General features: G+C 43.0%; 5 protein-coding genes across 27 annotated transcripts in view; 2 read left to right on the top strand and 3 right to left on the bottom strand.

The window, feature by feature from the left end:
• Window positions 1-16,479, bottom strand: part of EVPL (envoplakin) — a 48,823-nt gene extending 32,344 nt beyond the window's left edge. The window contains exons 1-3 of one of the 3 annotated variants that reach the window (XM_077924220.1): window positions 16,137-16,479; window positions 7,929-8,006; window positions 4,297-4,467 (exon numbers count right to left, since the gene is read on the bottom strand). In XM_077924220.1, coding sequence (XP_077780346.1) covers window positions 4,297-4,467; window positions 7,929-7,969 — 212 coding nt within the window. In that variant the 5' untranslated portion in view covers window positions 7,970-8,006; window positions 16,137-16,479. Of the gene's footprint in view, window positions 1-4,296; window positions 4,468-7,928; window positions 8,007-9,858 lie in introns of all 3 variants that reach the window. The other 2 variants (XM_028716943.2, XM_028716944.2) reach the window with 2 other exon arrangements.
• Window positions 16,480-23,072: 6,593 nt separating this feature from the next.
• Window positions 23,073-44,668, bottom strand: SRP68 (signal recognition particle 68). Its single transcript, XM_028716966.2, has 16 exons — window positions 44,470-44,668; window positions 42,200-42,266; window positions 40,978-41,091; window positions 39,100-39,295; window positions 36,604-36,686; window positions 36,222-36,331; window positions 35,023-35,105; window positions 34,196-34,336; window positions 29,869-29,967; window positions 29,609-29,673; window positions 28,873-29,032; window positions 27,607-27,701; window positions 26,937-27,066; window positions 26,398-26,473; window positions 25,768-25,820; window positions 23,073-24,885 (listed from the first exon to the last, which is right to left on the bottom strand). Exons 1-16 carry the CDS (start codon window positions 44,624-44,626, stop codon window positions 24,658-24,660), a joined length of 1,857 nt encoding a protein of 618 aa, XP_028572799.2. The 5' UTR covers window positions 44,627-44,668; the 3' UTR covers window positions 23,073-24,657.
• A 6,639-nt stretch (window positions 44,669-51,307) lies between these two features.
• GALR2 (galanin receptor 2) lies at window positions 51,308-55,112 on the top strand. The gene is made up of 2 exons (XM_028721009.2): window positions 51,308-52,136; window positions 53,750-55,112. Exons 1-2 carry the CDS (start codon window positions 51,757-51,759, stop codon window positions 54,528-54,530), a joined length of 1,161 nt encoding a protein of 386 aa, XP_028576842.2. The 5' UTR covers window positions 51,308-51,756; the 3' UTR covers window positions 54,531-55,112.
• A 19,916-nt stretch (window positions 55,113-75,028) lies between these two features.
• ZACN (zinc activated ion channel) lies at window positions 75,029-85,693 on the top strand. Its single transcript, XM_028716967.2, has 10 exons — window positions 75,029-75,162; window positions 75,684-75,743; window positions 76,757-76,917; window positions 77,718-77,762; window positions 78,011-78,117; window positions 79,076-79,245; window positions 80,471-80,595; window positions 81,620-81,824; window positions 84,048-84,242; window positions 85,121-85,693. Exons 2-10 carry the CDS (start codon window positions 75,698-75,700, stop codon window positions 85,318-85,320), a joined length of 1,254 nt encoding a protein of 417 aa, XP_028572800.2. The 5' UTR covers window positions 75,029-75,162; window positions 75,684-75,697; the 3' UTR covers window positions 85,321-85,693.
• Window positions 85,694-88,970: 3,277 nt separating this feature from the next.
• Window positions 88,971-121,579, bottom strand: EXOC7 (exocyst complex component 7). Of its 21 annotated transcripts, XM_028716968.2 has the most exons (23): window positions 121,356-121,579; window positions 120,263-120,328; window positions 119,726-119,910; window positions 118,533-118,638; window positions 117,619-117,841; window positions 116,011-116,151; window positions 114,905-115,072; window positions 113,193-113,204; window positions 107,714-107,806; window positions 106,958-107,026; window positions 105,219-105,364; window positions 104,977-105,129; window positions 103,749-103,847; window positions 103,166-103,228; window positions 102,310-102,376; window positions 99,527-99,565; window positions 96,723-96,788; window positions 95,768-95,885; window positions 93,121-93,216; window positions 91,737-91,800; window positions 90,607-90,648; window positions 90,351-90,484; window positions 88,971-89,169 (listed from the first exon to the last, which is right to left on the bottom strand). In XM_028716968.2, the coding sequence occupies exons 1-23, from the start codon at window positions 121,413-121,415 to the stop codon at window positions 89,067-89,069; spliced, it is 2,313 nt and encodes a 770-aa protein (XP_028572801.1). In that variant the 5' UTR covers window positions 121,416-121,579; the 3' UTR covers window positions 88,971-89,066. The 21 variants fall into 21 exon arrangements, with proteins under 21 accessions (XP_028572801.1, XP_028572802.1, XP_028572806.1 ...); XM_028716969.2 differs by lacking the exon at window positions 113,193-113,204; XM_028716973.2 differs by lacking the exon at window positions 107,714-107,806 and having other exon boundaries at window positions 121,356-121,578.
• Window positions 121,580-137,411: the final 15,832 nt, after the last annotated feature.

Raw genomic sequence — 137,411 nt, forward strand, 5'->3', positions numbered from 1 at the left:
ATAAAAAGATAAAATATACTCTGAAGTCAATAGTGGAAGGGACTTCAGAGTGCGGAATGGCTTGCCACACTGGTGACATCCAATGAAAGAGGAGCTAGCTGACACCTGGAACTACTCGATTTTTCAATAGAACATCCATTTCATTTTCTGAGTTAAGAACTGAGTTTAATAACTAGGTGTATATTTCACCTAGATTCCTTGACCTGAAATATTTAGTTATTCTGATACTCTCCCCAGGGGAAAAAATGGTTGGGTTGAACATCTTCTGTTGGACCATGCCATCCATCCATATATATATACTCTGTAATATATATATAATATCCATATATATATTCCTCTGTAATAATAAGTGAACTACGTGGTTTCTTCCATGACCATAAATTTAGGGCTTTCAAGTCTAGAAATGTGCAAGCAGCCCTGATGCTGTCTTCACTGGATTGGCTCAGAAATGAACCTAGAAATTCCCCCTTTAAAAATAAAAATAAATTAGCTTCTAAATCAATACAACTTACTAACAACTTCTGCACACCCATGAGCCTCCTAACTTTCTTGCTCTCACTCATTCAAGTTTAATCTGTACCGAAAAAGGGAAGAAATCCAGAAATAGCTGTCAACTGTTTCCAGAAATGATGACACCTCATTAGAATTTGTATGTGTGACTTCACCTTTCCATGCCACAATAAATGTTGGCATACAACTGTCTCGAGAGACAATGGAGTATGCCTCCAGGGGTGATGTCAAACCACTGGAAACAACAATAGCCATAATCTGCCAGCATCACACCCCAGCCCACAACAGGTCACCTGCACAATAATTGTTCATGTGTTTATTCTCATCTCCACCTCACAACAGCTTTAAGAATCACAAACTCTTCCATGCTAGCTACCAATGCAATCACTTTTGCATTCAGGTGACGGTGCAAGTTTGCAATGCACCAAAAGGTTATTATGCAGAAAAGTTGCATGGGCTATGGATGTGAATACAAGCTTGGTGACATTCATAAAATACAGGCTCCACAAACTGAATGTGGTAGCGATTGTGCCAGGAGCTGGAAGATTATTAGAAGCCTCAGTTCCTATAAATGACAGCATTCGTTTCTTCCTTATTCTTAGGTGAAAAGATCAAGCAGTCTAGGAGCCATGACAGGGCACAGTGATTCAGCTTGTCTCAGCTATGGGTGATGTCCAGTTAAGTCATACTCAAGAATATGACTGACACTGGATATCATCATGAATAGCCTGTCAAATAGAGAAGAATAAGGGCAGGCTTAATTGAGTTAATATTTATGAGGCATTTGGAAGTCACTAAGCAATAGACAGATCTTGGACATACTGCCTTGACTTTTTGAACCAGCAAAATCATTTCGTTTTGGATTCCTATCGAACACCTGCCGTCTAAAACATCAACCTGTCTTGGCTGTTTGTTTTTTGCTTTGGGCAACCAAAGCTAATTTTAAAAGTCAAGCTGATGACAAAACTAAAGCTAAGAAGATTTTATTGTATTCTTAGCAATTGTCTATGGAGAAAATTAAGACTTTACAAATGAATGAACAATGATTCCAGTGTGCACTGAGTTGATAGAAAAACTGTAGCCATCAGCAATATCTGTCTCCCTATCAGTTCAAATAGACTCAAGCCTGGAGTATATAGATTTTTTTCAAGGGACAGCATTTGTCTTTAAAGGGTCACATCACAACTCAGTGGAACACCATGGGTCTGTGTCTCAACTGCTAGAATAAGTATGAGTGACGCCTGCTAGGGTAAAAGCACCATATTCAGAAATACTGATCATGACATCTATAACATTTCCATGGCTTCTTTTGAGGAGTGGTTAGATAATTCAACAGTGGAACACCATGGGTTTTGCATAGGGATGAAAAAATTCATCAGAAAGAGAAGCAGGATTGGAAATTCTCTCAATCTGAATGTTCATTGATGGGTCAGGATCAGAAATCACACAAATGAATACAAGCAACATTCTTCATCATTGGTTCCCCCCCTAAGTCGGCAAATGTTACGTTAATGGTTACATTATTCTCTGCATGGTTTTTTTTTTTAATGATTCCCTTCCATTGAAATGTACAGAAATTGACTGTTTAATTCATTGCCTATGTTTTGGGAATAGAAAATATATGAAGCCGAACCGTAGTGGAATGGGAATGGTGCTGACTGTGACTAACTGAGGATGGGATGGAAATTGCTGCCTCCTTACATCCCTAGTTTTGCACACAGAATGTTCCGGGTTCAATCTCTGGCATTTCCATTTTGTAAGAAATGACCAAGTTCCAGGAGATGAAGAAGACCCTGAAGAGCTACTGCCAGTTGTAGCAGACACAATTGGAATAGATGGAACAACGGTTTGACTCATTATCAGGCAGCTTCCCATGGCCTTCTATCAATGAGGTGTATTTATTCCCTACTGCAGATATTCACAGGACTCCTCCAAACATTCAGGCATCCCCCACCGCTAGCCATGTGGCTGAAGCTCTTCATAAGGCAAACTATGCATAATCTGAATTATTGCATTATGCTACCTCAAACACTCTTAGTGCAGCTTGATTGTGGGATGCACAGAAATACTATGATGGTTTCAGATTTCTTTCATGTATATTCTCTTTTGGAAAGCCAAGACAGAGAGTTAGCAGATCAGTCTGAGGCCCACTTTGCTTTAACAGTGTGACAACATTGTGTGCCCTCAGACCATTCTCTGGCCTACACCATGTGCGCAATCCAATCAGGAGGAACACAAACTAAAAAAGGACATAGTCCCTAAGACAATATTATCAGCGGATACCTCCCTGGAAAAAATCATCACACTTGTGCTACTAACCTGCAGCATGTACAAACCTTTCAAATGGCAGCAGCTGCTCAACAACAAAATCTCAGTTGGGCATATAAGGAGAAGAGAGTAAGCAGCTGACAGAGAAGATTGTTCTTAAGTTAAGGTAGCTTTGCATGTAGCCTAAGGACTCCATCTGCCTCTGAAGGAAAGGGAATTGCATGAAGCCATAACATCTGGAGGGCACCACATTGGAGTAGAAAGTGAAACAGGAGGGAATGGACCATTTTGCAGCAGGTGCAAAATGGCAGCCTGCATACCTTAATGTCTGTTGCACAGGCACTTACCACAGGTTGCCCTGATAGAAAAGATGTATCCCTTCCCCACTCTGAACCCTAAAGAATTACTGTTCTAGCAACTCACATAAACATTCAAAAAAGGCATCTGCAAAAGGTAAAAATTTATCAAAATAGAGGAAGTGATTAGCCATGGACTTGGACAAGAAAACAGATTACCTTTAACCAGGGTAATTTTTTAACAACAACCTCTAGAGGTGAATGAATTGTGCACCCTTGAGAACCACATGAAAAAAAAGCACTGCCCTTAACAAGCAAGGATAATTGGGGTGTATGAACTTCTCCTTCTCCAATATTATTCTACCCTCTGCTAACTTGACTTATTGGGCTCTCCTGCTTTGGCCAGTTAGGTGCCTTGAACAGTGCCTTGTATGCATTATACCTGCAAGAGGAATCACACCCCTCCAAGAGGGAGAAGGGAAATCTGGCAGCCAATGGAAAATGTTTAGCTGTCTGCCTCCTACGCTTGGCCACCACGGAGCAATGGCAGCTGTGCCCCTTTGAAGGCTACTTTGTCTTTTAAGAATCCCAATGGCAGTGGGATGCAAGAGAGCACCACAATTTCCATCCCACTACAGGAAGAGAAAGATCAAGCAGGGTAACAGAGCTAGAGCAACAAAAAGTCTTGTGGCACTTTCAGACACTTTGAGACATCTTGGTCTCCTATTGAGACAATTCCCAATTGTCACAATAGGAGACAGAGATGTCTCAAAAGACTGTGGGTCACTTGTGCTGGGAATACCACCAGATGTTGAGCTTTTAGGTATGCTCCCAAGCCAAGCCATATTTTTCGTAACTAGTCTCAATAAATAGGGATTTTCACCTTCTCACTTGTACACAGATATTCAGAAGCATTTGCCAGGCTGAGGAGGAGGAAGCCTCCTGTGGAGAAGAGAAGCCAGTATAGCTTTTGCAGCAGAACACTCGGTGTGTCTGCTCAAAGGAAAAATACCACAGAGTTCAATGTTTACTCCCAACCAGGTGAATGGATACAGGCAGCTGCCCACAGACCACTTATTCTTTTGGACCTTCCCTTAGGCAAACAATGTTGATTCCACCCCCCCTTTACTTGTAAGACACCTTGCCAGTTCAGAGGTGGCCTCCCGGCGCCCATGGCACTCTCCCCACTTCTGCAAAAACCACAGACTTTTGAACTACTTACTTGGGCTGCTTGATCGGGGACCCTTTGCTAGGGGAGCTTCTGCTTGGCGAGCCTTTGCCCACCCCTTTGAACATCTCGGCAGCGGCTGAAGCTCCCCTCTCTCTCGCTGTCTGGAAGGCTGTTGAAGAAAGGGGTGGGTGCGTTCCAGCAGCTGCCTCTGCCTGAGGTTGTCTGTGGAGATGGTATGACAGGAGAGGATGAGAAAGTCTGCAGATTGTTAAAAGCAGAACCTGGGTGGCTCCTCCCTGAGCTGCAGGTGATTAAGAGCCGAGATGGAAACTTGCCTTAAAAAAAAAAAAGGACTAGAAAAACCAGTTTAGGACTGAATGAGTAAAAAAAAAAAGCCCAGAGGGAAGGAGTGGGAGACCCCACCCTGGTACTCTGAAGAATGTGCTTCTGTACAAGCAGAGGCAGACCCAGTTCTATTCACACCATTTCTGACAGACATTTCGTACACTGCAATTCCCTACCCCAAATGCAATCTACATCTGGGAAATAACATGTGTGCCTGTAGTTACTACATCAAAAGTAGCTTTGCTCATTGCTAGCGCACAGGATCAGGTGGTCCATCTGTGTGGTTGCTGTCCAATCCATGCTGCACCCTCACTATTTAGATCTACCACTGATTCCTTTCGACAAAAGGAAAATTTCCCAATTAATTCCTAAAGAAAAAAGATGTCCATTTGCACCAGGTTAAGTTCAAATCCCCTCCTCCCGCCCATGGAACTCGTTGGGTGAACCTGGACAAGTCACTGTCTCTCAGCCTGGCCTACTTTACCGGGTTATTGTGGAAAATTATTTATTTAAATCATTCATTATTCCACAAAACATATGTCCCACTTGCCTGTAAATAAAGAGTGGTACTCCACTAAGATTTAATCAGAGCAGACCCAGTTAAATTAAGGGTTTGGTCTATTCATTTCAGTGGGTCTACTCTGAATAAAACTTAGCCAACCATGACTCAAAACCTCCAACAAAACCAACAAACGTTAAAATTGTCAACAAAAGGCAAAATTCAACATAATAGAAATTCAACATATGATTAACATCAACAGTTAGGGTAAAACCAGATGTAAAATACCTGTCGACTTCTATACATGTCTTGATGGGTTTGCCAAATAAAAATGCTTTTAGCAGGTGCCGAAAGGGTGCTGTGATGTCAATAGGCAGTGCAGGAACTGGGTCTTTAGGGTTTTGCCACCTACTTTTCGAATCCCCCTTCAATATTAGAAAGGTGGCGTGTCTGTTGTCTTTTGGATGTCTACTGAAAACCTTCCTCTTTCAAAATGCCTTTCAAATTGAGATCCTTACCAGTCTACATCCGTATTGGAATTGCTTTTAATATGTTTTTTATTGCTTTGTCACCTGTTCTTTGCCACCCTGGGCTTCTTTGTGAGGAAGGGCAGGATACACTCTTAAGAAGGAAGGAATGAATGAAATAAATATTCAATTACACTTTCCAGTCCTTTCCCATAGATAACCAGAGCAATCACTACAACGCCATGTTGCTTTTGCCGTAAATCTCTTGATCGGCTCTCAACTTCCTCCCCCTCCGCATAGTTGCACCGAAATAAACGTTTGTTGGCACTTTACATACAATGTTGTATATACTGAAGGGTGAAGTAGCTCCATGTTAGAGCTTACCTCAGGTTCCTCTCTGCAAGGTATGTGAGCAAAACCCCTGTGGTTATTTGTTTCCTCCTTCCAGCTGGATCATGTCCAGCCAAGATTGGCACAATAAATATTTTCTTAAGCACCTTTTCAGCTTTGGCTGTAAAATATGCCTGTGATATGGCTGATGTGGGCGTGCAGGAAAATTGCAACTCATCTCAGACCATGAATTCAAAACATGCCAAGCATCTGAGTTGAAAGGTGCCCTGCTTGCCAAAAACCAAAACACACACGAAGGTGTGGCTTTCATGGAAGAGCAATGATTTCTTTGTGAAGTTGCAAGAAACCATTTTCTGGCTCAAGACTAGAGGGCTGAGAATAGGCTGAAGTAGCACTAGTGTGCTGGCTTTGATCTAAGCGCCAAATTAAAAATTTAAAAACAAAAACCTTTTATTGCTTGGAGAAAGAAATTTGAGCATCCTGCTGACTTCTAGCTGTGAAAGAGGACCGCCCTGACACATTCAGCACTTCTTTAGTGACTGTCTTCATGTGCTTGGAAATAATCCAGGAGGGAGATGGTGCTGGACTGTTTTGGGCCCTTCCTTGTATTATTAGTCAGGCACAAATTGCTTGAAGCAAGGAGAGACGCTCAAAAGCCATTTGTGCTCAGTGTCTCAGGCATGGGTTTAAAACCTTTCGCATTAGCACAGACTCAAAGAGTAAGGGGTTCAGTCTAAGATAGTAGTGGCATGGATTTGGGTTTTCTAAAACTTCAATGTGCTGGAAACTCATTGAGAAAGAAAGGGAATGAAGTTCTGTATCATCATGCCCTCTGTCCTCACTCTTCTCTTTATCATCTGGGCCTGACAATATAAGGACAGAAGGTGGCATGAGGGAATGAAATTATATGCAGCACCCCTTGAGGTTTATAGCATAATCATTCCAATTCTCATATCAATATGGCATAGGGTAGAGTAAGATCAAAGCCAGACTTGATTGTGTCATGTGTTGTGTAACATATCCATGGTTCCCCCCCGCCCCTGATTTTTCAGAGCAATTTTAACTGGCCTACTCAAATTTGTGATGTTGTTTTCATTCTGATTATATTGTGGTTGTTGCCTTAATGCACTGACTAGTCTAATGTTATTGGTTGCTTTCAAAGTTTGAATTATGGCCTTTCATATTGTCATTGCATGATGGCTTAATTAGTGCTTGCTGTCTTGCGATAACATATTCCTGAGAGCCCGAATATAAAATGAAAATGAAATAGATACGCAATAGTAGGTGAATGAGCTTGACCCTAACAATTCATTCAGCCTCTTTTCACTGAAAGTCTAACAGATGCTTCTGCAAAAAGCACACAAGAAGCAACATGATAACTAATAAATGACCCATTCATTCCTTTCATTCCAGTGCATTCTGGGACTCAGAAAGTCCCTGCCACATAGCACCCTTTAAAGGTTATTTTCAAAGGCAAGGCAGGTATTCTGAAGACGGAGTCAGGACAACTAGTTGAACTGGCTCAGCTGCAATGTCAGTAACTTTCTATGCACACTGGGCAGAAACCGTTGTAAACAGTACTGGTTTGGCAGGACCTGAGCTAAAATAAGTCTCGGGGTGCTACAAATAAACCCTCTAGGGCATCCACTGAGTACAACAGTGAAAGGTACAGAGAGAGAAGAGTGAAAGAATTCCAGAATTCTTGGTTGTTTTTATTTCTCTCAGGCAAAGATCAAAAAATGTTTGTAGCTGGGATAGGACAGTGGAGAAGTCTTGCAATGGCTAGCAGGCATGGCATGATGTGGAAGCATCAGGATCACAATAAAGTGTGCCAGCAAAACATCAGATAGAGACTGAACCTGCCTGAAGTGGTGATGGCACCAGCAGCAGAGTTACTTTGAATGACATTCTAACTAGCCGCAAAGAACCCAAGAGGTACTGCAATAGTTTGCAAAAGTAGTTCAGATGTTCCTTCACACAAATACGAAGACTTGCCATCAAGCATTCTTGTGTGCCCTTACCTGCTACTGCCCAGGATGCTTTGTACATCTGGACAGGACATCACAGAACCTGGTAGGTCCAATGGCCGTGGGAAAGTTCTGAAATGAAAATCACGAGAAAAGAGGTTCAGACATCAATGCTATGGGTGAACTCTGGCTAGTAAAGGTAAAGGTAAAGGGAACCCTGAGCATTAGGTTCAGTCGTTGCCGACTCTGGGGTTGCGGTGCTCATCTCACTTTATTGGCTGTGGGAGCTGGGTCATGTGGCCAGATGACTAAGCCGCTTCTGGTGAACCAGAGCAGTGCACGGAAATGCTGTTTACCTTCCCACCCAGAGTGGTACCTACTTATTTACTTGCACTTTGACGTGCTTTCGAACTGCTAGGTTGGCAGGAGCAGGGACCGAGCAACGGGAGCTCACGCCGTTGTGCGGATTCGAACCGCTGACCTTCTGATCGGCAAGACCTAGGCTCTGTGGTTTAACCCACAGCACCACCCGCGTCCCTGTGAACTCTGGCTATCATGAGCTAAAAGGCAATATAGCAAAGATGTATGTTTTCAGCTTCAAATATCATCATCTAAATAGGGACAAGGTGCGGGCAAGGACATGAGTATGGATGGTAGGCAGGCAAAGAGTGCTATAGTAAAAGTATAAATGCTCTGCTGGATCAGGTTAAAGGCCTATTTAATGCTGTGTTCTGTTACCACAGTGGCCAACCAGATGCCTGTGGAAAACCCACAAGCAGGGAGGGAGGATAAATTCAATTCAGTAGCCATTTAAAGCTGAATCTATCTTGTTTCAAAATTTGCACTTCTGTAAATTTTGCAGTGCAGTTCTCCAACCAAGCAATGTTCACAAAATGCAGATATTAGGGGAAAGTGTGCATAAAAATGAATACATTTGTAAAAAATAACTTACAGACATGCTTTATATTAGGAAAGGTTGCTTGCAAAAATGTGTACATTAGGAAAAGTTTCATGGTGTGTGTGTGTGTGTGTGTGTGTGTGTGTGTGTGTGTGTGTGTGCTTAGTACAAATGGCTGCAAAATGTGGAGAACTGAAATCAAGAATGGAAAAATGAGAAATGAAAACCAAAATTGGAAGATCCTTAACCACAAGACATGAGCACAATAATATTCTCCCACAACAATATTCTCCCACTAAAATTCTCAGCAAGGTTTATTTCAGCAGGTCTACTCCGAATGGTTGGATTCAACTATATTTTTTTTGTTTGGTTTGGTTGGTTTAGTTGTGATACAACACTTTTTCAGAATTGGTCTATTATTTCTACAGCATTACAAAGCTGTGTTAGGAGGTCCCCTCCTTAGCTTTGGTATTTCCATAAATATCGACACTCTCTTATCTGCTTTGTTTTTCCTAATGTCAGGCAGTGCACACACACACAAATAATACTTCTTATTGATTCCATGATTCCTTTCTCAAACAGGCTTTTCTGTGTTATTTTGAATGCATATAGCAACCAGCAATGTATGACCAGAGTCACAGGGGCACCTAATGTTTATTTTATTGGCCGAGCTGTTTAGTATGTGATCAAACATGCCTTTCAGTCTGGTTGTCAAAAGAAAGAAAAGACTTACAGCTGAGAAGTTTGTGTGTGTGTGTGTGTGTGTGTGTGTGTGTGTGTGTGTGTGTAGATACTATACAAAGTACTGGGAGTGAGCCAGTAGGAATGCTCTGGAAATAATAGGCACAATTCATCCAAATTTAAATGGATTTCTTTCAATGGAAGAGATTTAAACACATTCTTAATGGGGCATGAAAGCATCTAACAACTTAGGCTATTAGAGAGTCTGGGAATGGGAGCTTTTCCGTGCTGCCCCAATTTGTGACAATCTGGACTTTTTACATGGTTAATTCCCGTAGATCATGACATCAGAGCAGTTGGCATAACTTGATATAAAAGGAGATCCCTGTTATGAACTATCCTTACCCTGGTACTTAGTCCTTTCTTCAAACGTGACCTGGGAGGTATGAGTAAATATTCTGACTTCCCAGCTTACTGTAAAGACCAGCACATTAATCCTGTGTTGCCAGCAAAGATTAATTATCACCTCCTACAAGAAAGAATTGGGTTCTGAATAGACAATGACATCTTCCTCCAAAGGTAAGGTAAATGATTCAGGAAACCAGTTAGTCATCTTTAGCTAAGGTCATGTCCCTTCAACTTCAAACTTAGCAAAGTAAATGGAATAAAAGACAGGAACTTGTAGGAAATAAATAATAGTAAAGGTAAAGGTAAAGGTACCCCTGCCCATACGGGCCAGTCTTGACAGACTCTGGGGTTGTGCGCCCATCTCACTCAAGAGGCCGGGGGCCAGCGCTGTCCGGAGACACTTCCGGGTCACGTGGCCAGCGTGACAAAGCTGCATCTGGCGAGCCAGCGCAGCACACGGAACGCCGTTTACCTTCCCGCTGGTAAGCGGTCCCTATTTATCTACTTGCACCCGGGGGTGCTTTCGAACTGCTAGGTTGGCAGGCGCTGTGACCGAGCAGCGGGAGCGCACCCCGCCGCGGGGATTCGAACCGCCGACCTTTCGATCGGCAAGCCCTAGATGCTGAGGCTTTTACCCACAGCGCCACCCGTGTCCCCAAATAATAGTACAAAGGAATAAAACTCTAATAAGACTCAAACATCCAGAAAGACCCGTTCCCCCTCCATAGAGAATAATTGACCCTCAAACTCCAGATTTTCAATAGTTGGGTAGCTCACAAACTCCAGTAGGACTCCATCTTTGCTCCTCAACTTTCTTGAGGATCAGCCCTTGCTGAACATGGACCAAAGGAATGGGAGAGATCTTTTAGTTGTCTGGCGGGTGTTTGCCTGCATATATTATTGAGAGTAATATACAAAAATGTACTATACAGTGGTACCTCCGGTTACGAACTTAATTCGTTCTGAAGGTCCGTTCTTAAGTTGAAATCGTTCTTAACCTGAGGCATGCTTTTGCTAATGGGGCCTCCCGCTGCACACATGCCTCTGGCGCGCAACTTCTGCTCACATCCCAGGGCAAAGTTTGCTTCCAGGAGCACCTACTTCCGGGTTAGCGGAGCTTGTTACCCGAAGCGTTCGCAAGGAGGACGGTACGTAACCAGAGGTTCCACTATATTAAGGAAGATAGCATCTTTCTGGCTCCATCGCATTGTGCATTTGCCTTATGGGTTGCCATTCTTGCTTTAATGCCTCACTAACTCTAGGCAGACCCTCCCTTTTCAAAGATTTGCCCTGCCTGAAAAAACAAAGCGAAGGCACAGATGTTCATGGAAGCAGAAAAAGAATATTAGATGTGCTCTACAAGTTATTCCTCAGTCTTGGTGCCTCAGATCTGAAGAGCCAAGCCAAGCCTTCTTGCCTGTGTTCAAAGTCATAGGCATAATCTCACCTCCTGCTGAACCAGGTGGCACACAGCTTATTCCTAGGGGCAAAACATCAACTAATCAACACCACACCCACCTTTGGAGCCACAGCAGGTTATGGAAGGAAGCACTGGCAGTTGCTACAACACAAAGATGGAGGTCTCCACGTCTCCTTTCAATTCCTATTCCTATTCCAACTCAGGAACAGAATCCCTTTTCGTAAAGCCGCAACATCAGGACAGATCTCTCTCCTGCCTGTTGAAACTTCAGGCTTCACACAGGTATTGGTGAGGTAACTCCAATATTAACAGGGCTGCATACAGCTCAGTGGCAGGGATCTCAATGCAGGCCTGCAGCAGGCTTTATTACAAGCAGAGAGAAGAGATGGAGGCTAGGCTGTGCTCAAAGAGATCGTACACAGCTAAGCCACAGTATCTGAATAAGACACTGTTTGGAAGACTGGCAGAAGCTTTACAGAGTTAGTCTAACCTCCACCTCCTCTCTCTCGTATATGCTTTTGTGAGGGGCATGCAAAGACTCTGGATTGTCACTACACTACAATGTACACCTGTAAAAAAATTATACAGTGGGTGAGAATACTTTCACAATACTCAGTACTGTGGCACAGGTTTTACTTGTGCTTCTCTTTCAGGTCAGGATGAATATGGCACTGGAGAAAATGTAACATACACACTAGTTGTTGTATGTCAAATAAATAAGAAGAATGTACTTTGGCATTTTCACCTAACAGCCTTTATCCTGAATTGCCCTCCAAAATATCCAGAGAAGGGACAAGTTATTTACATAATATTTTTAATGTTTAAAGGGCAACACAGAATGAGAGTCGCTATTGGACAAGTCATGCAAAACAGGATGACCAGTTATGATGCATTCCAGCTGTGGCTGTAAATATTTTCAGCCTGAAGAACCCCTTGAGAAACATGTCTTATGTCACATTGATACGCAAATCGGGTTAAGGACTGATAACATAACCACTTTTTCAGCTCTGGCTCAACTTGCTGGACTTCAGCATTCTGACTTATTTTATTTGATGCTTTGTTAAATTCTTTTTTTTTCTTCAAGCAGCAAATATTCCAGCACCGTTTCTACAGTTGCTCCATGCCATATTAAATTATACTTCATCTTTACTTCTGTAGTCATGGCTTTTAACTCATGAATTTTGAGAGCTAGAAATCCTTGACTCACTGCTTTTGGATCACTACAGTCTTCCGAACTGCACAAAATACTTTACAAGACATTGGGGGGGGGTTTGGAAATGTGTGTGCAGTGACCAAATGGTTAGGACATAACTCCCATTCCTGAATGCTGACTCAGTTTCAAACTGGGTGGCCAATGGCCAGCCTATCTGTAGATGTAGGCATGTCTGGCAATTTTGGTTTCACTCAGTTTTTGAGATTTCCAATCTTGCCGCTTTTCTTGCCACTGGTTAGAAACGGTTTGAAAAGTTTTCATGAAAATCCACCAACATTTTATTTATATATTTAAAAGCATTTTTTAAAAGGTAATGGTAAAGGACCCCTGACAGTTAAGTCCAGTCGCAAACGACTCTGGGGTTGCAGCGCTCATCTCACTTTACTGGCCGAGGGAGCTGACGTTTGTCCGCAGACAGATTTTTCCCGGGTCATGTGGCCAGCATGACTAAGCCGCTTCTGGCGAAACCAGAGCAGTGCACGGAAACGCTGTTTACCTTCCCACCGGAGTGGTACCTATTTATCTACTTGCATTTTGATGTGCTTTTGAACTGCTAGGTTGGCAGGAGCTGCGACCGAACAATGGGAGCTCACCCTGTCGTGGGAATTCAAACCTCCAAACTTCCGGTCAGCAAGCCCAAGGCTCAGAGGTTTACACCACAGCACCACCCGCGTCCCTTAAAAAGCATTTATAAACCACTTAATATTTCAAAAATCTCTAAGTGGTGTACAGCCTATTTCCCCCCTTTATAGTATTTCCCTTTATAGTATTAAAACAAAAGTGACCTAAAGTCAGTGAAACATCAACCAAAACACACAACGCATATAAAAGTGAATAAAACAGCCACTACCAGGTCACTTGCCTGATCTAAGGTGGGTTACATCTTAGCACTACCACCATAAGAATATATGATAAACAAAATTAACAGAGTCCCCAATTGCATGTTTGAGTTAAAGGTGAGTCTGTATCTGAATGCATTGGAGACTGCTTCACTAGACCATATCCTCTCTGCCACATACCCACCACCAGAAACTCTGGATGCATTTTTACTTGTGCTGATTTTCAACATGAATATTTTAAGAGCGAGTGCTGTCCTAAGCCTCTCAGGAGAGAGAGAAAACAGCACAGAGAGACACTTTGCATTAAGAATAATGTTTGCAACGGGGAGAAGAGGAAAGCTATATCCAAACAGATTTGTCGGATGAAATTTAAGTAGCAGAATTAGAACCTGCTGTTCAAGTTTTAAATCTTCCTTTGTCTGCATATCCAAAGAACAGACAAAAGAGCTCCATTTCAGTTCTGCAGAAGCAGAGAAATAAATAAGTTGTTGATTTGAACAAATTCCAAGTATACAGAATTGTATGGAAGGAACAAACTTAAAAGTCTCTAGGACAGCCTTACCCAACCTGGCACCCTCTGGATATCTTGGAATATACAGTATTTTTTTTGCGCCATAAGACGCACCTGACCATAAGACGCACCTAGTTTTTAGAGGAGGAAAACAAGAAAAAAAATATTCTGAACGAAACAGTGGATGTATGATTTTTGTGGTTCATGCTGTGGCCACAGACATATGATCTGACGGTGAGTTTGGGGTAGTCTTGGGAGTGTTCCCTTGATTTACACACACCTTCAGCTGAAAATGTTATTCTGTTGGGCTCCAAAGCTGCCATTAACTTTTACCCGATTTTTATGGTTATTGTTTTTATCATTGCATATAGGTTTGATGTTTTTATTGTGTTTTATTATGTATTGTGGTGGTTTTTTAATTGAGCCCTGCCTTGCAATTACATTGCAATGAAAAGCATGCAAGAAATGCTTTATATCTTTGAGTGGATATTTTGAATATTTTTTCTACTTTTGCTGACAGACAAGGAATCAGAAGTTTTCTCCTCACAATCAATGTCATTTCTCTCTTTTTTCCTCCCCCCCCCCATTTGTGTTTTTATTTAGATTAGCTTCCTTTATCTTTGATATTCTAAAAAAAAAATTGGGTATTTAATACTAACTTTCGTATATCTTTTTAAAAAACTTTAATAAAATCTATGGGTGGGGAAAATGCTTTAAATACATCAATAAGAATGCATACTGAAGACATTGGGTTGAGAAAGACTGCTGACTTCGGAGCTTCCTTGATGTCTGGGATCTGTGTTTTTACCACTAAACCAGAAGTATTGAAGAGCTCTCACTTCCAAACCAGAAATAATATGGAACATTCATGGATTTGACGCCCTGAAAGAGCAGATGGCAAATATAACATGTAACTTCTTCCATGGAGATGGGATTCTTTATCCCTAAGAGACGTAACACATGAATCAGATTATAGTTAGGGCCAGATGTAGTCTTTGCTATATATTTTTTAATCTGTTCTCAGGGAATCCGAACATTGCAGCAAGCAACTAATTTCTGCAACCTGATTAAACTACACAAATTATGCACAGTCCCTGTCTTTTTGTTGTTGTTGCATACTTTGTTTTGAAATGTTTACCGTGGTTCCTTGGGTTACAGACGCTTCAGGTTACAGACGCTTCAGGTTACAGATTCCGCTAACCCAGAAATAGTACCTTGGGTTAAGAACTTTGCTTCAGGATGAGAACAGAAATCATGCTCCGATGGCAAGGCGGCAGCGGGAGGCCCCATTAGCTAAAGTGGTGCTTCAGGTTAAGAACAGTTTCAGGTTAAGAACGGACCTCCAGAATGAATTAAGTTCTTAACCCGAGGTACCACTGTACTAATTTGCATAATTTATTCTGTTTTTGCTAGGCATTGCAAACATACCAAGAGTTCAAAAGTCCTTTTAAAAAGAAGGAAAGTCAAGAAGTGCCAGAAAATAATCAGGAATCTGAATGCTATGCCCAGTAACTACATTCCCTGCTCCCATGACACCACAACATGCAAATTCTGCTCCTCCATGTGTCACAAAAGCAGAAAGCTGAGAGTTAACCAGAGTGCGCAATATGAGAGGTGCTTTGAGACTCGGAAATCAGTTTAGTAACAAGCCCTGATGGCTCCTGAGTAGACCTATATATTAAATAAGACTAGCCAAGGACATTAGATGTGGGGAAGATTTCATCCTCTCCTGAACACTAGGATAGAAAAAACTATCCCTCCAAATACTCCTTATATAAGGTACTTGTGTCTTCCCAAGCTAGGAATCCATGTGTGACTGTGGTAAAGCTTGTAAACTCATAAAGTCATAACATCTCATAAAAAAATCAAAGAGGCCAGAGGCTTTCTCAGACTTTCCACTGGGTGTCCCATTTGCAGTGTGCATTGTTTTGTTAAGTTCACGAGAGCTTGAAATGGCAAGGGAGGGCCTGGGAAAGGCAAATTCAAACCAGTTCCACTGTACCTCACCCCTATGCTTTTGTTTGGCATTGCAAAGAGGAAAAGAACACATGGGTCTGAAACCTAGACAGGGATGGGCAGAGAGTGTTCTGAAAGTCCACAATGCCTCCCATGAACACCCAGACCAAAGACTTGCACAAGAAGGTAGTGATGGAAATGGGTGTCCCTCTCCCTAACTTGGCCAGAATTCCTTTAAGTGAGGCAAACACTTGGGAGACATGGGGATAGAAAGGAATACGCAAGAGTTGCAAAGACAGAATGTTACCAAAAAAGCATGAAGATGTTAATACTTACCAACACCCCAACCTTTGTACACATTAGATCTCCGATCTTGAGCAGCAGTCACCAGCGCTGGCTCTACTTCCTCAAAGAACAGGCGTGGGAGTGGCAGAGAACAGCAGTATTGAACTTTCACTGATTTTCTTTATAATCTGTATCAGCCTGGCACATGAAGGTAACTGAGCGGCATCAGAAATATGTGAGGAGGGGCTGTGGCTCAGTAGTAAAGAACTTGCCTGCTCATCTGCCTATTTGTGTCTGCTCATTTGCCTTTTCATTGCTATTATCCACAGTCATCTTAGTAAGTCCAAAGGAGAAGGAATATTGGGGGGGGGGGGGAGTAGTAGAAGAGGAGGAGTTTGGATTCGATATCCCGCTTTATCACTACCCGAAGGAGTCTCAAAGCGGCTAACATTCTCCTTTCCCTTCCTCCCCCACAACAAACACTCTGTGGGGTGAGTGAGGCTGAGAGACTTCAGAGGAGTGTGACTGGGCCAAGGTCACCCAGCAGCTGCATGTAGAGGAGCGGGGAATCTGGTTCACCAGATTACGAGTCTACTGCTCTTAACCACACCACCACACTGGCTCTCAGTACCCATTTTTATCTTACTTTCGTGGAATCAGTGAAGTTGGAGTGGGCCTAGCTAGCCATCAAGCCCAACCCCTAGTCAGTGCAAAACCAAAACCCCAGAGCTAAAGCATCTCCAACAGATTCTAGGCCAGGGGCCAACAACATGGTGTCCTTGAGGTGTTGATGCACTCCCAACTCCCATCAGCCTCAGCCAACATGGCTGATGATCCCACACCCTTCTTGGGCACGGTGCTTGAACATTTGGAGGCTGTACAAGTCCAGGCACTCTTGGGAGAGGTGGATTATTTGGATCTATTTCAGGCTTCCTTCTCATGCCTTGGTCACTCTCACGGATGACTTCTGCTGGGAGACTGGCAGAAGGAATGTCACCCTGTTATTTCTCCTGTACCTCAGCAGCTTTTTGATACCATTGATCTCCTGGATAGGCTTTGCAGAAATGAGGCACCACTTCTAGAAGATCCTGTTCCTACCTAGAAGACCCCTTGGCTTTTGTGATATGGCGTTTCGTAGAGCTCTATCTTGTTGCCCTACACTAGTTAACTATTAGAAGATTCACAAAACTGCTGAGTGAAGTCAACCAGGGATTTGGAGTGCTGTGCTTTCGGTATGCTGATAACATCTAACTCTACTACTAATTTAATCTAATCCAGGCAAGGCTGCCAAAATACTAAATGGAAGTCTGAGGCCAGTGAGAATCTGAAGCTCAATTTGATGGTTCAGAGCTGGTTTATCTGACCTGGACAGCAGTGTTCAGTCAGAATAGAATTAATCTGGCCCCGAAGGCTCAATGTTGCATTTTTGGGGGCAATGATTGATTCAGCTTTATCACAGGAAGTCCAAATGGCTTCCATGGCAAGTAGCACCTTCCACCAACTGAGACTGGTCAAGTGTCACATGAAACCAAGACAGCGAGCCTATCCATGCTTTGGTAACATCCAGATTTCATTATATCAGCGTCTTTGAATGGAGACTTCAGTTATCCCAGAATGAAGGGTTGAATTCAAAAAAGGTCATTGCATGAGAGAAGCAACTTCCACCCCTTTAAAAATATATGCTTCAGAAGGTTTGATGAACCCCCAGAGCAGAGGAAGACTGACAGCACCAGCAGTCGTTCTGCTCTGGCAATAACCATTATAAACAACCCACAGTTGTTGGAATACTGGTGGAGAATAAGGCAAGTGCCATAAGGTCAAAAGAGCCACACTGGTTGTCAGCCTATTTCTAGGCATAATTCAACTCCATGATGAATTTCAAAGCCTTTATATGGCTTAGGACCTGGGCATCTCAAAACCACCTCCTCCCATGTTTCTGCCTACCTATTCATGTAATTATTAGAGGCCCTTCTCTACGTGCCCCTGCCTTTTCATTCAGTTGTGGCACTCCATTTATAGAATGCTTTGTTCAGGGAGGTCACAACATGGCACTGACAGATCTTGCAAGCAGCAGATGAAGGCCTTTTTATTTCCTGTTTACAGCAGATTGCTAGGTTGAATAACTATTATGGCTTTTTTTTCCCTCATGCTGATAGCATCTACACCTAAGGCTGGGGCAAAAACCCTTTAATAACTTTTTAAACATCTTATTAAGAAACCCTCTAACTTTCCATTCTGACAGCTTTGGATTCACACCTGCTTTTAACAGATCCGTATCATTGTCCCACCAGGGGATTCTAGGGACAATGCCATTCATCAGCTTGCTCAGACGGTAGCGGTACCTTTTTACAGGTAGTAAATACGCCTCGTAACCCTGTCTCTAACCTGTACAACAGCTTAACTGCAAAAAGTGGCCATGCAACGGGGCAAGATTCTTGCTCACCTTGTTCCTTATCCATATTAACAACTACTTTATGGCCAACTTTCAACCTGTTAAGTATCCAAGAGGTACTCTGAAGACCCATGAGGAAAGCTTGCATGGCATACTCGAGGCAGCACTGACACCACAGCTGCCACTTGAAAGAGGGGCATATCCATTCATCCACATACCACCACTATTCAGTGTTACAAACTCTTGTGACTGATGGAGAACTTTCTCCTTCCCATCTTTTTTCTCTTGTCTTTTATTCTTCCTTTTGCTCATCTTTTAAAGTCACGTATCTTTGGTTTATATTCTTGGCACGTATTATCAGTTCCTTTCTTCTCCTTGAAAGCCTCCTTCCCTCCCACTGTTAATCCTGATCCTGCTTTTCTTCTGTTCAGTTAGCTCTACGACAGTAAGGGTAGCAGAGTGCTAACCTTTTGCCCAAGCTGGATGATATCAACACAATGGGACAAGCTTTGTTTAGTTTCTAATAAAGCACTTGGAACAGACAGACCAGCCATAGCTTTGTTATATACAGTTTTCACTTCAACTGCTGCTTTGTCTCCTTTTCTCTGGCTCTCGTTTCACCGTTTAGATTGCATGGACCTGCTTGGTTCATTGTTGTGTACAGCAGCCTTTAAGACCTTTAAAAATAAATATTGCTTTTCACAATTAACGATGTTTAATTTTCTTGAGAGATATGTTCTTGCACAGAGGCTACTCTTCACACATATGGAGAGGAGGAAGTTTGATTTACATGAACAGTCACAAAACGCCATAAAAAACACAACGGTGTGTATATAGAAACCTTGAAAAGTTTTCCCTCTTTGGCCAGAAACTGTTCTGGGCCAACTTTGTACCATAGAAAAGCACTTTTACTTTGATAAACAGCGTTGCTGTTCATGCCTATAATTTTCCTGCTCTAGTTTTTCAAAAAACAAGGGGGGAAAGGTGTATCAGGATGGCACAAAACTGAGCTGGAAGTGGAACAGCTCTATGCCAAGCCAAAGGATAGCTAACTTGGTTATTTATTTTCTAATCATATGCTTTTGCTACAATGACTTCATCAATGCAAGTGCTCAGTGAGCGAAACCAAGGTAAGTTAAGTATGGTGTTGAAAAATATTTCTGTTCTCAGCACTGCAGGAAGTACTCACCAGCAGATTGTATATACACACACATATTTTTTTCTGTTATGACAATTGGTTTTAAACAAATTAAGCGAATTGAGTTTGCATCAGGTCTGGGCAGAATTAATGGTCCAGGTAGAACACAAGCACAAACAATGGAAAACACGTTTTTAAAAATGCAGATCTGGAGCATTTACAGTTTTAATCTTTCTTAAAAGAGATGGGATACATTAAAGAGAAAAACACATAGAATATCAATTTATTCTTTTAACTCCTAACTGCAGTGTTCATACAACTATTACAGCTTTTGTAACAGTGAACAGATCTCTCATTTTAAACTGAATGCCCTGGAATGGCAGAGAGTGCCATTCTCTTATTCCGCTTTCAACTGTCGGGACATAAGAACTACCCCAAGGTATTGTCTGGAGCTGGAGGTCCGCATCTGCTCTCTGGCTATCCTAATCAGATTTCTGATTTCAAATGATTCATTATTTGCTGACATTTTAACATAAAGCAAAAACTTGTCAAAAGTTGTGACACAATACTCCACACATTATCATTGCCTCAGTTAACTGTGACATCTTTATTACTAGGTGTTGCTGACTTCATTATACAGGCCAACAACCTATGAAATGTTAGCTAGTAGGCTTGTGTTGTCCAATAGGCTTCCAGCTCTTAGGTGTGTGGAATCTGTGACCCTACAAATGTTGCTGGACTACAACTCCCATCCTCCCTGGCTGTTGGCTTTGCTGGCTGGGGCTGCTGAAAACCTGAGTCCAAGAGCATACGGAGGTCCACAGCTTCCCCATTTCTTAATTGAACAAACTGGGCTCCCGAGAACTAATCTGCTCTTCATCACAACTGAGTCTTGCAACAATACTTCTCTGCATCTGTACTGTTTTTATTGCACCCTATCTTGCACTTATGGGACGCGGGTGGTGCTGTGGGTAAAAGCCTCAGCGCCTAGGGCTTGCCGATCGAAACGTCGGCGGTTCGAATCCCTGCGGCGGGGTGCGCTCCCGCTGCTCGGTCCCAGCGCCTGCCAACCTAGCAGTTCAAAAGCACCCCTGGGTGCAAGTAGATAAATAGGGACCGCTTACTAGCGGGAAGGTAAACGGCGTTTCCGTGTGTGGCTCTGGCTCGCCAGAGCAGCGATGTCACACTAGCCATGTGACCCGGAAGTGTCTCCGGACAGCGCTGGCCCCCGGCCTCTTGAGTGAGATGGGCGCACAACCCTAGAGTCTGTCAAGACTGGCCTGTACGGGCAGGGGTACCTTTACCTTTACCTTTATCTTGCACTTATGCAGAAAACTGCAGAATCCCTCAGTGTTTTTCCTAAGTCAACACATTTTACTCCTAGATTGTTCTATTAACTTAAAAACTGTGACATTACATAGTACAGACATCACTAACAGCCAAGTATTTCTAGCTCAACCAAATCATCCTGTTTACCTTTCTGATCAATACAAGAAACAGACAAAGGTGTTTAAATTTCAACCTGATATAATCAAGGCCGGGGGGGGGGGGCGGACCTTTATCAGCCTAGGGCGTCACTTGTTGCCAACCTTCTGGAGGCCACATGCCAGCATTGGGTGGGGCCAGAGGCAAAAGGAGGCAGAAGAAGGGATGTGGCTCTTATCTTGGTACAGTAAGCTATAGCCAGTCAGGTTTCTGTGCACACATCTCTTCACCCAGGCAAGCAAGATGCATTATCACAGTTCAAGAACGTGGGTGTGGGGCAGCATCAGTGAGAGGTGTGGCCTTAGAGGGAATTGAAGCTGCACTTGGCCCCCAGGCAGCGATTCCCCACCCCTGGACTAAGTGAAAGACATCGCCTATTTCTCGACCAACTAAGCCAACACTGAACCGCAATAAGCTACACAGAAAATCAAGGCTCTTATAGAATCACTTGTGAATTCTGATGGAATTTATGGTGTAGGTGACTAATAGTGAAACTAAGCAATATTCTTTTGAACCAAAGGAAACGGAAGCTGGTGATTCATACTGTTAAATACCACCACCAAATACTGCATTCCTGTTTCTTCATTGAGTGTGACATTAATTTTTGTTTGCTTTTGGGAAATATGCATTCTTTATTGTTATCAGTCAGCTCCCCAATCCACCTGCCTCTTACTATGGGAGACTCTATGCTGATAATTTGTTCGCAAGCATTCTATATAGATTTCCCCACCTCAGATATTCAAGAATTACTCAAATGTGCTTACCCACTATACACTACTACCAGCCAACTGTGAGGATCTAGTATTCTATCACCAACAAACTGCTCCTGACTCAACCTTTAAGGCAGGCATAGGCAAACTCAGCCCTCCAGATGTTTTGGGGCTACAACTCGCATCATCCCTGGCTAACAGGACCAGTGGTCAGGGATGATGGGAGTTGTAGTCCCAAAACATCTGGAGGGCCAAGTTTGCCTATGCCTGTTTTAAGGCTACAACTTCAGATGCAAACTACCTGGTTTTTATAATTCACATAGCTTTAAAAAAGCCCACGTTTCTGTGTTCTCTTTTGATGATTTTGTAGTGCTTCACAGTATTCCTTTTACAATTCACAAATTCAGAGGGTAACACACTCTTAATCATTAAATGAAATCTATTTGTGATGCACAAACTGCCCTGAAACACTGCAGTGAGGCTCCCTGCTGCTCTTTAACAGACACCTGACCCAATCCAAGGGTTGTGGCCCATATGCTGGTGCCCATTATGAACAGCCGCTGCTTTGGTGGTAGCTACACCTGGATACAGGCCCTAACACATTGCTAAAGAACAGTTGAAGGGGAAGCCTTCAACAGACATGTGAGCAGCCGAAGCACAGTGGTTCCAACTCAATCATCCCATAGTTTGCCTGAACCATTTCAGCTGGCTCAAGATAGTAGTACAGTGGGCCCTCGAGTTACGTACTGCCCTGGATACGTAATGTTTGGGTTGCAAACGCAGCAAACCTGGAAGTGTCCAGTTATGGACTTTTTGGGTTAAGTACAGACCCCCCGAACGAATTGAATTCATATCTGGAGGGTCCACTGTAGTGGGTACATGTATGTGTGGCAGGAAGCTTTTTCCCCCTTTTAAACCGCAGCAACAGTTTGAAATATTGCTTTTACTCTCCCCTAGAAATTTAGCTCCAACAATCGCAAAGGCAATTTTTCAACTTTCAAGTAAGGAATCAGCAAAGTGGAAGCTCAGCACTGATTTCAATAGTTTACAACTACACTTTTAGAAAGAAGGAATAAGTCCTTTATTGTTTCAGGATTTCACTTCTGTCTGACCAACATGCTTTGTTCCATAGCATGTTTCACAAAGGAAGTAGTCGCCATTTGTGACAGCAAACAAGGACAAAAGCAGAGGGAGTGGAATGTGTCCAGTTGCCCACAGGTGTGGGGTAGAACGCAAACAAAAAGAAAGTTTGGCTACATCTGTAAGAGGAGCAGAGTTCTCAGATTTAATTCAGATCTGAAAAAAGGACGACAGCAGAGCTTGAAGCAAAGTACAATCAACGAAACACTGATAGGCACATCCCCAGAAAGGAGATTGGACCCTGTCACTTGACAAAAGATCTCATTTCCATTTAACCTTCAATAGAACTAACAAATCATTGGCTTACTACTGCATCTCAATGTGAAATTTCATCTCTTGATAAAATTAAAAAATATTACTTCCTTTTTCTTTTGCAATAGGTTTTTCCCCCTATAAAACCCCATTCCCATAGACAGATCAGAAAGACCATTTCTTTAAAACAGGTGGGGCACTCTTTTCATATGGTACATAAATCCAATAACATTGGTATAATTAAACCCAATTTATCTTTAATCTGAAAATTTTAATTCTCTGCAGCTTGCTAACTGAGCGGCTGAAAAGCAGTTTTTGTTTAGTATTTCTATAACTGAACAATCCAGTTTCAAAACTGTTTCCAACAATGCCATGAAGAAACAGAGCTAAACTGGAGCACAGTATGACAAAATATAAACACGAAAATATGGCTAAGGACTCTCATCTCCAACTAATATTTCAGACTACCTAAGACCAGTAATATAGCTTGCAAAAAAGTCAAATATACAATTCAGGCTCACAAATATTTAGAATAATTGTGCCTATGCATTTTTTTGGGGTGGGGGTGGGGGAATGATATTGACATAAAGATACTTGGATTCCCACAGCACAGATAAATGCTCTCACAAAAAATGCACCATGAACACATGGCTAGAGATCTTTATTGCTTAAGATTTCATTGGCTCCACTTTTGATTCTTCACTAGTGGAATCCCTAAAACAACGAAATATAATGTCAGAAAGGAGGTAAAAGACAGAATAAGCAACAAAGCCACCCTCCCAATTTACCACTTTCAGCTAAGTTGAAGAGGGAAACTGAAGAAATGTCAGGAGTCTTTCAAGATATAAAATGATAGTAGCCTGTTCTTTCTGAAGCCGAAAGACTTTTTAGGTTCTAAGAAAGACCCTCTGAGAAACATATTCCTCTGTTCTGAGAAGTGGTGCCTCAATGTGGAAAGACTATACAATACGCTTTAAAGTGTATTCTTAAACAATCTCATTTTTACTTTATCTAGCCAGCTGTGGGTTTTTGCATACTTTGCTTAGACAGTCCAAATCTGAAGACATATATGTGCCTTTGGTTCCCCTCTGTTCTGTACTGTCCAGAGGGCTGGGTTAGCTTTTTGAAAATTAAAAGTACCATATCAGCTGTAAAACAAAATGATGATATGCCTAGCCCACACGAAGTGGGCATTATTCCTGCCTGAACTGATTGATAAATGTGATTTGAGACTCCAGCTCTTTCCTTCAGTTTCAAATGTTGGGAGACAGACCACATAATGCATGTTCTCAGGGTGGAAAGTTTCTAATAAAACAGGTGTGCAAACAAAGAGAATAGTGGGAAGTTATTAAAGACCTCCCATACAGATTTTAGACATAAGTAGTTAAGGTCTGAACCTGCTGGAGCCATCCCAAAATACAGGAAGAAAAGCGCTCTTCTTGAGAATGGCCCCGGTTAACTCCGGAATCCAAAGATGCCCTTGATATATCCTGTGAGACCACTCTTTGCTTTCTGCTCCACTTTGTCCTCCAGGGGTGGTAAAGTAACATGGTTGAGAGCCAGGTCAAAGAACAAAGGCTTGCATGGTATCGGTTGGAATTCTGGCGGGAAATGGACCAGACTGGCTTGCTTGCTGACAAGAGAAGGATCCAGGCAGAAAGTCTCAAACCGTTCAGAAAGTGGCTTGATATCAAAGGAAACAAAAATCTCAGATAAGATTAGTTGAAACAACATTAGCTACCAAGTGAAGTCTAGCCTAATGGCCAGGCAGGAATCTATTATCTCCTTCCCCATCAGTTCTGACTTTGTGGGTAACATGTCCAAGCCAGTGAGGCAGGTACAGTAAGAATGGATATTTCAGATGTACTGCCATGGAAACCTCAGAACCTTCTTTTAAACCAGTTCACAAGACAGTTCCTCATCTAAGCCTGAAGAGGAAGTATTTTAAACTCTGCTAGAGAGGGTGTGTGCATGCATACTTACAGAAAGCTGACAGCTTCTCAAAAATGAGTCAACTGTAGATAGAGTTGCACAAAATTGGTTAAGCGTTTAGACCTGTTCTACGCTCATTTTTCTTCTCTCTAAACAGCTTCTGAGCTGTCAGATTTCCTCCCAGATCTGGATGAAGGCCCTCATTATCATGCTAAATAGAGTTCAGGTGTAATGCCTGGGTGATTCTACAAAACCGAGCTGAAAAGTATTTTTATTCTTCATGGTCCAATGTCACGAAATTCGAAGCTGTTTATGGATGAGGAATGGACTTTCGCTTGCCCAATGGGACTTCCTCTTTCACTGTTCCTCGCTCCCTGTGCTAAAAAAAACACCAGTCTGCCCTGGGAGGTTGGGGGACCTGGGGCAGATCTGGGGTGTGTGGGAGCTGCAGAAGGGAGGAAGGGGAAGTCCCAGTCTATGAGCAGCAGAAATCTGCAATTAAATGTACTTGTAAGAATCTGTCTAATTTGTGTAACTAAAAGCATGCTTGTGCAAACTGCAACATGTGGTACGTTTGTGGATTATGCTGAAATAATCTATTTTCCATCTCACTAGCTACAAAAACTGTCTTACCTTGCCATCCTTGACCTGGGATGGTGATTCAATCTCATGGTTGTCACCTGCATCTGAAAGGTGCCACAAGAATATTTTAGGAAAATGCAGCTCCTAGCAATGCAACTACCTATAAAACACATCAATAGTATACAAGCATCTATTGTCACAGCTTTAAGAACATGTTCCTATTCTTTGTTGCAATTTGAGATTTATACCTAGTTGTCCTGTTTTATTTATTTATGTGTAATAGTGCCATCAATACTGCAGTCTGAAATTTGACCCAGGCGGTGGGGTGGCTGGTTGGGGACAGAAGGAACGAACGACTGCATGTTGACTTGCGTTACCCCGGTTTCTTTTCAGTAGTGATTAAGAACTGTGAGTTGTGCTGAACAAGTCATAGAAAGGTTTGATGCCTTTGAAAGTGAGGATGAGGAATGCGTGCTACATCTGGGAATGATCAGAAAGCCAGTGGAAGTATCAGAAAAGGTACCAGAGGGGAACGGTTTTGGTGATAAGAGTTCTAGATATATGTAGGCAAGAGGTGTCCACAGCATGAACCAGAATTTTCCTGGAGCAGAGAAAAGGCTACAATTTCACAATGCTGAAAAGGGAGAAGCAATCTATACAGAAGAAATGGAACCCACTCACCTAATATGGCAGCTGCTTGCAAGGAGTATTTTTCTGCATTCACTTGAGTGATCAGCTCTTGGACATCAGGCAGCTCCTAAATAATCAGGTCAATTATGTAAAACATCTTCCAGGTATTAAAAGTTTTATGCCATTAGCAAGTTTCAACCACTGTTCAAAAACTCCTCAGAGACAGAAGATCACCCAGAGCAGCTTCAATCACAACAGACAAGGAAGCAAAGCATTTACTGTGCATATACAAATACAATCCACAGTAGCCATTAAAACCCCACAGCCTGCATCCAGCAGTACCATTGAGATACATATATTCAGTATATTTTCTGCAAGAAGAGGAAAGTCTCTGGAAGTCACAGCTGCATTTGCGCACTGTACTGTAAGGTCTACAGAGCAAGAATTTACAAAAGCTAAACATTGTATTACTGCTCAGCAGTTAAAGAGCCAGTTAAAAATGTATACACATGGCCTCTAGCTAATTGCACGCGGTCTTTCAAGAGCTTTCACTGACAAAGTTGCTCCCTGCTGAATGGAGAGTGTCATACCTTTAAGCTGTTCTTATAAGTTCCAGCTTGGGCCTGTACTTCGTTGGCATATTTCAGAACTCGATCATACAAAACAAGGGCTTCACTCCACTTCTTCACTAGAACATATGACTGTGCAATGAAAAAACACCTAGTGGGACAGGAAGACAACATTGGGTGCATTCATATTCATGTTAAAAACAGTTCAAACAATAAAAAAGGATATAAAAAACAATTTAAAAGCAATTTAAAAGAAGCCCACTCTGCTGAGCAATTTCTTGTCTGCTTCTTGTTATCAATCAACTCAGTTCTCAGTATAATTGGTTTTTTGTTAGTCACAACAGGGCTAACAGAAGAATGTTGCCTGAGGAAAGTGACTTCAAATTCAATCTGTGTTGAAATAATAACTATTTGCTTAAGTTTCTGTGCAAGAACTTTCTCTGGGCCTCTAACATTTATATGCTATAAGTTTGTATTTTCCCTGTTTACTGCAATGAAATTACCAACACACTGTGGAATGGCACTGCAAGAAATCTTCTGGTACAGCTTACACAAGAGCTCACAGAACACCACTTATACTTTCTCCTTTTATGCTTGGTTCTTAGGATCCATGCCTCTGTATTCAAATATTAGCTGTACTTTAGCTACAGGTAAACTGATCAAGTAACCTCCTTGTTTGCTTGAGAATTACCTGTAAGCTTTATACACCAGTGTCTTTATCCCAATTTCCTTTAGGTAGCCTTTATCTTCTTCCAGACCAGGAAGTTGTGGCAACTCTGCCAGATTCTTCAATGTTGAAGAGAATTAACAGAAGGGGGGGGGGGGAGAAACAGTTCTTGAATATAAATAGTATTTCATAAATCAGAAATGCAACTAGTGGTTTACAAATGAAGGTATCTTTTTTGTAAAACAGATTGTTGTTTTTAAAATCAAATGGTATATAAATCTTGTTAAAATAAAGTAATGATAATCTTTCACTAAAACTAATTAAGTATGGCTTGGTGTAAATGCACAGCTGTCTGGTTGTTTCGCTGCTGCACTGTATTGAAGTAAGCCACAGTTTGGCTTAATGTGTCATCCAAATGCGAGCTCACAATTTAGCTGTCTCCAGACTAACCATGAAGCATAATCGAGGTTCGTTCTTTGTTTATGGCTCATGGCTAGTCTGGAGAGAGCCGAACTACAAGGGTGGGTTTGGACAACATGTTAAGCTAAACGATGGCTTAGCTCAGCATGGTTAAACAGGAGCAAAACAACTGGGGAGAAACAAAGTCACCACCATCTTCTTCCCAGGAGCCCCCAACACTTGTGCCAAGTCACACTTTGGCTTAGAGTGATGTGTAAACCAAACCAGTAGTTTTCACAGGACGGTTGTTTGTTTCTTCAGTAAGAAACACAAACATATGAAATAACTGAATAAGGAAGCTACAGCATCACTCTTTTAAACACTAAAATTTTCTTAAACCCTTTCCACATGCTCCCTTTAAGAATAACTTGCAATTATCAGAATTATCTATGTACTAGCTGTAGTATATGCTCATATAGGAAAGTGACAAATGTGTCAAATTTAGTCTCCCTACAATGAAGCCACATTTCCCCCAAAGACTTGCATCTCAAAATACAGGAAAGACTATAAATATTTGGAATGCTGACCAGCTGGGACCGTGTGCTTGAGGTGGAGTCCTCTAGGGACAATGAACACGGCAAAGATGTACTTGCAGGAATGAACAGGCAGGAGAACAGACTCATTTTGAGACCATGAGGCTCCAGAATTTAAGCACTACTATAGGCTATACAGAATTTTCAGCAGAGGATTGTGATCTCTGGTTGCCGAATAATGCATTAGGATCTCCCTGCAGCTTTATAGCACTTGTGCTTTCTGATCCTGATTTGCGAACTTAGGAAAGGATTAAGAAATATGGAACCAGAAGACCTCCTCCCCCTCCATTGCTATTACCTGCAAGATGATGTCATAAAGGCGTATCAAATCCTGAGGCCGAGCTGTACGCTTGCCATCTTCCTCGGGCTGCTGCTGCTGAAGCAGCGCCTTCTGCAATGCCTTTGCCATACTCTCATTGCGCTTGATGGCTGTGGACAGCTTGATGTATGTCAGGTAACTAGAAAGCACGATTAAAGGAGTTTTGTTAAAGCCATTTCAAAAACACCTGGACATACCATAAAAGCTTAACAGGAAAAATGGGCAAGTGAACAAGACGACTGTCAAACCTTCCTAAAAAGTTTATTGAAGAACTCTAGTCTGACCACCTTAAAGTTTTTCTCGTTGATATATTTGCAACAAAACAAAATAGTAGAACGGAGTTTGGAATATGTTTAACTTTGGCTGGTTTACAAACCCTTATTAGCAATGTTGGAATATTTAAAGCGTTTATTATATTGCTGGATTTGAATGATCCACAGTCACAAGCCATTAAGAGCTTAAGATCTATTAAATAAAGATTGAGGGTTTTCTCCAACCAAGTTGTATGTCCCACACAAGCACTTCTCATGCAACATAGCTTCCCCTTCCCTCTTCTCATTCTATGTGCTCCCTCAAATCTGTTATAGGGTCTCTCCAAACTTACAGAACAGATTTGGTGGGCTGCTTGGCAAGAGAAGGGGTGGGGAATTCCAATGTGCAAATGGGATGACTTCATAGGATACAACCCTAAATTAGTATCTAGAAGGACTCCCACCTGTGCAGGTACTGGATATTAGTAACCTTTCCAGAATCCACTTCTGAAGAGTGTTCCCGCTGCTTCTGTTGGGAGCAGAACAAAGCTATATTGTATTTATTTGGGGAGCACACAAGAGATAAAACAAAAACTCAAAGCCTGAGAGATACTGTACTGCAATTTATTACACTTCATAAAGAACCCTACAGGGTCTGTCACAAGATGTTTTCTTCAAGCACTCAGTTAAAAGGTGATGCACAAGGACAATACTTTATCTTCACCTGATCTGGTTTCAGTTCTTCACGAACAGCTTGTATTGCATCACGACACTCACTCAGCAAGGATTCAAACAGCCGTTCTTTAGTTTCTTCTTCTTCTGCCTAAACAAAGAAGCACCACAGAAACATTGAAAATCCATTAGGCCGCTGCTACTTTTTCTGAAATCATAAAGGAGGTAAAAGCTCACACTAAGAATTCTAACAACTCAGAAATGCAAAATCATGTGAAACTTTACAGAACGTTACACTGCTTGCGGAACAAACTGTAGAAACTTGGCCCTGTGGCTAACATTCCTGAGATGCACTAGGGAAAGTAGTGTGACTATGTTCAAATCACTAAAAAAAAAAAAAAAAAAAAAAAAGGCCTTCTATAGTAGTTTCTCATAAAAAACTGTTTGTAACTGTTTCATCAGTGCTGTACTGTATGAACTGAGCAAGAAAAACCAAGAGCCCACCAGGACCATTGTTATATGCTTAGATTGTCTAGTTCCAGACCACAATCTTCAAAGGCAACCCCACTGTAGTAATCTACATAGACTACCAGACCAGAGAAACAGAACCTCGGCTGTCCCCATCCAGACAGAGATACAGCTGGATCATCAGCTGCAGGTGATGAAGGGCACTCCACACCATGAAGATTACTATTTATATAGTGCCATATCATAAAATATCAAGACCTCCAGAGGAAGTAATGGGATCTAGAAGGACCCCACAAGCTGCATACCTGTTCCTTTGTGGTGTGAGACTCCACCCAAAACAGCTTGAACCCCACCCATCCAGTTTAAGGAACCACCCACTAACAGTATCAGCCTTTCCTAGATTAAGCTTCTGGAAGGCTAAAAGTTCCACTTCCTTGGTATACGGCCTGATTTGATTAGATCAGCATGTTTGAGAGCCATGGCTTGCACATTGCAAGATTAGGGCTGCACTCCAGAAGCCAATTACTATCTAGTTTCATTAGCCTGAACAGCCCTTCAGAAAACCTCCCTAGCAGTTTTGGGATAGGTTTGGGCATAGTAGCTTTAATTGCTCATCCAACTAATGTTAACTGGATTAATAAACTTCAAAAATATGCTGCTTATTCTTCAGGTATATATAAAGGTGGTTTCTAAATATTAAGGAGGGACATTGGTTACTCTGAACCACCACCGAGACAAGCTAGACAAGTCTGACAGCATTCTCAGCAACACCCATGAGAGTATTTCAACTTCAGACATGCAAAGGGGAAACCAACTAGAATAATGATGAAGTAATAAAACACCCAGCAGACAGAACAGAGCTTCAGGACTGGCTAGGGGAGAAGGCTGAAGTTAGTGTATTGATCACTCATGTTAAACATAGCTATGGACAAGCACTGGGTGCACTGCAACTGATAACAAGCTCCTTCAAGAAATAGATGTGCTTAAAGGTTCTTAAAGAGCAGAAGTGAAGGAAAAATAGACTTGAACTGGATTAATAGCTTGAATAAGTAAATACTTGATTCAGAAGCATGGTTACAGTTTTACCGTATTTTTCGCTCTATAACACGCACCAGACCATAACACGCACATAGTTTTTAGAGGAGGAAAACAAGAAAAAAAATATTCTATACAAAACAGTGGATGTATGATTTTTGTGGTTCATGCTGTGGCCACAGACATGTGATCTAACGATGAGTTTGGGGTAGCCCAATGCAAAAATCCTGAGGATCCATGTGGATCCGTGCTTTGTAACCACGTGAATGAAGGAACTGTCAGTAATGTATGGTATCTCCAATACAGTGATGAAGGAAGAGGGGGGGAGCTCGCACTTGTCCTAGGCAAAGCAGCCAACTCCTATAGGCCTAGGTGCCTTCACCCCCTCCATTAAATATTTGAGGGAGTCATCCTCCCCCCATGCTGATGGGCATTGCCATTCATATAAGGTACCAGTGTGCATGCAAGCTGGAAGAGGGAGGGAGGGAGGGAAGGAAGAGAGAGGGGGAACTCACATTTGTGCAGCTGCCTTGCCTCGAACCGAAGCAAAAAGAGGAGGAGATGCAGGGACACGAGCCTTGTAAGCTGCTTTGTTTGAATTTACCGGTGAGGTGCTGGGGGAGGGACGGAAGGGGATGCCCTCTTTGTCCCTCCTTCCAGCTCATTGTAAAGAAAGCAGAGTAAGAGCCACTTACATGTGTGTAAGGGAGAGCCATAGAGCAGGCAGACACTGAGAAAAAGAGGCTGTCTCCCTTCTCCCACCTTGGCTTTTACAGCTGCAGGCAGCTCTTGCTGGCTTCCAAGCTGCCTCCCTTCTCCCACCTCGCTAAAAAGCCATAGAGCAGGCAGACAGGAGGGAGAGAGGCTGTCTCCCGACACTCAGCTGTTGCTCAGCTGTTGCCGGCTTCTCAGGGAGCCAAGCGGAGGAAAAGAGGCTGCCGAACAGCCAGCAAGAGCGGCTCCTCCTGCCTGCATTCGCTCCATAACACGCACACACATTTCCCTTTACTTTTTAAGGGGGGAAAACTGCGTGTTATGGTGCGAAAAGTACGGTACTTCTCTGCCTGATGAGACCCTGAAAGGATTTTCTTCATAATGTTCAGCATCTGCCTAACAACATTTGTATATATTGTTGTGGGTGTATCCATTTAGAGATTCCCTTGTAACTTGTACAAAAACAATTGTGAGAACTGGATATTTAACCAGGCTTTGGCTCATAGGATTGCCTCTAAATAAGACTCATGTATGATCCACTCAACGAGGATTCCATAAATCTGCTTACTTCATGACAAGTAACAAGTGCTGTTCCTCCATTTGACATGCATCAATGAACCTTTGCTGGTGGGAAGCTAGAAGTACCTTCAGGGAAGAAAATGGAAATACACTTTTTCTCTTGAAAGTTGCCCTGCAGCGGCTTCGTACAAAAACCCAGCTGGAAAGGGGGAGGGGAAAGCCCTCCTTATTTCTTCTCCCATAGAGAAAAAATGTGGTATCTTTCCCTTCCCGTTCAGCTTCTGCAACTGGCAGCAACCATTTGCTACTGGCTCATTCCTCCATGAAGGAAAAGAAAGAGTTTTGCATGTTAAGACTTTTGCAGAAGACAGCAGCAGTCCTGCAAATCCTAACAGGAAGGTAAACACTCCCTTTGTTATTCTACAACAGGCATGCCCAACTCCCAAGAGACTGCGATCTACTCTCAGTATAAAAACAAACAAACTGGCAGTGGCAGTGATCTATCCCTTGTCATTGGTCATTGGAGGGAGGAGGAGCGTGCGTGTGGTGGGTGGATTGCCCAGAACTGTTGAGCTCTTTTTAGGAGGGGAGTACCCAGAGTGGTTGAGCTTTCTTGGGGGAGGATTGCACAAAGTTAGTTTTGAAGCTTTTCCCCTGTAAATTTTTGTACAGTGGTACCTCAGGTTACATATGCTTCAGGTTACATACGCTTCAGGTTACAGACTCCGCTAACCCAGAAATAGTACCTTGGGTTAAGTACTTTGCTTCAGGATGAGAACAGAAATCGTGCTCCGGCGGCAAGGCGGCAGCAGGAGGCCCCATTAGCTAAAGTGGTGCTTCAGGTTAAGAACAGTTTCAGGTTAAGAATGGACCTCTGGAACAAATTAAGTACTTAACCCAAGGTACCACTGTACACAATAAGGTTGCCGCGATCTACCAGGATCAGCCAGGGGTCTACCAGTAGATGGCGATCTACTGGCTGGACATCCCTGTTCTACAAGAACAGGGGGAGGAGAGGCAGCGATCCATGGCTTGTACTTTTGCAAAATTTGCATAACAGAAGCCACCTCTTCTTTCTTCTCCACTCCTATTCTATGCAGAGGGAAAACATTTACTTTCCCTTCCTACTGGGCTTCGGCAAGATGCAGCAACGGCAAGGTGCTACTTGCGCCTTCTGCAAAAGCCTAACACTTCTCAGAGTTCTCTGTACAAATAAGGTTTGGGGACAGGAGGGGCTGGTGGTGAACTCAATAAATGAGTTTGACGAGTAAGCCAAGACAAAATTTGGGGAGCGCTATGTACGTGCAAGTGTCTGCATGTCAACATGTGATAATTCCAGAAGCCAATCTACGTGTACTCACTGACTTGGCGACATGCCTGATCATGACAATTATAGGTCAGAAAATGCACATCACTTATATCCTCCCACATTCTTTTTGGCCAAAGTTCATCCAAGACACTGGAAAATCGTGAGCTACACCACCTGCTGATCACACAGCTCTATTACACAACTTTTCTGGGCGTAAATCTGCACCGCCCCCAACACAAGTGGATGATGTACAGCTATCTAATTACACACAAGAATACAGGACTTTGACTACAGTAAAAATCGCAGTGACAGATTGCAGGGAGTTTATACTTACCTGAGCAATAGCTGCTTCAGTATCAGCCATCCCCAGCAGGAAGATCCTCACTTTGTCTATCTTCACTGGCACTGTTCTTCCCCTCCATTCTACCTCACTCATAGTGGCTGCCTGCTTTGCTCGGGTTTGGGTGATTAATGACTGCAAAGCAGAGAAGCTACTATTTAGAAATGCAAATAGAAGGTTGTATTTCCCACAATATTTCACCTAGATCTGTGCAACAACCACGATGACAGCCATAAAATCTGCCTGTTTGTTTTTTAAACATTAATCTGATAACACATTCATTTTTTTAAATAAGCAGTCTGTCCTATCCCCTAAAGGCAAGTAATGATCAGAAATCAAAATATTTTAAAGTATTTTTTTAAAATGCTCCTAAAACCACTAAGGACTCTTCTGTTTATTATACTTAGTCAAAAAAATCCTTGCCTACAATAAATTATCTAGAGCTGGGTTGTCCATCATAAAAGTCAGGGAGTGCTGTCAGATCTTTTAAAGGATCCCAGTGTGTTCCGTGGCACTTTTACTACACAAATGACTAAGCCACCTTCAGTGATCATATGCATCTGGGATGCGTACACATATATCTGCTTTGCTAGGTGGCTAGTTGAAGGAGGAGGAGAGGAACGTTCCAAGTCTTCCAGAACACAGCTAGGCATCTAAATATGTGATTCATTTTAACAGAACAAATAGCTTTCCATGTCTGCAGGACACACTAGATGGCAAGTTTTCTCTACACCCCATCCAAGTTTGACACTATTGGTCTAAGTTCAGGCTTATGCCAACTTCTGCAAGAAAGGCTCTTTTAAAAAAAGAGAACAGATTACCTCAAGTTTTTCAGCAAGAAGCCCCTCAGTGCCTCCTGATCTCAGTCTCATTTGCATTAGCTCACTAATAGCAGACTGGTCACCTAAGAAACAAATAGCAGTGCACAATATGTGATCTAGCACATTTTGTTACATTGTGAGAAAACAATTCCAAGCCTTGTAATTGTGAAGTTAATGTAAAGAACACTGGGAGCAAGATGTTACATTTGTGTCCTGAATATGTATGCACGAAACAGATATGCTGTAATGATAAACACCAATTTGCAACAGTGGGCTGAGAAAAGCAACTGTAGTTACTGGCTATTTTGGGTTATTGGGTTGTTGTTTTTATTTTGATTATATATATTGTGGTTTTCATGTTGATCTTTTCTGTGAACCGCCCTGAGACCTTCGGGTATAAGGTGGTATATAAATTCAATAAATAATAATAAATAATTTAATATTTTCAGCCCATGCTAAAAAGAGATGCTGACTATGCACAAGGACCCCCAAATTTACAAACCTTCGTTCTCAAAGTTACATATTATTCAGTTGCAAGTAGTTTCATCTGTGGTAGAAGACAGAACATGGGGGGGGGGGGATATTTCTCAAACCTTTCACATTAAAAGCTACCAATTTTTGCTCTATAAAGGAAAACGTACTGCTGTTTCTGTGAGGAGAAAGCACATGGGGTGGCAATTTTCAGCAGGAAAAAAAATGCTGGAAAGAGAAGGGTAAGATCCTCCTCATGTGAAGATTGCAGCTTTAGCAGCTTCTTCAGGAAAAAACTGCAAGACACATGTACTTTGGACTTTATTTTAAATGACGAGGTTTTTATCAAGTATTTTCTGCCCCAAGATCAAAGAAAGTAATGGAAAAATTGGGATATTAATCACTGCATAGAACTGAAGTAAAAAAAAAAAAATCAAGCACCTAGACCCAACTTATAACCATTAAAGCCCAATTTTGATTCTTGTTTTCTCAGCTTTCTGTATTCTCCAGCACATTTTCAAGCTCTTGTTTGCAATTATGACAGGCAGAACTATTCCAAGTAAAGGCAGAAATTACCAAAACATCAAGCTGAGGGAAACTCTGGACTTTAAACGGTGCACCAAGCATATGCTCAAGTATGTATTACCCCTTGAATCTCTTTTGGCAGGTGAGCAAATGTAAACAGTACTAGCAGTCTTTTAAAATATTTTTCTTCTTGGTTTACTTACCAATATTATAAGCACAATAACGAATATTTGGGGAGATCTCCTCCACTCGCTGATTATATAGTATAGCCTGCTCATCTGTGAAAGCACTAGCCAGCTTTTCATATATGGTTCTGCAGCAGGAAGATAAAAACTTAATAGTTTCTATTGTACAACAATGAAAGTCCTTTCTCTTTAAAATAAATTACTGTTACAGTACTGCTCTGTTCTTACAAAGGCCTTTTAACTTTATTATTATGCTGCTCAGTAGGACAACTACTCTGGGTCCAAAACTGATGGGGATTTATATTGGAACACAGAGGAGAATTTGCGTGGAAAAACATGTGATAGGATTAGTTTAACAGATTCATATTAACAAAGCAATAGGAAGGATGGGCAAACTCACTTGCATTTGTTGAATGCCTCCATTGCTGCTTTCCATTCCTGGCGCTCAAAGCGGAGCATACCTGTGAGGTATGCTGTATATGCCTGTAAATCAAGGAGGGGTGCCTATTAGTCGGTGCGATAGTACAGTCTCAGTCTACAGCCAGCAAGAATACAGCCAGCAGAGACTGGCAACTTGCCTGAACACTATTCTTTTCCCCAGTTGCCTACATTACCTCAAATACCACAACAGTAAACCTGGCATTCAGCCCTAACATTTACATCACTACATAACATCGTACAAGTTATACATTCATGTTTCGAATTCATGTTTTCAGAAACCTAACCCCAAGTGAAAGGGCTTTAGGAATTATGTGATGCTGTTTTGAAAGACACGTTACTAAGACTTGTGGTTCTTACTGGCCAGTTGTTGCGCATTCATGCTACTCCACCACACATCGAGGGTGTTCAGGTAAATGAAAGAACATGTGCACTATAATAAGTAAATCATTAAGCTGCTAGAGTCAAATAGCTGCCTGGGTGTGATAAGTCACAAATCAGCATATAGAAGGATTCTAGCATAGATAATATTTTTGGAACAAATTCCTAAAGGATGTGTTAATCAATTGCTATTAGCTCAGGCAGCTAAAAATGGAATGTACTGAGGAAGCCCGATTACCAGATGCTGAGAATCACTTGTAAGTTTCAGGTATTTTTAGACGCAGTGCTAGACTAGGTAGAATTTTACCCTGACTCGGCACAGCAATTTTTTATTCTTTCTTGGGGTTTTTTCTGTGTTGTGCCGACAGTCAGTTTCCTATTCACTAAATACACAAGCTAGACCCCAAACTCCCACCTCACTCTTCTTGGTTCTGCCTCAATCAAGGAATCCCAGGATTTGTAAAAATGAAAGTCCCATCCCCTGTAGGTTATAGCCCTGTGGGGGCTTAGTTTAACAAGAGGGCTGCATTCATTTCTGGGCAACCTTCCAGGGGCAGCATGCCAGGAGTTGGCAGCACCAGAGGCAAAAATGAGAAGAACAGCAAATGTGAATTTTACCTTTATGCAATAGGCTAGTTTATACACAAACACACACCTCCCTATGCTTCACCCCCAAAAAGGAAGCAGCATTTATTAGAGTTCAAAGACTCTAACAAACACTGAAAGAAGAAAGCAGGGCTGGTGCAAGATGTGACCTGGGGAGAATACCACAGGTGAAACAAAGAGACCCAAGTCCTTATCCCTGCTACTGTCTGACCATTCCCAGAAAAGGCTAATTTTATATATGGGAGTTCCCCTGGAAATATTAGGTAATGGTTGCTACATTAGAATATATACCGCAAAATGTTGCAGTGCACCTTAACCTCCTAGCAGGAGTGTTCCTGTTCAGGTTTCCAGCCAGCCAGCCTAACCCTCCTCCAATATAAGCTGCAAGGAGTTCAAGCAGAGTATCCCCTGGTTTTCTGTTCCAACTGACACTCAACATCCTGTGACTATAGAATAATCCTCCCTGGAGTAGGGGATTTCTTTTTTAGGGGCAGAGATAATAATTGTTATTTATTTTTCCAAACTTTATAGAGTTCTTCCAAACAGGCTGATACCTCCTTCCTGTTTCTCAGCCAAAAGTTGAAAGTGAATGACAGGACAATTATCTATGCTTCCTATATGACAGCATGAAGATTCAACCTTCTGGACAGAAGGTGCAAAATGTCAGATTTGAACTTCCATAAATTGATATGCTACGGCCTGATATTTCCAAAAACCAAGCAGTGTTCAACTACTGCATCTCATCAGCACAATTATTTCAAGTTGCATAACAATTTCCCTCTCTATTTTCCCTGTGCATGGCCTGCACGCTCCCCAAATCTGCTCCAGAGGGTTGGGGAAACCCTTAGAACAGATTTAGAGGTTGCATGGAACAGGGTGCAGGGAAGGGTGTTCCTTTGCACAAGCCAAAATTCTTGCACTGACAAAACATTCACTTAGCACTATATTGGATTCCACTCACCATCCTCAAATATATCACTCGTCAACCTTCCACCATATGTCCTTATATATGTAAATAACAGAGCCTGCTATTTCAAACAAGCATTTGCATCTCCTGACCTTTTTGCTGCATCTGCTATGGCATACTATAGTCCTTCAGTCCCAGGTAGACTACAGGAGGAAGCACTGGCTAAGCAGCATACATATTGGCCAGCTGGAAACATTCTATGGGCTGAACCCAACCAGACTCCTGTCTAGGAGTAGCTGCTATCTGCTTTCTTTCCCCATTTTCTGTACTGGCTTTCAGATTAATGATCTGTCTCAGACTGTACAGACCACTATTCTGATTCAATGAAACTATGTTATTTAACTTGGGCTTAAAAAGTCGCTACAAATATACTGGACATTCCTAACCTAATCTCCACAGGAAGTTTTAACATTATTTACAATTCAGATTCATTTATCCAACAAGAAACAAAATGTCAGTTTATATCTTCTATGCTATAAAAGGGTTTTGAAAGTTAGCAGTAACCTGAGCTTCCAGCTTGGTCTTGGCATCCACGCGGTTGCTTTCACACAGGCGCTCCAGCTCCTCAGCATGTTTTACTGCTTTGCGCAGGCGAGATAACAAGTGGAATCGTTTGCGAGGTTCTGTGTTGGCTTCCTGCTTAAGCTGCATAGCATAACTCCAGGCTCTCTCAGCATCCATCAGAATCAAGAGCAAGTATCTAGCGTAAGAAAAGTAAATACAGCTTAAAATCCTATTCCAAACAATTTCTTTCCTTTATTTCACTTGGGCAATAAAAACCCATGGAACAAGTTCTGCTGTGGTTAGGACAGATTTATCTACCCCATCACCTTTAAAGCCACGACTGCACATCCTGAAGACCATTCTCCTTAAATGTGTAGGGAAACTGCCTATACATTTTTTTTAAAACCTGCTTTGTTGATGTCTAATTGTTTTAGTTGTTAAATGTTATTGATATTCATACAAGTTGTATTCAATTAATTGTATTGGTATGTGTGTTTTTATTTAATTTTTTGTTACTATCTTATATCTCTTAAATGGGATATAAAGTCGTACCTTGGTTTTCGAACAGTTTAGTTCCCGAATGTTTTGGTTCCTGAACATGGCAAACCCGGAAGTGACTGTTCCAGTTTGCGAACTATTTTTGGAAGCCGAACATCCAATGGGGCTTCTGTGGCTTCTGATTGGCTGCAGGACCTTCCTGCAGTCAATCAGAAGCTGCGATTTGGTTTTTGAACATTTTGGAAGTCAAACGGACTTCCGGAACAGATTCCGTTTGACTTCCAAGGTACGATTATACATAGCATGAATGAATGAATGAATGAATGAATGAATGTATGAATGAATGAATGAAAGCCACAGTTTCGGATGTAGTGTAAAAACCTGGAGGTGGTACAGGTACCTTGAGCAAATTGTTTTGAGGTTGGCTGTGGTCCCTGTTTTGGACTGTGCCATCCACACTGAACTTACTAGGCCCTATACTGCTCCTTGGACTAGCAATGATCAACACAGGAAGAGGGGTAGCTCCAAATTAGCTTGTGAACTTTTCATTCAAGTATGTGGAATCTTGATACTCAAATCCCATTTTATCTAGAAGTATCCCAACAGTTAACCCAGCAAATCCAATCCCCTAACAAAGTAGAAAGAAACAAAGATGGCATTTTGCCCACCCACCCACAATGAAATTAGCATACAAATATGCAAATCGAAGTTTGGTAGTCAGGATACTGATTTCCAAGCCATTACATTTAAAGGGGAAAAAGATCAGTAATCCGCTTCAAAACATTTTTATAATACTGAGCAGGGCTACCTACCATATTTTTTGCTCTATAAGACGCACCCGACCATGAGAAGCACCTAGTTTTTAGAGAAGGAAAACAAGAAACAAGAAAGCAACTCAAACCCTCTTGAGTGAAGAGGCAGGAGCGCTCCTGCTGCACTCAAGTGGCTATCCCTGAAGCCAGGAGAGCAAGAGGGATTGGTGCGCACCAATCTCTCTTGCTCTTCTGGCTTCAGGGATAGCTGCGCAGCCTGCATTTGCTCCCTAAGGCGCACACACATTTCCCCTTACTTTTTAGGAGGGGAAAAGTGCGTCTTATAGAGCGAAAAATACGGTATTTTGAAGTTGAACAGTTCTCTCCTCTCCTCACCAGCACCCCAAATCTGCAGCACACAGTTGAATAATGTCACCCATGATGATGGGGGAATAGCACTGCTAAGGTACATGTAGTCAAAAGCAACTGATATAAGCATGCGGCGCCATTTCCCTTTACTACTGGAGGTTTCTAATTGAGAGATATAACCAGAAGCTTATAACTTTACCTGCCCCTTCTGGCAAATAAAAAATAAAAAAATCAGCACAGCTATTGAGCGTCCTAGTACCTGTTGTCGGATAACAGTTCTTCTGTTACTTTCTTGCCTGTGAACTTGTGCCTATTTCCCATCTTGAAGTTAAGAGTTTTTCTGAGTCTTCTTAGTCGTCGGGAGCAGTAACCTCTGAAGAGAAAAACCACAACTTTTTAGTTCTTACAAAGAATAGAACTTGGGCTGGATTCAACTAAATAGGTTCCAGGAGCCAATGCAACAAGCCCTGCTAGCCTAGTGGGGTTCCCCCTCCCCACTCTGCTTGGGAAGGCAAGGAGAATCCCCAGAACAGCATGTGGAAGGAGGAGATGGGAGTTTGTTCTGTCTGGCAAGCTTGCACTAACAGAAGGATAGGATTTACACAATGTTGAATTCCATTTTTTGCCTCCTATTCAACTAAGAAAGAGGAGGACAGTAAAAACAAACCTAGAGCTATAATACATTTCATATATTAGAGGGCACCATGTGTGGCTGTCATCAGTTTTTACAGTGGAAGACAGAAGTCATAGCCAAAATGTTAATAATCAGGAAATCTTGGCAGCCTACATGACAGATTTACAGAACTGAATGGAACCACAAAGCAGCTGCTTTAGAGTGGTGCACCAGATGGCTTATGGAAATGAAGCCTTTAGTGCCTAGGTAACACACGAGTTCTGAGTAAGTAGCTTTCCATTCAGTGTTTTGCATATTCCTCTACACACCTGTAAAAGCTGTATTATATAAATTATATGCAACACCATGCTAGTGCTTTATATAATTGAAGAAAAAGCCACACAACAATTTAACGATTCAAATAAATGGGGAAGTATCTTTAAATGTTAAATAGATACAAATTTTCATAAAGAAGTGGAAGGAACAGGTTCTCTAAAACTAGGTTTGCCATACGTCCGGAATTTCCCAGACATAGCCTAGCCCTCGTAAACAGTGTCTGGGCGGAAATCGCTGAAATGTCCGGGGAAACCCAGTTGTATGGCAGCCCATGTTGGTAGTGTAGATTTTGGTGAATTTCCATAAAAGTAGCTCAAAATATTTGGGCAAAACTTTAAAAAGCTCAACAACTTTAGGGATGGGGGAAGAAGCAGCTCAACAACATTTGTGTCCAGATTTTCACTTTTTGAAATATGGCAGCCCTGCTAAAACTGCAGAAAGAACTAGCATCTGTTTAGACCTAGTCATTTAAATAAAGACAAAAGGACATTGGCAGCAAATCATTCCCATTCGTTATTCCTAGTATACCAACCTGTATCTCTGAAAATCACCATGCCGTAACCCATGTTGCTGTTGCGATTCCTTAACAATCTGAAGGACTGAAGAACTTGTTAAGGAAATGTTAAACAGGATGCTAAAGATGTATCATTAAAATGACAGCTGTTATTTGGAGCACATGTAAATAACTAACTTTCTATTTTGTAATATTACACTGATACTTATTTCTGAACTGGGAAAGCGTTAAACAAAATAAGTTTTACAGATTACCACAAGCAGAATTCACTGGAAAGCCAATACAACTGCGTATATCAATGTTAGCTTGAAGATCACTGTTTAAATTCAGTTAAGCTATATTCTAGGAAACCCAATGGTTCCTTATATATTTATAAAGAGATATTTCATGATGAGATAAAGTTCAATGGGGCTTACTTCCAGGTAACTGTATCGAAGCCTGCAATCATAATCATTAATTTGTGAGATTAACTGATCTGATAAATTAGTTACAAAATAAAAACTGGTACAGATAGGCCAATAAGTATATTAAGAGTAGTAAGTGTACAGATAAATTCAAAAAGAAGCCAAAAAGTAGTCTGTACTTTACATTTCCCATCTGCCTTTTCAGTAACGCAAGAAGAGTAAACACTTAAAATAATGAAGTATCAAAAATTCATTGGGTCTTCTGATCAGTTCTTAATAAAATTTTAAAAATCAACCTTTCTAGGCTCCAAACGCACAATATAAAAAGCATGAACTACAGGTTCCCTCTTCCTGAATCCACAGAAACAAAGATATTTATTAAATTTTAATATTTATGGAAATCAGCCAATTAGCAAAACAAAGGGCAGAGCACAATAGCAAGCAAGCATAAATGCTCTCCTTATTTCAAGACAGCTAATACTGCATGTGGCAATTGCATAGTTTGGGATATTGAATTTCTGAAATGGTATACTTTCCAGTAGGTTTCAATGAACTGCTACAACTTCCACTATGAACACTTTGCAGTATTTAGTAGTGGTAGCTCTGGAGAAGGAAGCAAAAAGTATGCCTTTTTCAGGGACTGTTAAATTTTCTGCTGCACACAACACATTTCTACATGATCACCAGTTACTTTTAATCCCAATCACCAAATTAACTTTCAAACACTGACCTTTGTTCATCTGACAATTTAATGCTGCCCTCATCAATCCATAAACAACTATTTCACTCTATATCAGAGTATATCTATTCCACAACAATGGCCTCTTGTCTCCCCCACTGTCTAAATTGTAAGCATCTAGGTGCAATGACTTTGTGGAAGTTTTTATTTTAAACTTGTATTGCTTGGTAAAGTGTTACATATGCTGGTAACACTAAGGAAAAATCAATTTCACCAAAAGATCCACAAAGTTTAGCAAAATAACACTTTGGGCCTGGATTTCTTTCCACAGTATAACATTTCATTTTTATATAGCAGTTATGAATGCTTCTCCACAATGTCCAACAGCACAGGACTGCTATATCAGTCAAAAGAGCTTAGCAGTACTTCTATAATCTGCTATATGGAGCAGGTTACAAAGGAAAGACTACCCCCCCCCGAAAAATGTATATGAAACCAAATAATTCCAAAGAATAACTCTTTGCTCCAAAAAGACATCGGTAAGCAGGACTCCGAATCCCTGCTCAGCTATCTTTGCTACAAACTGCACACGGATTTCACATTTCAACACTGCTTTTTTTCCAGGTAATAAGTCTGCCATGGCCTACTGCCACAAAATAAATTCCACACGGAGCCTTTCAGAAACAGGCGCGGCCTGCAAATCCAGGCGGTTTAGGCGGTGGTAGTGGAAAGAGAAAGTTCTTCTTAAATATGCCATATGTTGCTGGATCCCAAATCCATCCTGTCACAATCTCCAGGAGTAACGCCCCCCCCAACAAAAAAAAACCCCGACCACCCCATAACGCCTGGCTAAAACTGTATCCTAATGTAAAGCTAAGATGGCCGGGGTATATATAATAACATTATTATTAATTCTTACTAATCTGCTGCTCTGCATCCCTAAGGTCCACGTCAGCTGCTCCCGCTAATGCCCATTTTGACCCTTCTTCCACTAGGAAATCTGCCAGTGGCCCCTTCTCCGACAGCCACATCCCCAGCCCTGTAAAGAGCGAGGGAGGAGGCAGCGGGAGAAAGGCCCACGGAGGCCGAAGGGGCCAGAGGCTTCCTGAAGGCCAGAGGCCAGGGCTGCATGGAGGGCTCCGCCGCTCGCTTAAGTGACACGTCCCCACTAAGCCCTCCCCAAACCCGTCGTGCCGGCAGGATACTTTCCAGGCCCAGGCTATCGCCGAGGCCGCCCGGTTTCGGCTTCTCATTCTCCTTGTTCTCCTCTAGGCCCGCCGCGGAGCCTCCGCTGTTGCCGCCGCCGCTTCCACCACCTCCACGGCCGCTACCGCCGCTGACCACCTGCCGCTCAGCCGCCATCTTGCGCCTGTTCCACTCGCGGCGCGAGGCATCACGGGACGGGAGAGGAGAGCCGTCGGGAGCGCGGGGCGTAGCGGACATGGCCGCTGAGGATGACGGGAAAGAGGAGGACTGGGCAGGGCTGGGCTTTCGAAAAGAGAAAGCGCTTTAGTAAGGGGCTATTTAAATGGTTGAGGCCGCCCCCGAGCCGCTGCACATTCGGGCAGAGGGAACTGGGGCGGTACGTCAGCAGCTCTGTTAGCATTTAAAGCTGAAGCGGGGAAGCCGGCCGGATATTTTTTTGGGGGGACTCCAACTCCCACCCGCCCCGGCTAGCGTGACTAACGGCCAAGGATAATGGGAATTGCAGTCCAACAAAAACATCTGCAATTCCCTAGTCCCTCCGCGTGTAATTGTCTAATTGAAATATTTGCATGCACTTACCTAATTTGCACACACACCCGCCTGCTTCTTTTCCCTTGCCTTCAGCTGCTGTTTCCCTGAATCTATTTTTATATTTTAAGTTGTGTTCTTGTAAGGCCCCGTGTATACCGAGTTGGTGTTAAACAAAAGTGACGAATTATTCTAATGGCAGATTTGAGCAGAGGCTCCTCTTTTAAGTTCTAAGGAGCGATCCGCTCAGCGGAACCGCTGCAGCAGCAGGCTCCCCAATACGGAAGACTGCTACAACTGCTGTCTGAGCACTGTTAGGGTATCCACTTGGGTTTCTTTGGTCAAACATTCATTTTTCAGAACCAAAGGAGCCCCCCAAGGCAGCTTACAAAGCCAAAATAGCACATTAAAAACAAGAAGAGAGCATCAACACCAGTGCTGTTACAAACAAAATCAGAAGGAGACAGCTGAACATGTACTGGGACAAAGTTTCATAATCCACCATGATTGCCAATTCAGAAAAAAACAGACATTGGAAGGGTTGCTGACCGTTAGGTCCAGTCGCGGATGACTTTGGAGTTGCGGCGCTCATCTCTCTCTATAGGCTGAGGGAGCTGGTGTTTGTCCGCAGACAACTTCTGGGTCATATGGCCAGCATGACTAAGCCGTTTCTGGCAAACCAGAGCAGTGCACGGAAACACCGTTTACCTTGCACTTTGACATGCTTTCGAACTGCTAGGTTGGCAGGAGCTGGGACCAAGCAACGCGGGGATTTGAACTGCTGACCTTCTGATCGGCAAGCCCTAGGCTCTGTGGTTTAGCCCACAGCGTCACCTGCGTCCTTTAACAATAGACAGCAGTAGAAAAGTGTGTTTTCCAACCAGGGCCGGCTCATGACATTTTGCTGCCTGATGTGAAGGACAAAAGGGCAGCCTCTCCCAAGGCATATAAAAAAGCCAGCTGGACTGATAGTTGAATCTTACCCCATTACTGGTGAATGAACAACATCCTCCCTGTGCTTGAGGCTAGCATTGGGGACACATGACACTCACAGGTCTGGCCACTCATCACACCTCAGCACCTGCTGCCTGAGGCAGGTGCCTCATCATAGAGCCTGCCCTGTTTCCAACTTAGAGATGGTTTGAGTGAGAAAGCTGCAGATGCTGAATTTTCTGTTTGGCCTGCAACAACTAAAGGCATGGGGACCTGCCATGAAAAAGATCCAGCGGCAGCTGCCCCAAACCTGGCACACTTTGTCATTCCAGAGAGTTTGATACACAGATGTCCTTTTAGAGCTCCATTATGCTCCAGCTGAACAGATACCCCACAGCTACAGTCTCACTGCTGTGCCAGCTTTAGCATGCTTACACAGTTCTGCAGAGTTCAACTGGCATTCTTGTGCCTAATACGTTTAACGTGCCACTCAAATGTGTGCAACACCAGGACACTGTAAAAAAAAAAAACATTCTTGTGTTCCCCAGACTTTTGATAGCAAAGCCAAGCATTTTTTAATGGATTAAAATGGGAGACATGATTCCCTCTTACACCCATAAAGGTTTATGTTTAGAGTACTGAAGTGCTGAGAGAGAGGAGAGGAGATCATGAGTTACAATGTCTGTGATAAGAGCTGCTTAGGCCAGCATGGCACTGGTCATGGCTGATGGGAGCTGGAGTGCAGGGTCACAGGTCGCCTCCCTGCCCATGTGTTAAGCATACTTACTAGGCAGTTCTCTGGCTATGATTGTGGCCTTCCAGGGTCCTCCAGTGGACATTTCACTGCACAAAGATCTGGTTGGTGGCGAACGGGTTTTTCCCTTCAACCCCAAATGAAGGGGAAGGAGAGCAGGGCTCTGAGTACGTGTGTTCTGTTGACATGTGTTACTGGAGTGTAATTCCCCCTTGAAAGGAGCATGCTGGATCAGACCAATGACCCATCTAGTCCAGCATTCTGTTCTCACAGTGGCCAAGCAGGCACCTGTGGGAAACCCTCAAGCGCACTCTCCCCTCTTGCAGTTTCCAGTAACTGCTATTCAAAAGCATTACTACCTCCACCTGTGGGGGCAGAACATAGCCATCATGGCTAGTAGCCATTAGACCATGGATTTGTCTAATCCTTTTTTTAAAGCCATCAAAGTTGGTAGCCTAAATTGTCTCCTGTGGGAGTGAGTTCCATAGTTTAACTGTGTGCTAGGACCTTTGGGTTTTCTTTGTCAGTGAAACAGCCACATGTGGAGGGGGAAATTGGACTCTCCTTGGACTCTTCACAGGCTCCAACTTGTTCAATCCATTTTCATCGTCTTTTCAGAATGTGAGTCTCTCAGCAGTAAATTAGATTTCTTCTCCAGACATATTTTTTAAAAATTGAATTGTCACGATGACCTTATAGGAGGGTTTTTCTCTGCCCAGTAAAATACATCACATTCATAACTGCTATTTTCGCTAATATATTTCCCATTTGCACTGCATTTTAAAATGAGAGTGGCATCAAGGCGCACACATCCTTCCTTCTGCCCTGGGGGAAATGCACTTTAATATTAATAAAGAATTAGTAAAATTCTGCTGCAGCTCATTTCTCTTGTGTCACCTCTATTTCTGTGCAGCTCGCTTAAATCCACAAGGGCTTTTGTTGTGGCTCCTGAACACTTTCAGCTTTTCTTTTCTTTTGTTTTTTGTAGTTCCTAATAGAAAAATTGATGCAGGCTGATTTTCTGCCTCCAGTGGATGTTTTCAAATATTCAGTGCTATATTGTGTGATGACAGGAATGAAAAGATTTCTTTCCACATGACTGTTCCATTTCTGATTTTATACCTCAAGTTCCTAAAATGACCTTGTGTGATACCTGTTTTCAAAGGGAATGGTGGCTGAGATGTGTCCACTTGCTAGGTTCAAAGAACAATAAGCTGGATGGGAACCTTAACTTCACAAAAACAGTGACTTGCTCAGAAGGTTTCATAGACAAACCAGGATCTGAACTAGTCTTCTACATTCAAGCAGTATATGCCCCTGTCCCCTGCAACCCAATGGCTCTCAGCAGTTCAACAGCAGTCTACAACATGATGTGACCTGAAATATACTCGGAGTCCTATAGCGATTTCATGCTCTTTATTGCAGCTTGTAAAACAGTGATTGAATTGCCCCCTAAACCTCAGGCTTTTATATACAGTGGTATCTCTGGTTAAGAACTTAATTCGTTCCGGAGGTCCATTCTTAACCTGAAACTGTTCTTAACCTGAAGCACCACTTTAGCTAATGGGACCTCCCTCTGCCGCCGCGCTGCCGGAGCACAATTTCTGTTCTCATCCTGAAGCAAAGTTCTTAACCCGAGGTACTATTTCTGGGTTAGCGGAGTCTGTAACCTGAAGCGTCTGTAACCTGAAGCGTATGTAACCCGAGGTACCACTGTACCTTATTTACAGAATGAGTCCCGTCTGATTGGCTGATTCTGCTTCCCTCCTGGAGCCTGATTGGTCTTTTCCTGCAGGCCAATCAGTTGTTGCATTCTATGATCCTACCAGCCTAATAGGCTGATTAACATTCTCCTGGAGCCTGATTGGTCTTCTCCTGCAATCCAATCAGTTGTTGCATTCTAGGATCCTACTTGCCTATTGTTCTAGGATCCAAGCTTAGTACATAACACCCTAACAACTTGGGACACCTCTCCTATAGGAGCACCTGCAACCCTGCAACCATACACAATAGTTGAGTTCATCTGGGACACCATCATTTATTAAGAGTGCTGAGAGTTTTTAGGAGACCTTTATACCCCCTCTGAGGGGTACAATTCCAAGAGTGGTTTAACCATCAGTTCCTCTTCACCGGGAACTATGGGAATTGTAGTCAGGGTAGAGTGCAGAGGTATCAATATCATTACTTTTTCTGATTGTTCCCAAGTTGTTATATATGGTGATGGGGTTCGCTCCAGATATATCCTTATTTTCATCACTCCCCACCAGTAGCAGCACCAGCACCATGCCTGGCCCAAATCAAGGACTGTTTCAAAGTTGTTTGGGTAGGAGACAGCTCAGTACAGAAAAGCAGAAACATTCTTATTATCTCCTCATACACTCCATACTTGGTATTTTCTGTAATTTTCCATGTACTTCTTTTCTATTTCACGAAATTAATAAAAACAACAAAAACAGCTTGAAAGCCATCATTAAGTATGTCTTTTTATTTGTGACAATTCAAGTGTGTGGCTGGCTGTAATAATTCTAAATTATCCCAGGATTCAGTTACCTTTTATTTTCTAGCTGTAATTGCCAGCAGTGACAGACAATATAACAACTAAGACTTAATTGTGTCTGGCAAAGAAGAAAGTTTTTCAAACATATTTTGCTAACAACAACAACAAAATGAATGGATCTTCTCATATTTGAACTGATTTTCTTTTCTTTTCTGCTCCTCTGGAGTTGGCATCCATTTTGTTCTTGGCTACACTGCTGGTGGCAACCATTTTCTGACTGGTGCTGTCCATGCCTTTTCAAAATTCCCAAAATGCCCCTGGACCAAAAAAAGGTTGGAGACTCCTAGTCTACAGATAGCCTCTCCCTTCTATTCCATGTCACAGATCTTGCTGGATTTGACCAATAAAGTGCTTATAGCCAAAATCATTACCACCCTTATTCCACAGAGTAGAGAGCACACCATATGGTACGCAAGTTAGCAGCTATGTGGCAGCAGCAGCCCAATCTGTTCTGATGAGGGTGCCTCTGTATGGGACTTTGCCATTATTCTAATTTGGTGCTTTGGCATACAAAAAATGGTGTGTTGTGCCTCAGTGGTGGAGCACTTAGTTTGCATGCAGAAAAGCCACTGCCATTTCAATCTTTGCCATTTCCAGTTAAAGCTATTAGGTAGCAGGGGCTGGGAAATACATTTTTTTCTGCCTGAGACCCTGGAGAGCAACAGCCAATCCTCATTCCCTCATGATGTTATTATTTGCTCTGACAACTTTCTCATTAAATACAAATTTACGGAAAGTGTCAAAGAGAAAGGGGGCAGAACATAATGATGATGATGATGATGATGATGATGATGATGATAATGTGGTGCTGCAAGGTTTTTAGTACAGAAATACTGAGAACAGAGAAATTGTAGGCAGCTCAAATACTCTTATCGCCAAGGCTTCCCATTTTCTCTCTGTGTAGAGGATGCTGGTATTACTCATTCTGCCATCAATGAAGAAAGAAGCAAATCATATTTTACAGTCGCTCAGCCTGGGAACACCATGGGATTTGGAAGAACTGGAGGAAGATGAACTTATGGATGTACTCAGTGCAGGAGACAGGGAGACAGTTTCTTCTAAGAAATATAAACATTGCTTTGGAAAAATTGGAGAAGAGCCCAGAAACATCAGGTCATTATGTTCACATTCTTCCTCCACACACAAGAAATGATATGATGTTTTATTAGCACTGTTCCTCATCAGTCTAAGCATGATCTTTGTTAAATTCTAAATCCTCAACAGTAAGCATTCTGGAAGGGAGTTTCCACGGGTCATCTAGTCCAACCCCATGCAATTCAGGAATCCATGACAGATGCTCATCCAACCTCTGCTTATAATCTTCAAATAAAGGAGGGTCTACCACCTTCATTCTACTGAAGAAGAGAAGAAGGGTTTGGATTTGATATCCTGCTTTATCACTACCCAAAGGAGTCTCAAAGTGGCTAACATTCTCCTTTCCCTTCCTCCCCCACAACAAACACTCTGTGAGGTGAGTGGGGCTGAGAGACTTCAGAGAAGTGTGACTAGCCCAAGGTCACCCAGCAGCTGCATGTGGAGGAGCAGGGAAGCGAACCCGGTTCCCCAGATTACGAGTCTACCGCTCTTAACCACTACACCACACTGGCTGGGACTCATGCCTCCAGCATTCTGTATTCTGGACTGCAGATTCTCCACTGCTGACGGTGATTCGCATGAGCATGGTGGCACATTTTTCAGCCGCTACATTCAGCAAGATATGTGTAAATATCTGAGCCGGTTGCATGTGGTAGCTGTTAATGTGTGCACCACTAGCTCTTACATATCTTGGAAGATTCTGCCCCTTCCCTGATGCACCAACGAAGGGTTGAGCAACAGTTCATCCCTTTGCAGTATGAAGTTATCAGCAAAGGAATGTCAATTTATTTATCACTAAAGCAATCCTTCCGTTCTTCCAAAAGCACATGGCAAGCCCCAGACTTGCAAACACTCTGAATGTTCAGTGTGTGTAGTATGTATGTAGGGAGGGGTCTGTGTTTCCATAGATACCATTTCCTTTTATTTTAGCTGTTTGTCTCCCTGGAAACAAGAGGCAGGCTTGACTATATTAGTCCCCCAAGCATAGCATGGATTCAGAACGCACTGAGCGCTATATTAAAACGCCCATAAAAGCGCAACTGGCAAGAAGTTTAGTCCTTCAGCTTCGCACACCTACAAGAGTGGCTGCCAGCGAGGGCTTCCCTTCAGAGAAAAGGCAGCTGTCTGAAAGGCACTCCAGCGCCATACAAAGTCGGAATCTGTTTGCTGGGAAAGGAAATAAACTTGGAGCTTTAACAGTACAGTACCGTTTTTTTAAAAAAACTTGATGGCAGGCAGAAGTCCAGCATCTGTGAATGGGACTTGGGCTGAGCTGAAGGACTGCAAAGAGGAGAGTCGCTGTGCAAAAGATCTGCTATGATGGAAACAATTTCTTAGAAGAAAAGTTGACTTCCAAACAGAAGCCATCTGTCTCCTCCTGGCTAAGCCTTTCTCCATCGTCTCTTCCCTAATCAGGGCATGCAACTTGCTTCCAAGATGAACAGAACATTGCCCCAGCTAAACTCTTCAGGAAGCAGCGAGAGCAGCTGTTGGCATCTGGTGTCTATCCTCATTCCTCTAGCGTATTCTCTGATTTTTCTGGTAGGCACTGTGGGCAACTCTCTGGTGCTGGCAGTGCTGCTGAGGAACAGGCAAGTCAACAACACCACTAACCTCTTCATCCTCAATCTGGGAGTGGCCGACCTGTGCTTTATAGTCTTCTGCGTGCCCTTCCAGGCCACCATCTACACCCTGGATGACTGGATCTTTGGGCCACTCATGTGCAAAGCTGTTCATTTCTTCATCTACCTGACCATGTATGCCAGCAGCTTCACCCTCACAACTGTATCCCTAGACAGGTGAGCAAGCAGTTGGGGAACGGGGGGGGGGGGCGAGTTTGGACTTTTAGAGTCACTATAGAGTTTCAATATCTCCGCAGCTGCTAACGATTCCCTGCCTCCCACTTCCTTGCATGCATGTAAAACTTTGTTTCGTAACTTTCTCACTGTTCCATCAATATACTTAGTGTTTTTCAAATCCAGGACAATGGATCCAAAAAGGAAACATTGTCTAGACAAAGGAGGGGCCCCAGAATAACAGCATCACAAGGGTCATCTTGTCTATGCCCTTACATCGAGAATTCCCTTCAAACAAATTATCCCAATACTATACAGACCACAGTCACAGAGTCACAGAGCCACAGGCAGGTAGATTGTGAGATTTGGCATTCTTTTATTTCACATGTCAACACATGTCCAAAGGCTTCCCGACTCCTTTTGTTGAGGTAACCTGTCCTAAAATTTAACTCCAATATTTGCACCCAAATATTGGGTGTCCCTCCAAATATATGCAGTCCGTGTTCTTACAATGACAAAAGTAAATGAAATTTTTGATATGAGAATCTATGTTGCTCATATGGTTTTGGTTAAAAAAAAAAGAAGAAAATTGTAATGTGAAAGCATTTTGTTGCTGGTGAAGTTATGTTGTAAATTGAAAATAAAAAATGGGGAGGGGGGAGATAAAGAAGGGTTTCTCTGAAATAACTACCCCCAGGCTGTTTAAAGAGCATATTCTTTGGGGAACCTCAATGTATCCTAGCTGCTTGGTAAGTGCAGCTGTATATTACACGATTATGAAAACCTGTTAGTCACATTCATATATGAAATAATATCCTGTGTTACAGGTATGTGCATATAGTGAGGTTAGAAGGAAATGAAATGCAGAGGGTGGAGGAAGAGAAATACAAAGAATAAAAATAAAGACACTGATAATTACTTTATTAATATTGACTATGTAAAAAAAATGTTGTTGATATTACAGACTAAATTGGGACACTGGGTGGTATGTAGCTAAGTTTTACTCAAAGTAGACCCATTGATATTAATGAACATGATTGAGTTAGGTCCCTTAATTTCAGTGGGTCTACTCTTAGCAAAACTAGCTGAATACTAAGGTGAATTTTTAAAATTTGTTTTTAAAAAAATAAAAATTGCATTCCACGTTAATTGGCTCTCCAGTGCCAGAGCTATCAACAACAACTTTGTGTGTTGCAATTATCACCATCTGTACTATTCTACATTTCATTTTCCCACAATCTATCCACACACACACACACACACACACACACACACAAAACACTTCATGCATCCAACAAACTGGAAATTTGTCAACAGAAACTTAAGGCATAAAAAATTTGCTAGTCTTTAAGGTGCCACAAGACTCTTTGTTGTTTCCACATACTGAGTTAAGGAGCTCGATTGTATGATAGTGGACTCTGGTGCTGCCATTTCATCACAGGGAGAAACTTCTCCAACATTCAAGACATTATTTTGGTTATCGCATTTATCATCATAACCACGCCCTGTAACTTTGGTTTCTTCCCACATACAGTATTTACTAGATTTGATTTGATTTAAATGCTGCTACCACCTCAGCATCGTGACCTTCTCTTGCTTTACTTTTGCCTTCCTAGATATCTGGCCATAAGGTACCCTTTGCATTCAAGAGAACTGCGAACACCCAGGAATGCCCTCACCGCCATTTGTCTCATCTGGGGCCTTTCCTTCATCTTCTCCGGACCTTACATCAGTTACTACCAGGAGTTTCAGGTGGCCAATGTTACCGTCTGCCATCCCATCTGGAAAGTCTCTCAGCGCAAAGTTATGGACCTCTGCACTTTTGCCTTCAGCTATGTCATTCCTGTGCTGATTCTGAGCCTCACCTACGTGAGGACCATCCGTTACCTCTGGACATCGGTGGACCCCATTAAAGACATGTCTGATTCCAAGAAGGGCAAGCGCAAGGTCACGCGGATGATCATAATTGTGGCTGTTCTCTTCTGCCTTTGCTGGCTGCCCCATCACTTGGTCATCCTCTGCTTTTGGTTTGGCTACTTCCCACTGAACAACGCGACCTACGTGCTCAGAATCCTCTCCCACCTGATTTCATACGCCAACTCATGTGTCAACCCCATCGTCTACGCTCTGGTATCCAAACATTTCCGTAAGGGATTCAAGAAGATCTTCAGTTGCCTCTTGCACAAAAGAGTGACCAACAAGGTTCATGTGGCACAGGTGACTCACACAGTGAGCATCTTGGAAGCGGATCTGACAGAGGTGATACACGTCAGTGAGCCCACGCACGCCAGGGCCTCTAGCTGCTGTCAAATCCCCATCCAGACATGGGCTGAGGCAGAGCAGCTGAGTCGCCAAGAGAGAGTCACCAACCCTTTCATCACTTTCAATGTCACTTAGTAAAGTGCCTTTTCTCTAGGCTCTAACCAAAGGATGAATTCCTTGGCAACTGAAGGATGTAAGGTTTTAAGAACAAAAGATAGTGGCTGAAAACACAAGAACCAGCAGATGGCTCCAGCCAACGATATTTTATTGTTTGTTGCTCCCTTCTCCACCAGAAGCCATTGCACTATCGGAGACTCTGCAAGGCAAAGCTCACAGTGCACTGAGCATGAAGTACATGCAGAGAACAGCACTGGAAGGTGTCTTCATTTCATTTTGCACATTTTTAAAGTGGCTTCAGTTATTGGTTTGTTTTCATTGTTGTGCATTTTGTGTTCTCATTTTGTATTTTTATGTTGTGAACTGCCCTGTGATCTTCGGAGGAAGGGCATTGTTATGTACTGAAGTTCTCACCCTGGGCCAGCAGGGGGATACTGTAGATAGTTTTCACTCAGGTCCACGTCAGTTATTTTAGGCGGGAAACCCTGGGTTGTTGTTGCTACAATGTTGACAGCCGGCTGCCTATAAAAGCAGGCCGGCTGAGCTGTTTGCTGTTCAGTTCTGTTCCAGCTTACAAAATAAAGAGCTGCTTTGGAGAAATCGCTGTGTCGTCTGCCATGTCTACCCACTATTCAACTGGCATTATACAAATTTAATAAGTAAATAAATGAATTAAGGTAAAACTCCATTGAAGAGATTAGCTGATCAAGCAATTACTGTACTGGGAATCTGGACTCACCAGTGTACGTATTACAGGGGCCTGGGGAATGGGGTTCTATAGCCTAAAGGAAGAAGAGAAGGATTACTACATCAGAAAATGAGACTGGCTGGTTGATTGTGTCAAGGACTTTGGACTTTGAATAGGAAACCTCTGGAATCTGTTACACGGGTAAACCATGATCTCTCTGTGCTCAAGTCACAAAGCCCCCTTCAGGAGCAGTAGAGTTTAGTCCCTTCACTGCCAGCAAATATGAATCTTATAAAGTCTGTCTGTCTGTCTGTCTGTCTGTCTCTCTCTCTCTCTCTCTCTCTCTCTCTCTCTCTGTGTGTGTGTGTGTGTGTGTGTGTGTGTGTACATACTGTACGTACTACAGATTCTAACTTCCATCCTTCAGTGTAGAGATGGGAAATCTGTGGTCCCTAATCAGGGCTTTTCCTCCCAGCCAGAACTCACCGGAACTCAGTTCCGGTACCATTGCCATTCTAAAAGAACAAGGGAAGTGTTCATGGTAAGTTCTGGCACCTCTTTTTCTAGAAAAATAGCACTGCTCTAGATGATGTTGCGTTTCAGTTCCCATCAACCCCAGGCAACATGGCTAATGGCCAGGGATGATGGGAGCTGGAGTCCAGGAACATGTGGAGAGCCACAGGTTCCCCATCTCTGATCTTGGGCACCCAGAGTGGGCCGTACACTCTCCAGATCTAGATTTGAGTCCAACAACTCATGGTTCCAACTGGCTTTGACGGGTTGTGAATAAAGTTCATGGTGGGTTTAGGAATCTTAAGTCTTATGCTTGCTTTGTCTGTCCAAAGAATCACATTATTCTGTCCATAAAACTTATTTGTACTGTATTGTATCTTCATTGCTTATGCTTCAATCTGTGCATACTTAATGTGAGAATAGGCCCAACTGAACACATTGGGAGTTATTTCTGAGTAAACATGCATATGATTGCACTCTTAATCACACAAGTTTAGACCTAAAAATAAATTCTTGTATCTCACAATATCCCCCCCTACTCACTGCCAAAACAACAGTAGCCAGTCAATAGGTTTGCCAATTTGTCCGTTTGATTTGCTTTCCTAGAGTGAGCAGATTATTTTCTTCATAGGACCCACTTCTGTTATCATGCCTACAATAAATCAATCAACTTATGATGGTAGAAACAGAAACAATAATGATGTATAGCAGATGCTTTTGGTCTGTATAATAAAAGATACCCAGTGTGTGTTATTTGTTTGCTGAAATTGTGTGTACAGTCAATTTCATTCATCCAAAATAGTTTAGAAAATATGTAAGGCTTTTTAATAACCTGAAGACCATAAAATGAGGACCCTACATAATATTTAATGTATATGATGCAAAACAAGGGTGTTTTTCTATGGCATATACAGTACCACAGTGCAAACCCACAGTGTTTAGGAATGAGCTTTTATGGGGGGCAAAGTCCATGTTTTTACATCTTGGTTATTGCAAAATAGGACAATATGTCAAGTTGGACTTGAGATGAATCTTGACAAGACAGAAGTACTGTTTCTGGGGGACAGGAGGCGGGCAGGTGTGGAGGATTCCCTGGTCCTGAATGGGGTAACTGTGCCCCTGAAGGACCAGGTGTGCAGCCTGGGAGTCATTTTGGACTCACAGCTGTCCATGGAGGCACAGGTTAAATCCGTGCCCAGGGCAGCTGTGTACCAGCTCCATCTGGTACGCAGGCTGAGACCCTACCTGCCCGCGGATTGTCTCGCCAGAGTGGTGCATGCTCTGGTTATCTCCCGCTTGGACTACTGCAATGCACTCTACGTGGGGCTACCTTTGAAGGTGACCTGGAAACTACAACTAATCCAGAACGCAGCAGCCAGACTGGTGACTGGGAGCGGCCGCCGAGACCATATAACACTGGTCTTGAAAGACCTACATTGGCTCCCAGTACGTTTCCGAGCACAATTCAAAGTGTTGGTGCTGACCTTTAAAGCCCTAAACGGCCTCGGTCCAGTATACCTGAAGGAGCGTCTCCACCCCCATCGTTCTACCCAGACACTGAGGTCCAGCACCGAGGGCCTTCTGGAGGTTCCCTCACTGTGAGAAGCCAAGTTACAGGGAACCAGGCAGAGGGCCTTCTCGGTAGTGGTGCCCTCCCTGTGGAACGCCCTCCCACCAGATGTCAAAGAGAACAACAACTACCAGACTTTTAGAAGACATCTGAAGGCAGCCCTGTTTAGGGATGCTTTTAATGTTTGATGTATCACAGTATTTTAATATTCTTTTGGAAGCCACCCACAGTGGCTGGGGAAGCTCAGCCAGATGGGCGGGGTATAAATAAATAATAATAATAATAATAATAATAATAATAATAATAATAATAATTATTATTATTATTATTATTATTATTATTATTATTATTATGCTAAGAGAGAGGAAAGGCTTTAAAGTCAACTTTATTATTCTGATTACTTGTGCAATGTAGTTAGTGCACAGATAAGTTTTTTCTCTCTAGGGAACATTGCACACACAAAACTATGGCCATGGGTTACAGGAAATTTGCATGTATTATATGTACAAATAATACAAATTGCAGATCTTACAAGGAGGCCATTGGGCCATGCCTGGTGGATATATTTTGCTTTCACCCTGATGCTATTTGTGCAATTTTCAGCACAAAGTAATTTTCTGTATAGCTTGGACTTGATGTGAACAGAAATCTCAGCAGCGAGAGCTGTTTGTTGAATTTTGTCAATAAAAGCTAGGTCAGTGGCTGAGGTCCTCTTTTGTGTTCCATCTCTTCCAGATAGATAGTTACTGATTATTCTTAATGAATCCTTTCTAACTCCCTACTTGAATAGGTCATGCACTGTTGGTATCTGATTGATGGCAGTTGGTATGGATAATGCACACAGCTCTGAGTATGATATTCTATAAGGAAACCTAATCAAACCACTATTGTGGATTCCAGCAGAAAGTCCTCAAAAAGTATTTGTGCAACATTATTTTTTCAGCCTCCATGGAGCCTCCTTCTCCTTCTCCTTCTCCTTCTCCTCTTCCTCTTCCTCTTCTTTTTGTAACTGGAGACATAGGTAAAGGTAAATGGACCCCTGACCATTAGGTCCAGTCGTGACCGACTCTGGGGTTGCGGCACTCATCTCGCTTTATCTGCCGAGGGAGCCGGCGTACAGCTTCCGGGTTATGTGGCCAGCATGACTAAGCCGCTTCTGGCGAACCAGAGCAGTGCACAGAAACGCCGTTTACCTTCCCACCGGAGTGGTACCTATTTATCTACTTGCACTTTGACATGCTTTCGAACTGCTAGGTGGGCAGGAGCAGGGACGGAGCAACGGGAGCTCACCCCGTCGCGGGGATTCGAACCGCCAACCTTCTGATCGGCAAGTCCTAGGCTCTGTGGTTTAACCCAGAGCGCCACCCACGTCCCAAACTGGAAACATACCAAATTTAAAACAAGCGAACAATCCCAGAATGCAGAATATATATGGACTAGTAGAGTAGCAAAGTCTCTCATCTACACTCCACAAACCCCCTTGGTCCTCACCTTTTGGATCCTACCTTCTCTTCTGAGGTTCTTGGAAACTTTTTCTGACCATGTCAGCCAATCTCCATTAAACCTTATTGTATCCAGAACTGGTTGTTCCTACGTCAAGGTCTGCAATGCTCCCTATCAATAATCTCTATATTTAGTCTAACAATTCTTCTGGCATGAATCATGCACGGTAACTGTATAAACACATCCTTTATAGATATATATCTTTATTTACCTCCCTGGTCCAAATGTTCTACAGTAGAGGGATATATTTAATACGCATCTCATTCTTCTTCAGTTCCTTCTCATGCCATCTCTTCATCTTTTTCAAGTCCTCTGGCTGATTGACAGGTTTCTCTCTAATGTTTCTAGCTAAGGGTTAATGTTTCTGAAAGAGGAGACATTGTGGCATGTGGTTAGCTGCTTATCTTAGCTTGGTTCCACTACTGGAGGAGGAGCAAGATTTCCATTGCTAAATTGTGCACATGAGCAGAAGGTGGGAGGAGCTGAAGAAAAACCAACCTTGACCACCGCAGTAATTTACAGCCTGTAATAATGCTACTGAATACTCATTTCATAACATAGCAACGAATCCACTATCTGGGTGGAATAAAATTGCAGCCATACCACCCACTCCCAAACTGATTTTCAACAGGTGATGTAGGACTCTCTCCTGGTTCAAAGTAAATGTGTCCTTCACAGACAGAGCTGCCCCAATACATTTTGGTTTCTAAGACGAAGACAAAGATGGCACCTCCCCTCATCCTATGTATAAAAGCTGACCAAACTGACAGCTGAGGCTTACTTCAACATGGAACAACATCTCCACTACAAATGAGTGCCGCAGACTACCTTCAGGGTGGTCTGGTGAGGTAGCATGAATCAGTCCACTCCCCACCCCTCAGCATTTGTTGCCTAAGGTGGCTGCCTCACTCTGCCTCATGATAGAGCTGGCCCTCTTGAGAGAAGCACATATCCTCACCCAACTCATTTGGGAGTGAGTGTGGTGTAGTGGTTAAGAGTGATAGACTCGTAATCTGGTGAACCGGGTTTGTGTCCCTGCTCCTCCACATGCAGCTGCTGGGTGACCTTGGGCTAGTCACACTTCTCTGAAGTCTCTCAGCCTCACTCACCTCACAGAGTGTTTGTTGTGGGGGAGGAAGGGAAAGGAGAATGTTAGCCGCTTTGAGACTCCTTAGGGTAGTGATAAAGCGGGATATCAAATCCAAACTCCTCCTCCTCCCCTTCTTCCTCTTCTTCTTCTTACAATGGAGGCAGGTTCAAGGAGAACTAAAGGAAGGAAAGGGACACGGGTGGCGCTGTGGGTTAAAGCCTCAGTGCCTAGGACTTGCTGATCAAAAGGTCGGCGGTTCGAATCCCCGCGGCGGGGTGCGCTCACGTTGCTCGGTCCCAGCGCCTGCCAACCTAGCAGTTCGAAAGCACCCCCGGGTGCAAGTAGATAAATAGGGACCGCTTACTAGCGGGAAGGTAAACGGCATTCTGTGTGCTGCGCTGGCTCGCCAGATGCAGCTTGTCACGCTGGCCACGTGACCCGAAAGTGTCTGCGGACAGCGCTGGCTCCCGGCCTCTAGAGTGAGATGAGCGCACAACCCTAGAGTCTGTCAAGACTGGCCCGTATGGGCAGGGGTACCTTTACCTTTACCTTTAAAGGAAGGAAGCCATTGAAATTCAGAAGAAAACTAACAAATGACTATTCATACACTGGGAACTGAAGCATGTGCACAAGGAGTTGTCCAGTGAAAGTCACTTAACTCAGAGTTCAGGAGACAGATTCTAGAAAAAGAGGTGAGGGGAAAAACCAAGAATAAAATATAAAATACTGATAGACACAAAAAATAGAGGAGGTTTCTCCCTGCTGGATATGAGATTATATTATGAAGCATTTTCTCCATTGCCTTCTTTTTGCTATTTGGCAGATTATAAAAGCAGGCATTATGCAAGGCCCTTATTCAGTTCCCTTGAGGACGCATCTGAGGAACTTACACACATAAAAGTGGATAGTGTTACATGTCAGGCTGCCCCTGCAATTCTGATGAGCACCTGCAGCTAAAATGGTCATCTTAACTCCATCTAGCAATTAGGCCACTCAGGGCCACTTCAAAAGAAACTAACACACACACCCCAATTTCGTCAAGCACCATGAAGCAAAAATCTCAAGTCTCTCAGAAATGTTCTCTACAAGTAATCTTTCATTAGATTCCCTTGCTGCTGATTAAAAACAAAACAAAATGGAAACTCATCAGATCTCCAAGAGAGGTGGGACAACCAGCCACTGCTCATTTTCACCAGTTGTACAATTTTACTTCACTATAGCTGCATACAGTGGATGCTCGGGTTGCGAACGTGATCCGTGCAGGAAGCACATCCGCAACCCGCAGTACTGCATCTGTGCATGCGCAGCTCGCGATTCAGCACTTCTGCACATGCATAAAGTGTGATTTAGTGTTTCTGCACATGCGCAAGCGCCGAAACCCGGAGGTAATCCGTTCTGGTATTTCCAGGTTCTGCACGGTGCGTAACCTGAAATTGCGCAACCCAAAGTGTCTGTAACCCGAGGTATGACTGTATTTTTAAAATTATTCATTGGCTAGCATTAGCTGTGCGGTTGGGGAGGAAATTAGGAAGCAAGGAAAAAAGAAAACTCCAGATACCAAACCATTTGGCCTGGTCTGAAAGGGACCAAGCTGGTTTAAAACTGAATAGGCAATAAATCCTGTATTCAGATACACACCCATATTTTGGCTGGCCTATCTGGATTCTGAAGAAAAGAACATATTATAAGTTGCAGGCTTTGTTTTGCACTCATCGCTGCCACCAGGGGATGAAAATTAGAAAGGTACCTTGAAAAACAGGATAAGTGTGACAAAGGCAAACTCCGAGCCAACTTTGCTCTTCAAATAATGCAGGATGTTGACTATCAAATGCATTTGTGGCCATTCTGGGCCACAGAATAGGACTGAATGGCTCGGAAGGAGTGATGAAGTGTGGTGCAAATTATATGTCAGTCCCACATTAGTCCCTAGACACTGCTAAATCAACTCATGGGGGGGGGGAACAATGTGAGGAAGACACAGCCTTTCAGTTTGTTTGACTTGCTGCCTTCTTGTACATTGATTTTGATTTTCTGTAACCTGTGGCATCTACACAATTAGCAGTGCAGAATAAGTTTAGTTCATTATCATGCATAACATTATTCCAATAAGTCCCTTTTTCATAAAAAGGGTATACTTCAGATTTTGTTTCTTCTTCTACAGTCTAGCATACCAGTTTAGGAACTCACAAAAGGAAAGTAATTATGATTGTATGAAATGAATTCATGATTTCTGTTAGCATGTTATTGTTATTTGTCTGATGATGTGTTCATAATCCCCCTATTCCCCCCAAACACCCCAAACTCCTGCCTATTTGTGTCAGAACATTATTGAGTTCAGCTTTGGATATTCAGATGTTTTGGCTTAAGTGCTCATAAATCAGCACATTTACAGAGCCTAGGGCTTGCTGATCGGAAGGTTGGCAGTTCAAATCCCCGTGAAGGGGTGAGCTCCCGTTGCTTGGTCCCAGCGCCTGCCCACCTAGCAGTTCGAAAGCACATCAAGTGCAAGTAGATAAATAGGTACCGCTCTGGCAGGAAGGTAAACGGTGTTTCCGTGTGCTGCTCTGGTTCACCAGAAGCGGCTTAGTCATGCTGCCACATGACCCGGAAGCTGTCTGCAGACAAACACTGGCTCCCTCGGCCTATAGAGCAAGATGAGTGCGCAACCCCAGAGTCGTCCACGACTGGACCTAGCGGTCAGGGGTCCCTTTACCTTTACCTTTAAACCATCAACACACCCATCTTAATTTAAACATACAAGCTGATATATACACTATCCAAATATGCAGATAGGTATCCACACAAAATTGTCATTTGTAACAAAAAAATGTTCAATTGTAGCAAAAGTGGGGAGGTCCTCAAATCATTGTGTAATAGATGGTGGGTGCTTATCCTCTGGACGTCAAGTACAAGTCCCTTGGCAACCATAAAGGCTTGTGAGAAAGGTCATAATGACCCATGATTTGAACTGGACCTGGAAAGCAACAACTCAGAAGCCAATGAAGCTTTTTCAAAACAAGGAGTCAATATGCTTCCAACACCTAGATCCCAGTTAACAATTTGGCTGCCACATACAAGAAGTTCTTACACGCTTCAGAAAGTTCAGAGGCAGCCTCAGAAAACCGCTAGAGTTCAGGTGGCAACATGAAAGCTAGTCATTTTCTCCTTCTGCACTTGTACATGAAAAATTCACGCCAGGACTGAGACAAAATTTGAGAAACTCAATTAGTTTGATCCCTGCAGCCTGGCAGAGGAAAGGGAGTCGTGGGTGGGTTGTGACTTCATGGGAGACACAGCGATTTAGAGTTTAGTTTGGGATTTCAAAAGATCATGCCTGGCAGGTCCAAGAGCCCAGTGGCTGCAACCTGGAAGGCAAAAGTGTTGATTAACGTTTCCCGAGCTCCAAATGAAAAGGAATCAAAGGAAGCCAATAGAAAAGGATGTGGCAAATTGCTGATGAGCTGTTCTGCACTGATTCTTAGTATCCAAGGAAACAGCTTGAGGCTGCTAGCTCCAAGGCAGAATCTATAAGGATATTCTGAGTTAATTTATCCTTTCATTGCTTTGTTGCCATCTCCTGTCCTCTCTCCACCACCCATTACCAGAGACATCCTCTTGTTCCTAATTGCACAGACACACCACTTTTGCATTGCCATTTTCTCTCTCACTTGCCTCCATTTAAGCCCATCTATAATCAGACATTTTGTAGTTAGGGGGACTAACGAAAATCATTGCAGGACATGAAAACAGGTTGCGAGGTAGACAAAGTTATTTAACTGCCTTAAATACAAATCTTGTCACATTTAAAACAAGAGTCGAGTGTTTGTCAGTCATCCCAGAGCCTTTGCACTCATTTGCCAGAGCAAATTTACACCGTAATGAGCAATTGGGTAGAGTCTTGCCTGCTTGCTTTCTCTTATATATCTCCATGAAAAAGAGGCTAGAGAGGCTTACTTTCTTCCTCCCCGTCCCAATGAATCATGAAAATTCAGAGAGGGAGCCTAGAACAGCCCTGTGGGGACTCCCCCACAATAGGTCTCCCAGGCCTATGCGCCTGGCCTCCTTGCAATGCCTTAAATAAAGGGCAACATTTTCTTAAAGAAAGAAAAAGAATAATCAGTGACTGCTCAGTCAGGGAAACAACATGCTGTTGCCAAAAATCAGGACATTTTCAGTTCTGTTCTTTTATGGAGTTTAGGACCTATTTAGATTATAGGTTCTAGGATCCAAAGCTACATCATCAACCATCAGCACTGGTTGGCAGGCATAAAGTATTCCGAATAATGGCATATCTTGCCAGAACAGTCTGGACATCATTAGCACCATTTATATAAAAATGAAACATTTGCCGAACCTTAAGAAACTTGTCTTTCTTAGTTTGTTCCCAGCTCAACTGTATTTTATACGCTGGTTTCTCCATAAATATTAAAAACCACACCTGGTTGTACCAAGTCTCTTTGTTGATTCCCTCTAGATGTTTCTAGTTTTTAAGAACCAGCGATTCGTGCTGCAGCTAGGAGATGCAGAATCAGTTCTTTTATAATGGTGACACTCTTCATTCAGTCCTTCCTGTGCCCTTGGAAAGGGAACAGATGGGGTCTGTATAATGGCCTGCTTAGTAATTAGCTGAATTTTGACACCGATCATATCCCAGAACTCTGATACTGATGGGCAGGTCCCACCATGTAGAAGTATGTGGCCTTACTAGGTTTCCAGCACCAATATTGCGGGGAAAGATTTGACTTTATATATGGAAGTTTAATTGAAGTGAAATGCCATCTAAATGCCATTTAAGTGTAGTTCCTTTTATTAGGGCAGAGGTTGAGTATAATGAGGCTCTTCACTGAATTTTACTCCAGCTTGCTGAGTTAAGCTTATATTGTAAATCATCCTCCAAAGACAGCTGAAAAGCAGTCAAAATGCCAATGTCCAGTGCTTATTATTTTATAGGTGACACTTGACCTCTGGCATTGGGGCCAAAAGAAATAATGATATGTTCAAAACTTTTAGTTGCCTGCTTATCAATAACTAATTTGGCTGTAAAAGATCCCGTTGGCCAAAGCTGTCATTACCTGATGAGGCCGCTACTACAATCTGAAGATGGAGGACTGAGTTTGATTTTGATTGATGAATCTGGTTGGCTCTGTGACATCCCTGGGGGATTTTCTTGAAGATTTAGCTGATGGCCCTGGTCTCCACATGGGATGAGGGGATGAGACAGCACAACCTCTCCCCTTGCAGCTGTAGAAGTTTGGCAGGTGGCTCTTGGGTATTCAGGGATACTGAAGGGAATGAAGTGATGAGGTTGACCATTAGAGCACAAATGGCAGAAAACTCTCAATTAATACAGCGGAAAAGCAATTGACAATAACTTCAGTGCCTACAGTATCTATGATCATCCTTTACTTGTTGTAGCCTGCTGGAAATAGCACAAAATATTCCACTGTTAAAAACCTTTGGATAACACCACCCAAACACTTTGGAAACTTTGCTGTCTCTCTCCCTTGGGTATTACTAAAAAGCATTATTATGGTAAGAACTCTATTTATTAGCAGCAAAAAAGAGGGGGGCTGCTTGCCGCTGCACTCAAAAATCACCTACATCTGAGATGCTTTTAACAACAAATATACCTACATTAATCTCACTATTCCAGCAGCAAAACTGACACATCAGACATTACCATGGTTGTTCAGGTGGAGGTTAATGCTTTTGCTTTCTGTTTTCTGTGTTTATTCCACAGTTGCACAAAATATTTCTGAAATTATTTAGGCACTGCTCTAATGTGGAATGTGGTGGCCACCTGGACTTATAGAATCTACATTTCTCTCCCCATCCCCACAAAAAATCAACGTTAGAGTTCCATGTTGGAATCTGTATGCCAAATATTCTGTGGATCCAGAACTGAGATGTCCAGTGTTGAAAAGATAGACTGGTGGATTCTAAAGCTTTGCCCAGGTCTTGGTCCCAACCAGGGCTGGGAAACCTTTTGTGGTTCCACAAGTATTTCATTTTACTTTTATCTCCTGCCAGCAAATGGTTAAAGAATGGCAGCCTCTGAGGTTCCAGGAGGGAGAGTTTAAAAGGAGAGGCTTTGGAGGGAGAGAGTTAGTTAGGTTGGTTTTGAGTTGTGGCTGTGGAGGGCGTTGGAATAGAGGTTGGAGAGGTTGGGAGTTAGGTTAGGAGACAGGTTGAAATATACAGAGTGCTGAGGAGGGAGAGTTGGTTCAGGAGAAAACATCCACGCTGAGTGTACAGAGAAGGACTGAGTGTAGTGTCCTGCAGGAATAATAGGACCAGATCTTGCTGGGAGACTGAGGGAGAGACAGGAGAAGTAGCTGAAAAAGGATCAGTCTACTTAGGTCTCTAACTAGTCTGGAGGGGAGAGACTCTTCTGAGGAAGGAAGAGACTCCCAAAACCCAGTTAAGGAAGGCGGGTTGTGAGCCCTTAAGACTATTACTGAAAGTTACCTCAGGAGTTGGAAAGTGCTGCCTCGGAAAGGAACCAAACTAAAAAAGCCGAAACCGCTGTGAAACGAATTCAGCAAACTAGCATATTGATTCTGAAGTAACCTAAGTTTCTCCACTTGTATTACAATACAGTAATACCTCGACAAACGTCTGCTTCGTCTAGCGTCCATTCTGGTGAATGTCCTCGGCAAACCCAGAAGTACCAGAACGGTTTACTTCTGGGTTTGCCGCTTGCGCATGCGCAGAAGCACAAACCGCTCCATGTGCGTGTGCAGACACTGTGCTTTGCCCTGCATCCTTTTCGGCTAGTGGCTGGGGCTCCAGAATGGATCCCGGCCGCAAAACAAGGTACGACTGTACCTTGTTTTAAAATAAACCTTTATTGTTAGTTTAAAAACACCTGCTTGAGACTCCAGCTTATTGGTTATCCCCCTCCCAAAATCTCCCACTAGATTCTCTGGGATAGTTAGCATTTGTTTTAAGGGTTGTTCAGTGAGGTGGGGGCAATATATGTGAGAGAGAGCGGGCAAGTCGGCGCGAGCAGTAACTGAGGCCCATCGCACTTTTGGCCCTCCAGCTGCAGCTGAACTACAGCTCCCATCATCCCTGATCATTGGCCATACTGGTTAGGACTAATGGGAGTTGGAGTCCAACATCATCTGAAGGGCACCAGGTTCTCCAGCCCTGCCATTGGGCAAGGTGGCAAGCAAATTGGTTGTCACAGCACCCAGGAGAGCTCCTCACGAATCGCATATGACAAGTTCACTGATTGGGGGAAGGAAGCAATGCCTCTCTCTACAGAGGACTCGGAGCTTGTTAATCCAGAATAAATAACATTGCCTTCCGTTGAGTGGGTATTGCTGTTTCAAAAGGGCCTGAAGACATAGCTGCAAAGCCCTTTTTCAAATGCATTTTGTGCTAATTAAATGTGAAATCATTCCCTTCTCTTCTTTTATATCCCAGCACACCGAAGAGCGGGCTGGAGGGAAGGGGGAGTGAAAAAGCCAAGCAAATTCAGCAAGCAACATGTAAGGAAAGAAGGTATTCATGTGCAGAAAAGAGAAATAGATGAAATGCATAAGTAAATCTATAAGCCAGGGCATGGTTTATCACACTGTTTTATTGTGAAATAAAGAATTTTACAATAAAGCAATCTAATTGTGCTTACAAAAAAGCAATGTTCCGCTGTCTCTAATTACTATCTATTGCTTAGCATACTTTCTCGTCTGCCATTCATTGTTACCAAGCCCAACATGAGTTACAACATAAAAGTCACAACATGAAAATACAACACAGCAAGAACAGATAAAACCCCCTTACTTAATACAGGCATGAATATACTCTAAAGACATTATTTTTAAATAAAGTTTTATTAATTATTTTCACAATACAATAAAAGTCACACCAACCCACACGAAGAATAACAAAAAGGAAAAGAAAAGAAGAAGAAATATTTTTTAAAATACAAGATTCTCTCTCACAAGTGTAACCCAACTTTTGTCCCATACAGAAAAAGATGTCGTCCCCCCCCCCCCCAGCTCTCACCTGGAAGCATCCCTTTCTTCTTTCAGCCTCTCACCCGGTGAGATCTCCCCTCCCTTGTCTCTCACACAAGGTCCTTCAAATGGCCCACCACCTTCATATGTATGCAAAACTTACCCAAATACAACAATAAATAATATTAAGGGAAATAATAATAGAAGAGAGAGAGAGAGAGAGAGAAGAAGAAGAAGAATAACAAAGATGAAGAAAATGATAAAAATGACTTCCAACTATCCATCCATCAGTTGTGCCAGCAAACATTCCTCATAATAGTTCAATGTCCAATCCTGAATAATATCCATTTATTCCTCCCTCTGCTGATGTTTTCCCAATGTTCAACCCAGGAAGCACAGATTCATTCCTTTCCCTTTCCATCCAAGAAATCCAAGAGAGGTTCTCCAATTACAATTATGAGTAAGAGTCAGCCATAGAATTCCTCCAGTCCAACCTCACAACTTGACTTCCAGATTAAATATAACAATCCTCCACTTCCATTTCCTGTCACCCAAGCTTTCCGCTGTTATCTTTAAGACTGATTTACATTCTACTATTTCCTGTATTTCCCAATCCTTTTTTTCAGGAGTATTTCAGGTGACATGGTTGCCTTTTCTTCTGAGATCATTCCAAATTTTGCACAGGGCTCACCTTCCACGGCATTAAAGTTTCTATGGTCTCCTGCCACTGAGAAGCATTCAGCAATCAGATGCATCCCAGGAAGCCACTTTGCAGCAATGTTCTCCTGAAGCACTTCCCTTCCTCGCTTTTATTGAAGGCTGCTGTTTACTTAGTAACCCCACTGTTTTGCAGAACCATCCACCTTGTTGATGTAAATCGGGGGAAAGAGTTGATAGGCCTCAAAAGTCAACACTGTGGTAGCAACTGCTGTGGTGAGATAAGCCATGATAACAGGCATTTGCTGACGCTTCAGGAGTGATGGTGACTGACTGTTAAGGGATGAATATAATCTTAGGATTATAGCAATGGAAGGGACTTCAAAGGGCATCTAGCACAATCCTGTGCAAGTGAAGGAAGCATACTGAAACAGCATTGATGGCAAGTGTTCATCTAGCCTTGCCTAAGAGCTGCTAATGATGGCGAGTTCGTTACCTTCCAAAGTAGTCTGTTCCACCGTCAGAACAGTTGGTACTTCCAGGAAGTTCTTCCTAACATTGTCTCAGGCCACATCTGTACCTTACATTTAAAGCAGTATCATACCACTTTAACAGTGATGGCTTCTCCCAAAGGATCTTGGTTGCCATTTGCTTGGTTATCTCTTTGCATACTTGGTGGTGGCAGTTTCTTGTGAGATGTCCACATCCACACTGTGCCTTTAAAGCACGTGACTTCCTGCAAAGAATCCTGGGACCTGTGGTTTATTCCTCACAGGGCAACAATTTCCAATACCCTCAATTCCCATCACAATTCCCAGGATTCTTTGGGAGTAAGTCATGTGCTTTAAAGGTATGCTATTTGTTTCTAACCAAGAGTAAAGGTTGTCCAATGGTAAGTTATTCAGCTGGCCTTGGTTGTGCTTCTAATTCCTGCATCACTGCAAGTTGAGCCCTGTTCCCTAGAGGCCCTTTGGCCACCCCACACCAGCAGCTCTGGGCTGTTCCATAGCTGGGTGAGAGTGTAGATATGCCCTTGGGGACTCTGCTTCACACAGAGATCAGCTTCAGACAAATAACTGATTATGAATCCAAAGTATAGCGTTGTCAGGCACTTAGAGAATGTAACAGCTGACACTGGGGAAACCACGACCCTTCTCTGCCTCTTCCACATCTCCATCTTTCAAGGGAGATGGTTGTGTTCTGCAAGGCTAAGCATCTTTCTAGCACAAACAGCCTTACCTAATGGTGTGAAGCAAGAGGAACAAGAGGCACCAGGTGCCTCAAAAACCATAATGCAGCTCAGTGACCTGCCGCCAGAGCTCTTTCTGCTGCTTAATGACCAATTAAAAGCAACGGAGACCTAAGACTTGTTGCCACTTTACAGAGCCTTCCCCAATGGCTTAGAGTATAATGGGCAGACCTATACCTTGAACACAGAGCACAGCACTGGGATTGCATACATTTCTTGCTCCGAGGTAGGGCATTCATCCCGAGCTGTATTGTGCCAGTCAGATCTGCTTGGTGCCATCCGTTTAGTCCATGGGTAGGCAAACTAAGGCCCAGGTGCCAGATGCGGCCCAATCACCTTCTAAATCCGGCCCGCGGACAGTCCAGGAATCAACGTGTTTTTACATGAGTAGAATGTGTCCTTTTATTTAAAATGCATCTCTGGGTTATTTGTGGGGCATAGGAATTCATTCATATATTTTTTTCAAAATATAGTCTGGCCCGCCACAAGGTCTGAGGGACAGTAGACCGGCCCCCTGTGGAAAGATTGTTGACCCCTGGGCATCACTCTGCTCAAAGGCTGATCCTCTCGGCAGAGGAAGTTTAGGCTTACGATATAAAACAAAGAAAAGGATTATTCAGGTGACACATAGGTTTTAACCAAAGTGAATCAAATACTTGGGGCCCAAACCCACTTTTGTTTCTACACTACCAAGGCTTGGCCATTGTTTTGTGTTGGTTTCATTTCTTTGGTCATTGTTAGCTGCCCTGAGCAATTTTTGGAGGGAGGGTGAGATAAATAAATACTGTACATTTCCATGTAAAAGACTAGGGTGGTTTTTTTTACCAAAAAAAAATGTTAAAAGGGGGGGTAGTCTTATACAGATCGTGAAGCTGAGGCTCCAATACTTTGGCCATCTCATGAGAAGAGAAGACTCCCTGGAAAAGACCCTGATGCTGGGAAAGATTGAGGGCACAAGAAGGGGATGACAGAGGACGAGATGGTTGGACAGTGTTCTCGAAGCTACAAACATGAGTCTGACTAAACTGCGGGAGGCTGTGGAAGACAGAAGTGCCTGGCGTGCTCTGGTCCATGGGGTCACAAAGAGTCGGACACGACTAAATGACTAAACAACAACAGTCTTATACATGGGGGCAATCTTCCCCAATTTTCTTAATTTTTAGTACCCCAAAATAGGGGGTGTCTTGTACATGGGTGTGTGTTATACACGGAAAAATACGGTAAATGCAATGTTATTACATGTAAGTTTCAAGGCATCTCCATCTGCCATGAGGGTGACAGTGTTGCTTCAAGGAGCAGTAACTCTTGCAGCGTTAACTTACAAACTTACAAATTGAAGATTTCAAATATATGTTTTGGATCTGAAGACAGTATTATTAGGGAACAGGGTTAGTCAAGAGCAGTGCTATTTTTTAATGTATTTTTATTAAAGATTTTCTTGATTTACAGAAGTATGTGTAAAGGCTCTCTCTCGTATTTTTTCCATGTAACATTTTTACAACTCAGTTTCATTTGTTGAGACATTAGGAAGAAAAGGGGGAGGGGGGAAGCAGTGCTATTTTTCTAGGAAAAGAGGTGCTGGAAACTCACCATGAACACCTCCCTTGTTCTCTTAGAATGGCAGTGGTGCCCAACTGAGAGGTGCTGGAATTGAGTTCTGGTGACTTCCGGCTGAAAGAAAAGCTCTGGTAAAGACCATGGGTTGTATTCTGGGCAGCACAAGCAGGGTTCTGCTAGCACAAGAGGACTTCTATTTCTACACCCACACCCACCCACACCGAGAGAGAGAGAGAGAGAGAGAGAGAGAGAGAGAGAGAGAGAGAGATCTGCTCCAGAGTGTTCTGTAATCCTCCAGAGCTGATTTTGAGGGTGTCCAGGGGACTGGGGGGGGGGGGGGGACAGTAGAGGAAGAAGCAGCTCTACTGCGTGCACAGAAATTCATGGGGAGTTGCAGCACTGGATATTGGACGCTTGTGTATTAAATGTGTTAGTTCATCTACACAAGGCCCTTCTTCAAAGCAGAGATGTCAAAGAATGGTTGACTGCAGGTCCAACAGGCTGTGGAAATGCAGTTGACAGTCAGGCTGCTCTAAAGCTGTGTTGTGTGGCCCCGCAATATTCTGTGGGAAAGGACAGTTTTGTTGGGGAAAAGGACAACGGTGTGCAGTATTCTGTAACAGCTGAGGCTGCCTTTGAACAAGAAGTGTCCTATAAATGGGGGACATTTATTGATCCAGGTTCTTTTTCCCCTGCAAGAGTTTACTGAACTGAACAGGCAGAACTAATCTGAACCTGACCTGTATCTATGCAGTGCTGTGCTGGGAATATACAGTGTTAATTACAAGGTCATCACATTTCTTCTCCTCTGAACGGCAATACATTGTTTGTTAGTGCTTCATGCATAAAAGCCTGGCAGCGCTCAAGTGGGTGTATGATTTTGAAGCGTTATGGCTGGCTCTTAATCTAAACAGTCTCTGTGTCCTGATTGATTTCAAACAAAAAAAGGGCAATTAAACATACATCCAGAAGGAAATTGATTTCCCCTCAAATGAAAGGATTCCAGTAATGCTATTGTTTGTACAAAATGCTAAGAGCTTTCTTTCTTTGGCCAATGGAGTCATGCCAGATGGGCTGCCAGGAACATGAACTGCCCAGCCCTTTCAGCAAAAAAAGAAGGGGGGGGGGACCCGCCAGGTACTTAAACCTACATGTGTGCACTCACAGATCATTGCAGAGGGTGGGATGGGGTGGGTGGGAGAGGATTGTGGAGAAAAACAGAGGTAAAACGGTGCTATCCAAACAAACCACCAATCTCCAGGTCTGGGAGCTATTCCATCCCTACCTGCTCAGAACACGAAATAATTGTGCAGGATGGGAAAGACGTGTCGTGAATCACAGAGAGAGAATAAGTAGCTAACAAGAACTGAGCAAATAATGAATGTGTCAGATGAAAAGAAATTTCAGAGAAGGCTGCTTTAGTTTAATCCGAACCAGGGGCAAAAACAAGCTCTATGACAGTTAGAATTCAACCCATATGCTCATGCCAAATTAACTTTAATCCAGATTTAAAGATAGTCAACTTTTTTTTAAAGAAATTGGTAGAATGTGGGATACATTCATTAGATCAGTTCAGGTGGGGAGAGAGGTGGGTCAGCCAAGCCTTGAACAGCGACTTTCTAGTTCTTCATGTCTATGAACAGTGTCCTTTCAATACCACTGGGATTCCTTTTTATGTCATGTTTCATTTAATACTGGACCAACTTGAGATCCTCCAGCTTAAAACACGCCCAAGGTGACCCCTGCCTATCTTCTTGGGAAATGTTCAAGGAGCTGCTATCCCTACTGGTAGCGGATGTGAATATGCCTGCTTGAGGCAGACCATTTCCGAAATTGTTCATAGGCACAAGCACAAACGGCTCAGCACTCCACAACAGTGACAGCCGAGGACGTGATGTGATATTCTCTTCCTGGGGCAAGCAGCATTCATGTGTTGCCCCACAGCAGATTGAGGAAAGGGGACAAAGTGGGTCAGGATGGGGGGAGCTGCAACTATACTGCCTTTAGCTGCAGTCATACTCTCTGGTTGCAAACCATCTGAGACAGCTCCCTCTCCTACCAAAAAAAGGGCGGGGGAGAGAATTCACCATCCATTCTTTATCAGATATTTCCAACAAGGTTTGAAATGCCAGCTTGGATCAGGAACAGTTTACCTGCCCATTGAACCTTCTTAAAAGACAAAGTTTTGAACAAGGGTTGTTTCTTTTTGTTTGTAATAAGGAAGTATAATGACGACGACATTATATTGTGTTATTAAATGGGTGAGAGAATTAGAAAGGAGCCGCGTTGCTAAACCGTTATAAAATAATGCAAACGTTGAAATAAAATATTAACCCCCCCAACAAAATAGCTACTTTTGGGGGAGGGTTGAAAATAAAATAAACAGCATCAGTAGCAGCAATCATATCGCTGCCCTTACCTGCCTGCTCTTATACAAACTGGCAATAGTCTCATAAAAGATAATCGTTTTATTTTTGTGCAGCTGCATACAGTGAGTGCCCTGAGAGTGAGACGTATAATGGGATTTTAGGATGTATATAGGAGGCCTTTTAGCTTTCAGTTGTTTAGAGCTGGTTAATGGAGGACTTGAAGAACCCCAGAAATCCATTTTCTCCCGGAGCTCTGCCTCACGCAACAGAATTGCTTTGCCAATTATTTATTTCCTGGCAGCTCTGTGCCTGCTGTCTGGGACAAGGACCCTGCACCTTTGACTTTTGTTCTGCATCATGAGTGTTAGCCTGCTGCTCATTCATTTGTTAGTGTCGGGTTTGAACCAACTCTTTGCAAAATGCTCTCTCTCGGCTTGCGTTTGGCTGTCACAAGGCAAGGGTTGGAGAGATTTGTCCTGCATACAGAACTAGTGTGGCAGAGGGGCTGGCAGCAGTCCTTCTGTGCAAGTTTGGTGCAGAATTGCTCTACGGTGACCTTACCCCCAGGGAAGTGTGTGCATGGGATTCATGCTTTAGAGGCTTAGCAATCAGGAAAGTCCTTGCTTCGCATCTTACTTCTGCCACGAACTCAGTAGGGGCCCTCAAGTAGATTGCTAGCTCTCAGCCTCAGTCCCGCATCTGCAATAAGGAGATAGTAATAGTGGCCTACCTTAGAAGGTTGTTGTAAGGGGTAGAATAGGCTAGCAAGACACACTATGTGCTTTGAGCAACCAAATTGGTGGCTAGATTTTATTTTACTTGTAATTGTTTTGTTTTAGAGTGGTTTTTATCCTTGTATGATTTCACAGCTTTGAACTTTTGAAAAGCGGTTACTAATTTTAAAAATAACGCACCACTTATTTTGATTGCGTAGTCGCTTCAAACTCGAGTTGTCCCTCTTTCTGTGAAATATTTAAAAATGTATTCTAATAGCAGTTATTTGCAAAGAAGTGAGTCCATGTTTAAATCTTCATTGGCTGGAAATAAATACTGAGATAAACCCTATATTTCATTTCCCCAAATGTAGTTGGTTGGTAGACAGAAAGAAATGAAAGAGCACATAATAAACAAGGTGTTGGTTTTGTTTGGTTAGTGATGCAGAGAACTAATTCATACTTCTCTTTATGGCAATTTACACCCTTCGACACACACACACATTTTCATTGTGTTGTTTCACAATGGACTGTTGTTGTTGCTGGGAATGCAATGAAAGCCCAGGAAATTATCTCCCAAAGGGCAGCTGTTGGTAAAAAGAGAACCAAAGGGTTGCAGAGCTTTGTTGTTCATGAACTGAAGCATGGCAGGCTGACATTACAATCCATCCCCCAAAAGAGATTTCGTAGTAAATGGCCTATATAAAAACTGGTTCTGTGATGCTCAGGTCAGCCCTTACCTCATGTCTGATGTGAACAGTGTGGCATCTTCTGCAGGTATGATGAATAAGCGCGTGTTGATTGCAAATTATCCTGTGCGGGGGTCCAGAGGCATGTAGCTTTTGCAGTCGCAGAATAAGGCAGCTTTTGTTGAATCTCTTGTCCTGTGTTCATGTGGTTACAGAATAATAAGTATTGTTTGACTGCCCCACAGCCTGGGAAGATAAGGCAGAAGCCAATACCTAGAGATGATAACTTCCAGAAAGCCGTGAGTGGAGAAGCTTAAGTAGCCCTCACTCAGTGGAGAACAGAGAGAGATACATATTTTTGTAAGATTACGTGCTTTGTAATGTGAGAATACCCATGAAAGTATCGTTAGGCAGTCCTACACACCTGGAAGCCACTTCAGAGTTCAGAACTAGCAGAATTGAAATTTCCATCTCCTTTTCACTGGCAGCTTCATGCTCTAGCTGTGCCACCAACCGTGTGTGACAAATGGTCGTTTTGGCTCTCTGTGCTATGAATTGGTGTCGAATTTACCTTGCATTAGAGCCTGCTGCCATGCTTTCATATTGCAGGACCTTAAAAGAAGATGATGGTGACAAGGATCTGCCTGAATCTCTTTCTCTTGGTGCTAGGTAAGAGGAACTTCCTTTTTTTTTAACGCTGTATACACTTGGGGCAGTACAGTGGTACCTCGGGTTAAGTACTTAATTCGTTCCAGAGGTCCGTTCTTTACCTGAAACTGTTCTTAACCTGAAGCACCACTTTAGCTAATGGGGCCTCCTGCTGCCACTGCACCGCTGGAGCACGATTTCTGTTCTTATCCTGAAGCAAAGTTCTTAACCTGAAGCATTATTTCTGGCTTAGCGGAGTCTGTAACCTGAAACGTATGTAACCTGAAGCGTATGTAACCTGAGGTATCACTGTACGGTTGCCATATGTCCAGAATTTCCTGGACATACCCGGAATACTACAGTTGAAAGCAGTGTCCAGGAGGAAATAGGCTTAAATGTCGGCAGTGTCATTTTTGCCGATTTCCCTCAAAAATAGCTGAACAACTTCTGTCTGGATTTTCACTTTTTGAAATATGGCAACCCTGCTTCAGGGTTTGTTGGACTCCAGTTTCCATCAGCCCCAGCCAGCATGGACAGTGGTCATGGACTCAGGAAGCCAGAGTCCAACATCTGGCGAGCCATTCCTCTCCTACAATGCGTATTAAAAACAACAACACACGTTTAACTTGTTTTTATAACAGTATAACTACATTGTTATAAACAGCCCTGGGACATTATGGTAAAACGTGAATAAGAAATCCTACATGGTATTTTGTATTTGGATTATTGTAAATTGTTTTAATTGTAAAAATTAAAATGATTTCGGAAGGAAGGAAGGAAGGAAGGAAGGAAGGAAGGAAGGAAGAAAAGAAAAGAAAAGAAAAGAAAAGAAAAGAAAGAAATCCTACAAATACATATATGAATAGCCCTCACAGAGCAAAATAGTTCTGTTGCCTAATAGTTGTGAGTGGAATAATTTGCTGCAAATATCCTCCGTATTTCCAACATAAAAGAATCAATGTTTCATTTGAGATGGAGTGTATTATATGAACAGCTCTGAAACGGAGTACTGTACTTGTGTATTTTGCTTTTAGCAGCCTTGCCTCAGATGACTTGGCAAGAATCTATCAACTCCTTGGAAGTGAAGTTATTAGAGTCACTGCTGAATACATATTCCCCATCCCTGATGCCCAGAAATGGAACCGGCCCCCTTGTGGTGGATGTCAAGATAGAGATGTCTAATGTGCTTCATGTGGTAGGTATAGCAACTTATACCACGCTTACAAATTCACATTCTGTCTGCAAACAAGGATTATACTAATATATATATTTATATATATATGTTCATGTTCAAAATAATGTATGCTCAAACCACCCTGACACCCATGGGTATAGGGTAAGGGGTATAGAGTATATGGGTAAGGGGATGCGGGTGGCGCTGTGGTCTAAACCACCGGGCCTCTTGGGCTTGCCGATCGGAAGGTTGGCTGTTCAAATCCCCGCCACAGGGTGAGCTCCCATTGCTCGGTCCCAGCTCCTGCCAACCTAGCAGCTCAAAAGCATGCCAGTGAAAGTAGATAAATAGGTACCACTGTGGTGGGAAGGTAAACAATGTTTCTGTGTGCTCTGGTTTCCACCACAGTGTTCTGTTGCGCCAGAAATGGTTTAGTCATGCTGACCACATGAGCCGGAAAGCTGTCTGTGGACCAACACTGGCTCCCTCAGCCTGAAAGTGAGAAAAGCGCCACAACCCCATAGTCACCTTTGACTGGACTTAACCGTCCAGGGGTCCTTTACCTTTACCTTACCTATAGGGCAGTATAATGATGATGATGATGATGATGATGAAACTGAGTATAGATGTCTCCCAAGCTAGAGCTGTTATATGGAAGTGGCAACAGTTCTTTGGCCAACATAAAAAGGCAGACTTTTTGGAACCGTGTTTTCTTGAATATTCTTCTATGAACTTTAGTGTGTGTGTGTGTGTGTGTGTGTGTGTGTGTGTGTGTGTGCATGTATTTGTGTGTGTTTGACTTTGAATTCTTTATCCACCAGGACATCATGCAATACACTATCTCATCTGTCCTCGTGCTTTATCAGGTAATGCTTAGTCTTTCTTATCAAAGAACTGGGAAGTACTGTAATAGGAGATAGAGCGGTCCTGAAGGCAGGCTCCTCTCTCCACACTGTCTGGTCACACTTCCTGGTCAAATCATTAGCTTGATCATGTCCATGGGATGCTGAAGTGATACAGTTGGTGAGTGAAGCAGATTTTGGATTTGAAAGGGTGGGTGAGTGGGGAGGAGGATACAGTCAAGATTAACGTTTCCTTTCCCTGAAATCCTCAGTCATGGTATGCTGAACAGCTGGCCTGGAATGAGACAGAGTTCCCCTTCACCACCATCACTGTGCCCTGGGGTTCGGTGTGGACTCCTTCCCTCACTGTTCAAGAATCGTAAGTAGCCTTGAAAAATGTACCATTCCACATATGTCCCAAGGGTTTCTCCAGTCTCTGACCCTGAAAAAGGTACAGGACAGGGGTAGGGACCCTGAAGCCCTCCTCCAGGTATGGTTGGACTGCAGCTCCCATCAGCCCCAACCAGCATGACTACTATTCTGGAATGCTGGGAACTGGAGTCCAGCAACATCTAGAGGGGCCCAGAGTCCTCATCACTGAAAGAGGGAATGTGGAAAGGAATAGGAAAATGTGAGAACAGCATCCGACACCGTACCAGACCCAAAGTCCCTGGGATGTTGCATATAGGGCCAGATGATGACAACCATCCCATTGCTTCCCACCTGCAACCTGTGGCATCAGGTCCCCAGAGGTATGCTCCTTTGAAATGTACCCACCTGCCATGAATTTGTCCACTCCTTTTGTAAAGCACCCATCTCCTTGAAGGCAGAAACCTATACAGCCTTGCACACAGAATAATCTGACAAGGCGCCGTACCATCTCTCTCTTGGCCAATGCACCAACTGATAGGAGTAATTCTCCACAAACACAGAAGAGTGTAACATACCGGCGGATGGGAAACTTTAGCTAAGCATAAATTCCTTTTCTGGATTTCATTCCTCCCCATTTTCATACAGCATTGTGTATCTTCATATTACGATGTGTGAAAACAGGACATTAAACCTTGAGTGAGGAACTGGTCTAGTAACACAAAGCTGACCTTTTCATAGGAAGCTGAGCTACAGAGTGGTTGCCTCCCTTCACTCAGCTCTTCCTGTACCACCACCCCTGCTCATTTTTCTTATCCACCTGCCCAGGTGACCCAAACACTCACCTTGTGGGCGAGTTCCTAGTAGATGCCATTCTACATGTCAAAACATGTCACAGCGAGCAAGGAAGGTCTGAGGACTCTCCTCTGCTGTCCCCCTTATCTTACAGCTCCTTTTGCTTACCGAAGGTTTGAAGTGGTATGGAAAACAGAATCGCCTCCCGTAGTGCTTCACAGTGATGGGAAAGTGGAGTTTGCGCTCTCTCTGCGCATCGACAGCAACTGCAACTTTGATCTCTTATACTACCCACGAGACAGCACTCGCTGCACTCTGAGCTTCTCCTCTCTAGCCAACACGGGTAAGTGAGATGGCTGCTTATGCTGGGCAATGCAAATGTCAGAATCTGGTAAATACAGTGCAGAAGGAAATAGCCTGGCAAGACTGCTGGTTGAAAGGGGAAATAAAAAAGTTTGATTACTCATGGCAAACAAATCTATTCTAGGTATAGTTGTTAGAAGATGGAGCTAAGAAGTCAACAGAAGCCCATGTTCATTCTGACTGAGCTAGGAGAAGTAGCAGGAAGGAAGCCTGAAAGGAAGTGATCTACTTTAGGAAGTAGTTACTAAAAGTGAAGGAATCAGTGAGGAGAAAGGACAAGTTGCCTGTCTGTGTCCCCCGCCCCCCCCCCCCCGCTCAGTTCAGGTGGGGTGACTGTGTCCGGGAGTCCACTGAGGGACCAAAGGGTCACTACACCTCTCTCAGTGGCTGCCTGTGTGAAGTCATGGCATCCAATCCATGTTGGGGGGCGACTCCCTAGCAAAGTTTGACCCCACCAGGTTCCTATCAGGTAGCAGGCAGGCTGCCTGATGCAGGATACATACCCAATGCCTTAGCCAAACCTACTCTTTCCTGGAATCAATAAAGCTGTGGCCTAATCCGACCCAATACCAGTCTCCTGTGTCATTCTTGTGGCCTGCCCTTCACCTGCCACAGCCATTATGCGCCTGTACTGGCAATTACCACGTCAAATAAGAGTTCCGTATTCCAACCCTCCAAGTGTCCCTATTTTCCAGGGAGCTCCTTGATTTACAGAAGCCGTCCCGGTTTCTGATTTGATCCCGGAATATCCCACTTTTCCTTAGGATGTCCCTATTTTCATTGCAGAAATGTTGGAGGGTATGGAGTTATCTGAACCCCCAAGCTATCTGAAGGGAATCCTGTATAGGGAAGTTTTAAAAATAAAATGTTTAATGTTTTATTACGTTTTTATGCCTGTTGGAAGCTGCCCAGAGTGCTGGGGCAATCCAATAAGATGTATGGTAGTAAAATTATCATTATGGAATGGGACGTCCCTATTTTCATCAGAGAAATGTTGGAGGGTATGCCCACGTGAGGTTTGCCTTAAGGGGAACATGTCTTGGGGTAGCCTGACTTTATGGTCCTTGGGGCTCTTACCAATTTAGATGCAACTCCTTCTATTGAAGGGAGCATAGATGATCGATTGGACTCCTAAAATCTCTCTTATACTTCCATTGAATATCCAAAGAACTTGTGTATGTGTATGTGTGTTTAACTCTTTCAAGTCAATGAGCTGGAATTCAACGTCTCCATTCAAAACCAGATTCTGAATTTAAAGCGTGAATACCTTGTCACGGATGTGAAAGTCAGCAGCCTGAAGAATTTGCCACAGCCTTGCTTTGTAGTTATGGTAAGGAGGTGAAATTGGACTATAACTCGGAGAAGGCATGCAAGGGGCTTCTCTGCTGGGTCCTGCCCTCTCATCTGATTGGGGCGCGTGGGAATGTCACAATGCAGGACCTCCCTGCACCATGTGCCTTCAGCCCTGCTGGGGAAAGCAAAGAAGGCAAGTGAGACAGAGCAAACTACTTGGGAGAGGAGCTGCAGGGAATGCTCTTCTTGGAAATGTGAACTGTGCTTGCAGCAGGGAACCTATGCTATTGGACTCCAACTCCCATCCGCCTCAGACAGCAAGGCCAATCAGTGGTCAGAGATCATGGGGTTTTTAGTCCACTGACACCTGGAGAGACCCAGGTTCCACACCCCAGATTTAAGGAGCATCTTTAGTTTGCTGCTGCAACATGGTTTTTATTGTAGCATTTCAGAGGGTTGAGAGCACTCCGCGTACATTTTTTTGTAATCCTGACAACAACCTTGTAAGGTAGGACTAGATCAGGGATGGAGAGCCTGAAGCCCTCCAGGTGTTGTTGGACTTAAACTCCCATCAGCCCAAGCCACCTTGGTCAATGGTCAAGGATGATGGGATTTGTATTTGAGCAGTGTCTGGTGAGTTGCAGGTTCCCCACCCCTGGTCTAGAAAAAGTTCACAGGGAGGGGGTTTTCAGGGCCCTCAAAGTCTGCTTTTAATGACAAAAATGTTCACTTAAGAAGATTCAGTGCACCTTTTTGCGAACGTCTACTTTTAGATGACTTTGCTTCTTTCTACATTAATGGCCAGAAGGGCATGAATGACCAACTTAGGCAAGCGGCTTTTAAAACGTTGCTTGACTTTGCCAATTCCACATTAGATGACAGTAGTGGAAAGTGCCAAAGCTTGTGTTCTTCTTTTAGTATTTACTTATTAGAGGGAGGTTGATTAAATAAATAAATACAACTTATCCAGCCACTTTGCCAACCAATGCCGACGTTTTGCGAAATGCTGAAAGGCTCAAATGCTCATTCCTTTCACCCACAAACCCCAACCTCTTTTCTAGGTGAAGTTAGAAAACACAGGAATGCGAATCGTCCTCTCTGTAATTGTGCCAAGCCTGGCACTCGTGGTAGCTGATCTCTGTGGCTTCCTTATCCCACTCAAAGACAGGCTGGCATACATGATCACCTTGCTGTTGGCTTACCTGGTGTTCCACTCCTCACTCATTGGCTCCTTGCCAGGCTCTTCTTCCTGCAACCCATTGCTCAGTAAGTTGAACAGGCCAGGAAGACAGCATCAAGACAGAGTATAGTGAACTATAGGTCACAGAGGTGGGAAGGAGAGCTTGCCAGAGGCATGTCATTTTGGTCAGCGGCTAAGTGTTCTTCCTACTGTGCAGTGCTTCCCCAAGCACGTCTTGTGAATAAGAAAAACAATGCGCTGATTTAGTTAAGAGCTCCTCTCCCAGCACACATTTCTTCACCCTAACTCAGAATATCCTTTGTTCTGCACAGGAATGAGCTAGAGTGCTGTGGAACAAGAGCCTAAATTCTCTTAATTAAGGTTAATCAAATGGTTCTTACATCAAACGGCAATATCACTCCATTCACCATTTTATACACTGCATAGCTGCTTACAGAAAGAGAGGGAGGTGGGTGTGGGCGTGTCATCCTATATGCATAAAATTGTAAGGCTGTCATTGTGCAGCCCTTGTGGAAGGATTTGTAGTGCCTCATCACAACTCTGGATTTGCATGGAATTAGGGCAGGAGAGGAGCAAAAGAGAAGGCTGCTTACATGGGCAGGGATGGATACACACACACACACACACACACACACACACACACACACACCCACACACCCTTTCTTTTCAAACATGGTTGACTTTGTTGATGTATAAGAGACATTTGTTAGGATGAGTCATGAGCCATGACTCATATGCTCCTTCCCAGACCAGTTTTAATGGCTGTTACAAGACTGCAAAGTGAAGGTTTCTTTCTTTTCCACATGCATGCACATGGCCAAACTAAATATCATATTAATAGAGATAGGCAGAAGGTCGATCTGTTCTACTGATGAATCTTTGGGTGATTTGTGGTGTATTGACCAGGAGTCTGTCTGACTATTGTTTAAGAATAATAGCAACAAAATGTCACCAATACTTAAGCTGAGATTCAGGCATTGCAGGAGATCAGACTTGATGACCCATGGGGTCCCTTCCAACACTATAATTATATTATTCTGTTCTATGACTCCCCCACTACCCATCCTAAATGATATTGCTGAAATGAAGAAAGTTTAAGGTAACTGGGTATGGATTTTTGTACTGAAGAACCAGGAGCTCTGTTCAGTTCTGGAACTTAGAAGCAAATTCCTGGGCTCAGAATTATTTAATTCTAAGCACACACTATTTTGAAACAGGCACTGGTTCGTAGATCCTGACATTCTAATAGAATACAATGTGCAAAACTAAAAGTCTGCCTGCCCCTGATGCTAAACACATCATCAGTGTCCTCTTTTACAAAATATTTTTTTTTAAAGTGGGCCTGTTTGAGTGAGATTCAGGCCTTAGCTATTCCTACAATGGGGTGGGGTGGCGACATGAGAATGATGTGTTTAACAACATGTCTGGCATACACATGGGTCAGGGATGGGGAACTTCTGGCCCTCCAGATGTTGTTAGGCTCCAACTCCCAGCAGCCTCCTCTTTGAATGGCCAGTGGTCAGGGAGATGGGAGTTGTAAAGCAACAGCTGGAGGAGCACAGGTTTCCCCTCTCTGGTTTAGGCTGATGTATGGTAGGAATGAGTGGTACAAGTAAGCAATTGTCAGTACAGGTGGAACTCGATTCCACTTATTGCTCAACTTCCATCATTTTCTGATACTGCCAAAACACTTGCTCATTCCCTCCGAAACGCTATTCTTTATTGCTCCTGTTCCTGCAATGAATAACACTATAAGGATTGCCTTCATCGTGTGCCTCTTCAAACCTGTCACTTTTTTGTTCCCTGTGCCTGGTTCTCTTGTCCTTTGCAATACAGTACAAAAACCTTTCCCTCATCTTTTGAAATCACTTCATGCTTTTCCTCTGCTCAATCTTTTAGCTCTGCCTTGTTTTCTTCATCCTGGTTGAAACCTCTTGGTTAAGCCTCAGCTCACACTACTATAAAAATTCCTTACTTTGCAGCACATTATCACTAAGGAACGCAATGCCGTCAAAAGAGTGGTCACGAAGACCAAACATCAAGGCCAAGCAGGCAGCTCCAGCCCTCCTTTCTGGCAATCGACGTAAAAAGAATGTTTTGTAAAAATGATGGTTTCACTGGAAATTATGTGCATGCTTATTTTGAGTTTTTCAGTCCATGTCTGCTAGTTTCCCTCTGGCATTCTACAGCTATGCTAAACAATTTTTTGAAGTCAATTGTTTAGAACAATTATCCAATGATTTGCTCAACAGCTGTGCAATTAATTTCCTCTTTTTTCTAAACTCCAGGTTATTACTACATCAGTCTCCTGGTGTTACTATTCCTTAGCACAATTGAGACTGTTTTGGTGACAAAGTTGGTTACTGACAACAGAAATCTCTGGCTGAATTGTGGATGTCAGTGGGGAAAGGCAAAGGCTACCACTATGCTACCTAAAGACCAAAGCAATAATCCAGAACATACAGAAGATCCTGGGAAAAGCGGTAGGTGCGAACGAGAAATAAAACAGAATGACATTCCCCAAGCAAGGTGACTGGGAGCAAGCCACATTTCAGTGTGCAATAGCCTTTCCCAAACATGGGGAACTCAACTACCATCAGCTCCAGCCAGTATTGCACCAGGCTGGGGAAAGCTGGTCTTAACAATACAACATCCTGATGCAGGCAAGCCTCTGGATCCACTGAAGGCTTTGTGGCAGGAAGATGGTGTAGTGCCAAAGAATAATTGAAAAGAATCAGAAGTGTAATTAATTGCTAGCAGGGCCACCCCACTCTCTCCCAAACTCTGCTATGGTGTTGCAACAGAAAGGTGGTTCTGAATATCAATAGATGGACAGCTGCAGCAACATGAGAGCCTCAACAACACACCCTTGAAGCCTTAAGGCAGGGGAACTCTGTCCCGGTTTTGTCCTCCCTCTTGCCAAGCAAGTATCTATCCTGCAAAGAAAAGAACCTACTTAAAGTGCAAGACCTCCTTTATTCAGAATTTAACAAGCCCAATCATTTTCTGAATTCTGATCAGAGGCAAAATTCATTTGTTGCAGAATCTGGGCCCAAACAAACACCAATGCTTAGGGGAAAGGGGTTTGGATCTACACTAGAACTATGAATGTATTAAATATATCAAGGGGGTTTGAATTCAAATTCATCAATTACCAGCTGTTTATTTTCCCAAAGTCCATCAGTAATACTTCAAATGTACCTTTCAACAGCATCTCGGGTTCTGCTTATTTTGTTTTCCGCAGCAATCACCCGAAAGGGTTTGAATAAGAGATCACTTGAATTCCCCCTCAAGTGCTTTGGTCATATGAAGCTTGCAAGCTGAGCGTTCATTAAGCTCGTCTTTCTCCTTTACCTTGCAGACTGTGGGACAACTGAAGAGTCATCGCAGCATCTCAAACAAGCTTCTGCCCACGTGGACAGGCTCTTCTTCTTCATCTACTTTGGACTGGTTGTTGTGTTTCATCTCCTGTTTTCCGCACTCTGGCTCTTTTGGAAATGCGAATCAGGGAAGCCTCCAGGAGAAGACTACTTAGATGGAATCAAATGGGAACAAAAATAATGGGGCCACCCTTAAAGCCGCGTTAAAGCCTTGCCTTGTACTGAGTTGAAGTTATTTGCCGATCCTCTATCTGCATAATTTGCTTTGATCTAAAGATTTATGGAAAATGGAGTGCATTCAGCAGTCTTCCAGGAGATGCATTTCTCAGAACTGATTAATTTTGTAAAAGGAAGAATACATTGAAAATGGTATTTTAGATGTGACACAAACGATTGCTTCTCCCTAAAAAATGTGGAGAGTTTTCCCAGTTCATGTATGTTGCAGAGCAAATGTTCTCCAGTACAGTGGATGCTTTGCCCTGATATTATTTTGTGGGCAGGTGAAAACCTTTTCATTTTGTTGAACATCTGGGGCTTAGTGGAGATATTATGTATTTGTGGTACTATTTTTCTATTGTGTATAGGTTAGGTTTATTTGCATTTTTGAATTATTGTCAATCATTTTATCAATAGAAAGAATGAGGGACACCCAGTTGTGTCTGCCCACTTTTGCAACAGACTTCCGCTCACACAACAGGGCTTCCTTTTCTTCACTTCTCTCCTGCAACCCCTTGCCTGTCCAGCTAATATGCTTTGGAGAGTTGTGGTGGCACTGTTTGGAGCAGGTTTAGGGGTGTGTGCAGGTTTGCAGGAGGGAAATATAGGAAGGGGAAATTCATTCACCTGCGATCGATAAATATTGCACATAAACAAAAACAGAGCAGTAGCCAGGGCTACCCTGCTCCTAGAAAGCCCAGGTAGTTTTCACTCGCCTATCTGGTAGTGTATTGCTGCTACCAGCATGGTACAGTTACTGAAATGTGGCTCTCCAATTACACCTAGATTAATCTTTGTGTGTACTATTCCTCTTTCCCTCGGATCTGCATTTTCCAATAAAAGGACAGTGTAGAATTACTAATGCACAAAAAGAAAAGGAGTACAGGTGATGCCTTTCATTGCTGCTATGATAAAACAACCAGATGGATTAAGGGAATAACATTCAGTCTTAGTTCACCTGCCCCAAAAGACAACAGAAGAGACATGACTCAGGAACTAGCTAGAACAAATACTGAGAGAAGAGTAAAGGTGCAAGGCACATGCAGGTGGAAAGCCGGAGCTGTACCAAATCCAAGTTATCTGGCTCACAAATACACATTCGCCACTTGCTGTGCGTGCTGCCCTTGCTACAAATTGCATGTGTGAATGGGACCAGAGATCAAGCACTCAAACAGAACCTGCTTGCCCCCTCAGGCACAGTGCATTTCAGTGGAGTCTGTTCATATCTTCAGCTGTGAGTATTCAACAACACATGACTCAAGCAGTGAGCGTGTGCCATATGAACGGGCCTAACAAAGTCAAATCAGAGTCTTGCAAGAAGCAGACATGCAAATGTGAATAAAAGGCAGAGGTCGCTAGTAAGAAAACCAAATAGTGGAGGGGGGGTAACCTACCATTAAGAAACAAATGTTGAGTTTTTAATAATATTGAAGACAGAGGCAGCAATGGGATCACACAGGAGCTGTTAAATTAAGTGTTAAATAGCTCAAGCAGCTTTCTATTTCTTGTCCTAACTTTTCTGTATCTTGGTTAGGTGAGAAAGGTTGGTTGTGTCATGGGAATTGTGGAAGTCCACAATGAGTACAAGCAGGTCATCCATACTTCCTAGCAATGCTTTGAGAATATGGCACTCTTCCTCATTCTTTCCCACAAGTTTGTTTCTAGCTCAATAGGGCTAGATAATAATTATTCTAAGATAAAGCTAGAATTGTAATCCAGGAAATTGATTTCTCTAAATTGCAGTAAGAGCACCAATTGCATCAACACTTGAGGCATTTTTAATAGGGGTCTGATTTCCCTACTTAAAGTTTTAGGACTGTTTCAACTTTAAGTAGGAAAATCAGACCCCTGTTAAAAATGCCTCAAGTGTTGATGCAATCTGTGCTCTTACTGCAATTTAGAGAAATCAATTGCCTGGACTGCAATTCTTTTAGAAGGAGAACATTGTGATCCAGTAGTTGAAAAGTAACAATCCAATATATCTGCAGGTTATCTTTGGAAGATGCATTACCATCACCACTGAAAAACACTCAAAAACTGCAGGGAATAGCTATGAGACCTTTTCAGCTCTTTACTGAGTGCCATTAAGATAACCAACAATGTAACATTATTTCAAATCTTCAGGCACTCTGGAGTGACTGCACTGCAAGGAAGGTTTTTGAAAGGGGTGATGCTCTTGAATCTACCATTGAAAAATTACACCTTGACGATAAGAGCTCTAATTGAAGTGGAAATCCATAGAGATAGTTTTTGGGTCCCTTCTAACTCCACAATTCTATGATGTAGAGATCCCCAAATGGCTAACAGTGCAATTCAATACCTTTCGAGCAGTACAAGTAAATATACTATCAGCTACATCTTAACGCATGTCTGCATATGGCTACATATGTTCTGTGCCAAGCCAGCACAAAATGCCTTTCCGCTCTCCAACTCTGGAATGCCCTCCCCAAAGTAGTACAATGCCCAGAGTATAATGTTGCCAGGTTCAGGATAAAATGTGGTGTTGGCATTTGAAAGCATTAAGCTGCCTCAATCTGCTTTTAGTTTCTTTAGTCTCTGATTGCCTCCCCATTGCTAAGTTATTATGAAAGATGTTACAAGTGTTGCTTTTATGCTAATATCTCTTTGTACACTGTCCTGGAATCCATCAGAGGAAGAGCAGCTTAGAAAAATTTTAAATAAATACATCCAAGTCTTACTTGTCCCTGGAGGAGAAGGGAATGAAAAAAAGAGACCAAGATACACTGTCAGCACATGACCTTATGTCAGGAAAATCTCCACTGAACTTTCTGGCTCACTTATAAATGCTGAACCAGCCATGGAAGAGATTATTTTACAATTGCATCCATTACCCTATTTTCTTGCCAATTATTGGCCTTTCAGGATACTTATCTACCATTTACATATCCACTGGTAGTAATCAACAAGTGATTTCCTCCTTTCTTTTCGGGAATAACTTCTCACACATTTCAACAGGGCATACAAGGAAAGAGGGCAAGAACCTCTAGATTAAAAAAAGAGAGAGAAATAAACTGAGCCAGAATAACTCAACAGAGCGGAATCTGCAAGGGCTTGATTAAGCTGGGTAAGCCTGCAGATACTTGATGGCCTTTCTTGATTTTTCTTTATTAGGCTGGCTGTACTAGGTGAGCTCCAGACAATTAGCTCCCATTTCGGTCTGACCATCTCTGTAGACATTTTTAATAAATTGAGGCTTTGCTGTATTTTGTGAGTGGCAGCATCTTTCCACTTATAGCACCATGCAGCTGTCCCAAGTGCCACCTACAAGTAGATTTTTTGTTTATGGATAACTGTTTGTTGGTGTTTGTATGTTCCTTGTACTCCTGTTGAAACTAAAAAAAATAAAAAATAAAAAAGGAAAGCTAGAGAGAGGTGGGTTTTAAGCTTACATAGGAATGGCCAGGGCAGTGCCTCTGAAGGAGAAACTAGCTCATCCTTAAGATATAGGTTGCACTTGTGTGCACACTATACAGAAGGATTTAGCCCTGTGCAGAAAAGAGAATTCTATACATATTACTAGTATCTTAGGAACACCTACCCACCAAGCAAGATTTCAACCAATGATCTTGTAAGAAGTAAGAGACAACCCATAAATCATGTTCTTAGGAATTTATAAATTTGATAAATACAAGCATAACTCAGGGCCATCATACTGGGCTGAGAAAGTACTGAGACATACAGGCAGAGAGGTCATGCTGATGTGTCGAACAGTTTCTCAATCATCTCTCCCACCTGCTCCACCCTGTATTTAATGTATTTCTCAGGGTTCTTGGTAAAGGGTACATTGCCATACCTGCCAAGGGAAAAGCAAGGGGGAGAAAAAGGTGTGACAAGCATGGACAGGATTCCTCACTCCTCAATTCCCCTCCCCTTCTTCACCAGGTGCCAGAACAACATGCAGTGGGCAGGATTCAACTAACTAGTCCCACTAACGAAAGCCTGTGCAAAAACATTTGCTGGTGCAATGGGGCTTTCCATCTTCCTCTCCCATGTGCCCCCTGAGAGTGGCTCAGGGGGCAAAGGTGGCCAAACCTCCACTTGTACTGACAGAACAATCAACATTGCATTATGTTGAATTCCCCCAATCCATCCAATTCCAGTGAAGTTATACAATTGCTACAAGCGGTCGAAGATCTGTTATATAGCAAGGCTGAAGAGAAAAAGAATTGCTGTGTTTCTTCCCAGTGCTGGGAGTTTAATGTGATGCAGGCTGAGCTACAACTACATACATTTGGTGCACAAAATGCTGCCTTCTTGATCCACCTACAATCAAATGTAGCCAGCTACTGGTACAGACAAAAACCCACAACGGGGTGTCAACTATCCTAACTCTCCTCACCATCTTTCTCCCATCACAACTGCCTAGGCAAATCCTTTCTTCCAAAAATGAGGAAAGGAGTTAACTTCGCAGCCCATTGGTGTGGGAAGTGGGCGAGCCTTTGCAACTCCAACAAGTGCTCTGGGCTGCTATAGAGCCAGAAGACGTGTTATACCCATCCTTCTGCTTAGATCCCCAGCTTAGAAAGTTGCTTGTACATTATGCTTCATAAATTTCTTTCTAGAAGAGCTAGAGACCTCCCCCCCCCCAAAAAAAAGAAAAGAAAACTCAGAGTCAATTGTTCCTTTTCAGGTGTGCCAATGTGGGCCTTCACAGGTGGCAGGTTGGCAACCTCCACCCTTATGGTCAGAATCCATTTATTTCAATTGGGGGTGTAGGAGAAGTGAAGAGTGGGGAAAAAAAAGGCAACAAACTAAAATACTAAATTCAACAATGGCAATTCATAGTCACGTTTCAAAGGTATCCTCTCAATGCATACTAATAACTTGGGGGCCCTCAGACACCGGGGGAGGGGCTAATTCTGCACATATCTATAAACCCATCACAGACAATGATAGCTTTCAAAACAGGAACACAACTTTCAAAGTCTGTCAAAACTCTCTGAACAAAGACATCTTTGTGGGTCAAATAATTACCTGCTTAGTAAGGCAGAATAGGTCTCTAGCACAATATTTTTCTGGGTCTTCCGGATTTTGTCCCTCTGTTCTGTGTCAGGGATGGCCCAAGCCTTCTGGATTTTACACAGCTCCTCCAGACAATCATTAAAACCCTTTCCCAGAGAGAAGATAATGTTAAGCATGCATTTGGTTCTGTAGAGCAGTTGGAAAAGTTAACACAATGGGTGCAAAGCCAAGAACAAGAACATCTGTCTAGGCTCCGATTGCCAATTACCTTAAAGCGATCCTTGATGGCCTGTCTCTCTTTGTCTTTGAGCTGTGGGAGATTGAGAAAAAGAGCTCTTCTGGTTATTTCTTCTTCTCAGACTAATTTGTTCCAGGGCTGATATTCCAATGCTTCTTGATTAATTGGGAGCACTTAGCTTGATGCTGGGCCCTATACATTCATAGGAGTCTTATACAGGCCTTACAGACATGCACTCAGTTAATACTCAATGAGTATTTCTGCTTTTGCTATAGCGTAATGGCATGTGAATAAAGCTGCTCCCCACACTTCTGTTTGAGCACTATAGACAGGGATCTAAAGGTTTTCCCAGCACAAAGCAGGCAATATTTCCCTCTGGCAACCACCACACTCAAAGAACTAGGGTCAGTTATCCATGCCCAAGTTACTTTCACTGCAATGCTCTCTATGTGGTGGTGCTGCCTTGGAAAATAGTAACTTCATTAATGCAAAACGCTAGTGCCCAATTATCTGGAGAGGGTAACTCTGATCTTATATCAACCTGTGCTTTTGCCCATTTATTTTTCTGGGATTGATTTACAGTGCTGAATTTGACCTTGAAAGCCTTAGGCAGTTTAGGACCAGATTATCTGTGAAACCACTTGCACCCATATGAACCTGTCTGGCCTTTAGGATTGATCTTGCTAGCCCTGCTCTCTGTCCTGTCTACTGGTAAGATCAGGAAACAATGTATGAGAGACAGGGTGTTCTCTGTGGCGGTGCCTGTGAAATATCCTCTTATGAGAGATCCGTAGGCAGTTAGCAAGGACTTCCTTTTTCTAGCTGGCTTTTAACACAAACTGCATATAAGCATTTCACGTGCCATTGATTTTTAAAAAGTCTTTGGTGATGGGACAAGATCTGGATCATCACAAATTTGGAGGGGTGGCTTCTTTTCCTGAATGACACAGTCCTGCCAAAATTGGCCTTCCTCACAAAGCTGATAAGAGTCTTGGGAGGGAATACTAAACACATTCAATACCATGAACAGTTTGGCTCTAATGTGATTTCCACAACAAACTCTTATATAGGTGTGTGTGTGTGTGTGTGTGTGTGTGTGTGTGTGTGTAATATACATCCTAACTTTCCCACACAGAAAGCTACTTCTGAAGTGTTCTCACCTTGACTCCAGGTTGGACGACAGGCAAGTTTCTGTCCAAGAAAGAGTCAGTTACTTTCAACCAGCTGAAATAGACATAAAGAAGAGTAAGCAACGTGGGTGTGATGGCCACACAAACAAATGAATAAAATAAGTGACAAATTACAAATGCATGTGCTATATATGCTCCAATATACAGAGGATCCAAATAGGGGGTCTAGACCTTTATCACAGCATGTTTGGCTTCAAACATGGATCTGTCTGTACATCCAGGGCTCAGAAGAATACGTGCTTTTAAGCAGCTTGTGTTATTTGGGCATTAAGTGATACAGAAATTAAGTAAGTATAATAATATTTGTTAGGCTGCTCCAGGGGTACGAAAATGGATCTGACCAGTGGGCTGCATCCAGCACCTCCAGCACCTGTAGGCCATTCTGACAAGTGAGCATCACCATGACATCAGATGGAGCATTTTGCTTTGCCTTGGCAGTCTGAAATCATAGAATCTTAAGAGTTGGGAGGGACCCAAGGGTCATTTAGTCCAACCCCCTGCCATGTAGGAATCTCAGCTAAAGCATCCATGACCGATGGCCATCCAACTTCTGCTTAAAAACCTCCAGGGAAATCAAACCCTTCGGGCAAAGCTACAGGAAGTTGGCAGGCACCAATGATCAACAGCACCTGGAAAACCCTCTTGCAACAGGGATTCATGTCTTTATGTGCCCCGCACATCATATATGATATCAGATACAGAGTAGGTAGGGACAGCTTGGGAACATTCTGCTGAAGTGTGAAGCTGTATATAAAAATAAATTTTAAAAGGCCAGAGACGGGGTATTAGGATCAAGGCTGGCTTTTGCCAAATCAGTTCCTTGAAGTCTACTACAACTTGGGACAGGAAGGCTTGTGGTACTAGCTGATGTCTGGATCTCAGGACTAGCATGTCAGCACACCTAAGTTGTTCCTTATAAAAATGAAGCTTTCAGTTCAGCTCACCTCCTCACCTCCTGAATACCTATTTTATATGGAAAGGCAGCCTCTGAGCTGCTTATCAATCTGGATATGTATAGATACCCAGCACCTTTTCAATTAAGCATATCTAAGTGCCATCCATTCACATGTTGGTTTCCTATCTCATCGGCAAAACTAACCTTTGGCAAATACAGGAAAGAGCAATGTACCCTACTGCATGCAAGCTGTGGGAATGAAATTTGTTGCTGAGTCAGAACTGCGATCTATGCCAATTATTTTTACTTGAATAACATTTCCAAGAAGGACAAATTGCCTTCTCCAACTTCATAATGTTCTACTGAAAGGCCTCTTCACATAGACAATGATTATAGGCTATTTATAGTATTGAGGTCCTCCTGACTCTAATGGGAAAGGAGCAGCCACATTCTTCTGACCTGCGCTGGTATGCAGTGATTTGCTGCTCAATGTGTTCTCTATAAGATTTTTCCGCATTCTTCTGTGTCACAGCCACCAACTGGATTAGCTCAGACCTAGGAGGAAGAACAAGGACAAGCAGTGCTACATGAACAATGAGGTCACAAGGCATCAGTACTTTTCTGAGGATAGAGTTTCAAGTTTTTCAAAACAGCTGCTTAGTCCACCTGTAGTTTTAAGTTGAAACAGGGCCCCACGTATGTTGGCTAGCCTTGATAGCTAGCCAAAATGTGGGTTCATCACTGCCCCATGGGGGAAGGAGTTTTGACTGCGGCATCACATTGAGCTTCAGGAGATGTTCCAGACACACCAGAGGCTCAGCGCAACTTTGGGGGTAAGTACTCACTCCTTCCTGCGCAAGCTTTGAGATTATAGCTGACATTCTGTGACTAATAAATGACTGGAAAGCAACAATCCGTCTCACTGTATTTCAAGCCTCAGCACAAGGACAGAAAGACTCCCCTCCTTCTTCTAAGCCTAGATCTGGGCATGGAGTCTCTCAGATCATGCCCTGACTTTGGGAAGGCTTGGAAAGCACCAAGATAATGCACTGCTTCCTGAGCTTTTCTGAAGACAGTATAAGGTCTAAGGAATTCCTTATATAGGGAAACTTTTTAAATGTGTGATGTTTTGTTATGTTTTCATATATGTTGGAAGCCACCCAGAGTGGCTGGGGCAACCCAGTCAGATAGGCAGGGTACAAATAATACTATTGTAATTATAATTATCCCCCTCCTCCAGGTTAGGGAGAAAAGCAAAGGCTCTGAGCAGGGGGGAAAAATATAGTCACCAATGGCAAGCACATTAGAGAAGTCTTATCTTGAAAACCAATTAAACCCAGCATTGTATCATTCATTTCCAACCAGCATTTCAATAATAGGCAGCTGTTGCTCAGGATCAAACCCCAAAACACTTCCCTCCCCCCATTCTTCTGCAGAGCACTAGCAGCAAAGATGGGATACAGGATGGGGTAGCATAGCCATAGACTGATGTTAAATTGCTAAGGTCCTTTCTCTGTGCTGTGTTTTATGGATAGGTTTGCCTGAAAGCTCTGGGTGCTTTCTGTTATTTATTTATATATCGCATCTCTATACTGCCCTTCCTTTCACAGGAGGCCAGGCCTGTGAAGTTACAGCTTTTAGTCAGGTCTTGGGGAAATGAGCAGAACCAGAAGTTAAGAAGCCAGAATACGCATGCATGTGCACTAGACTCTCAACAGACATACCTTAACCCTTCGTCCTCCAAACCCCGGGGATCAAAGCAATCTAAGAGGTGGTGGTGCTGGGAGATGGAAAAGGAGCACTTGTCTGGGTGGTGGGAGTAGCCTCCATCAGTTGCAATTTTAAGATGAAAGTGAAGCAATAGCAACAAGCGCTATTGGAGCGCATGGTAAGAGAGGCACTAGGGATGAAAAGCAGCTGTTGGGGATGTAGAACTAATAGGTGTTGTTTTCACATTTAAAAATTGAAATATAAGGCTCTGAAGCTTAGGAACATTAGGCACTCTGACAAAGGTAAAAAGGTAAAGGACCCCTGGATGGTTAAGTCCAGCCAAAGGTGACTATGGGGTGCGGCGCTCATCTCGCTTTTCAGGCCGAGTGAGATGGTGTTTGTCCGCAAAAAGCTTTCCAGGTCATGTGGCCAGTATGACTAAATCGCTTCTGGCGCAACAGAGCACCATGGAAGCCAGAGAGCATGGAAACACAGTTTACCTTCCCGCTGTAGTGGTACCTATTTATCTACTTGCACTGGTATGCTTTCGAACTGCTAGGTTGGTAGGAGCTGGGACGGAACAATGGGAGCTAACCCCATCGCACGGACTTGAACTGCCAATCTCCCGATCGGCAAGCCCAAGAGGCTCAGTGATTTAGACCACAGTGCCATCCGCTGTCATACTCTGACAAAGCTGATTGCTAGGCTAGTGGTTATAAAGATTTCACCACCATAATTACAAGGACAGACCAGCTGGAATTTTCTCTTTCCCTCTATAATGACTGGAATTCCTCACTTTCTATGTGCCAACAGGGTTTGTCTGACCAAACATACTATGGTCCTCCCTGATGGCAGTGTGCTTTGTGACACCTGTTGGTACACCATAATCTGGATAACTACCAACTTAATTGTATTATTGTATCCATAGCCAGGTAGAAATATTTAGATATATAAATGCTTGAGTACTGAGTAGTGGACAAGATCATCTGCAGGAATGTAAAACTGCAAAGGGCTTACATTAATTGTTATTTGTCTGAGTAGCTGCTCTTGAGTCATGCAAAGCAACCAGCAGTAAATTATTTCTTGGACTTATTGGGAAGCGCTCTCCAGAACAAGAGCCTTTCGGCTGACAAGATAAAAGAGCCTCATGCAATCACAGCCCCTTTGGCTGCTTTTATTTTCCATTCCTTTGTGCAAGACATTGCTTACAGTAGGAATAACAGACATCAAAGGGCCCTTTCTGAAGGGGAGCAAAGCATGAGTGAAGCAGAAAAACTGGAGTACAAAATGTGCTCTGCCAGAGAGTTAACAAAAGAACCTCATAAGCACAAATTCAATTATAGTGGCAGAAATTCCAGTCTTCCAGCACGCACATAAACAATATCCAAGTACTTACTTTTCAAGGGACTTCAGGATGTAATTGTAGTTGTTAAGCAGGAAAATGGCACTTAAAGATTCCTCATAAACCTTGGATTTACTGAGAAGGTTTAGTTGCAAGTTGCCCAGCACTTTGCCTTAACAGAAAGGATGCATGAGTAGGAGACAAGAAGACCACTGTAAAGATCTTAAGTAGATTACCTATGCCACTTAGCTGGCTGGCTAAATTCTAACCAATCTATATAACACAAAGTCTCAGTGAAGATGCTTCTTTGAAGATCCTGGCATCCAGCATGAGATAACCAACACTGGGGCCACTTGCAGATGAAGTATATATTTAGCAGTCATCCTAATCCTTTTTTAAATATATATATATACAAAATTTGCACACAGTTTATAGGATGTTTATTATGCTGAACTATCCACTGCCATCATTCTCATAATTTTTCTTACAGAAAAAAAGTCCAAGATTTGTTTGTTTTTAAATCGTATTTGTTGTGCAAGATTGCAGCAGTGCCCTTGCTATTTATCACAATGTACCCACTTGCTTGGCAATGTGTTATAAAGGTGCACTCTTAATACACCAACGACAAATACTGGAACCTACATAAACCTGTAAGATATCTACAGAAAGGTGCAACAGTTTGAATGCAGCCTTAATTAACAAAAAACATAACACATTTTTAAAATGCCATATTTTATATTTCATTTTCCTTGAAACAGGGAACTAATCTACGTTTCATAGACTGCTTACTGTTTTGTCCGGAGCAGCAATTGCAGCCCATCATGGCTGCAGGTAAAGGGGGAGGGGTGAATCCTTCCTGCACAACTCGTTGGCATCAGTCTCAGCCTCAGCTGAATGTAGGGATTGCCAGGACTCAGCACCACGTTTTGAATTCAAATGGGCCAATGATAGCCATAGTTTGGAGGCTGTGAGAAGGAAGAAGGTAGCAAAGTGGTGAAGAGTTACTTACAGATGTAGGTGCTGAGCAGCCGTCTACTGAATTCAGAACTGTAGCTACTGGCTGAAGAGCTGGTCTCTGAAAGGCAGCAAACATTAAATCAATTAGTATATTTCTTTATATATACTTTGTCTCCTACTCAAGCAACGTTCTACTTCTATAAATTCAGCTAAAACTTTAATCTTGGGTGTACTATGAGATGGAAACAGCAGCTTTGCTTCAACTCTAGACTAGTTCAGTTTCACTCTAACCTAGTACCTTCCAGATGGTTTTGGACTACAAATCCCCAAACCCCCAGCCATGCTGACTGGGGGTGCTAGTCCAAAACATCTGAAGGCACAAGGCTGGGAAGGCTGGTCTAAATTTACCCCTGCTCATTTTATGCAATGGAGAATAGAGCTACATTCAGTCCGAACCTTTGTCCCCTTAGGCTTATACAACCTTATGAATTACTTTACCATAATCTTATTAAGTTCAGATATAGTGAACGCCGTTACAGAGAAAAGATACTGGTTATAAACATTCCCACCCCCCAGAAAATCTGTTTGTCTCAGATATTCTCTTTAGGATAAAAACAAAACATTGTTTTGGTAAACCACAAAAACTATGCTAACATTTCATATTAATGCAAGCAATTGTTTGACTTCAGCAAGATTCAGGTGACACTTTATAGGTTAGAAGGAAATAGCCAAGCTTTCTGTTATATAAACAAGGCAGGTTATCAAAAGGTTTTGCTTGTATGAACGCAAACATGATTTTCATTGGAACCTTAGCAGTGTATATTCTGTGGGATTGTTGTGAATATGACCAACTTACTTTTAAGCAGTGCTGTACTTGTTTCTGAAACTGTGTTAAGCTTGATGAGAAGCTGTCAGCTGGCTCAACTGTATTTGAAGTGTATGTGAACTTTTCATACTGGCAGATCCAATTGATACCGAAACCACATATGACTTCTTGGTGATGTTCCAAGGCCAACAGAAGAAGGGGACAAGAGTTTTGCCAATGGTGGGTCTAGGGCTGAGCCTGTTTCACTGCACTCATGCAAGTCTTTGGCCTGCAAGCAACTCCCAGGCTTTGTACTTATTAGCTGGCTTATAGGCAGGTGCTAGTGATGTGGCCTACAAGGGCTCATTCTATGTAGAACATGTTCTTCCAGCTGAAGTGGCTCACCTGATATTGCCTAACATCTTATGCTGCTATTTCTCAAGGGAGAAGTTGGCAACAGGTGAAGTGCCCCTTCACAGGCCCTGTTTGCTTACTGCTGCACAAGGGCAGGTACACTGTGTGTTACCTGCTCCTGGGGGAGGGAAACAGGGACCTTTCCTCCAAGAGGCTTACCTTGACCATGCCTGGATTTTACCTTCACTTCATGTTGATTCCCCCAGAGAGTATGGCAGCAGCAGGACCAGGAGAGGAATGCAGAGGCTACAACCTCCTCTCCTCTCTGGGAAGCTGCATGTTCACACTAAGCCATGATTTGGGTTACTGCTATGTGGAAACTGAACCTGTGTGTTGTATGCAAATATATATACAGTGGTACCTCGGGTTACATACGCTTCAGGTTACATACGCTTCAGGTTACAGACTCCGCTAACCCAGAAATCATACCTCGGTTTAAGAACTTTGCTTCAGGATGAGAACAGAAATCGTGCTGCTGCAGCAGCCGGAGGCCCCATTAGCTAAAGTGGTGCTTCAGGTTAAGAACAGTTTCAGGTTAAGAACGGATCTCTGGAACGAATTAAGTACTTAACCCGAGGTACCACTGTAACAAAGTCTTAATTGCCAGTTCAAAAATAGCTTGAAGGAGGTTATTGAAGAGAGAAATACAGGAAGGGTAATTAACCCTTTCCCCGGTCACCATTCTCCCATTGCTACTTTCCCCTGCCTAGCTGCTCCCTTTTCCCATCTCATGTTGTCCCAGCTGTGTGTTTGCAAGGGAAGGAACATAATGAGAAGCAAAACAATGGGGGGTGTCATTCAGTTTGGAGTAAAATGGGCTTTCCAGCTTCAAATCCCAGTCTCCTGGAGTTGATTGTCTTAAGAAAAAACAGCTGTTGGGGCAGGAAAAAGGTAAAGGTAAAGGACCCCTGGATGGTTAAGTCCAGTCAAAGGCAACTATGGGGTTGCAGCGCTCATCTCGCTTTCAGGCTGAGGGAGCCAGCGTTTGTCCACAGACAGCTTTTCAGGTCATGTGGCCAGCACGACTAAACCGCTTCTGGCACAACAGAACACCATGACATAAACCAGAGCGCACAGAAATGTTGTTTACCTTCCTGCCACAGTGGTACCTATTTATCTACTTGCACTGGCATGCTTTCGAACTGCTTGGTTGACAGGAGCTGGGACAGAGCAACAGCAGCTCACTCTGTCGCAGGAATTCGAACCGCCGACCTCCCGATTGGCAAGCCGAAGAGGCTCAATGGTTTAGACCACAGCACCACCCGCATCCCTACTAGCTGTTGGGGCATCAGTGTGTATGTGTGTTTTCATAGCTTGCCTATTAGAGTTATAGACACACTCCTTAGATCAAAAGCGAGTGGTCTGTTACCACCATCAAGAACCACAGAGAGCTATTTACCACTTTACAGACATTGAGCCTCCTTGAAAATGAGCTGCTGCATCCACATACAAGTTATAAGCTTTTTTGGGGTGGGGTGGAGAACCACCTCTGCATTCTGACATTTTCTGATAAATGAAACAAGACATGTTTTTTATCGGGTACAATTAAAGACAAGCAGAAATATGTAACCAGGCGCAAAAAAGAGAGGTAGTATTATGTATGCATGTGGGTAGTACAAGTACCACCTGCTGCTTACCTCTGGGATCTAAAGGAATATTGTATGTGTCCCCAAGAACTATAAAATTTAAGGCAGAGTAGAGATAAAAAGGATAGGAAGAAAAAAAGAGAAAGGAAGAAATGCAAAGTGCAAAAAGACACGTTAGAGACAACCATACTTTCAAGAACCAAGCAGAAGATACCAACACAGAGCATTACATGGGTTCAGCAGGCAGGAGCCACTCCTTTTTAGAGCATGGATGTGACAGGAAACTGAGGAAACCTCTGTTTCTAGTAGGCGGCTTATATGCCATTCCTTCTAAGGAGGCCACTTATAGCCAAGGCTGCTTATATTCAGCGCACCATGCAGAAGGGCTTCTGACTTCCCAAAAAATCTCAGCTTCCATTGAAAACAGGGGTTTCCAGCCTTGATGGGCATAGATTTTTCAAAAACTGCAATCACAATAATGTGTCAACAGCAGCTGTAGACTCAAAAAGGAAGCAAGGAAGGCCTCTGTTGGGTTTTAGTAGGCACAGATAGTGGCTTCTGCTTCCTTTCCCTACACAATTCCCAGGTTATCTAGTGTGCTTCATGGCTCAGCGGGGATTTGAACCTACATCTCCCTGGTCTCATTTCAGCCTCACTGTTTCAGAAGGGCTTGCTCTCAAACAAGCACGCATAGGCTTGCAACCTAGATTCACTACATGTCTTTACAGGTGAAGAATGCCACAACCTGCATACTAATAAAAGGTTAATTGAAAATCGCACCCAAGTCTGTGGGGAAAATGCTAATCATTTGGGGAAGGGGTTGTTATCTATCACCTTATTTGGGTGCAATAAAAAAGGATGTCTTATTGTTACAGGAATGAGCTGCAGCAAGCCTCTGGGTTGTGTGCTCCTCCTCATGCCTGGCATAGCTAGGAAGAAGAGTTTAGAAGTTTGCTTCCATTTCAAACTAATTGCAGACAAACAGTGATTAGCTTTAACTCTGATTAGCTGAAACATGCCAACTTCAGATCATAATTTATGAAGCTGGTTTGTTTTAACTAACCATTGTTAAGATAATCTACAGCTTAGGGTTTGAATACAATACTAGACTGTGATTAATTGAAATTGGCACAGAAAGCTCCCAGTCTTCTAGTTGTGACTGCGCCAGAGGAGGAAAGCAGTAAGTGCATGAACCAAAGGCTCATGCAAGTAATAATAAGCCACTGTTTATAATTATGCCTGAACCTGCCATTATAGTACAGCTCTTGTCCCCTAACTCCTTTTCTTTGATGAGAGAAGCTGAATAACTGTAATTAGATCCATAAGGGTGGTTTTTTTTGCCGGGGGTGTGTGCATAATGGTTTCCCTGCAAATCATTTATCTGCCCCTTTCCCTTACCTGACAGGACTCAAAACACAAGATAAATATGCATTCTGAATCCTGAAGAGGTGGCCCAAAGAAGCAACTACTTGAGATCACAGGCACCCACTCATGAAACTGTTTAAACTTCCTTGAAAAATGAAGGTGACTGTGGCTCTTTTACATAGATTTGTGCAGTCAAGGTTAGCCTTTGAATGGGTCTCAAATTAGCAACAAAATCCCCAGCTCTTTATCTACTATATTTTGCTTGACATCAATGACAATATAAGCAATCAGACCCTGCAAAAGAAATCTTGCAATTAAGCCCCAAACCTAATAATTGGCCAGGTTAGCAGAGACACATTCTGCTAACCATTAGACTTTAAAAAACCCCTTTACATGTCCAAAGCTGTTTACTGCTTGGGCAGCTGCTATAATTTCAGTCACTGTTATGTTTTCCTCATCAAAAGACACAAAAAGGAATTGCAGCTATCTCTACTGGTAATAAACTGCCACTCCTTTGGCCCATGAAAGAGTTGGCTCCACAACTGTCTTTGCCCATTACCAATTTAAGCAGGCAAAGGAGCACGCGGAAGGGATTTTGGTGAGTCAGCCACAGAAATGGATCCTGTTTTGAATATTATACAGGCACCTGTTAAAGGACAGATGATGGACAGCACATGCAAGGTGCAGTTTGCTTAGTTAAACCTCCTTAGCACGGAGCTCACTGGACAAACTGGTGTCCCCTTTAAACGTTATAATCTTTAAAATGGCCTCACCTCTTTTTCAAACAAAAACAACCATAGAGGAGATTTAATTGACTTATAGTGATACACCACTGCATAACCTATATATGCCTAGCAACATAAACATTGCATAATGCTGAGGCAAAATCATATCTTGCTAAATTATTGTCAACTACAGTTTTATATACCCTGGGTTTCAGATGTAACATCTTAAGTACACATATTAAAAACCAGGGTCTTAGCTTCTAATTCTGCCAAAAGCAACAATTCTCTGAATTTCAAAAGTTTACATTGTCTTCCACTAATAGAAACTGACCCAGAAACATATGACTATTCCATATTACTGTATTATGACTTAGCCACAAAACCAGTTAACAACTTGTTCATGTGGCGATAACAATATTCTAACATGATTCTCACTGAAAGCTACCTATCTTAGGAGATGAAAGGCTATCTCAAAATTCACTCTTCAAGGATTATAGAACTAGCAGCAGACTAACAAACTAATGTGAAAAACCAGAGGCCTCTCTCTTAGAATCTCTTATAACTTCTTAGATGGCTGCGGGTTGTTTTTGTTTTTTTGCTGTGCCAGATAAAGCTAGATGGGCGATGAGGTGAAGCGTAAACTGTACCCTTGTTAAGGAGGTTTGACTGCAAGGCAAGCAAAGGAAATGACTTTATTAGTGCAAGGAAGTTGTTTCTTGTATCCAGGGAGCTGTGTGTGAGTACCTTGGGATGCTAGCATGGCACCTGCAGTTTCCTGAAAATCCAGCAACTGCTGCAGGAAGAGAATGGCCTGTAAAAAGAAGGAATACGTGTGTTTTTAAAAAAATCAATTTGTTATTCTCCACTTTGTGAAGAAAAAGAAACAGGAAGGCATTCTTATGAAAACTATAATTATCTATAATTATGCCTATAATTATCCTGGAAGAATGCATAACCTATGGTAATTAATTTCAAAGATCATGGAGGTTGCAAGCAAAGGGAGAGGGAGGTCATTGCTTGAAGATGAGACCTGGTGGTAATAGGTGAGAGTTGTGGCTGACACTGGCCACTCATAGGATGCATCAGCCAGCCCAGAGATCTCAAGGACATTTTATTTTTGAAGCTGGAATCTGGAGTCTGAAGCACAGCAAGCCGAAGGCACTCCTCTGATGAGCTGGCAAGGGCAGAGTGTAAGGCATCTACCATTTATACCAGGTCACCCAATTGCGAGGCTCCAAATTGCCTGCCAGACTGTAATGCACACCCTTTCTGTGCCTGAAAAGTGCTCCAAGGTTTGAGCACACATTATCTCAGGAAGATCATGACAAAGGAGTCAGTGGGCAGGGGCTCCAAGCTTTTGTAGATGTCAGGGGAAGGTCTGAAAGATGCCACTATGGGCATCACACGGATGAGCTCAGCCTAATATCAAACAATTTCCTTTAACCCCAGACACTGTCAGTTATGGAAGCCCAGGTTTAAAACATGCCATTTCTCCTGGTTCAACAAGAATATTACCCTTATGCAACAAAGAAAAACAGAAAACAAGGATGAAGTCACGGAGCTGGTTTTACCAAGGGACATTCTGAATTGCTTCACATACATTGCTGGTGAGTTCATGAACTGTCCCATCTTTTGGCATGTTGTACTCCTTGTCTGGATTGTTCTAGGGAGGAAAAAAACCCAAAGAATATTTGATAAGATAGATAAAAATGTGCACTCCATAGAACTACCCCATTCTTGTTATTATGCAGTTATATTTCCTGAACCACCTAACTACTTCTACAGCCCTACGGGTCAAGGGCACCATCTACTGGTCACTGTAAAAAAGATGCGTGGACAAAATTAGATTTTAAGCAGACGCCACTGTCATTATATTTGATCCCTCCATAACCACTTCTCTCTCCCTCTCTCTGCTAAAAGATCTGTGAACATTTACAAAACTTTATGTGGACTCCCCTCATTTGATTGTCAATGCTGCCTGTTAAAGAGACTACATCAAAATCAAGTTAGTTATAAATGCACATTTTAAATTCCAGGAAGGGAAGTCGCTTTCCCCCTTCTCCTCCCATTATAACTTCCAAGATTTTACAGTACACCTAAACATAATTAATGGAACATTTGCATGGATCTCCTGCACTACTGTGGATTACTAAATAGATAAACAGCAGAAAGGCAGCCATTACCTTGATGTTGTCTGCGAAATCTTCCAGAGCCTTGGCTCCTGTGGTTTCCATTGAGGTTATGAGGCTGGGCAGTTTGTTCTTAGTGCTGGCTGCAGTGCCCTGAAATATCCAGCACAGCACATGAGACAACTGTGTGTGTGTGTGTGTGTGTGTGTGTGTGTGTGTGGCAGCTACTATCATCTACTGAACACAGAGCGTATCACTCACAATTCTGCTGGTGCTAAGAAAACAATCACAAGCTTTGTTAGCAGCAGGTAAAACTCAAGCTTCCCTGCGCAACACACTGCCAGGCTTTGTGTGCGTTCATCGGAACATAGGAATCTGCCTTCTACCAAGTCAGACTGTTGGCCAATCTAGTTCAGGATAGTCTGCACTGATTGGCATCCGCTCTCCAGGGTTTCAGGCAGGAGTCTTTCCCTACCATACCTGTAGAGGCTAGGGATTGAACATGGGCCCTTCTGCCTGCAAAGGAGATGCTCTACTGCAGAGTTATGGCTCTTCTGGCTCTTGAAAGAGGGAACAAGCCTGCTAGTCTTAAATGGACATTTGTGCTTCAGTCCCAGCTACTTCTCTTTCACTTGGTTTCTAGAAATTTTATATACTTATTATTTTTATTTATAGTCATTCTTCATCTAGCCAGACCCCAGAAGGGTGTACAACACACATTCCCATAAAACACATAAAATACAATAAAATTTCTAAAAGCATTGTTAAAAGCAATACATGCAGCAGAAAACCTAATTAACTCCACAAAAGTCTAATATCTGTCTATGTGGCCCACACTTCTGACTATCTCTCAAATGCATGCATGAATAAAACTCCTTAAGCTGGCATCAGAACGTCACCAATGAGGGGGACAGTTGAAATTCCAATGTGAGTTTCACAGTCAGGGGGAGCTACAGCAAATAGGGCCCTGTTTTGTGCCATTACTGAATGTACCTCATCCATAGGTGGATTCACAAGGCATCACACAGCATGGGCTACCATAAATTGGGAGATGTGTTCCTTTAAATATTTGGGTCCTGGGCTGCATAAAGGCAGCTAGTGCAATTCCCAAAGGAGAAGAGACATCTGTGTTGTGAATTGGCCTTCACCCTACCACAGTTCTCAACTGTTACAAAATCCTGTCTGGAGTCCTGATCCTGCTATGAATAACTGGATCCTGCATCCCGATTGTACATGACCTTGCTTTGCAATACTGTAGTGAGTTTTACTGATAGGCAGTTACCTGCAAAACCTGATCAAATTCTGGCTTCGTCTGCTTCAAGTGCCTTAGGATGGGGAAGATAGTCAGCACAGCTGAGTAATCATGACGTATGATGGCCTTTCGGGCTGCAGAGACAATGTTGTCCCCCTCTATCATCAGGTTGTCTAAAGACTCCTACAGCAAAACAAATCCTGGGTGAATTAGAGAAATGGGCTTTTTCCACAAGAGCGAAAGGAAGGAACCATGTTAAGTTTCAAGGAGACCTGGATGAGGGAGTCAAATGTCTTCTTCTGGTGGTGTTCTGGGATGATTTCCGTCAGTAGCTGATACTCGCTTTGGGCCAGTTTGATGAAGGCGCTAACACAGTGGATGTAAGCATCAATCTCCATGTCCAACATGTCATCTCTCCCTGTAGGGATTGCACAAGCGTAGAAGATGTCAGTTTCCTGTGGCAATCTGATAATATTAGCATATATTTTCATTTGTAGTGGAGCAGTTTGTGTCTAGCACCAATTACTTCAAACTATACAAATAACCCAAATTTTGTTACATGCCAGCCCACAGGGTGCATCTAGGGGTGGGAGGTGAATATTTCATGTTCTTCTTGACAGGATACAATGTTTTAAGCAGCTAAGCACAAGCATTTAAGGGGAGCTCAAATGTGAATGATTCCACACATTCACTCACACCTTAAAAGCAGCTTAAATTTGTACAACAGACTCTAGTGTTGATTGACATGTGCCTTTGTGAAACAGAATTTCTCCTAAAGAATTCCATCCTACAAAGGATCTATCCTATTTGCGACAGCATCATTGATACAAAAGGAAGGGCTTGCCTTGATTTAGTAGCACATTCCATTCCTAAAACATTTATGCCCAACAAAGTACAGGAACATAAAAAAAAAAATACTTTAGCTGATAAAACTAGGGTAATGCCTTTAAAAAATTCTAATGCCACAAGACATCAGTATACCTCCAAGATGCTAGAATAATCTGTCTTTCAGCTGAGAGTGAGACAAAAATGCTTTTAAATGAACAAATGATGTCAATAAGTTCTTGATGCCAAAAATAGCAGAATAATGCCCTTGGTGGGCCAGGAACATATTCCACGTCTCTCTTCTTGGAACAATGCCTCTCCCCGTGATGCTACTGGCTTTTCCTATTGGCTTCTTTCCCCCATTATTTCTACAAGATCTACCCCCAGAAGCCAATTCTTCTGTCCTGAATAATGGAATAGGTATCCAATATATTACAAAACCCTTGTGCCATGATGTCTGCTATGATGTGGGGAGAAGCTGACATATCTATTTTGCCATTACACACACCTATCACCAGAGCATGTGAAGGTATTCTACAATTCTGAGGAAAGTTGCAACTCAGGTTTAAAAAGAAATGCTCGCAAATACTATTAAAATAGGGGTTTTGAAGACATTAGCCAAGATGATGTTATTTTATTCCATTTCTTCTTGTATCTTGCTACTGGCACTCTGACATCATATAATCTGCTCAGTTTTATGTCCACTGAGGAGATACACCCACCCACCCACCATTCAGCTGAAGATGGATGTTTGGAGAACTTGCACAGCAAAGATAATTATGCGTAAAAATACCAGGGACGAGTTCTACTGAACTGAAATCTTGAATAAATGGAAAAGAACAGCCCAGACAGTCATCTCTCATATGAGTGGCTTAGCACTATAAGATTAAACTGTATTCGGGGATTGTGGAGAAGAGTGCTAAAGGAAAGAGGTCCCAGCTAGTATAGGAGCTTTGTGCTGCGGCCATTCTTTTGGACGGATCCATCCATGTCAACCCTTCTTGTGCCCATGTTGTCTTTCAGACTGGCAGAGATCAGCACAATCCGGTGCAGCTTGAAAAAGTCAGATACTCCGATTTGGGGTGGGAGAGGAAATTCACCTGGAACTGTCCTAAGAGAATACCTCAAGAAACACTAAAAATAAAAGTATTAAATTAGCCAGCTTAAGTTTTAATATGGTACTTACCAGCAGCTGGCCCATGCTTGTCACTCAGGGTGTCGGAAAGGTGTTTAACTCGTAAATCATGCTCATGACCTAGCGAGATGTCAGCGGGCATTAACAGAAGGAGTGGTTTATCCAGGCCATCACAGTGCTTGTCTCTTCAGGTTTTATTTGCTTGTCTCAGACATTTACAAGTGTTTTCCTGGCAACCCGGTCTACGGCCCCCTTTTCCAATACCATAGCAGTAGTAGCAGTTTCAAACATGATCAAGAATATGGCATAATGCATGGTTCATAGTTAAAAGCAAGTGCCACCGTTATTCTGCCTTTGTTTCTAAATGTAGTCCCTAAAATTCATTTAGAGACAGCAAGGCATTGTACTTTGAATTAACGATTCCAATTTGATCAAGGTTGAAAGGGCTGCTACCTTTCCAGATGAAGTGAACAAGGATAGATCATGGAGAGAAAAGGTCACACCAAGCTACAACAGAACTTCTGTTAGCCAGTCAAACTGCATCACAGATTGGACCTCTCTAAATTTATGTGGCCTGCAACTCCTTAGCGCATTGCAAAGAGTTACCTGCTGCCCTATCTTTTTGTATTGGTCTCTTTGCTCTTTGTGCAGTTTTTGTGTCCCAAAGAAGCCAGGATATTTATTGAGCCAACCTCATTGTATAGGGCAGTGGGGCTAAAGACTAACAGAAGCCTTGAAGGCGGAAGAAAGGCCAATACCCAAGTTAGACGCCCCCCTTCAAGAGTGAAAAGTGAGAGAAGCGATTACCTTCCATAGGAATGAGGTTAGAGGCCCCCTTTTTCCCATCTAGACATTGCTGAGAATACTGTTTCAGAAGATTCTGAGCCTTACGGATCGTGCCTGTCACCAGAGCCACAAGAGAGGAGAGACAAAGAGACCTTGGAAATGAATGAGAGAGAAACAAAACACAAAGCAACCCTCCACCAGTGCCTTGCCAACCAAACCTAGCATGGCAGTGCTGGCCAGCAGTGAGAATGCTCTGCATATACACATACACAGACTCAGGAATGCCCAGTTATGTGCCCTTTAATACTGCCACCAATCCCCTTAGGGAGACTGAAGAACTCTATATGGCGCTTGCCTTGAAAATGGTCCAGAAGCTGCAGTTAGTGAAGAATGCAGCTGCTAGGCTGGCAAGTTGGGCAGCCTGATGGGACTGTGTGCCACCAGACCCAATTCAAGGTGCCAGTACTAGTGGAGAAAGCCCTAAATGGCTTCACTTATTACAGATGCTGCATGAGCACCACAAGAGGAGGACCATTTCTTTGCAGTGTGAGTTCCACGCAGAGCCCTGTGCACTCTCATAGCCAGAGGTCCTGCTTGAGTTTCCCAACCAGCTAAGGTTAAGCAGGTGTATACAAGGGTCAGGACCTAAACTGTGGAAGATAGCCTTGTCCCTTCTTTAATTTTAAATCACTATCCCATCTATATGTGGCTTTTCAGGAAAGCTGAGGACTCTGTTGCTCTGTTGAGGGTTAATCCTCATTTCCTGCTGTTTCTGTTAATTCGTAGTCTTTTCCTATCTGTTCTGTTTTTATTAATCTTTGTGATGGCTTTATTGTTTTTATTACCTTGTCAGCTACTATGAATCTTGAGAAACAGGACATTAAGAATTTTAAAACTAATAACAGATTGCTGCTGCTCTTAAATATTATTTAATAATAATAATAATGTGAGCAGCAACTGCTTGCATCAGTTGGATTGCATCAGGTTAGAGCACCTCCCCTGAGGTCTGTAAGCACAAGCATGGTCTGCCATTTTCCCACAAGGCTACCATTTACAAACAAGAAAGACCATGCCACACAAAAATATTGTGGTTTTGTTTTGTCTTTTGTTTTGTTTTTTGTTTGCATCAACCACATTGCACTTAATGTCTGAAGTCAAACCAAATCAATTCACACAGTTTCCAATACTGCATGTGGGAGCAGAAGATTTCGGATATTTTTCTGCTATTATGAAATGAGGGAAGAACATTGAGGATAATTGCTAGGGAGATGCACAGAGAGGCACGTGACTCTGTGCTAGAGACCACCATATCCTGAATCCTGGAAATTCTTTCCCAATCCCCTACCAGTCTAGCAGAAGCAGCACAAATGTAAGTCACAAATGACAGCCAAGAACCCCAAGGCTTCACAGCAGGTACCACATTCCACAGGGAATGCCTGCCCCCAATGGCCACATAAGGCATACCCACGGCCTTGCCACAAAAGTAGTTACAGATTGTGTGTTATTCTGAGCATTCTCACCATTGACAGACAAAAAAGGTAAAGTAAAGAGAAAGCTAAGTCTTTACAGAACAGGGTAAGCATCCATGAGAGCTGTAGAAAATAGAAGGCAGAAGCTAACAGCCCAGCTCAGACCTGCTCCAGCCCCCTTGCCTAGCTGCAAAATGAAAGGACAAAAAGTCAAGCTGTGCCCCTCCCCAGCCCCTAGGACTCTACTTCTGAATAAATGCAAATGAAATACATCACAAAAATTGAACGTTTTTGTAAAACAAAAAAATGAAGAAAGCATTAAACTGTAGCTGAAGCAGGATGCTGCAACTAAGAAACACTGAAAAAAGCACAAGAGAAAGCGTTAAAATGTCAGTCCACAAACAAACCTCAGTTTTACATGAGAATGTATTAGTGAACATGCAACAAAACATACCAACAGAATCAAGAGCGCACATAGGCATAACCCCCGCCCTCCCTGGTACATATACACCCAGAGTGCAAGCAATGCTTTCAACATCAGACAAACAACACTCTAGACACAGACGCAGAAGAAACAAATCTGGAAAGGTATAAAGTGCTTTATAACCTTTCCAATGATGGTAAAAATGGATAAACTATGTCATACATCACTGAGAAGACCTTTCACTTTTGCTTACAATGCACACACAAACAAGCCAACCCCAGCACCCATAATCTCATGGAGATGCGATATTATATGCCCTATCGCTGATTAAAAATACTGCAAATACTGGGTACCCCACTTAGAGCAGATATCATGGTACAATTGCACTTTATGTGCTGTAACGAAATAATGGTGAAAGAAGTAGCCTTGCCACTGCTGCAAGCCTTTACATTTCTATTTGTGCTAAGCACACCTTGTATCAATGGAATGCACTTTTCTGAAACAAGAGAATATTTGACTTAACAATTTGCCTAAAACTTTGTGGGCATACAAATGCAGTATACATCAAAGAAGGCAAGTTTAGCTTTGAATGTGTGGAATTGTATTCAGGGAAAGAACTAAGGCAGCAGAAATCTCTCCTCAAAAGTTGTCATTGTGACAATATTATAGTTGCATTATTTATCAAATGCCATCATATGGTAGGATAACGACAGCAGGGCAGAAGGTACAGTAAGCTGTTCTCCACCTGCCAGATATTTAAAACTCTGGTTAACAGCAAGAACATTAATACTGCAGAATCTGCGCTGAGGTTTATTGACTAAACCTATAGAGTATTTTTTAAAACATTTTAGAAAACCACAAATGGCTTGCAATCATCACAGACACTCTATATTAGCAAACTTGCAACAATGCTGTAAACACTGAACTTCATTTACAAGGGACAGTTCCAATTAAGGTAATGCTCTTGCAATAAATCATGAGACCAATCATTGCATTAAGAAAGCCAGATCAAGTTAACTTCCAAGTGCTCGCAAAGAACAACAAATTTTAAATTTTGCTCAAATTCTGTATTATTAAAGTGGAGCAGTACAAGATCATAAACTGGTGTGCACATGCCTAATTTTTACATGCCTTGTGTCTGAAAGCAATGCTAGCAGTCAGCAAGTATTGCTAAATGAGGCACAGGCCACCCGGGGCTCCTGTGGGAGGAAAAGTGGGGTGTAAATTTAATAAATATTGAACTTTAAAAATCCCTTTTCCCTGCAAAAGTATGAAGCCATTCTTAAGCTTTTTGAACTGTGCAATTGACCCATGCTTCCTGAATTCCTAGAATTAGGTTACCCATGCTACATTTTTTGAGCCTTACCACTGATTATGCAAAGCATCACTAGGCTCTGAAGAGCTGGTGCATAATTGAAATTAGCACTCTTATTTTTGTTGGGAATGTAAATATGACTCTAGCTACTATGTATTCAGCAAGCATCAGTATAAGCTATTCCCTATGCAAAACTACAAAGTTAAGTCTTCCAGACTCTCTACAGATAAGGGACCTTGGCTCACTGTCTTCCTCTGATTTGCATAAGAACAATTAGCCATATTTACCTCCAGACACACCAAGTGCTTCTGGGTATTAAATCAGTGCTACTGAAGAACAGAGTACTTAGCATCCTAATTAGGCCTTGATGGATTCTATTGGAAACCAACTGCTTTTGTTCTAGGTTTATTTCTCCCGATTAGGCACTTTTGAACCAAGTGGGACAGCATGGCGGTTACTAATGAAGGCATCACATTCAAGGTACAGGCAGTGATCAACCAGAGAGAGGAGAAACAGGCTGTTACTTCTAAGCTTACACAGCTGTCCTCAAAGCATTATCTCCTTGCAAGCATTCGGGAAGTCAGTAACCCAGTGGTTCTTGTGTGGGGGGAGCATGGACTTGGATACATCTAGGTTACTTGTAGCCAGGTGGTGAGGGAACTTTAGGTCCTTTTCCCATGAAGAGACATCTTTTCAACATAAATAATTCTGTTAGTGCAATGGCCTCAAAGACTTTTATTAAAAGTCACTCCACAGCAGAAACCCACCCCTCACTTTGCTTAGGACCAAACTATCAGCTTTGTTATGAAGCAAAAATATGTCTAAACATCATGATGGCATCTCTTCTAAGTCGATAAATTAGTGATCCATTTAAGAAGTCCCAAGGAATCACTGAGCATGCCACCTTGTAATTTCTTTGCATTACAAACTAGCCTTGAATACTGTAAGATTTTGTCTGGAATGATGTAGAGATATTGGGGCGGGTGGCGGGGAGCAACAGCATAAAAGGGTTGACATCCATATATTGAGAAGACAAACTCTCCTCAAGTTCAGTTACACTTTGGTGGGGCTCTATCATTTACATCCATGAATATAACACTTTCGTAGCACATATTCTCCCAGCTCATGATACCTGCTCCATGAGACTTTTCTCTTTTTTCAGGAGGGAGGGGCAAGGTTTTAACTCATTCAATGTATGGGATTAAAATAGGCATGTAGTACAGAGATACCCTTCCATTAGAGCCATGGAACACTAACTAGAAACTAAACATTGGCTGGGGGTGGTGGAGTGAACATGATTTTTTCAAGCAGCAGCACAGAAAATGGAACAGTTGCTTCTTTGCCCATCATTCAAGACTGATAAGAGACAAAATAAGGGATGATTACATTCCGACAAAAGAAACCAAGAGCGACAATTTTGACAGAGACATTAGAATGTCACGTGAAGAGCTGCCCTTGAAAGCTGAATAGTTTTGGGAAATAAAACTGAGTGATTCAGTATCTGCCAAATAATTATATAGCACAATTATCTGTCATTATGTTTTAAGATTTGCTTCTCTGCAGGTCTGTTTCAAACACACACTGTTAGTTGGGATTGATCATTTTCCAGGTTTCTAGTTGATCACCAACTGAGAAAGCTAGCAGACCGAGCACATCCAGCATGTCAGAAATACGTGTTTCGTTCAGTTTGGCATTATAGGTGCTGTAGGCAAATGGGTAGCACACATGACAAAATTATTTAAGGATGTTAATTAGTCTCGTGTGGTCCACTGAATTGTCCCTACACTTCACACAACTGTACCAATCCACTGGTTTGAAAATATCAAAGGCAGTCAGACAAGGATGACTTCACTGCATCTACTGCCTTACATACCAGATAAAGTGGTATGTGTCAGACAAAACAGCAGTTTTAGTCTCAGGGTTGGGAAAACAAAAACATCATTGGTGGAAAGTGATATCTTGCACTCAGTAAATTAACATTTGCTTACATCTTACTGAGAGGTAAAATGTCTGATAGTTTAGTCAATGTACATGTACACATGAACAGTGGACCTGGCTTTAATTTAAAAATCTGACCCCAAACCTCCTCAGCTTCTCTCTTAGCACAGTCAGCTTTCAGGAAGAACTCCAGGGCATTGTAAATATGCCCCCCATAGGCAAATATCCCCTTGAAAAAACCCAAGCACAGACTTTGCTAGCACTAGTAATAGGTCTGCAATGGCATCTTAGCACATAGATGTTTAGTTAAGGTCTGTCAAGCTGCAGAAGAGACACACAGAACACACACTTTACCTGGGATGAGGACTGTCATTCACATAAGGATTATAAAAACAAAAACAAAGACATAGAACAATTATAACATGCTATTGTAATGCCTCATAACTCAATCTCTGACTGTTCTACAAATCTCCTACTTATCTATTATTTCTATAGATTGGGAGAACATTTATAATTCTTAGTTTCATCCAGTAATATTATTATCTTTCCCCCCCAGACACACTATGCAATGCTTTGAATTGATCTGGATAAACAGAAGATGAAGCTGGTATAAAATACCTACCTCCTTAAACATTGTTTTCTCTTTCAGATAGTTATCATTTTTAATCAATAAAACAGCTATACTCTACACTTGTATGGAAAGCATGGGCGTAGTCAGGATTTTTGTTAGGGGGGGGGCAGGACTTTGTTGGGGAGAACCGACGTGACTGGTCAGTTAATTAAGTATTTCTATTGTTTTATTTGATCTAGGTGGGCAGCTGCCCCCCTTGCCACCCCCCTTGGCTATGCCCATGATGTAAAGGCCAACAGCCTAGAGCGGTCAAATAGCAAGTAGCAAGATACTTACAGCAACTGCTATAATCAAGGAACCCTTAAAAATAAAGCCCTTTGCTCCACACAGTACTTGCTGTGGGTGAAAGTTCAGCAAAGGGATTTTTATTTTGCAATTTTATTGAGGTTCCACATCACCAACAGTGGGCAGTGGGGAGTTCCATGAAGGAAATCACTCTAGCATCTACACTTGAGAAATATGTGCATGAATATTTGGCAAAAAAGCAATTTTCTTCAGCTAGCACGGCCTGTGACAATGGAGGAATTATAACAGACTCTAGCTTTTTCATACTAATGACAATAGCAGAGCCCACCTGCCCCCAATGACACCTGGGCACTCTTGCTGAGACTGATGGTTCAAGGAACACAGTACAAAAACCTTCTGTCTAGATTCACAGATCTTCCGTCTAGATTCATAGAGTGTGTTAAAATGCTTGCTGTATCTGCAAGCATGTCTATTGGGGCCAGTGAAATATGATGGGCATCTCAAAGTCTTGGAAGTGGCCCAGGGAATGTTGGGTCCTCCATACAGTGGTGCCCCGCAAGACGAATGCCTCACAAGACAAAAAACCCGCTAGACGAAAGGGTTTTCCGTTTTTCGATGCGCTTCGCAAGACGATTTTCCCTATGGGCTTGCTTCGCAAGACGGAAACGTCTTGCGAGTCTTGCGATGTTTTTCGCTCCCCCCCTTTTCTAAGCCGCTAAGCCGCTAATAGCCTTTTAGCCGCTAAACCGCTAAGCCTTTAATAGCCGCTAAGCCGCTGATAGCCTTTTAGCCGCTAAGCCGCTAAACCGCTAATAGCACTAATCCGCTAAGCCGCTAATAGGGTTGCTTCGCAAGACGAAAAAACCGCTAGACGAAGAGACTCGCGGAACGGATTATTTTCGTCTTGCGAGGCACCACTGTACATCACTTTCCTTATAAACATTTCATTAAAAAAAGAAAGAAAAGAACACAATGCAGCTTTTATTTAAGGGGCTCTTCACAGCAACCTGGAAATTTATGTAGGCATCCAACCAAAATGGAAACATCTAGAAAATACCTAATGAAAAACCAAACATCACAAGACAAAGAGAACTCCATCAGATGAACAGACTGATTAAAAAGCAAGACTATTAAGCCTGGAGCTTCCAGAACAAATCCAAGGAACTGGCATGTAACACTTCGGACTAACCTGGTCTTTTGATGGGCTTTTTAGTTGGTGTGTCCTTCCTCTTGTTCTGAATGGCAGGGGAATATGGGACCCCCGAGGAAGAGCTATTTTTCCGGAAATGCTCCTTCAGTCCTTTGATGGAACGATCCAACTGGCTGGAACGGATCTGATAGTAAACATTCATGAAGTCTAGGAAGAAATATACATGCACTTAGTAGTGTACATCAGCAGTTAGTTTTTTTGTTCCAAACCACATTTGATATTATCAAAGCTATCGTGATGGAAGGGAATCAAAAATAATTTCCTTTAAAATTTGATAGCATTTCTTGCTTAATGGAAAAACGAACGCCAATCTTCAAACAATATAATCCATAAATTTGAATTATAAATTCTATATTCCGTGTTCAGATAAATCTTGCTTATTTAGTATTAATTGAAATAAATTTCAGTACACCAGTACATCAAAATGCATGTCTGGTGCATCTTAAGGTTTATTCATATGAATGTGTGGCTAAGCCAGTTGATACTAAGTTAGTAAAAAAATCCTGCTGAAAAAAGAAAAACAAAGCAAACTTGTTTGAAAATTGCATTAGTTGTTGATAGAAATATTTTAACACCAATATGTTAAAAAACAACAACATATTACTACTATAGTAAAATCAGACCACTTCTACTAGTTAAAAGGTAAAGATAAAGGGACCCCTGACTGTTAGGTCCAGTCGCAGGCGACTCTAGGGTTGTGGCGCTCATCTCGCTTTACTGGTTGAGGGAGCCGGTGTACAGCTTCCGGGTCATGTGGCCAGCATGACTAAGCCGCTTCTGGTGAACCAGAGCAGCGCACGGAAACGCCATTTACCTTCCCGCTGGAGCGGTACCTATTTATCTACTTGCACTTTGACGTGCTTTCGAACTGCTAGGTGGGCAGGAGCAGGGACCGAGCAACTGGAGCTCATCCCGTCGCAGGGATTCGAACCGCCAACCTTCTGATTGGCAAGCCCTAGGCTCAGTGGTTTAGACCATAGTTACTTTGTAAAAAAGCTATAGAATTCTTTTCAGTGCACATGAAAGTAGTTTTGCATTCTACATCACTCCCAGATGCTTTCTAAATCTAAGCTTCCTACACTTACTACGGTTGTGTTCTAATTCTCGCCCTACAGTGCTCTCCCTAGAGGCTATGCTGGTGTAAGACCCCGTTCTGTGCTCCCTCTTTAGGCTTCCTCTCTGGGCTCCTGCAGACAGATGCTCCTCCTCAAACAGCCAGTTAAATCCTGCACCACAAGAAAAACCATGTCATACAACTGATGCCCACAGGGCTTAGTTCAGGCTACAAGAGTTTCATAGATTAGGGTTGTAGTAACTAATAGAGTATATATCCTATACGCATAGTACTATAATAATACATTACTGTAATAATCACAAAGAGCAATTAGAGCTTCACAGTAGGAATTTCAGAATAGTAGCTGACAGTTAATTTTTATAGAAGCAGGAACACCTTAGAAGTAAACTGACCTTTCTGAATTTGTGTAGGCAATAGACTACTACCCTTTCTCATTCTTTCATTCTCAGTATAGTGATGATGATGATGATGATGATGATGATGATGATAATAATAATAATAATAATAATAATAATAATAATAATAATAATAATATATCAATTATTATAATTTGTTGTTGTAATAAGGATTACAACAAGATTGTGTAGAATAGATGAAGCATAATGAACTCCAGAACACTTTTTAATGCTTAGCATTGTTTTTAAAAGCTGGCACACAAAATGTTCCACCTGGAGTTTTATGCAGGGCAGAGGATATGTTTTCATTTTCTATTCCATATTAGCCTGCATCTACTGGCAATATCATGACAAAAATAACCATCCTCTGCTCAGAAGGCAGACAAAAAACAGACACGCAGGGGATTTTGAAGGTTGAGGACTAGTGAAGTGGGGAAAAAATCAATGAGACTATTCTAGGCTCAGTGCACAACTGCACACGGTAGAATTATAACTACAGATGAAAAACAACAGATGAGACCCAGAGCAGGGGTGTCCAGCTGTGCATCTTTGCCTACTACACACAAACTGTTTTTTTAAAAATGCACCTTTGCTGCATAAGCCATAATTGATCTTAGTATTAGGTTGACAAGTTTTATAATACATGCAAATTTAGTCACTTTAAAATAAGGGCTTTGAAGATTTGTGCCACACAGTGGTATTGATTTGCATGTCCTGGTAAGCCAAGGTTCATAGTTCACTTCCACTTCGCTCATGAGCAGGAGCCATGATCCTTGGGCTTTGCATTATGCCTGAACTGGGGCTCAAACAAACCACACCATACATTTGAAGAACATTTATACCACTCTGACAGTCATGGTTTCCCCCACAGAATCCTGGAAGTTGCATGGAATATGCAAAGCTAACAGGATCAGTTGGGGAAACAAATATCAGTATATGTTCATGTATCATAAATGAGGTGACAACAACTAATTCAAGTATTATAGAAGAATGTAACCTCAACCACTGCTGATGTCTTGAAATGCAGTAAGGTTGTCCAAACTATTCAGATCAATTTCATACAATAAACTCAAGAAGAGAAGAAAATTAACTCAGCATAAAAACAGCAAGACCAAACTTTAACCCACACTGAAAGCTTAGCAAAATAAGGAGGTCTTAGCTGACTGCCTGAAGCTTAAAAGAAAGTAAGAAAAAGAAAGACAACTAATCACTTCACGACTTACCTTGGTTCCTCCCATACTCCACCAGCCAACCAGAAATACGGACAATGTCCTGCAGAACACTCTCAGGGAGGTGTTCTAATGTCACATCTTCCTGCAATTCCATTTCATCATCCAAAGTGATGAGATCCAGGATAAGGATTGGTGGAACTGGTTTAGAGTGTCGTGCCATAAGGCTACGAAATTCAGACTCCAGAGACTCCTTCCCCTTCTCGAACAACAATTTCTGGTTGGAATAACATATATGAAAAAGATTAGCTGTAAGAACTATTGGTTTTAAGGTGGTAAAACAGCACTGTTCGGCTTCCGCACAGTGCATTTGCATCCAAATATGTCTGTTTTCCTTTCAGAAGACACACCTGCAGGACTACCAGATAGCTCTTTCACCTCCTAAGCTGGAGATTTGGCATAAGAACTTTTTCAAAAAAAGTTTGCTGGATCAGGCCAATGGCCCATCTTAGCCCAGTATCCTGTTCCCACAATGGCCACAATGCCTGAATTCCCCACTTATGATTCCCAGCAGTACTATACAGTATTTCCCCCCACTTTAAAGTCATCTGCTCAAAATCCATTTTTAATATTTGGCATAAATCGCTCTGTAAAGGAGAAGGGAAATACTACATGTAAGTGAGCACCATTTTCTATTTTATAAGTTCCTGTATCAAAACATTTTTGTGCATGTTTCTTTTTTAAACACAGACAGTTTGGGGCTTCTGCAGAGTCTGCTTCTCTGACGGAATCTCAAAAACAAAATGTAGGTGTGCTCATATGTCATTCTGGATAACTATCTTCAGAGAGATTATGATGTGTTGATATTTGCTTCCAAATGGAGCAAAACCTAAACGGAGAAAGCAAGGAGAGCTCTGAAGAGAGATGAATCTGTAGTCAGTAGTCCCGTGTGCAACTGCTTTACATACCACTCTATTAAGCTCTGGGCTGTCAGGATTGTTGTCTTGGAAATACTCCACAGCCTTCTGAATTTTAGCCATGCAGGCCAAATACTCCTCCAATCTTCCTGTAGGGCTGCAATTAAAAATACATCTGGTTCAACAACAAAGCTACATGAAGAGGCAACTGCTTACCATAAAATCCCTATGAAGCTGGCTTACCATTTTCTCCCAGAGAATAATAATAATAATTAATAATAATATCCTGTAATTTTTTCTTCCCAACAGGAAAGTCTGCCATCACTGATGGAATTAAAGTATGTAAGTTACAAGGATAGCTGGCATACATTACAGCCCAAATAAACAACCTTTTGACCTATGATTTGTCATTAGGTGCCAGGTCACCAGCTTCAGTTGAAGAGTTTTCTTTGAGACATTGGCCTAGACAAGTGGTAGGGATATTTTTAGGCAAAGGGTAAATAACTGCATCTATCTGAAGTCCTCAGTGGGCAAAAACCAGGCTGTCACTTCACTATGCTCCAACAAAATGATCTTATTTATATAGTTTAGCCCTCTTTATGCTCTGCTCTATGTGCTTTAAACCAACACTAAATAATATAAAACAATTCATCTGATGTTTAATGCTCTACGGTGGAACCGACACCCTTGGAAGGTGGTGGACTCTCCCTCAATGGAGGTTTTTAAGCAGAGATTGGATGGCTATCTGCCACGGATGCTTTAGCTGAGATTCCTGCAATGAAAGGGTTTGGGCTAGATACCCCTTAGGGTCCCTTCCAACTCTATGGTTCTGTGATGAAATCTACAATAATAAATGCATGCATAAAACAGCAGAGTGCTTTAAAATGATCACAATTTATATTGGACCAGAAAGGTGATATTTAACAGTTGTGCCTTGAATTTTCATCCCCTGAAACCTGAAAGGGGTGTGCTCTGATGTACCTCCTCAGAGATATTATTCTAAAACCAATGGGACAACTGGGGAAAGCCTGCTCATAACTACTGTCAGGTTTATTTTCTTAATAAAAGGGGATGCCATGTTTCTTATAACTTAAAATGCCTATCTCCAGTTGCCTTCTGTAATTCAACCACCATTCTTAAAATTAATTAGATTATTCAAGGTGGTAAAAGAAAGGTGAAGAGACTGACACTGAAAAAAAGAACAGACCTCACAAAGATATTGAGGGTCCTGAAACACAACTCACCCTTCCCTTATAATTTTCTCTGTGTCTTTTGCTACATGGTAATAACTTATAACGTGATCCAAACAGAACAATGTCTTCTCAACGTTCTCCTGCAGGCGCTGAAGATTCTCAGTCTGCTTATGTACAGGGATTATTGAATTCTCCAGCTTCATCAGACGGCTTTCAAAAGATGAGAGAATGGAAACCTAAAAAACAAAACCAGAGATATTTCATGTACACAGTGGGGTCCATTTCCTTCAACAATAACCACCTGCATTGCTGTATTTTAGTTTGCAGTTCCATCAAGTGAAACACAACATAAACTGAGATTTACACTGCAATCTTATGCACACTTACCGGGGAGTTAAGTTCCATTTAACTCAATGCAGCTTATTTCTCAGTTAACATGTATTAGGACTGCACTGTAAGGCACACTTAATAGGGAATAAGATCCATTGAATTCAGTGGGACTTACTTCCCAGTACATACACACATAGGATTGCACTATAATATATTTATGCTCCACTTTAAAATAAAATGCATGTTATGCAAACTTACCATGTTTTTTGTGAGCTGGTCACTTTTTTCTAAACTATCTCTAATGAAAGACAATGTTTCTTCTTCCTGTCATTGCAAGAGAGGAGGAAAGACACAACCAATTATTCTGGCTCTTGAACTACTTTTCTAGATGCTTAGCAGACTTGGAAAATGGTACCAGGGTGTTGCTTTTATATGTTTTAATGTAAATGAATTTTTTTAAGATTTTGGTATGAATTTAAACAAAATTTTAAAAAGCAGCTTTAACCAATATACCTTTTCATGATATTTTGAAGTATTTCCAATTTGGCACAAGGCTCTCTGAACCACAGAGCTTTAGAGAAACACTCTCTTGTCAAGAGTGCTGGGGAAGGCTGTACTCCTGGATCTTGGGACTACCTCTAAACATTTTGGAGCACGTTTGTGCAACACGAAAATGCTGGCTTGTCAACCTTCTTAGCCTTAATACCGTTTAATGATTTTTACATCTCTTGGACTTTAAATGTCTGCAATAATTTGGCGATGCTGCAAACTCGGTTGCACTCGTTTTTGTCTGGTTTTCTGCTGCATCAGTTCCTTAGCGTTGCGATTCTGTCTTGACTTTTTTTTTTTTTAACCCAGTTATTGGGACAACGTGTAAAGGACACAAAGAAACAAAACAGCCAGGCTTATTTGTGCCACTAAGCACAGAAAACAATTAACAGGGGAAGATTTTCCCTTCATTTAGAGAACCAAGAAAATAGTTGTATTTCAGGGTGTCACACAGGCAGTTTACAGGGGAAGTACAGTAAACAAGTGGCAATGTTACCTTGTAGTGGGCTTTCCCTCCCACCCCCCTACTCCTCACTTGGTTTTAGGGAATCACTCACAACCCAGTCCTGTATTTACTTGGAAGGAAGCCTCCCTGAGCTCAGTGGAACTGAGTCCCAGGTTAAGGGCAGGGGTTTGGGCCTGGGGTCTCTGAGGGAGGCAGTGAACCACGCAGGGGGAACCGAAGGCTGGAGGGGGGAGACTTTAAAGGGGGGGCAGAGCAGGGCCCGACGCCTCAGCCCAACGAGGGCGAGGCTGAGAGGACGATGCTGGGGGGGGGGATGCACAGTGAGGTGCCGCCCACCTGCTTCAGCTTCTCTTCTATTTCCCTCCTCCGGGCGGACGCCTCCTCCGTCGGAATCATCCCGACACCAAGGCGCTTCTCCCCCCTCAGCAACTCCGCAGGCAAAGGCCGCTTCAATAGCTATAGCTCCCTGTCAACACTACCCGCTTGCACTTCCGCCTCATTCCCCGCCCTCTCCCGGCATGGGGCGGCCGCCATCTTGAGAGTGGCGGGCGATAGGCTGCCACCTGACAGGAACCGAACGGAGCCCCGCCCCGCGAGCGCGTGCGGGTGGGGTGGGGGGAACGCGCGGAACTTTTGAGAGATGAAAGGAGTTCTGAGAGCTTGGTGCGGTAGTGCGCAAGCGCGGGCGCGAGGAAGGGGGCTGGGGTTGGAACGCTGAGAACCTATGACTCTCTCAGGCTTCCTCCATGTTAAAAGAGGCAGCTAATGCCGCCCAGAGACGGCAGTCAGTGGCAATCTGTTTGGGGTCCAAACAGGTGGAGCTAGTTGTACCTAAGTCACTTCACGCCACAGAGAAAAGAAAGCTTGGTTTAGTCACCTCGTCATATTCGTTTAATTATTCAACCGACTGCATTAAGAATATCCTTTAACTGGAGCACCTTGACAGGTGCATTCCCGTTTTCTCATGTACGTGCCTTATATACAGATTTGCCTATACAATATTCTGCCTAGTTCTCAAATGGCTTTGGTTGACTGTAAAAAATAATAATAATTCTGACCCAAATTGCAAAGCTCTTTGCAAACTTCAAAGTTTTCCAGCCACAGATACTAATATTACTTGGGAACTAGATGTCAGAGCACTGCAAGCACGTGTGTTGTATTTTGCTAATCATCATCAACCTTTATTACGGTCCAGAGACCCAGCAAATCGTTACAAAGCAATGCACAATTCATACAGCCTACCTCCAGGTTAAACAAGCATTTCGTTTAGAGCATAGGGATCATTGGTTCTTGCAACCACCGATAAAAACTTTGCCACTGCTAATGTTGTAGCATTTGTCCGGTCTTCCAATAGGAACCTGACATAGTGAGCTGCTGATTTTCCCGGGGAAGGTACCAGCATTCACCTTAAAGAAAAGTTTCTGTTTTCCTCCCATCAAATGCTGGACCGTATCTATCAGGCTCACAGTTCTAACTCTGCCACTTTCTTTGGTATTGCTTGAACCATCACAAGAGCTGCGGTCTGCACTAACAAAGGAATCCTCCTAGGCACACATTGATTTGGGTGCAAGTGGTTCTGATCTCAGTGGGACTTACTTTTAGGTAAAGATGCATAAGAGCAGAGCTGTTTTGGGATGGCCTGAGCCAGTTGAGTTCCACTAAATTCAGTGCTACTTCTTTCTACCTTTACAGAAGGGTCACCTGTGAAAATGTCCTCAAATCTAAGGAGTTGTATAGAAATAAACAATTTTAAAGCAAAAGATGTTGCTGCATTGGTTTGATTCTCACAGGGCGTTGTACACATTACAAACACATACCCTTTACATGTGTTGCGTTTCTTGGATGGAAAACACCACAATAAAACAGAAGGACATTCATTACTGTTGTACAATGTGAGCTGTTTCTTCTGCTCTAGATAAAAAATGGGCAGTTAAAGGACCATTTGGGTCCTAACTTGCTGCAGAGGTATAGCTGACTCACATGAAGCCAATTATTATTAAAAAGAGCTGAACGCTGTAATCCCTGCACATGGAGATGGGAATAAGTCCCTAGACACTATCTCTTGTTTTAGGAGTTCAAATCAGTACACATCAAAAAGCTTCCTCTTGACAATTCTCCTTCTGTGGTTGTTTTCTTGTGGCATAGATGCCAAGATGCTTGGATGCTTAGAGAGAAAAAACAAGGGTGCATTATTTGTAATCGAGGTTCTAAACACTGAATCGGGGGGGGGGGGGAGGAGCAGTTTTGACACAAATCTTCAGGCATTCAAATGGGTAACAACATATAGCCTTTTGCAACCAGTAAGCCTTGGTTACTTCTTACAGAAGGAACAAAAATTAGATGCCACTTTAGTGATATTACAAATGCAACAAGAAATTAGTGACATGCTATAAAACCGGGGTTTGTTCGTTGATTAAAAAACTCAACCAACATGTTTTTTCCACTAGGTGTCCCCTATGTACCAGTTTTGAAGAGGGAATAGTGAGGGTTGAATGCTTTGTTTGTTCCAACCAATCAATCAATCAAACTTCAGTCCTACACTTAGGATATGCCATTTGTAATTTAATTGGGACATTCCTTTCAGGTAGGGGGCAAGCTATTTTTGATGCAACTCAGATAAAAGTAAATACTATGTCCTGACTCCTAATCCACTTAGCAAACAGCAGTACACACACCACAAAAATGTGTTGGAGAATGGGGAAATACACTACCTGGCAGGGAGTTCATTGACTCTTTCAGATGGAGATGTTACAAGCGGAAAGTTATTCCAGATTAGGCCTCTGTGAAATAAGCCAGTAATCCTATTCACTGTACAATTGTTTCATATACTGTGCACTCAGCAGTGTACCAGCTTATACCAAAAAACTTTTTCCTAGAGGTGTCAGTTACCCAGACTCCATTTTATGCCGTACATGTATTTTGGGGTTTGTTCAGAAGGCAGCTTTCCCCATAACTGGTTTAGGGACACAATGTGAGAAAGCAATTGCAAGGAAAGGAAAGGTATCAGCTGGAATAGCGCTGGCCCTATCATGAGGTGGAGTGATGAGAGCCAAGGTTCACATTGCATTAAATGTGTAGTTTACAGCTACATCTAGTTTTTCTTTATTCTGCTATAGATATGGAGGGGCACAAGGAATGGGGGTTATCCCTTCCCTCCCTGGCTGCAATCCGGTCAAACACTGTCCCCCACCAATGCAGGTATGAGAAAGGGAGAGCTCCACTTGGCACCAACTTTTTGCCATTGTGTTTTTAACTGTTATTTAACACCACACAAGATGCTGGAGGCTGGAATAGCTCAATTGGTAGAGCATGAGACTCTTAATCTCAGGGTCGTGGGTTCAAACCCTATGTTGGGCAAAAAGATTCCTGCATTGCAGGGGGTTGAACTAGATGGCCCTCGTGGTCCCTTCCAACTCTGCAATTCCATGATTCTATGCCCACTTACCTGGGAGTAAGCCCAACTGCACACAGTGGGCCTACCTTCTGAGCAAACATGCACAGCAGGGGTGAAGAATCTCAGGCCTGGGGGCCAGATGCAACCCCCCAGTCCTCTTGATTTGACTCATGGGATTCCCTTCACCTCATACACTCTCTCTCAGGTAGCAATCCTCTCCGTCTCTTCTTTGCACCCTCCTTGAGTGTTTTTGCCTGGCTGGAATGTGCCCTTGGAATGTGTCCCCAATCTCTGATGATGCCTTTCACTTGCATGGATGGAGGATAAAGAGGTGTGTGTGTGTGTGTGTGTGTGTGTGTGTGTGTGTGTGTGTGTGTGTGTAGAAACTAGCTTACTGCACAAAGGTAAAATTTACATGTGTGGCTCCACATACAATGTCAGGAGGTGTCGGGGCAGAGCCAAAGGCAGCGCCAGTATGGCTTCAATGGCTGACAGCTCCCCTTGCTGCTGCTGCTGCCATTGGGGGACCCACCCCACCCCACAAAAATATTGGGGGGGAGAGTTTGGCCCCTAGGACAGTGTTTCCCAACCTTTTTTGGGCGAAGGCACACTTGTTTCATGAAAAAAATCTCGAGGCACACCACCATTACAGCCCCGTGACGTCAGCGCGCAGCGTCACGCCGGGAGGGACGCACGAAAGTGTAAGTTTCAATTTTTTCCCCTCCCCCTTGCCTTCCTTCTGTGCCAACCGCCAAAAAGCCAAGAAAAAAGCCAAGACTTTAGGGCAGCAGGTCGACACGGAAGAAGCTCCTACCTAAGGACAGGTGCGACGGCCGTGTCCTCTTCTGCCACACTTGGCAGCCCTGCCTCACGGTCGTGACTCCCACCCTGATTTCTCCCCGCAGGTCGAGCGGCACAGGCAGCCCAATGTGTCCAGCCCAGACACAAGCCCCGCTTCCCCACTCTAGATCCTGAATGCGACCAAGTGCTCTGGACTCCCAAGCAGGGTGGGAAAGAGGACTCGCATCTGGTAGCCTCCGGGCTCCTCGCTTGCTCGAGGGATGGCATTGCAGGCAAGCTGCCGGCCGTCGCCATCGCCGCCCCCTCATGCGAGTGGACCTGCCCAGAGTGGTGGGCCGGGGGAGGCTCGCTCTCTGTGGGGATGTGGCCCGCACGCGCGGCCCCGCTTCCTCCTGCCCAGGGCTGAGCTCCTTACCCACGATCTCGGTCTCGCGCACGCGGATCCCACTTATTCTGAAGCTCGGGCCACTAGCCGGGGCTCTCACATCGTGCCAGGGCGAGGCGGCGCGGCCCACTGACGTCATCGCGGCTCGCCGCCGCCCTCGACTTCCCTGTTCCCTCCCCTCCCTCGGGTCGCCGTGGTTACCGAGGACTGCAAGCTGCTCGGGCGAGCGTGGGGCATTAAGTGGGAGAAGGAAAATTAAAATTAAAACTCGCCTGAAGGCCGCCTCTCCGGATATCTTTCGAATTTTTTAATTTTTCCCGCGGCACACCAGGCAACGTCTCGCGGCACACTAGTGTGCCGCGGAACACCGGTTGGGAAACACTGCCCTAGGACATGGCACCCCTGCATAAGGGGAAAGAGGAAGGAACATGGGCCCTCAGCCCTACAAATCACCCTAGGTTATGTACAAACCAACCTAATGGCCTAATGGTGTTTTCCTGGCCAAAATAAGAATAGCCACGTATATTCCACATACATAACTAAGAGGTATGGGCCCTGTTTTACACCCACACCTCTTTATTCCTGGGTATCGTGCTTTTGTCTAGCTGGTGTCCAACTAGGTGAGGTTTACCTGAACACAGATTGTGAGGCAAGGAATGCCTGCTTCATTTCCTTTTGTGACATTGCATTCTTTTCTTTCCTCTGCTTGTTCTTAAGCCCCTTGGGGAGGGACTTTCTGGTTACTATCTGACCATAAGCATCAGAGTGTTTGACTAGGGAAAGGGTGGGCACAGGACTGGAACAGGGAAGCAGGAGCTACTGTTGTGCTACTGGCCAGAGTTTTTTTCATTTCTGGCCAAAGCATTATATCTCCTGAGAAGAAACCAGGCTGTTACTCCAGAGAAGCATGAGGAGGGAGGGGAGTGATTAAAGCACCATATATTTCGTCCTTCTTAAAGAAACACTCTGGAGGATAAAAGGTGAAGAGCCAAATTCTTGCCACAGGAGCCCAGCAACAAAGTCACAGCTGGAAGAGGAGGAGAAGGAGGGTTAGAAAAGAGCGGAAATTAGCTGCCCCACGGCTGGCCTCTTACAAGCCACACAGAGAAGTTGCTGAACTACTAGGGCAGAAGGGGGCCCACTATGCTCCTAATAACTCTGGCAAAAATCCTGGATTTTCAGAGGGGGAGATCCAGGTTTGAGATTTCCCCCTTTCTGCCATCTATATATGCCAGGCTGTCACAACTGCCACGAATGTGGTGGCTATGATAATTATCATATATCAGTCTAACACAAGATAATCTTTTGAATCATGCTTCACATGTCACACCAACGCCATCTGTGAACATTTCATAGTTCTGGGCTATTGCAACATAGTATACAGAGCCAACCCAATACATTTTGCTGCCTGAGGCAAAGGACAAAATGGCGCCTCCACCATTCCATTTACAAAAGGCAATCAGGCTGTTGACACTTGTGGCAAGACACCATCCTCTGCTGAGGGCATCAATCTCATTTTTTAATTTCAGAATTTATACAAACATAAAAAGAGCCTTCTGGATCAGGCCAGCCGGCCTCCAAGTCCAGCTTCCTGTTCTTATATTGACCAACCAGATGCCAAGAAAAGCCTGCAAGCAGGACTTCTGCACAACAGCACTCTTCCCCTTCCACAGTTTCCAGCAACTGGTATTCAGAAGCATTCTGCCTCTGCCAGTGAAGGTGAAATATAGCCATCAGGGTTAGCAGCCCCTGATAGCCTTATTCCCCATGAATTTCTCTAATCCTTTTTTAAAAGCTATCCAAGTTGGTGGCCATCACTGCCTCTTGTGGGAGCGAATTCTATAGTTGCGCTCTGTGAAGAAGTACTTTCTTTTGTTCTGAATGGTCCAACATTCCGTTTCAATGGGTGTCCTTGAGTTCTAGTGTTATGAGGGAGGAGGAGCATTTCTCTATTCACTTTTTCCACACTGTACACATAAACTGCTCCGCAATTGGACAGAGAATACCTGAGTAATGTACAGACACAGAATATAAAATGTAATACAGATCTTGTATTGAACCAAGAATGAAAAGCTGCAGAAATAAAATATATTTAAATCTAATAATAATAATAATAAATTATTTATACCCCGCCCTCCCCAGCCAAGACTGGACTCAGGGTGGCTAACACCAAATATAAAAACAATTTAATTGAAATACAGCTTAAAAAACAAGATTAAAATACATTAAAACATTAAAATGCAACCTCATTTCAGTGGGACTCAATCAAAAACTTTTTTGTGGATAAAAACATCAAGTCTTCGCCAAGGCTAACTATCCAGACTGGTCCTACATGGGCCAGAAAAAAGCAAGGGAAGTCCCCAAATAGGAGCTCCAACACAGAAGGAGAAAGGAAAAAAGAAAGAGGGGGAGGGAATCAAATTGATTCAAAGCCAAAGGCCAGGTGGAACAACTTACAGGCCCTGCAGAAAGAAATCAGATCCTGCAGGGCCCTGGTCTCATGAGGCAGAGCGTTCTACCAGGCTGGAGCCAGTGTTGAAAAGGCCCTGGCTCTGATTGAGGCTATCTGACATCCTTAGGGCCCGGGACCTTTAGGGTATTGCTATTTATGGACCTTAAGGTCCTCCGTGGGGCATATCGGGAGAGGCGGTCCCGTAGGTATGAGGGTCCTAAGCCGTGGAGGGCTTTAAAGGTCAAAACCAGCACCTTGAATCTTACCCTGTACTCCACCGGGAGCCAGTGCAGCTGGAAAAGCACTAGGTGAATATGCTCCCATGGCAGAGACCCTGTGAGGAGCCTCACAGCAGCATTCTGCACCTGCTGGAGTTTCTGGGACAGCTTCAAGGGCAGCCCCGGGTAGAGCAAATTACAATAGTCAAGCCTGGAGGTGACCGTCGCATGGATCACTGTGGCCAGGTCGGGGCGGGAAAGGTAAGGGACCAACTGCTTGATGCAGCGAAGGTGGAAAAATGTCACCTTGGCTGTTGCTGTAACCTGCGCCTCCCTGGAAAGGGAGGCGTCAAGGATTACACCCAAACTCTTAACAGAAGGCACTGGCACTAATTGGGCCCCTGCAAGAGAAGGGAGTTGGTCCCTCATCCCCATGCCATCCTGACCCAGCCAGAGGTCCTCTGTCTTCGAATGATTTAGTTTCAATCGGCTCCCATGAAACCATCCAGCCACAGCTTCCAAGCATCTGGTTAGTGGGTCTAGGGCCGAGTCAGTGTGGGCATCCATCAGCAGATAGAGCTGAGTGTCATCAGCATATTGATGACAACCCAGCCCAAAGCTCCGGACAATCTGGGCAAGGGGCCGCATAAAGATGTTAAAAAGCATCGGGGAGAGGATTGCGCCCTGCGGCACTCCACACACCAAGGAGTGGCGCAACGACCTTTCCCTCCCTAGTGCCACCCTCTGTCCCCGACCGGAGATAAAGGAGCACAACCATTTTCGGGCTATGCCCTGTATCCCCACGTTAGCGAGGCGGTGGTCCAGAAGATCATGATCAACCATGTCAAAGGCTGCTGACAAATCTAAGAGAATCAGCAGTCCCAACCCGCCTCGATCCAGTTGTCTACAGAGATCATCTGTTAGGGCGACCAGAGCTGCCTTGGTCCCAAAACCAGGACAGAACCCGGACTGAAATGGATCTAAAGCCGATGTTTCCTCCAGAAACCTACCAAGCTGTTCAGCAACTGCTCTCTCAATTACCTTACCTAGATATGGAAGATTTGAAACTGGGAGGTAATTGGATAGATCTAAAGGTTGCTTCCTTCAGCAACCCTGGGAATAAACAAGGAATATTTGGTGTTATGTTGGAGGGGATGCCAGGAAACAGGGAATTATGTTCACATGTGGTGGGGGTGTAAATATGTTCAATTTTTCTGGCAAAGGGTGTTTAAGGAGATAACAGAAATCACTGAGTTAAAGCTGACCGAAAGTCCAGAGGTAGCATTATTATCAATTTACGATGTGGTGGAAGGTTCACAAACTATGAAGGACTTGCTCACAAATTTATTGACAGCTGCACAAATTATGATAGCTAGGAAGTGGAAGGGGCAAGAAGAATATAAAATGGAAGAATGGTATAAAGAGATGTGGGATATAGCTATTAGTGATAAATTAACACGAGCCATTAAGATAAGACAGGGAATATGCAGAAGAAATGATTTTGAGGAGATATGGAAGGTGTTTGTAGAATATGTAAAATGGAAAGGGGTCAAACCAACTCAAGAGGGGCTGAAATTTTGGGAGGCTGGATAGTTACAATGGAATGGTGTCGGTGGTGGGGTGCACATTTTTATTCTTACTTATTTATTATTATTACTTTGTCAAAATAAAAAATAGAAAGGGGGGAGGAAAAAATAGATAACTGGGGAGGCTTGCAAAAAAAGCTATCAACTGATGTCGAAAACATAACAGCTCTGGGGCTTCCTTCACCAGAATTCCAGAGAACTGTTGCCACAGCATCTTGGGTCAGAACTGCTTGCTTCATATTCAGTTTGATCCCAGTACAGTGGTACCTCAGGTTACATACGCTTCAGTTTACAGACTCCGCTAACCCAGAAACAGTGCTTCAGGTTAAGCACTTTGCTTCAGGATGAGAACAGAAATTGTGCTCCGGCGGCATGGCGGCAGCAGGAGGCCCCATTAGCTAAAGTGGTGCTTCAGGTTAAGAACAGTTTCAGGTTAAGAACGGACCTCCGGAACGAATTAAGTACTTAACCCAAGGTACCACTTCTCCTCCTTGTTGCTGCTGTCCCTATTTGCTCTCATGATTACCTTTCTCCCTCTAAGCAATGGTGAGGATTGGGCTCTGAGGGAGAGGAACAGTGGCTTCTTGCAGAGGCCACCAATGGGCACAAGGAGAAGATAAGCCCACTGAGAAAGTCTTGCTCAGGGAGACCCTTTCAGAACATGTTACCACCTTGACAGCATCCAGAGCCTATGGCCTTGTCCACACCCATAGCACTTCAGAAATATTGGTAGGACCCTCTCTGCCAACATAGTTTGGAGGGTCCGAGGTTTTCAGAGGGCCCTAAACACCCCACTGTGACACACCCCAATGATGTCATGGGAAACACAATGGAGCCTAGAGGATGTGGATTCAGAATATGTCCTCTTTATATAAGAACAACAACAATATCTATTTAAGCAGAAACATTTCTCTAGAACCAGGCTTTTTAACATTCTCTGGCCTTTTAAAAGGTGCTTGCAGGAGAGGGTCTATTGGTTTGTTTTATTGTGTATTTTGTCTTTTCATTTTGTATGTTTATGTTGTGAACTGCCAGGAGATCTTTCGATGAAGGGTGAGATACAAATTTAATTATAATTTTATTCATTAGGCTCAATGTTCTTAAAGGGAATATGAAAGTAGGGTGGAGCTTTTCAGTTCCTTTCACAGCATGAAGCGAATAAATTTGTTAGACCACCAGACAGCCTTACGGAGAGCCCAAAGCATACTTCATATTCTTTCAGAGAGCCAAGGAAGGGCATGCCTGATGAATATCTATTAGGGTGTGCCTGTACTTCTTTGGTTCTCATTCAAAGAGCAGCAGTTTCATTTGCCACCATGAGAAGTGAATTGTAGGCAAGTGTATTTGCATGCCACCACGTCTATACAATGACTGGGGAACCTGTTTGTCAGTACTGTTTGGCCAAAAGGCACTGCGTTGTGCAAGAAAGAAAATAATATCGTTGGGATGTTTACTGAGACTCTTGTCATTTGTGGGAGATGCTGTCTTCAGGTCAGGATTGCGTGTGACCAACCCCCCAGGTTCACATGTTGTCGGAGGACAAGGGGGCCTTTCTGGCTGACTCATTCACTTTGATCTTATTGTGTGGCTAAAAATAGCCACAGTCATTTGATCCTCACATTTGGGATCCTATTTTGCTGCAAAATGAAATAATTACGGCGGCAAGATTTAATCAAGATAATTAGTAGATCAACTAAAGCGTATAATCACAGATTGAGAATTTCCCCCAGTTAATTGACACAGCTAAGGTTGATGGGCACACAATGGTGAAGGCTACGCTGATATGTCACCGTATTCCCCTTTGTTGTGACAAATAGGGTAATGCAGAAATTGAAAGATGCTTTCTTTGCCTTCCGTTCCTATCCAAAGCTAGCAGATGCTTCGTATTTCAAGATGAAACCATAGCAGTTCATATCTGAAGCTGGCACTATTTTGTTGTTGTCGTTGTTTAGTCGCGTCCGACTCTTCATGACCCCATGGACCAGAGCACGCCAGGCACTCCTGTCTTCCACTGCCTCCCGCAGTTTGGTCAAACTCATGCTGGTAGCTTCAAGAACACTGTCCAACCATCCCGTCCTCTCCTTGTCATCCCCTTCTCCTTGTGCCCTCCATCTTTCCCAACATCAGGGTCTTTTCCAGGGAGTCTTCTCTTCTCATGAGGTGGCCAAAGTATTGGAGCCTCAGCTTCAGGATCTGTCCTTCCAGTGAGCACTCAGGGCTGATTTCCTTAAGAATGGATAGGTTTGATCTTCTTGCAGTCCATGGGACTCTCAAGAGTCTCCTCCAACACCATAATTCAATATTTACCGGTAGATGAAACCAATGTCCACAAGTCATTTAGATCTGGGTCTTCCACAATACAGGGTCCTGTTCTCTTCTTGTCCTACTAGCACCTAGAGCAGTTTTCTATCTCCCAACCTGGTCTAGGGCCCGATCAAGACATTTTGCTGCCTGAGACGTTGTAAACTTAGGGCATTTTCGCTTACACAGCTTATACAGCAGTACCTTCGTTAATTGTCTTCTAACTTGTGGAAACCTAAATTGACCAGCATGCTCATTTGCTTTGCAAATGCCTCTTCCTCTTTTTGCATTAACAATGATTGGGCTTGACAAATAGGAGGGAGAGAAGCTCAAGAACTATTTAAGCCTCACGTGGCTTAACACAAAATCACAAAACCTTCATTATTTGGCTGCAAGCAAGGACACATCAGTCTCCCTGCAATCCCCCCTCCTTGCGTGACCTCATGACGCCTCCCCAGTGATACAAAGCGTGAGAACAGGCGGCCTGAGAGCCCACTGTGCCATTTTCCCATCTCCCCCCCCCATGCAATCTAATCTTATCCATCTCACCTGGGTCATCATCTTTTAGGGCAATTACTCTTTACCCAGAAAATCATGAGCTCAAGGTTTTCAAAACATTGGAAAATTTCAGTTCTTCTCTCCCATGTGGACAATAACAGCATCCCTGATTTAAGGGAGCTCAGGCTCAGAGTTCAAAAGCTGCACCAGTATAATACAGAGTTTTATCCTTCTTGTTATGATAAATACTAGATCATCCTTCGCCAGCCTGGTACCCACTAAATGTTTTGGATTACAACTTGCAACAGAATGGGAAATACAGGTGTTTATTGAACACTGGGGATTACGTGCGCTGGAGTTGTACTGTTTCTATTGCTGGTCCTCCAGACTATCATGGAGAAGTGGATAGAGCTGTCAAAACATCTAGCTTACAGAATCATATAATTGTAAAGGGACCCTGGGGGTCGCCTAGTCCAAACCCCTGCAATGCAGAAATCTCAACTAAAGCATCTCTTTAAAGAACCTCTTATGGCATCTCTATTGTCCCAACTTGATTCCACCAGTAAATTGCTGTACGGTGGGAAGCATTCCTGACAGCAGCCCACCTGCCCACATTAAAGTCCACACAGACAACTCACTTGTTTTGGGGGCTTTTTTTTTTTGTTTGTGTTTTGGAGAAAGTAGACAGAGGGAACTTTTTCTCCCTCTCTTTTTTATAATTTTCTGATTTTGCAATTTACAAACAATTGCCAAACAACCAAAACAAAAAATGGTCAGCTTGTTTGGGTAAAAGGATGATGATTGCTTGAGCATTTATTTACTGCAGTGTGATATCTGTATGCAATTTCCCCAGGTTTTTCCAGCTCCTGCCCTGCACACCCTGAGAGTATGGCCAGGTCATTCATAAATTGCGAACGGATCAAAGCAGCTCCTCATCATATTCTGATACAGTGGAGCAAAGTGACCTTTGGATATTTATACACTCTTCCTTGTTAATGTGTCTCGTGGCGAAAGCTGCCGCAGCAAAGCACTACCTCCTGCAAACCAAGCAAATGAGGCATGCATGCCTCATAGATTCCTGTAGCCGAATTCCTGTAGTGACCCTCTATTGCACACTTACCCTTCGTTGGCTTTGCTAGTGAGCAGAGGAATAGACACACTTACTTGTTCACAGAGACCCCTCTTCACCCCTGTGCCTTAGAACAGGGGTAGGAGCCAGTGGCTCTTCAGATGTTGTTGTATTCCAACTCCTGTCAGCCCCAGCCCGTATGACCAGTGGTCAGGAATGATGGAAATTGCACTCTGGCACCATGTGGACAACCATAAGTTTCACAAGTTGTGACATCTCATCCTTCAAATCCTGCATGAACTAAAAATGTCAGTTCGCCGTTTCCCTTCTGTATTCTCCATTGCTAATTACCCCGATAGCAAATGTTGGTAAATGTGTTTTGAGTGCCTGCTATTCTGTCATAAATACAAGGAGATCCACCTCATGATTAAACATTCTTAAGAAAGTGCGTGCATTTAAAGAAAGTTCCTTTGGAAGCTGGTGAAGGTCAGGCTATATTGCAGATTAAATAAACACATCATAAACCATGAGCAGAAAAGTGCCTTCAGCAACGTGTAACGCAGTGGGGGCTCAAGCAATAATCCTTGAAGTGAGAATGCCAACACACAAAAGTGTTTCTATTTTCATCTTTGAAATCCTGAAGGGAAGATGTTAATACATCCATGCTGAGCATATAATAATGTACCAGAACCCTTTTTGAGGGGATGGAAAGAGAGGAACCATCAGCAAGCAGACCTTTGCGCCTTGAGTGTTCCTCAACCTCAAGCTGGGCAGTTCCAAAGAAAGTCCATCTTTCACACAAATTATCACATTTAATCTCTCTTTTGTTCTGGCATTCTAAATGTAACACTCCTTTGGATCAGAGGGTGGGAGGGGGGGCTCCATGTGGAAGACCATTTGTCCTTTATGAAAGGTCTTCCCACCTACAAATGTAGTGACGGACAGTGAAGTCGGGTCACATTTTGGAAGTGGAGAAAATACTTTCCTGGGACTGGTGGTGAAAAATACTGTTCCAGAATTAACATTCACCAAAATTCAGCACTACAGTAATTCATCTGTCGATCAAAGGGTTTCCCCCTTCTCCCCCTAATCCAGTAGATAGCTAACGGGTTTCATCATAGAACTGCTGAAAGGGGCTACACCACAAAGAGGGAGTACAGACGGATTTAATGCATTCTTATTGTTTTAACTTTGCATTTACAGTGGTACCTCGGGTTAAGAACTTAATTCGTTCTAGAGGTCCGTCCTTAACCTGAAGTACCACTTTAGCTAATGCGGCCTCCCACTGCTGCTGCACCACCACCCCACAATTTCTGTTCTCATCCTGAGGTAAAGTTCTTAACCCAAGGTACTACTTCCGGGTTAGCGGAGGCTGTAACCTGAAGCGTCTGTAACCTGAAGCGTCTGTAACCCGAGGTACCACTGTATTATTTCTCTTTTGGCATACCACCACGATATTTCTAAATGGTGGGCAGTTTATCAATCCCATAAGTAAATAATGGAGGAACACATAAGGGTGTTGCCAGGACACAAGCCAAGGGGGAGAGAGGGAGGGAGGGATAGCCTGAGACCCTCCTCTAGAGGCTCTGAGAATACACTGGCAGCCGCGCACACACCTACTGAGCCAACAGGTGCATGAGATGTTCACTACAACTGTGTCTACCAGGGTGTGGGCCGAGGGAGCCAGAGCTGACAGGAATTGTTCTCCTGGCATGCTGGCTGTGAAAGGGACAGGCTGCACCTGCGGCTTCAGGTCACTGGTAGCCTCATTCTCCCAAGCCCCTTCTTCCTTTCATGGGCATGTCCTGGCCTGCCTGCCTCATTGTGCCACACATTTGCCTCGGCCGAGAAGCACGTCAGCCAGTTAACGGCTGGGTGCCATGGATGTTGTTTATATTTGTTTACCTCTCTGGCCTCCCAAAGGTGCGCGGAAGGAAGGAGGCGAAGTAATTAAGGAGCCGGGCTCCCTGGGGCAGGTCACTCTGCAGGACGTGCATCTCGACTGCCGCCAAGCAGGCCAGCAGAGCGCAGTGACGTGGCAGAACCTCACCTGGCTGGCTGTCTCTCAGCCCACCTTGGTTTTACCCCTACGCTCAGCAGTTGATTCCGGGCGCATTCGAGTCACATTTGCCCTTCACTTGTTAAATCCACTTGTTAAATAGGTACCGTTCTGGTGGGAAGGTAAATGTTTCCGTGTGCTGCTCTGGTTTTGCCAGGAATAGCTTAGTCATGCTGGCCACATGACCCGGAAAAACTGTCTGCGGACAAACGTTGGCTCCCTTGGCCAGTAAAGCGAGATGAGCGCCGCAACCGCAGAGTCGTTCGCGATTGGACTTAACTGTCAGGGGTCCTTTACCTTTACCTTTAAGGCTGCTGGGGTTTTTTAACGACATGTTAAGATATATGCCAAATAATAGCTTGTTTTGTCACAATGCATCCCAGGCCTAAAACTGCAAGTCATCTATTAAACTGAAGATGGAGCACACACATGCATGGGTAGGGCTACCAACTTTTAAATTGCCCTTCCCTTGCCTTTAACAGCAGCTTGCTGTATAGATATCAGCAGGGGGTGGTGCTTATCTCTGTATAATGTTGTGAAAAGTGTCACCTGCTGATTTCTGCAGTTAAAGCTGTTAAGCACCAGAGAGCAGACCAGTATGATCAGTTGGCAACCTTACAGATAGCTTCAAAATCTCTGGGCCCTCTTTCCTCTATGAAGGATCCAAATCATAGCTGTAAATACGCATGCTGATCCAGGGCATTGGAAAACAAAATCAAATCCCACAGCTGCTTTGGAGAAAATACTTTGACCTGAAACACTGCTCTCTACAGGGACCAAAAAAAAAGCCTAGCACACAAGCATTGGCACAGTGTGTTCTCTGCAAATCCCCTGGGTTGGAAACTCCCTATCTGGAGACAGTGCTCTGAGCTAATGATGTTGAGATTGGGTTGAGCACACACGCTTGCCACAGCAGATGGTGTTCTTTTTTGTGCTAGGCTCTGTAAACTGCAGATCTGAAGCACACTTGAACCTAAGCTGCAGGTTAGCAGCTTTGATTTGAAGGGCCAAAGTAAAATGAAATGTCACCAGCGTGGGGCACCCGTGCAGGCCACTGTAAGCATTCAGACATACATTTATAACCATGATTATCACGCATACATACATGAATTTTAAAATAATCAGGTTGGGGTTTCTCATTTGGGCTGCTATTATGATTTCGGGACAAGTGACAGACTGTGTAAGGTCATGGGTTGTCCTTGAATTTGTATGAAGTGGGGATGGAATGCAATTTAAAGCAAACAGACAGGTATGTATGCATGTGGAAAATCAGGAACTTCCATTGTTCCCTTGAGAGCCTGCAACAGAACTAATATTATGTGGGAACTGGCAACTGGGAAAGTATCCCTCTTGTTAGGAGGATTTTGTTAATGTCATCCAACAGAGGAGGAATAGACATAAAGAGTGAAGAGGACAAGACTGATTTACTGTCACAGCCTGATCTAGGATTTAATGCATGACAGTGTTCTGGAAAAGAAGCCAGCTGTGAGCTGAGAGCCTCTGGATGCAGGAAACCTCCGTCTGGTTCCTAGCTCTGCCAACTCAGTCTCTATGCAACACCAGAGGAAAATACCTTAGCCCTTTTATTCCCAAATGGCAGTCTAGGACCATCTAGGCTTCCTTTACTGA

This window comes from Podarcis muralis, chromosome 2, assembly GCF_964188315.1.
Source record: "Podarcis muralis chromosome 2, rPodMur119.hap1.1, whole genome shotgun sequence".
NCBI lineage: Eukaryota > Metazoa > Chordata > Lepidosauria > Squamata > Lacertidae > Podarcis > Podarcis muralis.

Excerpts from the sequence above, each read along its gene's own strand:
- SRP68 (XM_028716966.2), bottom strand. The coding sequence starts at position 44,626 with ATGGCGGCTGAGCGGCAGGTGGTCAGCGGCGGTAGCGGCCGTGGAGGT. Across the intron at positions 42,267-44,469 it reads CGATAGCCTGGGCCTGGAAA|TCCTTCAGATTGTTAAGGAA; the intron begins GTATCCTGCCGG and ends CAAGTTCTTCAG. Across the intron at positions 41,092-42,199 it reads GGTGATTTTCAGAGATACAG|AGGTTACTGCTCCCGACGAC; the intron begins GTTGGTATACTA and ends TTTTCTCTTCAG.
- GALR2 (XM_028721009.2), top strand. The coding sequence starts at position 51,757 with ATGCAACTTGCTTCCAAGATGAACAGAACATTGCCCCAGCTAAACTCT. Across the intron at positions 52,137-53,749 it reads ACAACTGTATCCCTAGACAG|ATATCTGGCCATAAGGTACC; the intron begins GTGAGCAAGCAG and ends TTGCCTTCCTAG.
- ZACN (XM_028716967.2), top strand. The coding sequence starts at position 75,698 with ATGATGGTGACAAGGATCTGCCTGAATCTCTTTCTCTTGGTGCTAG. Across the intron at positions 81,825-84,047 it reads TTCCTGCAACCCATTGCTCA|GTTATTACTACATCAGTCTC; the intron begins GTAAGTTGAACA and ends TCTAAACTCCAG. Across the intron at positions 84,243-85,120 it reads AGAAGATCCTGGGAAAAGCG|ACTGTGGGACAACTGAAGAG; the intron begins GTAGGTGCGAAC and ends TTTACCTTGCAG.
- EXOC7 (XM_028716968.2), bottom strand. The coding sequence starts at position 121,415 with ATGATTCCGACGGAGGAGGCGTCCGCCCGGAGGAGGGAAATAGAAGAG. Across the intron at positions 116,152-117,618 it reads GGAGTATGGGAGGAACCAAG|GATTTAACTGGCTGTTTGAG; the intron begins GTAAGTCGTGAA and ends CTTGTGGTGCAG. Across the intron at positions 90,649-91,736 it reads TCGTCCAACCTGGAGTCAAG|CTCAAAGACAAAGAGAGACA; the intron begins GTGAGAACACTT and ends AATCTCCCACAG.